This window comes from Lemur catta, chromosome 10 (assembly GCF_020740605.2).
Source record: "Lemur catta isolate mLemCat1 chromosome 10, mLemCat1.pri, whole genome shotgun sequence".
In the NCBI taxonomy this organism is placed as follows: Eukaryota; Metazoa; Chordata; class Mammalia; order Primates; family Lemuridae; genus Lemur; species Lemur catta.
Genome location: NC_059137.1, coordinates 51,021,703 through 51,165,881, shown reverse-complemented (window position 1 = coordinate 51,165,881; position 144,179 = coordinate 51,021,703). Strand labels below are relative to the sequence as shown.

General features: G+C 40.1%; 1 protein-coding gene across 1 annotated transcript; it reads right to left on the bottom strand.

Annotated features, from left to right (window-relative positions):
• Positions 1–46,332: 46,332 nt before the first annotated feature.
• Positions 46,333–134,653, bottom strand: LOC123645685 (zinc finger protein basonuclin-2). Its single transcript, XM_045562124.1, has 3 exons — positions 134,615–134,653; positions 65,136–67,105; positions 46,333–49,543 (listed from the first exon to the last, which is right to left on the bottom strand). The coding sequence occupies exons 1-3, from the start codon at positions 134,651–134,653 to the stop codon at positions 48,883–48,885; spliced, it is 2,670 nt and encodes an 889-aa protein (XP_045418080.1). The 3' UTR covers positions 46,333–48,882.
• Positions 134,654–144,179: the final 9,526 nt, after the last annotated feature.

Sequence of the window (144,179 nt, the reverse complement as noted above, 5' to 3'; positions counted from 1 at the left end):
GAGTTTTCCGAAGCGCATGCCCCATGAACACACACTCCTTGAAAGCTGCTCCTCTTCCCCAGTTGTACCTCATCAACTGCTCTTTGTCTATGTTCTTTTGAGCTTATTCCAAGGCCCAGAACCCTTTTCTTCAGGGATCACAAGTCACAGCTTAATGGTCTTCCCAGGCCCATGACTCTCCAATCTGGAGCTGCCTCTAGCACGCTTCCACTCGGCCTCTGATGACCAGATCAAACCAAGAAGTTTCAAACTTAAGCCTTGGCACCAGCCCAATTGGCTTTCACACCAAACATCTGCATTTCTCTCGGAGGTAGCCTGGGTTTTAGTGACTTGGTTTGAAATCCAGATTCATCAGTCCCCTGAGCCCCTCTCTGATTTCCAGGTCCTCAAGATGCATGGGCTCATCCCCCTGAGAACGTCTTTCCCTTTCCCTCTGTCCTCACTGCTGTCTGTCCAGAGCCGCCACATTTATCCCTGGAGGATCACAAACTGACTCCTCTCCTCTCAGACTGCCCCAAATATGCCCCATTTAGATACAAATTCTGCCTTTGGTGGCTATGGGATGATTTGGGGCATTTAGGTCTCATCTCCCCAAGATTGTAACCACTTGAAGGACAGGGACAGAATCAATCTTCCAGCCAGCCATCATGGCGCCATGTCCATACAGACATAACAGATGCTTTGGAAATGCCCACATGAATGAAGTGGCATTAGTGGGGCCTGGGCATGTCCTCTCCTGTGGTTGCTTCCTGGGCAGTGATTATGGCTGGTCTGCCCCGTCCGCACCACTCTCTCCATGTCCCTGGCAGCAACGGTTTTACCACTTCCAGGCAACTTCTGAACTCACTCTGACCACCACGGACAACCTCTGCTTAGTCCCTGTGCTCCCCCGATTTCTCTCCACACCATCTTGCCATTCAGCCTACACATCTCCCAGTGTAGACTGAGCTCCTTTACTTAAACACAAGAACTTCCTAAAGGCAAGAACTACGCCGACGTTGCCACACCAAATGGAGAAGTGTGTGTTAAGACTAGTGATCATCTCCAGGGCCAGCGAGCCGACTTCCCTGCTCCGATTATACCCCTAGTCATCCCAAAGGTCTCAATGCAAAGTAAAAATATTTTACATGTTTCCAAATGTTGCTTTTTTCAATAGGGGAAAAAATTACTTTCATAAGAAAAACTTAAGTTGGGAAGTTCTTAGTTTTGCTACCATTAGCTAAAAAAAGGACTGATTAAAGACAAATGTGCCCGTGAGTCCACAGGAGGTGATTAAGCAGTCACGCTCCATGCCATCGGGGAGGTCATTACCTTGAAGAATGCAGCAGCCTCTGCAGCTCCTATTAATGGTCTATATTGACCGTATCTATTTTCAAAAGCCCTTCCCTGAAGGACTGGGCACACTCCCCCGAGCCCACCAAGCTCTGGCTGCATGGAAAGCCTAATGCCTGGCTCCTACTTGACCTCACAGTGGTGGATAATGAGACTCAGGCCGCAGGGATCAAACATTCACAGAGGGTGCAAACACAGGTATAGTGGCTTCAAAGGAGGCCACAGACCCCAGGCAAAGGGCCCAGCAGGCACTGTCTACTTTATATCACTGGGGGGACTCCAAAGCATCACCAAGCAGAGGCAGTGTGGCTGCAGGACATTCCTGTTCTGATAGCAGGGCTGGGAGCTGGGGGACTTTGGGTGAATTATTTTCCAGGAGTCTCAGTTTCCTCATCTAAAAAATGCTTAGCTTGCAGGGCTGTTGTAAGGATGCGATAATACTGAACAGGATTTGAGTGCTTATTTTGTGCCAGGCACAATTCCACCTATTTATACCCATTTAGTCCCCTCAACAAACCTCTGGGACAAGTATTATTATCCTCATTTTACACTGGAAGAAACTGAGGAACCAAATGGTAAGTAACTTGCCCAAAGTCACTCAGCTAATAACTGATAACTGATCCAGAAAGCCCAGAGTGAAGCCATGGCTCCAAAAGGTTTGAGTCAGAAGAGGGGACCAGCTTGGAGCGGATGGCAGGGCAGGACGTCCCCAACACACCCTGTCTGTGAAGACTGGAGATTCAGGCAAAGGTGAGCGAGTGTGTACAACGGGAATGGGATGGCTCAGGGACATGGTGACACCCCCTGATTATCTTTGGTCTCTCCATATTCCCTGTTTCTCTCCTCTGTCTTCAACCACATACAGGTGACCAGAGCCTTAGGAAGAAGTTTTCTGGACTCCCGAGTCCCTTGTCACTACCACCCCATTTTTCCTCCAAACTGGCTCCATTTTATCTGTTCTATACTTTGGAGGCTCCGGTTAGAGGTTGCTGGGGAAGAAAGAGTTCTACTGCTTTCTAAAAATTTTAAAAATCTCCTGGGGACACAGATTCTGCACATGAACTGCCATACGTATCATTTTGACCAACCAGACTTTTAAGTGTTGGGCAGCAAATAGTCAGAAGTAATAGACTCTAGTAAAGACCTAAATTTAGTAATAAAATCGGTATCTTCATTTACCCAGGAAGCATGTAGGAAGTGCCATCATGTACTAAGAATCAGAGTTGCCATGTCCCATCTCTCCAGGGGGTCACAGCCAGAGGGGGGACAGACACAGGAGAGCCACAGGTGAGGTAAAGTCGTGCTGGGAAGGCCCGAGGGGGGCGAAGTCTCACCCTCATTAAGGCAGCTCTGGAACCTCCAGAATGCCTGGTGTGCGCGTGCGCCTCTCCAGCAGCCCTGCCAGGAATAATCCCACAGCTGACCTCGCTTACCCAAGACTTCTGGAAGTTTCCACTCGTGCTTTCACAGTATCCACACAACTCGTTACTCTGTATCCCAAATGCCAATGCAGAGTGAAAGCCTGACATTCTTCAATTCATATCTTTTCTCATCAACATACTAGCATTTGTAGTGGATTCATTACAAGAGACACACACAGCATGAGACAACAAATGGTCACTGAGGTGTCCCTTCTGATGAGGGCAACCACGAGGGGTGGGGGCCCGGGACCTTCCCTTCCTCCCCTGCCTCCAGTGTGCAGATGACCCTCCACTCTGGGAGCCAGGGGCGTGTGTGTGTGGAGGGGTCTTTAGCGCTCTATTCCCTCTCGCCTTTTCCATACCCTCGTCCAAGGTGCCCCTCCCACACCACACAGTCACGGGGCCCCGACTCTGCCAGCCCCCTCTGGCTGAGCTCCTTGAGGGAGGCTTTGATTTGCAGGCTTAGGAGGGTGAAAACTTGGGCCCTTCTGAGAACAGATGGAAAGTGAACCCCCTCTGGACACGGGCGGGTCCAGCTTGGATGAATTTCCTTCAGCAAACGGTGGCTAGAGGGGCTGGTCATCACGAGTTAGGTGGAAGAGCAAGAGGAAACATCTTAGGACTCCTGCCCGGAGATGTCCCCCTGCCCGTGTTCCCTTTGTGCCCCTAGCCCATCACCAACGGCACTTCGTCTCCAACAAAATAGGAACCGAGAAAGAGCGTTGGACACACACGGTAATGAAAATCCATGATTCAACTGCGCGTTCATAATTATTTCATAAATAAATGGCTTGTGGAGAGGCGCATCTGTCTCTGGCCACCAAGTGCATGTGTTTCATTAATGCTTCCCGGCCCGCAGGAGCCGCCAGCGCCCTCCTCCTCCTCCTCCTCTCCATCACTGTCCCCCAGCAGGTTTCTGTGGTTGGGAAAGAGCTGCAAGCCCCACACTTCCCTGCAAGACTGATGGCTCGTCAATAACATTAGCCAGCACCGGGCGCATCGGCCGAGCGCAATCAATACGGCCAAGTAAAAAGTCTACTGCGCCGCGCGGCCACCCTCGGCAGGGCTCACATTACAAGAAATGAGTTTTCCTAAGGAATCAGTGTCAGGGTTGCTTAGGAGTCCCACGCCCAGGGGTCCTGGCCGAGATTTACAGCACTGGGTCTAGTTGGTGGAACAAGGTCGGCGAGAAACAGAAAATGTTGCCTGGGGTTAACTGTCAGGTCAACGGGGACTTGGGCTGCTCTGCTGATGGCCGGCCAGTGAGCATGTGCTCGGGGGAGGCTTCGTGGGACAGTCTTCCCCGGGGTGACACTCTTTCCCCGGAACCGACCACTCCTTGCCACTGGCTACACTGTGTGGTCCCCAAGGGTAGAGCCCTGCTGAATTATGAGTGCAACTCCTCGTTCCAGGAGCCATGCAACACCCAGGGACGGCCCCGGGTCCCTCGGAGTGGCTTCGCAGTTGCCCCTTCTCACCTCCTATCGCCCAGCGTCTCCACAGCCCAAGCAGTGGGCAAGATGCAGCAGATATTTCACTTTTATTAACTCGGCTGCTCATCTTTTCTCATTTGCCTGGTCGTCCAAGGGAAGCCCTGTTCAATCGCGCGCAGGGAAAGTATTAGCACAGCCTTCTCAGAGGTTCAGCGGCTTCTGAGACAACGTGCTGGAGCCAGAGTCCCCACACATTTGCCATCTTTCCCCTACCGGGAAAGCCCGACCACCCAAGGCCTCCGAAAGAGACCGGGCAGTCCCTGGAGAGAACTCACTTCCTTAAGTCTCACCTCTCATGAGCTGGACCGACCTCTCCACCCCGAGTCCACAAGCATAGAGGGAGGGCCAGGTGACAGCATGGGCCATCCAAAGGAGTAAGAAACGGCCTCTGTCCTCAGGTTGCTGGGCGAGGAAAGGGAGAGCACACAGGCAAGCACAGTAAAGGTTGCCTCAGGGAGCTTACACGCTTACGAGAGGTTGGGGGGACAGGAAACAACGCACAACTGAGCAAGAGCACATACAGCTTCAGGAAAATGCTGTAAAGGAAAATGGGGCAGGTGAAGGAGATGGCAAGTTGCCGTTCTGAACAGGCATGGTTGTCAATGGCCTCACTGAGGAAGCAAATTTGAGCCAAAGCATGAAATTAAGCAGAGAAACCAAGTGCAAAGGCCTTTAGGCAGGTGCATCTGGGTGTGTCTGAGGGAGAGCCACAGCTGGAGACAGGGCCAAGGCGACCGCCGGGGAGACTGGCAGGAGATGGCCCCTGGGAGGGAGGAGGAACGTAGGTTTCTTTCTGCACATGGCGGGAAGCCTTTAGAGGGTCTTGAGTGGGGGATTGACATGCATATATTTTTGTTTTATCAGGAGCCCTCTGGCTGCTTTACTGAGAACAGTCCAGGAGAGGTGAGCTGGCTGGGGGACTACAGACTTGGCGGTAGGGACAGCGCTAGGAAGCAGCAGGAGCCTGGGTATATCTGGAGGCAGAGCCAAAACGATTTGCTTCCAGACGGGTGTGAAAGAGATACGTCAAGGATGAGGCCAGTGTTTTTGGCCTGAGCACCTGAGCGAGTGCTGGCTCCTTTTCCTCAGAAGGGGTGCAGGTTGGGGTAGGTGAACTCCTCAAGAGATAGATCATTTTGGACACGTTGTAGTTGAGATGCCGATTAGTATCCAAGCAAAGACTAGGGGAGGTGGTTGTACATTCAAGCCTAGAGTTCAGGGAGAGCTCTTGGCTGAAGAGATAAATTTGGAAGACACCTGCATATTGATGATGGTGGTCGTGGGCCTGGATGAGATCACTTAGGGAAAGGGTGTAGAGAGAGAAGAGAAGGAACCAAGGACTCTTCTTTGAAGTGCACCAGCATTTAGAGGACGGGAAGATAGGGAGGACACAGAGGGGGCAGAGGAGGGTTTGAACACAGTGCTGCGGGATCCCTTGGGAGGGGGCAGCTGATCCCATCTGGGGGTAGAAGAGTGACTAAACCTTGAAGGAGGAGACGATTGTGATAGTTAGGTGGGGTGGGAGAAGCAGTGGGCATCAGGGACAATGAGAGGGGGGAGTCCAGGCAGAGACAACAGCAGGAAGAGACAGCGTGAGCGGCAGGAGGTCCAGCTAGGCTACCACATGCGTGTGTCGGGGGTGGGGTGGGGGCAAGAGAAGAGCCCGGAGCAGCGGTTTGGAGCCGGTTTCCGAGTGAATGTGAATGACTGGATGTGATGGGAAAGGGATAACAAGTGGCATCCAAACCATGTCAACAGCCACCACAGAAGGGAGAAACCCTGGCATCCCCCAGTCTACCTGACAGGTACCCGGGAGGTCTCTGAGCTAAGTGCCTTCTACCCTGTGTGAATGACACCTGCCACCTGCATCCTCGCTGTTCAACCAGAACCACTATGGGAGACGCTTATGAGATTCCATCAAGTCTAAGCTCTTGAAAGCATGGAGAGAAATGAAGTTGCCAACCGTACAGAACAATTTGGGTTTCTCTTTTTGCACATGTCTCTTCAACAAAACTGAGCTAAAGCCTCTTTTAAAAATCTGGTGTATTTGCCTGATGATTTGTTTGATGAAATAAATGTTGTTTTTTCTTTCCCTCAAATATCTACACTGATTTTATTGTGCATTCATCTCATGTTGTACTTTGAACACCCAATGATTGTCAGTCCTGCGATAGCTTTGGCCGAAAGCAATAATATTCTGACCCTCGCGGAGACCTCGTGGCTTCCTCTGAGGGAAATGAAGGCTTATGGAACGATGTCCCTGGGGACCTTAAATCCATCAGGGATCGGGGAGAGCGCACAGGACTTAAGGCGGTGTGTGCACCACAGGCAGCAAAGGCTCTAGAACGGAGAGCCCCAAGCAGGGAGAGGCCACCAGCCCAGAGTGCCGGGAAAGGCGAGCGAGGAAACCAAAAGGACTGGCACTGGCAGGCAGAGGGGAAAGGATGATTAACACCGTTCGCTGAGCGCCGATTCCCATCAGGAATCATCTAAGTGCTTTACAGAGAATATTGTTTTAAACCATAGAAAACTCCGTGAGGTAAATGTTATTTGCCCTCATTGTAGAGAAAAGCAAAACAGGCTCAGGCAGGTTAAGTTCTCACCCATGGAAGTGCAGCTGTAAGAAGGGGAGGCAGGTACCCGCTGCCCCCCAAAACCTTAATCATCTACCGCCCCCCTAACCTGCCACAGAAGAGCGACTGGGTGGAGTGAGAGGACACAGGAACATAGAGAAGGGGAAAAACAACTTGAAAAGACCACTGGGGTGGGAGGCCTTGGCCCCCCGGCACTGTGCTGAACGTGGCTCTCTTCCACCACAAAGAGGGTATGGAGGAGCACCCACACAGAGGCTGAAATCCAGCAGACGGACTAACAACATGGTGACCCCCCCCAAACCAGGCCATCACTGACCCTTACAGGGCCTTTGTACTTAGAGCTAACACACACACCTGTGTTAGAAACACACAGCTGCCCCTCCCCCCTGCTACTTCCAACAGTCAGAAAACCTTCAGACCAACGTCAGTCAGAATGGGACACTTCGTTGCCGTGTGCCAGAAAATTGCAGTAATATAGTAAGTCTACATCTCCATGGTGTGAATGCCCAAGGGCGCTCTTAGGTCCAGCACCCTTGAGCAGAACACCCTTTGCAAGCTGGTAAATTTTGCAGAAAGATATTTTAACAATTACCAGGTAAGCTACTCTTTTTGTCCACCCTGATTTACTTTCCTTCACCCTTCCTTGCCTGTTGAGTGGTAGTGGAGCAGCCACAGCATCGGAGTGTGGTGACTGGGTGGAGGGGAGGTTGGGCTGGAGAGAAGTTTAGTTTGGGATGAATAAAATGATATCTGTATGTGGTCCTCAGCCACTTTCAAGTAAAGTTAGGGCACTACTGGCTGTCCTGGGATAGGATGGCCTCCAGAAATACTCTCATGCCTACTGTGCCCACTCACCTGGTGTCCTGAGGCAAACAGGTGGGATCAGAGGTCATACTGAGACACAATTGTGGCCTAAAGTGCCCAGCACCAGGGATATGTGGGTAGAGAAGAAAGAAAAACTTACATATACAGAGCCAGAAGCTAGTATGTGGAAAATCTTCCAAATCTTACAGAAAATATAGAAAATAGACTCAGGATAATATTGAATTGGATAATATTCCTGAAAATGAATATGATATTAAATGAGTTTTAAATCTGAAAGCAAGCTTTCTAAACTATCAATTTTTCCCTGGTATGAGTAATGTCACAAAATATATCTTGGTTCACGTTATTGTTTAATCTTGTTAGAAATTTTGACCAATAAGAAAGGCACGGAAAAGAAGTATAATTTAAGAAAAAAAAGGACTAGAATAATCATTACTTCCAGATGTGAGAATTATAAAACTAGATAACTTAAGAAAATCAATTTAAAACTTCTTAGAATTAATAAAGGTATGTAGTTTAAATAGCCAGATTTTTAAAAATAATTTTCCCACATACCAAAAATAATACGTGTGAACACATACAGTGTAATGGAAAAGAAGATTTTATTCATAATAGAAACCTAAGAACAAATACATTGGAAAAGCCTTAGCAATAAATATGAAGAATCCATATTTTAAAAAACACAATAGAACTTTCCTACAGGTTATCATGGAAGATTTGTTAAACAGAGAAAGATATCCTTTTCTCTGGATAGAACCTGAGTAGACTAAATACTGCAGAGTAGTTAATTCTTTCAAATTAACATCTTAGGCTGGTTATAATTTCAACAAAAAACACCAAAGAGATTGTAGAATCCATTGGGGAAAATAGACAAATGAGAATAACTAACATTTGTAAAGCAATGGTGGAGTCTTGCTATCAGATATCAAAATTTGTTTGAAATGAGGAACTTGCATGAGAGATAATGAATACAGATGAACAGAGTAGTCAGTCCTTAAACCAACCTAATGCGTAGAAGATGGTAATATATGTTAGAGGAAGCATCACACGTTTGTCCCACAAATAAGCAAAGAAATGAAAATTAAAACATAGTTTTACTAATCTGATTTGTAAAGATTAAAAAATTGGTAGTATCTAATGTTGATGAAACCATGAGAACACAAACTCACTGGTGAGAAGGCAAAATGGTACATCCTGCATGGAGGACAATTGTAAACATGTGGGAAGACTTGAAGCATGTATATCCTTGGACTCGTCAATTATTACCTAAGAACTGATTCCAAGAAAATAATTGAATAGGTGTACTAATATTCACATGCATGACTGTTCATTTCTGATTGCTAATATTAACAAAGAAAATTAGAAATTAGAGAAATATCTAAATTTTATAAATAGAGGACTGATTAAATGTTATAGAATAGTCAATGAAATACCATGTCATTGCTTTTTAAAAATGAGTTAAATCTCTATGCATCAACATAGAAGGAAATGTTACCAATACAGGATTAAATAAAAACAAAATCGCAGGTTTTATGGAAGTATGCATGGTACAGTGACATTTTTTTTTTTAAGTTTATACATAGAAGAAATCTAGAAGGATGCATACCATATTGTTAGCAGGGGGTATTGTTGGAAATGTAGGGTTAATTATAGGCAACCTCCCATTTCTACTTTATATAATTATTTTAATGTTCTATTAAGCAAATATTACTTTTTATAATCAAGAAGACATATAATTCCCTGCTGAAAAAACGAATAACTTCATAAATGAGAAAAGTCTTTTGGGGAAATTTCTTCAAGTTAATTTAACATTAACTAAAATAAATTTTAGTTGGATTAGAGTTAGGTATAAAAATAGTGTATAAAAACTAGAAAATGGGTAAATATTGACTACTCTCTGGAGAGGAAAGAATGTGTAAACATAAGAGCAATGCAAGAAATTACAAGGGAAAAGATGTCTGTATTTAATTAAAAATTTAAAACTATCTTCTGTACATCAAAAAACCATCCTAAGTAAAACTAGGGAAAATATTTCATAACTCTGCCAGAGAGTAGTTACTACTGGTCAAAATTTCTAATAAGATTAAACAATAATGTGAACCAAGATATATTTTGTGACATTATTCATACTAGGAAAGAATTGTAGTTTAGAAAACTTGCTTTCAGATTTAAAACTCATTTAATACATGAAGAGCTCAGCTCATAGAAAATGTTAAGAGAAACAGGATGAACTCAATTAAAAATGGCCAAAAACATATGCAAATTATAAGAGGTAATACCAGTGGCTAATAAATATGTATTTTGTAAATTCTCCCTCATCAGTGATTTATGGAGGGGAAAAATACACAAGGCAACACCTTTGTTGTTTCCCCTACTACATCAGCAAAGACTTAGATGTCCTGCCACTCAGCACGGAGAACATGAGGCTGGCATTTTCCAGCTAGTGCTGGTGAGAGGGTCAGATGTTCCTAATCTTCAAAAGGGCAATGTAAACATACACAACTCTTTTAGGGGGTTTATAGCTCTGGTCTTAGTCCAGAAATCCCATCCTAGGGAAACAGATTAAAGATATGCAAAATTCCATGTACAAGTATCTTCACCATAGTATGTTATATGATAACAAAGAAACAAGACAACTTACGTGTTCAGTAGAGAAATAGCTAAACGTATTACGGTGCACACGTACTATGGAGCAATTTCGAAACTGGAAAAAACAATTTTAAACTTTCCTTTTAAAGATGTGTTCCGTCTCTATGAGATGACTACAATTTTGCTATGCAGATAAGTTGTAGTTGCAGAAAGAGAAATAATAGTTCAACATAGCATGTGGTTCAGGCCACAGGTGCCATCGGGACTTCAGAGAGGGGGTATCCCTGAGCCCTGCGGCGTTTTACGAAGGTCCGAGTACACACACACATGCACACACACTGTATAGCGGCAGGAATATCACTTCTCTTCCTGCTCACACTATCCCATGATTTTACCTTCATTCTGAAAGGAAAATTGAACTAGAGACGGGGAGAAAACAAACACACTTTTCCATTTAATCCCGACAGAACAGAAGCTCTAGAAAAGCCACTCCTCTGTGACAAAAGCCGGAAGACAAGGAAATCTAGACAAGCAACTGAAGACCACGCAGGTTAAGAAGCACACCTGTTAGAATTCATCTAGAACAAGCTTAGAACTGGGACCAAACACTGAGGAACCAAGGGGCAGAGCTAATGAGTATGTTCCTTTCTGGTTTGGCTTTTCAAAGTTAAATCAAATTGGTATGGGTTTTGTTTGGATTTTTAAGTTCAGCATCCATGTCCAATACTTAGTGATCCAAGTGAGAAAAACAAGAAAGTTCTTTGATAATTGCTGATTGCAGCCAATTAAATTTAAATGAATGAAAAGGTCAGAATTGGGGAGGTTTTCCGCTTGTCTGTATTAGGAAACTACACACATGTGTGAGTCCTGAATAGGTTACAGGCTGTTTCCATCTACCTGGCCGGACACAGGTACCAAAACCACCCAGCACTGACTCAGGTTCCGTCCCCTTTCCCACACATTGACAGAAGGAACAGAATCTTGCCCAAGGAAGGCACCACACCAGCTTCTCCAGGGCACTTTTGGATCCCCTCCACCTGGATGATAAAGGCAGGGAGCCCGTTGTAATTTGGGGAGGAAAAGATAAACGGTGAGGAAGAATGCAATATTTTTAATGCAACCATATCTGCCTTCCAGATGGTGAGAAAACGCATCGTGAATGAGGCACTATTCTAGTCTATCATGTTCTGGCAGGAGGAAGGGGACATACGGAGGAGCCGATCTGTGCTGCATGATAAACAAAGGTGTCCTACTCAGGTGGACAGTTCGTTCAGATCAGGGTGATGGTAGCACGAGGCCACCAGCATGGATCAAACCCAAAAGTAGGAAGAGAGGGCATATTAGTTCCTATTGCTACCGTAACAATTACCACACACTTGGTTTGAAACAATACAAAAATGTATTACCTCAAAGTCCTTCAGGTCAGAAGTTCTGCAGGGTCTCAAAGAGCGAAAGTCAAGCTGTGAGCAGAGCTGTGTTTCTCACTGGAAACTCTGGGTGCAAATCAGCTTCCAGCTCATTCAGGTCGTCGAGTTCATTCTTAGCTTTTAGGGACACCCACATTCTTGGCTTCTGTTCCTCTCCCCCCTTCTTCAAAGCCAGTTTTTCCCAGGCTTCAAACCTCTCTCTCATTCCTTGTCTGTCTTCTGCTTTCCTTTTCCACCACCTCTCTCTGACACCAGCTAGAGAAGTTTCTCTGCTTTTACAGGTGCAAGCAATAGGATTGGGTGCACCTGGGTGACCCGGATGCCCTCTCTATTTTCGAGTCTGCTGATTAGTAAGCATAATTGCATCTGTGAAGCCCCATGACAGCAGCACCTACATTAGGGTCTGAATAAATAGCCAGGGGACAGGATCCTGGGAGTCATCTTTAGAATTCTGCCTGTCACAGAAGATTTAGCAGATGAAGTGGTCACCAGCAACAGGATAGTCATCCGGAGCCTAAGGACAGAGACATGACCATAGGCTCATCCCTGTGACTGCATTTGACTGACAGATTTCAGGGGCAATGATGTCAGCGGTCCAGTTTTATTCTGTTTCCTGTTTTTTTTCTGTGATTCCTCTCTGTTATCCCCTTTTATTCACAACCAAATACAAGTGCTGCTTTGGGGAACTGGGTAGGGGCTGTGTTCACACTTTGAAGGGCTAGGCCTTTTACTAGGAAAGTAAGCCCTACCTGGTGGGACTCCGAACAGACATTCCTGAGAGCTAATTGGCTCATCATCAATTAGATTTCATCAGCAGCAGGATAACTCTTATGTATCACACGTTCACTATGTGCAGGACATTAAATACATGCCTCGCATATATAATTTATCAAATCTTTACAACACTCAGATGAGTTAGGCATTATTTTTATTTCCATTTTGCAAATGAAGTCCATAATGTTAATCAGCTTGCCCAAATTCACCAGCCAGCACAAAGCAAGCTGCACCTGGTCACGTGGTCCCCACAGCTGCAAGGCAGGCTGGGAAACTGATCATCTGCAAAGGGGGAAAAGTTACCAAGGACCAGGGTCCTGAGAGTGTTCTGAGGGTCCTCAAGACCTTTCAGGGCTTCTGTGAGGTCCTGCCTTTTCCAACTCCATCTCTGTATGAGGTTGAATTTGCAACTAAAACAAAGTATTACACCAGTCTGGACACAGAAGCAGATATGAAGGTCTGGCTGTCTGCTATTAAGCCAGACATTAAAGGGATTTCAAAAATGTAAAACAAAACCTCACTAATTTTTTTTGTTTTGGAAAACATAGCTATTTTCCATGTAATATGTTATTTATGCTGGAATATAATGGACTTATTAATGTTATTTTTAAGTAAAATAAATATATTTTAAATTCTCAGTTTTAATTTTCATATATAAAACATTGAAAGATGTAACCCCTATAAGAAAAAGCTCTTTGGTGTCCTCAATAATATTTAAGAGGACAAAGAGGTCCTGACACCAAAACGTTTGACTTAGAACCAGGGGTCAGCAAATGATGGGACTTGGACAAAATTCAGCCCATCACCACCTTTTGTTGTAAATGAAGTTTTGGGGGTTTTAAAACATTGGTCTGCCCGTCCATGAGTGTATCACCTACAGATGCTCCAGCACTGGTAGAGGTGAGTAGTTGTGACATATACAGTCTGGCCGCAAAGCCGAAAACATTTTCTCTCTGACCTTTTAACAAAAAAAAATTGCCAATCTTGACTTGGGCAATCTTGAGTCATCACCTGGGGCTTAGCACACTGCCACCCTGGAAACAAAATCAGGGTTCTGTTAGCTGTGACCAAGACAGACCCCACCTCTGTCCCCAAGAAGCTTATTGTCCTGCTGGGAGTGTCGGGAAGGGTGTGGACACAATAAATGCATCAGTGTCGTGTTCCCAGCAGCTGGGACAGAGCCCAGCACAGTAGCCACTCGAAGGGGCTGTTTGATTCTTGTCATGAGGAGTTGAGTAATCTGCAAGTTCTCCGGCTTCAGCATGCAGAGATTTCTATCTAACGTGTTTCTGCTTCTAGCTCACAGGTCTGCAAGCAACAGTCTCCATAGTCTCCCTGTAACTTTGATCAATTATGAGGAAACCCCTGCAAGGCATCCTTCCAGAGGGATTTCTGCAGCATTAACCTTTGCCACACCAGGGTAAGACTATTTCCCCACTTCCATGTTGGAATTGATGGGGTGGATTGCATCTTAGAGACTCTTAAATACTAATGTCCTCTTTGACTATCTAAGCTGTCTGGTATATTTTAAATGGCTACTCTGCTTAAACCACGATGGCCTAGGGGAGTCTAACCTCTGCCCAATGTTGATAGTCAAAATATTTAGCAACCAATATGGCCTAGCACTGATTGAACGCAATGGAAGCCAGCCCCAAACAACCGTGTGGCCGTACCGATGCATCCCAGCTGAAGATGAACCCAGCCTACAAGTACCTCTGGCTCTCAGGGAAGGGCTGCCCATGTTCCCCTTTTGGAGGGTTGAATAAATTCCTCATATTATTACATGAGGAATTACTCTTTTTCCAGATTCTTTGCAGTGCATTAAAAGAGACAAGTGATCCTTCTTAAGATTATGCTATCTGGAAATGTCCTGGGGTCATGTCCTGACAAAGCCTTGGGAGAAGGGATCAGAGCAGTGTGTGCTGGTCGTCTCCACCTCAGACAGCTGGAAGGCACACCAGGGGGAGATTGCACATGGCCCAGAAAGACCAGCGCTGGCAGGAGGGAGGTGACCTGGATTTTCACTGCAGCTCTAGCTCTTATGATCCCAGAGGTGATGGTCCGTGTTTTATCCTGGCTTGGCTAGGCGATAGCCCCAGTTTTTCAATCAAACACTAGTCTAAATGTTGCTGTGGAGGCATTTTGTAGATGTGATTAGAATCTGTAATCAGTTTAAGTAAGGAAGATTGTCCTAGATCATCTCAGTGGGCTTGAGCCAATCAGTTGAAAGGCTTTGGGAGCAAAACTGAGGCTTCCTTGAAGAAGAAATTCCACCTGTGGCTGGCAGCTTCGGCTCATGCCTGGAGAGCCCCAGGCTGCTCTCCTGGATGGCCTGTCCTGTAGGTGGTGGAACTGTGCAGCCAGCCCCACTATCGTGTAAGCCAGTTCCTTGCAATGAAGCTCAACCTGTATTTTACATATGCCTGTATCCATAGCCATATTTCTACCTACCTACCTACCGATCTACAATGTCATTGTGAAGGGACGTGCAAGACAGGAAGTCTTCCAGGCTGGGGTTTGCTACTGCCTGCCCATTCCTCTCCTCTGGGACTTTCGGATCTGGCTCTTGATTCACTAGGGAAGATGCTTACTCTGTTGCCCTTGAACTTCCTGCATCCTCATGTCTGTGGTGATGTCAGGAAGTGACAAGCATGGCCAAGCAAGGAACACAGAATGAGAGTGAGCAGTTCATTTGTTCCTTCACATACTTTTTCCATTCCGACAATATTTCCTGTGTGCCTATTGAGTCAGGCCTCGTGCTATCTCAAGGGAACAGTGGTGAATGAAGGAAACAGGATCCCTGCCCTCATGGAGCTTGGCATCTTGCAGAGGATGCAGACTGTCAATGGGTAATTTGACTAGAGTACACAGGAGCTTTGGTGGGGTCTGAGCAGGCTGCTACGAAGCACACAGGAGGGGCAGCCGGCTCCAAGCAGGAGGGACCAGGGAAGGCCTCACCCAAGACGCAACACCTAAGTCCCGTCCTGAAGTCGGCCGGGCGAGCTCGCCCAGGGGAGCAGGAGGAGAGCTCTGTGCACTGGGAAGAGTCTACACAGTCTGCAGGCGACCACAGAACAGCATGAGGTGGTCAGAGGACTTGAAGGCCAACGGGACCGAAACGCAGGGGGCAATGTGTAGGGCTTAGCAAAGAGTTGTCCTCCTCTGTAGGCACAGGTGAGGAGCTTTACGCTTTACCCTAAGTGGGACCCCTTGAAAGGTTTTTCTAAGCAGGGGGGTGACACAGTAAGATCTGCAGTTTTAAATGTCAGCCTGACAAGGACAACAACCTGGTCAGAGAAGGCGAATCAGGCCTGAGAAGGAGGCCCTGACTCCAGAGTCACTGTTTCTGGCCAAGGGCTTCCCCTCCCCCAGGGCAGCCGAGGGAGGCGACAGTGGCCGTGAGCGGCTCGAGGCTGTTCCTCCGTGGGCCCCGCGGAGGGTCAGGGAGTGTGGTGTTCAAGGGCCTCTTTGGGTTTTGTTGAGACGACTGAAAGCCACCTGGAGGGGAGGGGATGGGAGAGGAGGGACTCCACACTTCCTGAGCACAGTCACTATGCTCCAGGTGCTAGGATTAAGTCCTTCCTAGCCTTCCTTTCATTTGCTCCTCGCTCTAAGTGAGCATCTCTTACCCCTCTCTCCAGGATAGGCCACCTGCTCAAGGTGACAAACTAGCCGACTGGATGGGTGTCTGCCCCAAACCGTGCCCTCCCCCCTCCTGCAACAGGCTCCTCTCCTGCCACGTCGCTGGGGTGGGCCAGGTGAGCCCCTCGCAGCGGGGCTGCGGGAGTCAGAGAGGGCTTGCCCACCCTCTGTCACAGCGACAGTCACGACAGCAGCCAACACTCACGGGTGCTCCGTGTGGGCCAGACGCTCACTGCCAAGAAGTGGGAACTGTTATCATCACCATCCTGAAGGTGAGGAAGCAGGAACACGGAGAAGGGTGTGCCGCCAGCAGGTGACAGAGCTGGGCGTGGAGCCCGGGCAGCCAGACCCCAGCGCCCACGCCCGCCACACTCAGCACCCCCGGCCGCCCTGCTCCAGGGAGGTGAGGCAGAGCCTGTAGCTTCTTTCCATGTGTTGGGCCTCGATGAGTGGCAAGAATTTGCCTCGAGTGAAAGCCACAGGTTCCTTGCTTGTCTCCTGTAAAATTTCCCATATTCAGTGACCCCTTACTTGCTTTGGTGTAGCTAGAACTCCGGTACCTTTAATCGTCCACGGTGTTAGCAATCTCCTTAGTTCTAGCAGTTACAGTTTGAGGGTTACTACAGAAAACCTATACATTTTAATGTACAATATTATTGCTGGTTATTTGTATTCCGATGGGTAGACTTCAAAGCTACAGGGCAGAAGTGAGCAAACAACTGGACCACCCAGGTATTTCTTCAGCAATCCCTCTTCCGTGTCGGCGTTGGGTCATTTACTTGGTGCACACAGGCACGTGTGGGACGAAGCCGGCAAGGGAGCCAGAACACTCAGCCCAGAGCACGCCTTTGTGCCCAGGGGCAGGCCTTCAGAAGCCACAGCCACCTGCAGGTCCCATTCTCCCAAGGAGGAGTCACTAGCACCGAGAAGGGGCTGGGTGAGCGTTCAGAAGGGGCCTGATCGATTCCCTCCTCCGCTGCTGAAGGCCCACGGTTGAACCTCAGGTGGGCCCCTCCGGGATGGCGCGGTGTTAATTATGATGCAATCCCCTGGCCATGCAGCCTCAGCAACAATTTCGGGAGTCAGGGTCCATGTGCAAGGCCATTAACACTAAACATGTTTTAATCCATAATTGTGTGAGATTTATTTAATTTAGGGGCTTTATTTATAGTTCGATCGGAATTGTAATGTATTTTCAGCCCTCCGCACTGGGATCTGTCAATTTTTACGGCGTCTTTTAATTGTGTTCTTCCAGGCCAGGTGCAAGCAGTTTTCCAAAGCGAGCTGATCAGAGAAGGCTTCCTATTATGTGACGGGGGAGGGAAGGTGACCTCGCACAGACACGACCTGTGCCACTACAAGAGCAGGGACACTGAAGTTGGGTCCTCGGTCCTCTGAGAGCCACAGCTCGTCGATTGCACTCTCGACCCCTGCCCAGCGCAGCCTCTCCCCTCTTGCCCTGTCAGAGCCGATGTGCTAGAATGAGCTTCCAAAAATCTCCGCGCTCACACCCTCTGTCCCTTTGTTCATTCCTTTGTCCATTTAACAAACATTTACTGGACACCAACTCTGTACCAGGCTCTGTGCTCTAAAAGGAATGCAAAAATGGGTAAGATGGTGGCCCCAGCCTTCAAGGAGCTCTTGGAACCATGGGGGAAGACGAGTAAGAATTGATAATTGCTGGAATTTGCCGAGCACCTATCTAGCACCAGGCACCGAAGTATACATGAGAGGCACAAAGATTGTGGATTCAGGGGATTGGGTGAAAACTCACGTATTTGAGAGTAATTTGAATGACTATAATTTGGCTGAGAGCTATATGAAGGAAAGCAAGTTAGTCAATATAGCTATTTGATCCAAACAGCCACAGGTCTCTCGCTGTCCAAACTGAACAGCTTCTGAAGGGGAGGATTCCTATACTTAGTTAAATAAGAATGCTTCTCAGTCATGTTTCCTTTTCAGTGTTGGTAATTTTCAAACACCGTGGGGATAATTTTGCAACCTTAATGCATCTTTAAGAATATCTTCTGCATACTCTCAGGGCCTCTCGGCTCGGGACGGCTGCGTTGACTCCAGGACTCCAGGCGGGGGAAGACGCATCCCGACTCTGACCCCCGTCCCCTCCCTCCCTGGGCTGAGGCGTCCGCTACGTCCCCAGTCGTATGCAATCGGGCGCGGGGTGGCCGTCCCCACCACGCGGGCCTCCTCATATGCAATATTTCCCCTGGCTTCCCGGGGGATGGTTCCCCCCGACACCCTCTCTCCGGTGAGTGTCCCGCCTGCCTATGCATTTTGGGTACAGCCCCTGTGACATGTCCCCCGCCCCAACCCCGACACCCCCTAAAGCTGTATTTTTCTGTGGCTGAGATTAGAGCATATTCCTTGTAAAGTATTTTTCTACATGGGGTTTTCTTAGGGCGCTGGGGAAGCACAGCACGCTGGGAGCTGTCCGCACAGGTACAGGTCTGTTGGGGGCCACGTGTAAATCTTTGTCCCACCAGGGGTTGCCATGACTCGGGGGCGGGGTGCTATTTGGATGATTTTGGTTTTTTTTTAATAAAATGATTGAAATGCAAAAAAAAAAAAAAGAATACCTTCTGTTTGTCCAAGTTCTTTTCTTCCAAATCACGTACCGCCACAAGCTGCAAGTGTTGGGGTACAGCACCAGAACAGAAGTAAAAGAAAGAGGAATTGAAACAAGATTCTCCCAGCTAGGAACACACACTGGGCAAAGGCCAATTCAAACACTGCAACCCCAGCTCTGTGCTAAAACCAAGGCACTCGGCGAAGTCGCGGCCAGGTCCGTGTGGCTCACTAAGGTATCCCCAGAGCCGAGAACAATGGTTGGCATGCCCAAGTTATCAATAAACGGTGAAGGAATAAATAATGGATGGGTATGAAAAAGAAACCACCTAGAGACAATGCTTTACTGGTTAAGAAAAACAAACATGTTTGGTCAGGAAACAAAGGAGAAAATCCATACTATCTGAGCACCTACCACGTGCCAGGCATCGTGCCAAATGATCTTAGTTCTAAGTCAGTAAATCCTCACAACAGCGTGAAGTATTGTCACTCCCACCTTACAGAGCAGGACAGTGAGGCTCAGGGAGCTTAAATAACTTTCCTGGGGTCACCAGTTATGAGAGCTAAGGAAAAGGAAGGTTAAGGATACCCTGCATAGGAAGATCTGCTTTCCTGTGTGTTTGCAAGAGATAAGGCACAGCCCATCCTCACTCAGAAACGGCTAATAGTGACAAAACCGTGCTCCAGGAGGAATTTTCAACACTGTAAATGTATAATTATTCAAAATGCTTTGCCTTTGTAAGTTTATAGAATAGCTTCCAGGCCGAAGTAGGTATATCCAGTAGGTACAATTGAAATATTAAGGATATCTCGGACTGCATAATTTGGAGCACCATGGTGGTGCCTTTGTAACTCTGTGCATTGTTGGGTATTTTTCTTGTGTTTCCAAATTAACTCTGTTTTGGTTCCTTCTCCTCCTCCTAAGCAGCCACAGTTAAATTAGGAAGGGTTCATGCAGATGGAATCGGAGGCCTGTTGGTCACTTGGAAATGCTTCATGGCATGTGTATTGAAATCAGGGGTGAGAGCCGTGGACTGCGATTTGGAGATCGCCAAAGGCTCAGGCAGCCTGCGTTCCTCAGCCTGGGCCACAGCTGAGGCTAAAGCAAAGAACCTTACCCGGATAGCCCAGGACAGCCCAGGACAGCCACGAGATGGTCCTCCACCCAGAGTCCCTGCACACAAGGTGGCATAGGGATGCAGAGAAGAAAATATCAACCCTTTGAGATAGAAGGAGAAATACAGCACCTGCTTGGAACAAACTGGCAAAGACAGGAAAATTCAACACAATTCACCTGGCATTTATGGAAGACCCCTGTGTTCCTATGGAGGATTAGAACAGAGAGCAACAAAGACAAGGTTCTTCCTCTTAAGATACTACCAAAAAATGTTGCTGCCATTACCAGCACTTTAAGGCAGACTTGGATGAACACAATCAGGCAGCCAGCTGGGCAAACGGGAGAAAGCACACAGTTAGACATTAGAAGGGTCTCAGTTCAAATCCCTACTCCCCCCATTAATACCTAGCTGACCCTGAGGGAATTGCCTAACCTCTCTGAGCCTCATCTCTCCTCAGTGTAACTGACATAACAGTCCCTAGAGCGCATTGTTGCTGGGAAGATTAAGAAAACACGTGCCATGTGCCCAGCACAAGGTGGGCGTTCTGTGCGTGGGCATTGCTAATGTTAAGAGAAGTAAAATCAAAGGGGTTCATGATTGTTTGGAGGTTGAAGGAATTCCAGCTGGAAGGCTCGGAGAAGGTCAGGGGGTGCTTTGGAGGATGAGGATTTGGGTGAGAGGAAGTGAGGTCCAGGGAGGTTTGCGGGCGGGAGCAGCGAGGTGAGCAGAAGGCCTGCAGTGAAGGCGGCAAGTCACTTTTCCTAGGGGGTCACACACCTGGAGGCAGGTGAAGCCCAGTCTCCAGAGAGTCTCCGATCTCTAGACTCTAGAGAACCTCCCAGTCTCTCCGGAGAGTCTTTAGGGGAGGCTTTGTTTTCCTAGGTCCATAGAGTTTGGTGAGAAGACTCTTCTGGAACAAAAGAAGGGCTAGTAGTGGATAACGCTCTGTGAGTAGGTGGGAGCAAATGGTGAGTGCCATTCTAAGGGGATAAACTTTATTCTTGAGGAGACTCAGGTTTGAGGACCTGGGTGTGGTGCCTTAGGACGGTCACACTGGTGGGTGGAAGTCCGGGAGAGTGGGCAGGAGGCTGCAGCGAGGGTCCAAATGAGAACCAAAAGGAGTGGGAGGAAGGAGAGGTGATTGTCAAGTGGAGGAGCATAAGTGAGTGTGTGACTCATGTGACTGGGGGAGAAAGAGAAGGTGGCCTTGACACTGGAGAGTTCACTGAGTTAGAAAACCCAGGAGGCAGAGAAGCAGGACCAGCAGGAGGAGGAGCAGTCCGGATTTACGCTAAGACTCAAATGGATGTTCAGCCGTGGGCACATCCTGCAGGCGGTGGAAAGCTGCACCTGGAACACAGACAGGGGCCTACGGCCGGGTGCAGAGCCAGCTTCACAGAAGCAAGGGCTGAAAGTGGGGCTGGAGAGAAACCTCTGAGGGAGAAAGGACAGGAAGAACAGGGCCAAGGAGAGATTCCTAAAGACCCCTGAGAAATAATGGTCCGAGGAAGGAGACCAAGAACAAGAAATGTCAAAGGAGGGAAGAGGAGGGACTTTCAAGGATTGTCCATGGCCAGAGACTGCGGCTGTTGGGGGATGGAGGAGAGAGGGTTTGATTAGGACAGGGAGGATGCAGGTCACCTCTGTGAGTATGACAAGGTGATAGGTGAAGAACTGAGATTGTGATGGTCAAAAAGCAAATGGTTGAAATGCTGAGAAAGAAGGAGGGGGGAAGTGAGGCAGGGGCTGGGTGTTCTAGAAGATCTGCAAGAAAAGAGAGGAAGCCCGTGGGGTGGTAGCGTGGCAAGAAAGTTTTCTTTAAGATTTGTCATTTTGTACACACACACAGGGGAGGGAGCCGGGGGAAAGAGGGAGATTGAAGACGTGAGAGGAAAGAATTCACAGAAGACAGAAGAGGAGCCCAGAACAGGACAAGGAAACACAGAACTCCATCCGAGTCCGACGCTGGGCTATTGAGAATGTTGACCAGCAAGCAGCGTGCAAGGTGTCCCATGTCCCTGCTGTCCCCACACTCAACTGGAGGACCAATGATTTGGCCCATCATCCATGACTCATCCTAATGGAGAGATCCCATTGCATTGATGGGATCCATTATGGACCCTACCCCAGGCTGTTTCAAAACCCTTTACTGTCTCAAAAAGCAGAGTGAAAGCAGGTGACTGCACCGACACAAAACACCTGAAAGTGGACATAGCTGTGACAGATGTTGTGCCTGTGGCAAGGCCCTAAATTTTAGATTTCCTGGGGAGGTTAAAGGTCACATGTTGTATGCACATATAATAACCTTTCTCCTCCTGCAGCCTGCATCTCGCTGATGTGAGGAAAGATCATGTCAATGGGTCACTTTTAAATAGTGAGTTCTTTCACCTAGATTTACGTTAGCAGTGTTGTCTCTGTGTGCACACATGTGTGTGCATGTGTGCACATGTGTGTGTACTCTCATGGCCTCTGGAATCTCTGACCTTGCACTATTCTCTTTATATTTCACAAGTACTGCATAAACACCTTCTCATGATTAAAAATTTATAAGCAAAATAGGTTTTGTTTCTAGGTCCCCATCCAGTCCTTTCCCTACCCAAGGAAAATGTATTAATACATAAATATTCAAATATCTAGAGATATTTTATGAGGGGTTTTCTATAAAAATTTTAGATATTGCTCTTCACCTTGCTTCTTAAACGTAGCTATAGATCTTAGAGATCTTTCCATATCAGTACATTCAAATCTGCCAACATTATTTTGGAATGACATGTAACAGATTCTACCGTATGGATGAAGCAGGGTTCATTTACAGCCCCCCATGATGGAAATGTAGATTGTTCCCACTTTCGTACCATTAGCAAAATGCCACATACTGCACTTTAGTCCCTCTCTCTGGGATGCACGTAGAATGTGGTGCTACCTCTGCCAAGGTTCTCCTGCCATCCAAGTCAACTGTTTATAGACTTCGTGTGTGTCTCAACGCTTTTTATTACTCAGTTTTTCCATTTTTTTTGTAAGTGAAAAGGATGGGAGGCAGGGAGGGAGGATGCCTGTTGGGTGCAGTTTAGTGACAGGTGAGTATAGCAGCATGTCATGTTCTCAAGGAAGGGATCCCTTCTCGCAACTGCAAGCAAGATGGCAGCTGGAGATGGTAGCTGGGTCGTTGTGCCCTTCGAGATTTAATGAAAATGCTGTGACCCCTGTCATATGTGGTTGCAGAAGCTACCTCCCAGTCCCTCCAAGGAGTCTTTGGGAAGCTTTTATTTCTCTGAGGACCCCTGAATCAAGCCCCTGCTTCCACTGTGTTGATTCTTTTTATGGATCATTTCACCCCCCAAAGAGTCCTGTCCTAATTTCCCACTCACTGTTCACACTTGGGACTCTTGGCAAAGCAGATGAAAGGTAAACCCTTTCTAACAATCTTGTGTTTTAGTACTGATTGGTAGTGCGCATCCTTGCCCACCCTTGACCCTGGGAATTTTTCGCTGGCTTCTTGTCTCCCAACCAGTTGCTCAGTAGCCTCCCACCTCCCACCTTTTCCTCTCCTTTTAACCTTTTATGCAGAGTAGCTTATCTATTCCTCGTTTCTAGGTATTGCATAGGGATAATGCCCTTTGTATCCTCTACCCACAGAAAAGGCTTGGGAAATCATTTACTAAACAAAGACTTTCCTATCCTTAAAAGAAGCTCTGATACCCCCAGTTAAGATAACACTTTTTGACTCCTTAAAGAGGTAACTACATTCTCCCATGCTGCCTAAAGTGGTACATACCCTAGTCTCATTGCAGCTACTCAGAAGGTATTTGTGGATTGACCAGGTAGTAGACAAATGGCATCGCCATTGAAAGGCTGGACTGATGGATTGACTTGGGAGTAGGAAAAAGGAAATGTGTGGAATTTCATAGGTACATCCTATCCTAAAAAGGAAAAAAAAAAAGATTAAAAACCACATTGTTTTAGATGATTTCTTAGACTATTCACTGCTTCTCTCAGCCTAATGAGAGGCTGGATCTCAAAATTATCTCCATGCCTTGGGGTAGCCAGCACCTGGCACCACAGCCAAGCTCTGCCCAGCCTATTCTAAAAAGGCTTGAAGGTAAATTTGTTTTGGAATTTGTTGGCTGACCTGATTTTTAGCGTAAAGATTCTTTTCAGTCTGTGAAGCAAGTCTTAAAAACTAAACATCATGAGCAGATGTGAGTGAAATTGCGGAACCTTAAAACTTTCAAGAAATCCAGGATATTGTGCTGAACTCAATTTCCTTAGAAGATGAAAAATAATTCTATAGAAAACAGCCACAGCTATTTTATTTTGATTATATAATTAAAGAAATAGTAGATTCCTTATTTTCATTAAATATGTTAAAATGAAAGATATAACTAATTTTTTAGAAATAAAATCACCTAAAAACATATTTGGCCATATGCACAAATACACACACATAGATACTTGCTTCACAACTTTTTATTTTCTAAACTTGCCTTGAGTGTTTTTCAAAAAACATTCTTTCCCAGTGGAAGACTTCCCTGATCAATTTTAACATTCACTGATTTTTTTTTAAAGTAAGATCAATATAAATAATCTCTCTAACATACACACAGCAGAGATTGTGGAGAATTTGCTGATTTGGCCCAGAGGGTTCTTCTACTTAGGCAAACCGTGTGCTCTTGCAGCGCTGTGGGGACCCTAGAGTAGCCCCTGGGAGAGCTGCAGGGTATACGAGACCTTACAGAGGGAGGTGATTCTTTAAAAATTGTATATTTGGATGAATTTTATATATGAAAGTGAATTTTTTTTTTTTTGAGACAGTCTCACTCTGTTGCCCGGGCTAGAGTGCCGTGGCATCAGCCTTGCTCACAGCAACCTCAAACTCCTGGGCTCAAGTAATCCTCCTGCCTCAGCCTCCCAAGTACCTGGGACTACAGGCATGTGCCAGTATGCCCGGCTAATTTTTTCTATATATTTTTAGTTGTCCAGCTAATTTCTTTCCATTTTTTTGGTAGAGATGGGGTCTCACTCTTGCTCAGGCTGGTCTTGAGCTCTAATGATCCACCCACCTTGGCCTCCCAGAGTGCTAGCATTACAGGCGTGAGCCACTGTGCCCAACCAAAAGTGAATTTTTAAGGTCAATTTTGTTTTCCTTGTTTTTGGCCAAGCACCTGAACTCCTTTTCCACACGTTTGGGAGCACTCCGTTGTGTGAATCTCGGTGGAAGCATGCATCGGTCAGATTAAGTTATACCCTGGTAACAGAGAACTCCCCAGATCTTCGTGGCCTGCAAAGGTTTAACCGTTGCCAATGGTGCGTGTCCATCGCGGGCTGTGGTCCTGCTCCACATCCTCGTCGCTTCTACCACCCAGGTTGACACAGCATCCAATCTAGAATGTTGCTGTTCTTGAGGCAGAGAGAAAATAAACAGCAAAGCATGTTCTGGCTCTCAATGCTTCCACTAGGAAGTGATCCACATCACTTCTGTTAATGCTTCATTGGCCAAAACAAGCAACATGGTCAAGCATGATGCCGAAGAGATAGGGACCCGGGGGAAGGCGGAAGGGAGGGGGTAAACCAACCTAACGCGTACTATGAACACTACTTGGGTGACAGGCACAGCTATAGCCAGGACTCAGGCATTACAAAACTATCCATGTAACCTAAAACATTTGTACCCCCTTAGTATTTTGAAATAAACTAAAAATCATATTTTTAAAATTTCTCATTTAAAAAAAAAGAGAGATAGGGAAGTATAATCCTTTCCTTCAGGAAGGGACAGTGACTATTTGGGAACAAAAATATAGTTATTGTAGACAGAACCCTCCTTCCTACTATGAGTTTGAAAGGACCAAGCTAGCAGGGGTGACATAGGAGTGACCAATCAGATGCATCCACTTGGGCCCTGTGAGTGGAGAGTTCGCCTACTACTAAGCACGGTCGGTGGGGAAGTCGTTCTGGTCCACACAGTGGCAGAGCCCAGTGGTGGGGGCTCCTCAGTGGACTAGTTCTGTGACATGATTTTGGTTGTCACTTGCCTATTTTTTTAGTCTCTCTTGTTCCTGTCTCCTTCCAAGGCTTAGTAATCCAGTCTTCTTAGCAATTCTGTGAACCACCAGTACTGTCTGATACAACTTTTCTATAGAACCAAGTCAGAGTCGGTCTCTGTTGCTTTCAACTAAGGACCTGACTGATACGGTAAGGCTTCCTTCCAGCCAACCCAGAGATTTCCGCAACTCAATTTCTGATCACCAGGTGATTGTTGCCCAGGGCTTTGTTATTCCTGCACAAATCAAGTCTAGGGAAGTATCTGCATAATTTACACCAACAGCTATTGGCTAGGAAAGCCGGGGAGGTGCCCAGGCCGGTCTGGGTTCTGTGACCGCGTTGGATTGAGAGGTCCTGGGTATAATAGATAAATAAATAAATGTGGGAGGGGCATTGGTAGCAGGTTGAGGCCTGGTAATCTTGAATTGGGAAATCTAAGAGTTGCACGGAGCTTTCCTTAGGGTTAAACATATGTTCTGGTTTGCTTGGGACGGTTTGAGCAAACTCAGACTCTGGCTAGTGTTGTGGACCTGTTAATGCCTATCAATTATTTTTAATGCCCCCTTTCACTCTAAGACGTGTCCTGGCTTAGACAATAAATTATATGGTCACTCCAGCTATAATGGAAGTGGTCTTGGACCAGAAGTCAGAAGATCTGCATGTTAATCACAACCCGGGCACTGATTTGTGGAGTGACCTTAGGCTAACCCAGTAAGCTTTCTGTGCCTCAGCTTCCTCAGCTATAAACCAGGGGAGTTCCTTTAGATCAGTGGGTGGCAAATTGTGTTCCAGTTTGCAAGGAGGTCTCTCGAAGCCCCCTGCAAGGGAGTAAAGAGGTGGGGACTGACAGTCCCAGGGAACCCCTGTTCCCCCTGCTTTCATGCTTTGGGGTTGCACCGAATACATTGTTTGGAAAAAGTGCTTTTACTATAAGCAATACACACATGCACTTCAAAATCATTGGCCTCAATAACCTTTCAGGACACGGAAAGTGGAGATTCCTGAAACGTGTCTACTGCTGTAACTTCCATATTGGGGACAGTGAGCCGTTAGGAAAAGAAGGGAAGTGGGTGAGTGGTGTGGGGGGGGGGCCGGGGGGGGTGAGGCTGTTTCTTCACATCTCAACTCTTTCCTTCATTTCAAAGGGAGACCCCAAACTCCTTTCTGCCAGTTGACAACTTTCATAAGATGGTGCTGACATTCACTTATTTATTTTAATTGTTTTTTTTAAGCCACTTTTATCCCTTAACTCACTATTCCATCAGGGTCCCCTACTTCTAATGTCCCCCAAATCCCCGAAGCTTTCCTGCAGCTCTGCCTCAGCTCAAGGAGTCCCTCGTCTTCTCCAGGCCAACCATTCATGTCCAGCCCAAGTCCCACCTGGCAGGGGAGGCCCCTGGTCCACCTCACCCACCCTCCGTCCTGAGCTTCTGCACCTCATTTGGCAATTGGTAGATACTGCATGGTGTGCTATTGTCTTTCGGCTCTGAATGCACCCCTTTAGGTTCTACTCTGTAATGCTGGGGCTGGGGCTTGGCCAACCCCATTTGTCCCTTGCCAGTTGTCTACCCATTCCACATTGCCAATAGTGGTAATTCCAGAGAAGTTAGAAGGCAGGAGGGAGAGAGGGTGGACTTGCTCCTTCCTGCACGCCTGCTATTCCTGTTGGTGTTGCCCTAGGCAGTAGAAGTTGGTTTTAACCTTCAACTTTTTTCCCCATTCCCAGGAGCAGCTTCATAGTATCACCTCAGAGCTACTAGCAGCCGCCTGGCAGCGCCCTCTCCTCAAAAGTCTGAACCCCTGTTCTTAAGAGCCCTTCCTTCAAGCTGCAGAGATATTAGCCCTTGCCGGCAGCATTGCCTTCTTCGGTTGGAGCCTCTGCTCCCTGAGACACTTTGTCCGTGCTTCTGGGGCAGCAGAGTAGGCAAAGGCGTCTCTTTCCCAGAGGCCTAAAGCCCACTTCAATACAGCCTCTTCTCTGAGCTTTTTTTTTTTTTTTTTTTTGAGACAGAGTCTCCCTCTGTTGCCCGGGCTAGAGTGAGTGCCGTGGCGTCAGCCTAGCTCACAGCAACCTCAAACTCCTGGGCTTAAGCGATCCTCCTGCCTCAGCCTCCCGAGTAGCTGGGACTACAGGCATGTGCCACCATGCCCGGCTAATTTTTTTTTCTATATATATTTTTTAGTTGGCCAGATAATTTCTTTCTATTTTTAGTAGAGACGGGGTCCCGCTCTTGCTGAGGCTGGTCCCGAACTCCTGACCTCGAGCGATCCACCCACCTCGGCCTCCCAGAGTGCTAGGATTACAGGCATGAGCCACCGCGCCCGGCCTTCTGAGCTTTTAAGGTTCTGTTGACCTAGCCTCTTCTTTTTGTCCCCTGAGCCCTAGATGTAGTGGCTACTTCCTATGCTTATCTATTTTCCCTCAGTGTTCTCCTTTTCCCTATTCAGGCCTCCAAGACCTGTTTAACCCATTCCTTATATTAAATTCTTTCTGTTGAAATACCTAGTGAAGTTTCTATTGTCCAGATTGGACCCTGACTGGTCTACCTTGAGATTTCACTTGCCTTGTTACACATATTTTTGTTCACTTCTCAACTACATTGGAAACACCTTTATTTCACTCTTAGCCACACCTATAAAATAACAACAAAAATGTGCTTACTGATAAGGGTATAAGATTCACGAATAGGAGGAAGCGTGAAAGGTGAAAGGAGCAGGAATTCTTTCAAACAAACAGATCTGGGTTCAAATCCTGGTTCTAATGGTCTCTGTTACTTAACTTCTTTGAGCCTCAATTTTCTGAAAGTTAAAGCAGAGAATGTTAATGCCTATCCTATATGAGTCGTGGGGCTGAAATGGGGAAATGTAGGTAAGGTGCTTAGCATAGAACTATGTGCATGGTGCAGACTCACCTTCCCTCCACCCATGTTGATCACCGTGAACATTCTGCAGTTCCTGTGCCCACGACGTAGCGGGTCATCTCTGGGCACTTCTGTGTCCTTAGGATATTTGTAGGTAAAGCATAATTCTCTCTACCTGTAGGGTTAGACTGAGAGCCAGGATTTCAGTGAGTCACAGAGTAGCATTCCTCACATTCTCTGTCATAATTAGGGCTTTCCTCGTATTATAAACACACACACACACAACCACACACCTCTGCCTTCACACTTCCTCTCAGTCCAATACGAGATTGCTTCCCTTAGACACACAACCACTTAATGAAGTTCACACACACGGTCATCCGTGCACTTCTGCAGGCCCGGAGGGGCTGTAGGGACCAGCGTCATTATCCACCTCTCTTGGTAGACGCAGCCTGTCTGTGTCTCAGTCTGGTTTGTGCTGCTGTAAAAGAATACCACGGACTGGGCAATTTACAAAGAACAAAAATTTATTCCTCACAGTTCTGGAGGCTCAGCTCGAGATCAAGGCACAGCGGTTCCGGTTGCCGGCAGGGCTGCTCTCCGCACAGGGTGGTGCCTTGCTGCGCTTCCGGGGTGGGTGGGAGCGGAGAGGGCCAAATGCCAGGAGCCTCTTTTATAAGGATCCGAATCCCATTCATGGAGGAGGAACCCTCGTGGCCTGATCACTTATTAAAGGACCCTTCTCTTAATACTGTCACGTTGGCTATTAAATTTCGACATCTGAATTTTGGAGGGTACATATTCTAATCATTGCCATCTGTCTTCTCTTTCTGTGGCTTTCCTTCTCTCTCTTTCTCTCTTCAGACCTGCTCTATTTTCCTCTCACGTCCAACTGGCCAATCTCACAGTCCAAAGCCCGGACAGAGCCAGTTTAAACAGCTAATTATTATCTCTGCTTCGTACCAGGCCTCCTCAAATGTCACCTGCCAGCCTATGCATGGGCTGCCCTTGAGTCAGCTGCCCATGCCTGGTCAGTCTCCGGCCACTGTTTTGTAAAAATCAGCCTGGCATGACTTCCTTGTGTAGGGGCTGGGGGTGGAGCGGTTTTAACTAGCAAGGAAAGCTGGGCTGGGCAGACATTGTGATGCACATAGAATACGTTTGCACTAAAATATTGGTAAATGCACTAATCACCAAATCCAACAAATACCTCCCAATTTTTACCTTATCTGACCTCTCCAGTGTGGTTTTTTTTTTTTTTTTGAGACAGAGTCTCACTCTGTTGCCCGGGCTAGAGTGAGTGTCATGGCATCAGCCTAGCTCACAGCAACCTCAAACTCCTGGGCTCAAGCAATCCTCCTGCCTCAGCCTCCCGAGTAGCTGGGACTACAGGCATGCACTATCATGCCTGGCTAATTTTTTTGATATATATTTTTAGCTGTCCGTATAATTTCTTTCTATGTTTAGTAGAGACAGGGTCTCGCTCTTGCTCAGGCTGGTCTCGAACTCCTGAGCTCAAATGATCCACCCGCCTCGGCCTCCCAGAGTGCTAGGATTACAGGCGTGAGCCACTGCGCCCGGCCTCCAGTGTGTTTTATATATGGTTAACAACTTACTCTTTGACTCTTTGACACTTCTAACTTCCTTGCTTTCACCCGAGCCTGGTTCTCCCTTTAACACCCTTGCCGATCTCCCTGCTGGTTTCGTTTCCCCACCCACCACTTACTTTGAAGAAGAAGCCAGCCCATGGGCCCACCAATGTAGACAGAACATCTAGGATGTTCTTCACACCTCAGCCCTTGTTCCCAGTGGTATTAGAGCCTGTATGTGCATGAAAAGCAATCTGGAGGGAATAGGTAAAGATTCAGAAGTTCCATTCAGCACCTGTAGGGCACTGAAGAACTCCAGTGCCATGGTGGGGGATTAGGAATTACTTGCTGTTCTAGAGCGAAAGACCCCTGGTTGTTAATATCACAAAAATTCCTCCCCCATCCCTTTCTATCAGCAATTTTTGAAGTGTTCTTCAAGATATATCTGCCAACATGAAAGCTGTTAGATAACTGCAGACCAATCTTTTTTTACAGTCACTGGCCGCACCTCCTGTCATAAATCCCGAGCCCCCCGCCCCACTTTCAGGCTCTCTTCTATCAGACTGCACTGCTGGAAGGAAGCCAAGGAATATTTAAACCTTAAGCTGAATTTAAGTCAATGGGTTTCTTCAATAGGATTTTATTTTAAGCCTCGTTGTTTTGATATGAAGAACTCTGCCCTCTTTGAAGGACTTTCCTATAAAAGTAATAAAAGTAAAGGATGCATCATTCAGAGCCGTGGGGTGAGAGGGTGGGGGAGGCAGATTTCACTCCCTCTGAAATCAGACTACCAGGGGACCTACCTATACTTCCCATTCTTTTTTGAGAATTAATATACAGTAAAATTGACTTTTTCTCTATGTAGTTCTATAAAATTTAGTACGTATATAGATTTCTGTTACCACCACCACAAACAGGATGCAGTGTAGTTTCATCACCTCAAAAACTCCTTCCTGCTACTTCTCTGCAGCCATACCCACCCCAACCCCAAGACCTGGAAACCACTTACCTATTCTCTGCCACTATATATAGTTCACGTGTCTGCTCAGAACTCATGCAAATAGAAGCATACAAGAGGTAACCTTATAGCATGGTTGTCTTATGTATTACATCTACTTACAGCAATGTTATAATGTATGCTTTTAAATCATCAAATAATTAATGGGAGAAAAATAATGTATTGTATTTGCCCAGATATTTATCATTTCCATTGCTCTTCTTTCTCAAAGCTGCAACTTTCCTTCTGGTATCGTTTCGCTTCTTTCTGAAGAATTTCCTTGAGCTGCTCCTTTGGAACATGTATGCTTCATGTTCTCAGATGCTTCATCTGAGAATGTCTTTAATTCACCTTCATTCTGGAAGAATATTTTTCCTGGATTTAGAATTCTTGGTTGACAGTTCTTTTCTTTCAGCACTTGCAAAATGTTGTTCCACTTCCTTCTGGCTTTCTTGGTTTCTGATGATTCTTGTGTACCATTACAAATTACTTGAAAACTCAGTTGCTTGAAACAACATTTATTATCCCACAGTTTCTTTGGTTTGGACCTAGCTGGGTCTTCTGCTTCAGGATCTCTCCAGGGGCTGCAATCAGTGTGTGATCTTATCTCAAGACTCAATTCAGAAGGGATCTGAATCTAAGCTCAATCGATGGTTGTTGGCAGCATTCATTTCCTTGCTGCCTGTTGAACTGAGAGCCTCAGTCCATCTCTAGCTGTTGACCGAAGGCCTTCTTTGTGATGTGAGTGTCTCTCACATGGTAGCTTGCTTCACCAGAGTGTGCAAGCCAAGAAGGCAATATGTTAGAGCAGTGGTCCCCAAACTTTTTGGCACCAGGGACCAGCTTCATGGAAGATAATTTTTCCATGGACCTGGTGGGGGTGAGGGTGCGGGATTCAGGATGATTCAAGCACATTACATTTATTATGCACTTTATTTCTATTATTATTATATTGTAATATATAATGAAATAATATACAACAATGAATAATTATACAACTCACCATAATGCAGAATCAGTGGGAGACCTGGGATTGTTTTCCTGCAACTGGACGATACCATCTGGGGGTGATGGGAGACAGTGACACCCGAAGTGTGTTACTTATGTCCGGTCTACTCCATAATCTCATTTTGGTTGCTGTCACTGCAGAAAACCCTGCTTCTCAAAGATAGGATGTTGGAAATGGAAGCAGGCTTTTCAGTGCTTTTGTGGCAATCTCAGGATATTCCACCTTATTTTAATCCGGAATGTATGGAGATTTGAAGTCATCTCAAACATACTTTTAAGGCCACAATCATTTGCAATCTTAACCAGTTGATTCTCTTCTAGCACAGACAAAGTCAATTCACATAATTCATAAATGGGTCGAGGATCCATTCCTTCCCAGTTCGGGGGTCTTTCACGGTTGGGCAGTAATGCTCAAACTCTTTTGAAAGCTGAGATAGGTGACCATGCACCAGCTGGGAGAAAGAAGGCCCTGGCTCAGTCTCTTTCAAAATCTCTGCTAATGTTTAAACATGTCAAAAACCCCAATATTCATTCATCACCCCCATAATTCCAGTTTGGCTTTGAATGCAGCCACTTTATCTGCTGACTTGAATACTTTATCTGTTGTTCTCCCCTGAAGTGACGGATTGAGTTTGTTGAGCCTGTTGAATATAACACACCAGTAAGCAAGTTTTGTGACCCATTCTGTTTCACTGAAATGTGCTGCCAATGGTGATTGTTTAGCTAAAAGAAATCTCTGGAGTATTCTCATAACTCAAAATCTCTGGCCCATGACCTACCTTTAGCAAGCCATCTCACTTCTGTGTGTAAGAGAAGACATGTGTGTTCGGCGTCCATCTCCTCACAGAGCTGTGTGAAGAGACGTGAGTTAAGGGCATGGACTTTAACATGGTTGATAATTTTAATCACATCCTGCAAAACATTGTTTAGTTCAGGTGACATTTTTTCCACTAGCCAATATTCCTCTATGGATGACACAACGCATAGACGCACATTCAGAAATGACCTCCTTGACCCGAGTAGTGAAACCAGAAAGCCTTCCAGTCATGGCAGCTGCTCTATCCATGCATATACCAACACAAAATGATCAATTCAGTTTTCCTAACATGTAATCATTCAGAGACTTACTTGAATAGTTCTGCAGCTGTGGTGTTGGTTGGCAACAAAAGTGCGCATAGCGTATCCTCACGCACATCCTCCTGAAAAATATGTCACATGAAAACAAGCATTGTTGTCTTGTTATCCACACTGGTAGATTCATCAACCTGGATTGCATACCATGGTGACTCATTAATCCTCTCTAACGATTGTGCCTCAGTATCCTCTGCTATTTCATCAATTTGTCTAATTATGGTGCTAGCCCAAAGAGGAACATGAACCACCTTTTGAACTGCAGCCTCTCCTAAAGTTCATGGCAAATGTCCTTAGCAGCAGGCAGGATCAACTCTTCACTGATAGTAAAGGGCTTCTTAGTTGCAGCAATGCGTTAGCCACTAAGAATGATGCTCTCAGTGCAGACACATCCGATGAAGTGGTGGCCTTCAATAATTGCTTCTGTTCTTCATGTTCACATTATTTTCTTTTGAAAAGCTCCAAAGGCTTATCTGTTAATGCGGGGTGCTTGGTCTCCATGTGGCGAAGCACTACTGAAGGTTTCATGGCTTCGATGGATAGCCCGTCACCAATATTATACAAAGTGGGCTTGGAAAATGTGAATTACCTGTTGCAATGAACTCGTAATTTAAGCAGGACTCTTGGTATTTTCTTTTAAATGCAGCTTTCATTTTGCTGGCAGTCTTAGAGTATTCTGCTCTCTCATCATTGGTGAGTCTTTCCCCTTTTTCAAAGAAGCTCTCCAGTGATGTTTGCTTTTTACTAGTTAGCTTGTGGGCTAACCAAAACTGTAACTGAGACAAGTGCGCAGTGCAGGCAGGAGGCGGGGATGGAAGTGGTAAATAAAATAATGGGCAGGCCACGCATGGACTAAAATAAGTGTCAGATTTTTGACTTAAAGGCTGCCACCAGATGTAGCTTTACAATTGAAGTAAGATGCTCAATTGATGGTATAAAGCCTGCCACCAGATGCAGCTTAATTTTCACTTGCCACTCACTGGTAGGGTTTTGATATGAGTCTGTAAGCAATTAATTTATTATGGTCTCTGTGCAGTCAAACCTCTCCGCTTATATAATCTGTATTTGCAGCAACTCCCCAGTGCTAGCATCACCACCTCAGCTCCACCTCAGATCATCAGGCATTAGAATGTCATAAGGAGTGCGCAACCTAGATGTTTGCCAGTGCAAACCTCACATGCGCAGTTTACAGTGGGGTTCACGCTCCTATGAGAATCTAATGCCCCATTGATCTGACAGGGGCAGCAGTGGTGACGCATGCGACGGGAAGTGGCTGTAAATACAGATGAAGCTTTGCTCACTCACCTGGCACTCACTTCCTGCTGTTCTCAAAACCTTTGCACAACTGTTTGGATATGTCCTACACGTGCACCCAGTAGCCAGACTGGGACGTGGTTGGTCTATCCCATAGTGCACGTCTCAAAGGCCGGGTGTGTAGGGTCAGCTCCATGCGTGTGCACCTCAGGGGAGCTCAGGGATTTATGACTTTACGGGGTCGCTTTCTCAAAGACATCCCTTTCTATGTCTCCCTGGAACTTTCCAGCCTTGCCTTCTCGGTACCCTGGCCGGAAAGCTGATGCTCTGGCCTGCACTGTGTGTCCCGGTGCTCTCCTCCAGGGCCAAGTGGCGGGAGGAGAGATGGAGACAAAAGGCGCAAGGAGGGTCCTCAGGCTCTTGGGACAACAGCTCCTCCAGGGAGGCGGGCCTTCTGGCCCCTGCAGATTCCCACTGCTGGGGCCGCTGCTCTCACCACAGGATTGCTTAGGTTTGAGGCAGGCACAAGAAAATGGAGAAAAAAGAAAGAATAGGGAATTTCTCCCCCTCTCCCTGAGCTGTTTTCTTCCCACTCCTTTACTAGAGGGCTTCTTTAGGGATCCCGCTGATCAAACCCTGATGCCCACGTCCGGGTTTGGGGTTTCAGTGGGCTCAGGCTGGAGCACACTGGAGGAAAACAGTGGCAAAGTGCAGCCATTGGGGTCTTCTTCCTCACTGCTTCTGCTCACTGTTGACTTTTCAGGCCCTCAAATGGAGCCCCAGGTGTTCTGTCCGGGTTCCATAGCTGCATTCGGTGGGAGAGAGGGATCCAGTGTGCTTTCCCCGTCCCAAGGCCAGCTCTGACTTTGACATTTAACAAAAGGCTCCATCCCCCCCTACCACCCCTGGCCCCCATTTACTCACCCATTTATTCTCTTAATATTGAACACCTACGATGCACCACAAACTTTGAGGGTAAGAGGAGCATTCCACCTTTGAGGTATTTAAAACACAATTCCCACACTGCTTTGTGGATTTCTCCTATGTTTCACCTTCCTGGATTTCACAACTTACTGGCTTCTCCCTCTCTTTGCTAATACTCACCACAGAAGTAAGAAAAGCCAGTCAGTTTTGTTGCTTCCTTGAAAAGGCAAGTTCGTATGTGAACCTGAAACCTTTCTTACTTCCGAGCTCTGTGGGTGAGGCCGAGGGCTTTGGAAAGAGTCATATTTTCAAACACACAGGTTTGTGGTTTTTGAAAGAACAGAAAGCATAACAGCATAACATCTTGTAGTATTACTTTCTGCTGAAGACCAATGGATGTGACATCTGAAAATAATCAAATAAAGTGTCCTGTTTTCAGCCTGAGAATGACTTTGTGAAACTTTGGAAGGAAATTCTCCACTTAAGAAAAAAATAAGAAAAATTGAAATTGAGATCCCGGGGAAGAACAAAGATGGAGAATTATGAGAGTGCTTTGAATTGTTAATAGCATTTATATTTGTAAAAATGAATCTCTCTAAAAACCTGGAAGTGGCCTAATAATTTTAAATCACCTCGCACGGCACATGACCAAAACCCTGATAACCTCCAAATTCAATTGCTTATGACCATTTTTTTTGAAGCATTCCAAAAACTTGAAATTGCTACACAATGCACAGAACTCTGGATTTAAAATTATTGAAGCCCTTGATATTTTTTTTTCCTATAAGCTCTTATATTTGGAAAGAAGTCAAGGAACAGTGTAACCCCAGAGGATCAAAATATATTGAACTTTTTTTTGTTGTTAAAAGAGAAGATGGTAACAGCCAAGAAAACAAAAATTGAAGCGAACATGATGATGAAGAGAGTAAAGAAGGGCAAAGACAGGGCTGAAGGTGGCATGCGGAAAAGTCCCTAAGTGGAGAGGAGAGACCGCACGTGGAGATGAGAAAGTCTGCTGGCAGGTAAGATAAACTAAGACAGGTTGGTGAGGATGCTCTGAGGCAAATAAAGTTAAATGTCATAAACAAACAAACAAAAAAAACACCCGGGCTTAAGTAAGGAGAGACTGCGGTGAAGAGAAACTTGCCTCTTGCTTCAGTGGTTAAGGGGTGACTTAGACTTCCTGCAGCGTTTCATTAATATACAAGTCAAGTGTTGCTAATATCCAGTGGGGATGACAGACAGTTTTATTTCGTGAATTTCTGGTTTCTAATGATGCATTTGAGCTTTATTTTTTACAGCTGTCCTTGTCTTAATCCTTTACTTCTTTCTCCCCGGGGTTTAACGGTTTCTAGTTACATATCAGTATTTTAAGCAGCATGTCACCCATCAGGCAGCACATGGCTTCTGATAGTTGTGGCATTTGGGTCACCACTAGTTCTCTGGAAGGACATGCGCTCCTGTGAGCAGCACGGTGCGATTGGAACGCGGCAGCGCAGGTTCAGGGCGCGCGCTGGAAAGCCAACCAAATGCCTTTTGCAAACAGCAGCTCAATGAGGATCCCTGCCACGAGGCAAAATGCTTGGAAAGTTACTGTGAGCTGGCATCACTGGGTTCGGGGTCAGCATGCTGAAGCCGGGACTCATTATGTTCCTACCATGCCAACTTGGTGCAATTAGCCTAACACGATAATTTCCTGAAGCCATATGTTGATCTTTAGGGGAGGGAAAGTTTCATATGCCTGATGGCTCCGAGCTCTGACTGGCATGTCCCAGCTTCGAGCAAATTTCTGTAAATCAAGATAACACACAGCAGTCAAAGATGAGGTAGGACAGCCAGCCTGGCCAGAGACAGCAAACTTAGAGCAGCGTCGTGTACTTGTTGCAGAGAGGTGGGCTTTGCTTTTCTTTTCAAGGAAGGTTTCAGAGAAAGGTCAAGAGAGTACCACTGTGTGCAAGGCTGTCCCTCCCCCATCCCCACCCCCACAAAAATAAAATCAATTGAAGGACCTAGAACACCATAAGTTATGTTCCAGGGCTGCATGGCCTGAATTCCCATTGGAGACCTATCAATGTGAACTAGCACTATTGGGAAATCTCTTCAGCTACCCCTGTTAATCAATACCTCTGTTCATTATACATCTTTGATGAATATGGGTAATGATTGGGTGCCCAAGAGTCAGGTGACTAAAAATAACTGCGCCTTACTGAGGATCAATAGATTCTCCCCCTAGTATTACTTCAGGCAATTCAATATTCTCAGCCACTCCTCCCCAAGCCCCCACCGATGTGGCTCTCTAGCCTTCATTGATAGATCAGATTCGTCCTCCAAGCAGCTTTATTAAATTAGTAGCACTTAATCTACTGTCATATTGTCAACTGACACGGGGCGAACTAGCAGACGGCAAGTCTTCCAGCGGCTCAGGAGAGCAACTGGCCGCAACCCAGGCAGTTTTGATTAGCTTTGCGCCGAGAGCTGTCTTCATGGGTGCCTCTTTGCTAAACAGGAGGATTTCCATCATTTAATAACATTTAAAACAAGTCTTTTTTTTTTTTAAGGAGAAGAAGGAGCTGTTTGAGGGAGAACTCTTGCCAATTACAGACGTGTTATGACAGATGAAAAGATCATAATTATACTTGGATTCCCTGCAGGAGTGCGTTAACACAGCCATGACATTTAATAACCACATGCTTCAACGGAGGCTGACTTCCCCAAAGTTGCCTAACCTTTCATTTCTTTGCTCTGGCCCCCAAAACCCCTCTCTGAGTGCTCAGAGAAATAAAGAGGGGAGACCCCATCAAGGTGTGGTGGCCGGCACCCCTGATGCCTAGGGAGGGACCCTCAGCCAGTGATATCTGAAGCTGGACAGCTCCTTCCTGGGGCCCTGAGGGGGACAAGCAGCCTGTCCAGAGGCCTGGGGCCAGGGTGGTGCTGAGGAGTCCGCGTAGCTCCCGTGCCTGGGTTACAGGTCAGAGAAAGCTGGAGACGTGCGGGCTGCGGAGACTTGAGCAAATCTGGCTCCGGGGACGGGGAACAGAAAATACTAAATTGGAGAGCAGACTCCAGCCAAAGTTGCAGTCTGTGTTAGTCTAATTTTTTACCTGGGATTGGTTTAAGAGGTGGGGGTGATATTAAACACTGCTGAGTCAAAAGCACCTTCTATGTGCTGCACATCTTTCCAGTGTCCCTCAAGCAGTATGATAGGAGGAGAAAATGTCGCCGATGATGACATCTTTCCATCTGCTAGTTTTATTTCTAGATCATAACAAGCATGATCTGCGGAAAACAACTGCCAAGAGAATATAAACAGAAAGACAAGCATTTAGTCTGAAAAAATATAAAGTCATCATCCTGGTGGCTGCTGTCCACACATTTGAAAGGGTCGGGGAGGGAAGAAAATTTATTTGCGGAAAGAAAACTCAAGTGCAAAGACAGCTAATTGTTCTTTTAGTCTTCCTTTCCTCGGAAGAGCAGGGGCAAAGGCTTTGGGAAAAGGAATTCCAGAGAGACACAGAAAGGGCATCCCCGGAGGCCTCGCTTTCGAGAGGAAGCTGCAGGGCAGTGTTTGCTGGGCTGCCTGGGGACTGGCCAGGCTCTTCGTAGCCCCGACCCAGCTTGGCCATCTGAGCAAAAGCTGAGTTTGGTCTTCCTGAGATGCCCGTTAGGTAACAGCGTGATTCGGTCCAAACAGGAGACTGGCTCTGTTAGCCAACGTGTGTGCTCAATTAGGGTGAATTACACTGTGAGCTGAAGTGTGATTAGGTGTATTTTGTAAAGGTCTAATGAAGTTTGTTGAGGTTTCTTCTAATCAAAAAGATAAGAAGAGATCAGTGACTGATAAATCTTTAATATAAAAATTGTACAAGAATTTTGATACAAATTACAAGAGGTATTTGGACAAAATATGAATAAAATTCCATTTACATCCCCAAACCCTTATGCATTTTATGCAAAAGACATATTGTAGACAGTTATAGTACAGAAAATACAACAAAGGAAATAGCAAATAAAAAATTTTAATTACCTTAGACTACTAATAAAAACAAACCAAAAAGCAAAACAGAACAAAACAAAAACAAAACCCTTGCTTAAGGTACATACAGTATTTATGAAGCTATCAACGTCACAATTATTAGATCAGGGTGATGCAAGCTGTCCCCGTCCCTTGGTGCGGTTACCTTTCGTAGCACAGACTTTGATTCTGCGGCAGGCTTAGTGGAAGAGACTGGACTGATGCAGATGAGAACAAGCTAACAAAAAGGGACATATCTTGGCGAAAAGTCCTTTTCCTCAAGATATTTCAATTCCCTTTGTCCACTTTTGCTGTCAGATATGTAGGCTGAGTCAAATGTTTTTGTTATCGGAGACACACCAGTGGGTTTGGGTAAGAAAGTTATGTGTCCTCCCAGCTCTGTGAAGGATCTTGCTAGTTCTAAAGGGATGATTCCATGGTCAACAGGAGAGAACAGAGAACTTTCTTTCCCAGAGCTCCAACCTGTCCCCTCGCCGCCACCTTTGAGGAAGCAGAAAAGCAGCAGGGATTTCATGGAATGAGCCAGGCCGGGTGTGAGGAAAGCCGTGGAAATGGGCATTTGCCTCGCCTGGGGACCACCTCTGGTATGTCAGTCACCCTCATACTGTCACGTGTGCTGCACACTGAAACGCCCAGGTGGTCTCAGACCCACGTCTTCTCCCAGTTTCTCAACCGCTCTGACCTCCACGTACCCACGTTTAGCTCTCCTGCACCCTTCATACCGGCACTGGGAGGAAAATGGTAAGATTCTCTGCAGGGCAGCTGAACCAAAGTTTGCACAGGAAAGTGAATGCACCATATATTATAAATCTTAGATAGTCATATCAGGTTAATATATAATACTAGAGCATCTCATTTGCTTAATTCATGTTATGTAAACCCTGGACAGGGTAGAACACACGTTTCCAAAAGCGATCAAAACCAGGACAAAGGAGGGAGTGTTCTACCTTCTTGCTTCAAAAAAGTTTTTTTTTTTTTTGAGGGGGGGGTGGGTGAGATCAGAGGAAGTGCAAAAGGCAGGAATGAGAAAGATAATGGAAAAGTCAGGGGAGATTAAGATAGGCAATGAGAGGAATGGATTACTCTGTACAAAGACATGCAAAAACGCTCCAAATTGAGTACTAGATAAAAAAAATAAACAATCAGCCTTGGTTTATACATCTCAAGTGAACCTATTAACTCAGCACATTGTCTGGGAGTTCAAGAGCATCATACCTCATGAATCAGTGCTTCTCACGGCTACGGCACTGACTCACGTGTTGGCTGGGGGATGCTTTGTCTCCTAGCATGGAAAGGGCAGGCAGTGAGGCTCCCGCGGAAACAGTGCCTGGTCAGCTCACCTTGCAGGGGGACGACCAAGAGGGCTGGAGCTCTCTCCCCCTCTTTTGGAAAACATTTCCAGGGCCAGATGAGTGGAGCTCTCTCCCACACATCCAGGGGCTGCCCAGAGTCACCTCTCAATCCTTGCATTCCGTAACAGAAGTGGGCAGAGCCAGTTAATAATTGATGGATTTGCCATCTTAGCTGTGCATTATCTCAACATCACATTTGGCAACAGGAAGCCTTATAAAGTCTTGGTATAGCACTTAGATACTCTCTCTCTCTGTTCAAGAAATATACTTTTATACTATCTACTTCTCTCCATTTTTCCTAAAATACCCTTTTCTGCTGCTCTTCCTTCCCTTCAAAGATTCTTTCCAAAAAAAAAAAAAAGGAGTTAAATAAAACATTAAAAAATATTAGAAATGTCCTTAAGCATCCCTGTTTAGAGTTAAGGGGAGAAAGCTAATATTGGCTAGCAGAATTTGTGCAATTTTGGCAACTTGAGTTTTTAATTAAGATTCTATTAAGATGTTTGACAAATGATTGTAAATATATACATACTGGGGAACTTAAAAAGCATCAAGTCCACTAACTGCCTTTTCTTTGTTTGACCCAAGAGTCCTTACTCAAAGTGCTTTTCTTCCCAGTCTTCAGACTGGCTCATGACATCAGTTAGCACAGGTTTGTCAACACAGTAGACCTGCTATGCTACCTTGTCTGTCTCTAAATCTGCTGCTTTTCTCTCCTTGCACAAGTTCACATCAATGATGACAACTGCATGTGTCTTACTTGGTTGACTAATACTTTACTTGAAATAAGGTATTCACTGTTCATAGTGGGGGTCAACTATCTTCTGTCAGATCTGCTGCTGGAGGGCTGGAAAGAAGAATGGTATCGCTTAGTTCCATAGGGAAGACACCCCTGCACTCGTCTTTCATTTAGTCACTAGCCACTTTTTCGACCATTATTGTAATAGTTCAATATATAAAAATAGCAGCTAATACTGACACATGATTTGGGCTTAAGGTATTTTGGAATATAACACTCTCACGTATTCTTCCTTTATACCTTTGGTCTCCCCGTCACTCGATTTTGTAAAGCTCACTGTACTCACACATACCAAAATTCTCCAAAGTGGATAATTTACCTTTTACATATAGGGAAGTCCGTGCTTTAATGATTAAAGTCAAAAGGCTAGTGCCTTTTTTTTTTTTAAGATTTGTCAATCCAGTTTGACAAAATGAAGGTCAATCTGTCATGCTATATGATGGATGTGGAGGCTGTCACTGAAAGATACATGTGTACACTTAGATCAATGGTTTGATGCAAAGATTTTAAAAAAACATTTTTACCACCATGCATGACCGATTTGTTTACATCATGTGCACTTTTTGAAGGGGAAGAAAACTACCTTAATATTTTCCTTACAGAAAATGGGGCAATCTAATGCTAATTATGCTACTGACTTGCAGGAAATTTTAATCTAATTATAAGGCCACACCCATTTCTTTCAAAATGGATGGGTATGGAATTGCAATACCTAAGTTTTCAAAGAAGCAAATAATGCTGTCACAGACAGCATCTCTCTATTGACCCTTTATTTAAGAAGTCATCTTGTTGCTGTCCACTTAATAGCTGGAGAGGGCATCTAGAGGCAGCCTTGGGCTTTCCAGAGACACAGCAGGTGTGTGTGTGTGTGCTTGTGTTTTGGGAGGGGAGAAAGAGGAAAGAGAGAGAAGAGAGAGGGAGGGGGAGAGAGGGAGACACACACACACACACACTGATTGTGAATGTGTGTGTACATCAGGGAACTTGGTGGGAAAGCCTGACTCTTGTACTCAATTTCCCCTTCACAAGGGATAAACAGGCAATTACGCATCCTTTTATATTTGATGGCCAAGTGCTGAACTGGAAAGCACACTATTAGTTTGTGTCCCTTCAGGGCCAGGGCAATAAGTAGCCAGGAGAGCTGGGGCTGAAGCAGAGAGGGTGTTGTCTGCTGTTAGTGTGACAGTCTTGTCAGCAGCGTTCACATTACTGGAAGGTAATAAAGTGACAAGTAAGTTATTAGAAAGATATGAGGTGAAATTGAACTGAAGCTTCTCGCTGCTCAGCCCTGGCTTTTTCCTCTCCTCTTTTGTAATGGTCCACTATTTGTTACAAACTGAGCCTTGTCTTGATACCCTATATAAAAAGATTTTTTTTTCCTGCAGTAAAGGTCAAATGAATTTACAACAACACTTTAGAGGAGAAGAATAAGGATAGTTTTATGACAACTATAGTATGTTGCTTCAAAAATATATATAGCATTATAATGAACAATAATGCTGATCCAATTCAGCATACTTATAAAAATGCTTATTTTTAATCCTCTGTTATTAGGCATTTGGATTTCCAACAAATGCCAAAACGACAGTATTCAATGTCTAGTTATTGCCAAATGACCATAAAAATCATTTTATGCAAGGTGTAGGAAGAATGAGGATGACAAAAGGACACAAAGAAGGATGGGTGGTTGGGCAACAGTGATGGTAGATAATTCACTGCCTGATTTTACAGATGGATTTACATAACACTTTGAAAATTATCATTTAGGGTAACTCTCCCACCACAGGAAATATGGAAATGAGTGTAGGATAAATCAAATATGGTCTTAGTACTAACATGAGCAAGACTCCCACACATGACATGGTTTATCTCTGAGGCACAATATGAAAGTAGAATTCTGTTACATGCCTCTCAGAACAGGTAAGGAGCTCCCATTTTGATCAAGAGAGCTTTAGACAAGTAGCATCACAATCACAACTTTGTTGTGTTGCTGCAGTGGCAAGCAAGAGTAATGATGGAGAAAGGGACAGGTCCATGCTAGGTACCACTCTCACCTACTGCTCTACTCATGGTGGTTAGGACTAGGTTTCACCACCAGCCTTTTCTATAGCCTAGGTGACCCCTGGCATCTTTTTGCTCCCCAAGGGACTCCAGCATCACTTCCCATTCAAAACCAAAACATAGGCAAACCTAAAACCCACAGTTGTCCTTGTGGGTTCTCCTGACCCTAAGCAAGATCAGCTATTCCATGCAGCTGTCCTACCTTCCTAACCCCTTCCTTAGGCGTGTTCGGCGACTCACCCGATTATGGGGAACTCTGCAGGTCACTACATCCATGTGCCCTCACCCACTGCTAGGTAGAGCTGAGCCAGACTTTTCTCTTAAACAAACACTTCCAGTGCATTAACTATGTCCTTTTCTAGCTACCCCCAAATCAGGCACTTCCAGTGCATTAACTATTTCCTTTTCTAGCTACCCCCAAACCAGGGCAGGAACCAACCCTCCACTTAATGTCATTTAGTCTTCTTATGGAAAAACTGTGATCCTGCCAGTCTTTTTGGAACCCGCCTTTTATTACCCTCCTTATTCATTTAGATCCCCAAGATCTAAGAGGGAAAAAGCAAAACTCCTAATTTAAATATTTCAAGTTTTTGGGAAAGATAAGCGATTTTTAAAAAATGAAAATTTGTCATAATTTTAAAAAGAAGCTCTTAAGAAAGGGGTGTAGGCATAGGATGAAAGAAAGTGACTTCTAAGTAATTTGTTTCTTTATAATAGCAGATGTTGTGTGTCTTTTGACAGTTGAATTTTATTTACTCTGTTAGTCAATCTACCCAGTGCTAACAGACTAGGTAACAGGTTAGGACTGCTAAGGTCAAGCTGTTAGCAGCTAGCGGCATGTCCATCTCAATCTGGTTACTAGCTTCTTTATGTTTTAACTGCCAATGGCCCCCATTCTCATTTGCTGGGCACATGTCTGGGGTGTGTACAGACAGACAAAGGAAAGGTCACATTTTATTTGATGGGAACCTAGTGCATAGTTTCTCCTGAGTAAAATGAGAATGCCTCTAGAACAGCCCATTCTTGATATAGTCAAAGCTTTTTTTTTTTTCCCCCTTAGAGCAATGTATACTAATAGGGCTGTTAACTGGTTAAGTGCCTTTCTCTTCTCACTGGAAGGGCCTGGAAATTCACGATCAAAGAAATAACACTTTAAAAAGTGGCACCATTGTGCTAAAAATGTTTTTCTAAAAAGTTTGTCATGTTGAAAAAGAAAACAACACCTTTAAATCTTTAAAAGGCATCAGGCTGAACAGGGCAGCTGGACTAAGACCTGGAATGGGTTGACTTATTTAAATACAATTAATAGCAGAATAAAGAATGTCAAGCTTTTTAGCACATTTTTTAAACCAAATTACTTATTATCTATTCATTTTCTTGCTTTTTTCCCCCTCCATAGCATGCAGATATTCCCGAAAGCAAACTAAGCCTTTCTGATATTTACAAAAACACAGTTTAAAATGAGCAAAACAGTTAAGTTTCTATATCAGCTAGAGAACATGCACAATAATGCTGCCTAATTTTGTACCTGTGATAACACTCTGGCTAAAATCAATCATGGGGGAAAACTTGTCGGATGAAAATCTGTATCGCTACTAATTTTCAGCCAGCATAAAATGGATGCAGCCAGAGAGAAGCTATTTTAACAATGAAAAAATAAATGAGTAGAAATTGGCAAAGATGAAGAGCTCAATGATTAAAATGCTGATCTCTTTATCCTTCCTGTTTGTAAATAAGCCTTGGGATCACCATCTTAACTAGAATTACAGTTAAGTCAAAACACTGCACTCAGGCACACACTCAAGAACAAGCAACACTTTGGGAATAGAAGAATTGTACATTTTATGTACTACATCCATCCACTCCCCTGTCCCCTTTAAGCAATAGGCTTTATACTGGAAAATGTTATTTCCTCTTTCAGAAGGCCACCATAACAATTGGGCACTTGAGGCACAATAGTAGCAAATAGAGGAGATACTTAAAAAGTGCCAGCTGTCCAGGACTTACTGCCATTTCTCTGACAAAGCACAGGGGAACACATGCATGTTTCCAAGCAAGGGACATTCTACTTCTAGAATCTCATTACTTCTGGTCTTTTGCTAACTGGCTATACACCTTAGCCTGGTTTGTGGCAACTAACAAACATTTGTTCTAAGTCTGGTTGATTTGCTGATGTGACCTGCTGACAGCTATCTAATTCACTCACTAGGGCCACCTGACCTTTTCCTTGACATTAAATTAAACAAACTAAACATTGATTTTATACAAAACCAGTTCTAGAATATCTTAACTAAGTGTAACTTTTTAAAGTTGCTGAAATAAAAATGTGTATTTATTTTCATGAAACTAGTCTATGCACATTCCGAAAGCCAGCGTTTTCATAATCTTTTGTTGGGATCCTAAACATATTTTTCCACCCTTTTTGAGTCTAATCATTTGGTAATGGGGCAATAGCGCGATACAGAGAACGCTAAGAGGACCAAAATGTTTGCAAACAAACTTTCATTATTCTAGTTCAATCTTTCACAAACATACTGTACAGAGTCTTATATGGTATAAAACAAAGGAAAACATCTCTGTCTATTCAATTTAACACAACACCAAAATAAAGCAATTAAGACTTTGGGGAATTCAAAGGTACAAGAAAACAAAAACGGTTATTACTAATTCCTCAGCTTTTTCCCGTAAACATTTGTCATTTAACAGACATAGTGTTAGTTTCTTTTGTACTGCAAATACTTTTGGTCTTTCCTTACTGTAGAACAAATAAAGAATTAAATGAACCCCATAGCATCCTCTGAAGGAGGTGAAAAGATAAAGCTCCTAGACATAGCTAGCTTATCTTTAAGAATCTGTTGTTTCTGAAATTTTCACAAATAAAAATACTGAACTCCCAACTAATGATGCTTATTTTTGGAAACAATAAATACTGTGAGGTACAATAAATCCTACAGGAATAATAACAACAGAAACACATTAACAGTTTCCTTTGGCAAATTTAACGGAAGTGAATGCTGATGTGAACATAGAAAAATTACAAAACATATGAAAAATGGAAATGACATGAAAAGTTAAAACAAAGGGATATTGCTAACTCTAGACTGATGAGAGAAATGTTTGAGGCCATTAAATGCAGAAAAGAAATACATTCTCTTTAAATTATTGTGTATCGTTTGACAAAATATTCCTTGTTTATCTTTTCTTCCCCTCCACTTAAAAAAAAAAAAAAGACCAAAAAAGACAACAAAACAGAGTCTGCAATGCACACCCTAATGGTTTTGGCTGCAGACTGAACTTGAGTAAATATCATCATTTAGTCAGTATGTTGTGGTAGCTGGGGCTGCCGATGTGGTTAACCAGCTCAGGCAACATGTGTAAACATCGGAAACAAAACAAAACAAAAAAGGTTTGGAGAATAGTCTCCCCCTCTTTCTCACTCTCAATTGCTGGTTTCAGGCTTGCTTTCATTTCTCTCTGACAAATCGTGTGGGGAAACACAAAACACTAAACAGTGAGAGATCCTATTTTAAACCCTCCTTCTTCTGGCTTTTCAGAAAGGAGTGTTGCTCAATTCAAGTTTAGCACATGTTTTCAAAGCTTCCAAGGACTGCTGCTGTGAAATGTCTTTTTGATTTTGTCTATCAAGCAGGCCTGAATCATAGTACTACTGCAGAATTTGCAACAAATTAGACAGCCGTACGACAGACCAACCCAGTTCAGACTTTTTCTTTCTTTTTAAAGGATAAGAGTTAGGGCCTTGGAAATGAGTGTTCAACTCTTTGACTGTATTCAGCTTTGTTCCATAATGAGTAATTTGGGCTTTTGTATCCTGAAATATTATCCTGCCTCTAAAGAATAAATGCCTTGGCTGTTTCACACCACAGAATTTTGTTTTCCTTTTATGTAACTTAACATATAAGCAAGAAGGATGCAACGTTGATTCTAATAACATTCGGCACTTGAAAGAATCACCAAGTGTTTTTTTTTAAAAGCGGTTTTCTGGTGGCCGACAAATTGGCCTGTGGTTATGTTGAGTGACTAATTGTATTTTCTTTTCTGGAAACTTGTGCAAAGTTGGCAGTTTTGTGTTAACACTAATACTTTTGTTTGGCATTTGTGCCCTATACTGACCAGACCATTTTTATACAAGTGAATTCTTTAAAAAAGACACTTACTGAAGTATGGCAATAGTTTAAGGATAAAAAAAGAAGCATGGATATTACACATCCCCTTGTAGTGTATGAAAAAAGTGCATGACTGGGTTTATGTACTAGTACAGGACATTTTAAAAAATCAGATCTGTGCTGTAAAGCATGCCAGCACCTCTTTATCACTATATCTAACAGGTAGTAAAAACAAGACCATGTTCAAAACAAAATGTGCATTAATGCTAACGTAAATGAATAGAGCTAGCCAGCAAACTATTTTTTCCTGCATATCTAACAGCTGGATGTAACTGTAAAAATTAAACAAAAGAGTTAAACCACCATCAATACAATTGTTTTACATCAATGGCCTCTCAAGGCTAAATATTTACAGGTGAATCTGCCATGCTTTAATTGAAGATTCTCCCAAAACCTTAAAGTTCACAAAAGACAACTATAAGAAGTTCCTTTTTGTTTCTTTTTTCTTTTTTTCCCTTTTATTTTTTGCAGGCAACAGTCATGGGTACAACAAATGTCTCTTTGGGGAAGACCAAGAATTAGTCTGTCAAAATTGGGGCTATTTGCACGCTTAGTGTGTGTGTATGTGTGTTTAAAGGGGTTCTCTGTTTTCATCGCCCACCCCCCTAAATTAAAGATCCCACGCCTTCCCCAAAACTATAAAGGAAAAGTGAAAAAAAAAATTCAAAAGCACCTAGTGTTTATCTTTTTTTATCTAAAGAAAACATGTGTGTGTGTGTATGTAGAGACAGAGCATACATATGTACACACACACAGACACACCCCCCAAGTACATAAGCGCACACTGACTATGGCAGTTCAAACAAGTAGGCCATCTGGTGAGGGCTGGCATTTGTAGTGTCCGTTCTGAGACTAATCTACTGAAGTGAAGGGAATGTTTTTGTGGAGATTAGGGTTCTGACTGTGCCGATTCCGGCTTCGTACAGAGGAAAACATCATATTGCAACCAGGGACTTTGCACTTGTGCATTTCTCGCAAATGCACAGTTTTGTAGTGCACTCTCAGGGTCCCCTTGTTGCTGTACATTTTGTGGCAAATGTTGCACATGATCCCACCATTGCTCCCAGACAAGCTGCTGAACATAAGAGATCCTGAAACTTCAGCCCCTAGGCTGCCAGGGAGGACAGGGGCCTCAGCCTTGTGTGCCGACTCCCCACTGTCACTCGCCCCGTCAATGTCGTCGAGAAGAATCCCCTCGTCACTGCCCACGTCTGATTCTCTAGAGGAATGGATGCTGCTGCTGGACTGGAGGCTGGAGGTGGTGCTCAGGTCAAGGACCATGTAGTCCTCCGCCATGCCCCTCCCGTACCCGTTTAGGTGGGAGTCTTCAGTCCCTGCGGGAGAGGAGGCGTCTTCCCTGATGTCGAGCCCCATGGGGTGCTGGGCACCATAGATCTTCACCAAAAATTCATCCCGGAGGTCCTTGCTAAGGGAGGGCTGCGATGAGTCCAGGCCCATGTCATCGAGTTCTTTGGTCAACAATTTACGATGCAGATTTATGTTGGCACTGTGTCTAGGAAAACAAGAGGGAAGGGGGGTAGGTGCACAGGGAGTGGGGAGGGGTGAGAAAAAGGAGAGCATTTTAAAATTGATTCAGCTTTCACTAAGCATCAAATAAGCACATTCATTGCTAATTACACCATTCTAAAAGCAAGCATTTCCTGCATCCTCAGAAACTGGGAATGAGTAATATTGGTGGGAGGTGCAATAAGGGTAACTTTCCATAACCTAATTTTTCTAAGAGTAAAATTCTCAATGGTAGGATGAATGCAAATCCATGCAACTTTTTCTCAATGACTGTTCTGTTAGTTTTACTATGTAGCAGCATTAACTGCAGAGGATCTCATAGCAGAAATTTTAGAATACATATTAAATAGGATAAAAGAATGGAAACTTTCTGCTTGTCTAAATGGATATTCTAAATTTACCTAAAAACAACAAAACACCATTTTTTATACAGCACACACTGTATTTTGAGGTAGGAAAAGAATCCATTTTTTTAAAAGTAAATAGTCAAGATAATTTAGGTATAACCTCAAAACATAATGAAATCTCCTCCTTCCACCCTCTACATTTCAAGCTTTAAGTAGGAAAAAATTAACTTAATAGATTAGCAATTTGAAATATGTCTTTATCCTTTTTTTCAGAATGAGTTGGTATCTCAGTTAAATCTAATAATAAAATACATCTGCTTTTCAGAAGTTGCTGCATTTTAATGTTGAAAATATTTTCATCAAGTAATTCTACTTTACACTTTAATTCTTTAAAACGAAGGTTGAAAAACAAATTGAATTTTAAAATAAAGCCCACCCACCCTTTAAAAAAAATCACACTAAATAACAGAAAAAACCCAAAGGGACAAAATAAAAACACAGTAAGTACAAAAACAAAAAAACAAGAAACAAAACAACAAAAAAATCAAGCATGACAATAAAATAGGGTCCCCCCTATTTTAACAGCTGGAACCCATACTTCTTAGACAAGCAAAACTTTAAGGAGTGTTTTGCTTGTGTGAAAAAAGACAGAATTTGTCCCAGAGCATCCATGGGGACATCACAATTTACAAAGCCTGATATGTCATCATCTATCTGAGAACATTGCCTTTGTATTTACATCCCCCATTTACTTTTAAAGTGCCCTTGGGCATATACCTCTCTCCACCTGCAAAGGCTCATGTGTTTGACAAGTACCTAAATTGAAGCTTACCCTTTCAAAAAAATAAAGCAATAAATATACAGATAATAAAAGCTTCTCAATACTGGTGGAAGCTCTACATCTTGAAGAAATAATTGTGATAATAGAAATGACCTGAATGGCTGGTATAAAGTTCCAACAAACCTCCTGATTATAATTACAAAGTATGCAAGACCAAAATGAGCCATTCCATTTGGTGACAAGCATGGCTAGTATTTCCTAGAGATGGTTGAGAGGTATGTGCCTCAGAGACAAGAAAGGTGAGGAAGACTTCTCCACCTTTCCACACAAGACAATATATAGCACTCTGGGTTTTAAGGAGCAGAGGGGCAGCAGCCCTCTCCGCACTGCACTTAGGAAGGCTGAGCTTACCTTGTGATAATAAGATCAGCTTTCTAATCTTTTGCTAAATCGATCACAAAAGAAAGCAAGAATGAGAGACAGAGAGAGAAAGAGAGAGAGAGAGAGAGAAAACAAATTCACATTCTAGACATCTGGTTTTTAAAAAACTTAAACAATAAAATAGGGATTTAAAATGTTCTGATCACAAAATTATTTTCTGTCATAAGCGATCATCCCATACTCTGTCTTGATGATTTTCAGATCAGCTGCATAATCCAAAAATCATAAATCAAATTAAGATAAACCAAATTCACAGCATCATCATCATCCACAAATGAGTTCTAAACAGATGCAGATGCATGCAGTGTGTGGGTATGTGAATGATAAACAGAAGTTGTCCCCAGGGTCCCTGTTCTGTCACAGTGATTCCCTGTTTCCTTGGTGTCAGATGGCAGATGACTCCAAGTGCAGGTTGCTAAGCAGAGTGCAGGAAATGCCTACTGTGAAGTCTTTACTCTGACATGTGGGCACAATACCACAGAGTTATTACAAGAAAGTGGAATTAGAGTTACACTATGTACTATTACTCTATTAACAAAATAATCTGCCAACTATAAGCAACTCACAAAATCCTACCCGTTTATTACTTTTAACACCCTTCCCCCTTTCTTAGTTTTGCAAGTACACATTCTGCAATGACTGTAATCTAGAACTCTGTGTTGCTTCTAACATATCTGCAGTTATCACTTGCTAGGTTCACTGCTGAGAAAACGGCAGCCAGGCACACAGCAGTAGCATCAAGACACACTGAATAAGGAAGAATAAATTAACATTGACAAAAGGGCACACTGATCACCCAGATGGACACATCTTCCCCAAGATGACTTGTGAAATTACACATCTCCACCGATATGTTACCAGGAAGAGATTTTCTCTTCATTTCTCACTTACAGCAGTAGAAATCTGTAATCTAATTAGATGATGTACCAGCCCTCAATTTCTGTCAACCAAACGATGTGCAGAAATGTGTAGACCAGCTCTGGCACTCTGTTCAACAGTGTCCCTTTTCCGCTGTCAGCAGTACTGTTGGCCTCTGCTAATATAATTACATTGACTTTTATTCAATTAAGTGCCATCCCTCGCTTTAAAAAAAAAAAGCTACTTTATCAATTGATTCAGGTGTAATGCAATAATAAAGATGAACTCATGGCAGTGCATTAGCTCTGCTCTTCATAACTTCAGTACACGGGTTCATTCATGGTAGTCGATTTCCATTATGCAACCACAGTTCAAGAGAATTGATTCTTTTATGTTCATTTCTTGATCTATTTCATTTTTGTTTAATAATCCTCCTAAATGCCATATGCAAAACATTTGACGTAGGCATGGGAAGAATGGGCTGTGGAAAGTCTGCTGGTTCACCCTCATGACAGTGGGCTTGGAGACTTTCTAAAAAACTCACAGTATTCCTGGGGTGGAAAGAAGGAAAGCAGGACAAGGAGGGAAAGGAGAGGCTGAAATTCTTCAGAGAGTACTGATCTTGCCTCACAAGAGGGTAGGGTTCAGCCTCCACAGAATGGACCAAAGGCAGTACGTGATTTTAACAAAGACCTATTGTTGAATCAGTCAATCCAAACCATTAACTGTCATAAAATACTGTCCTCCTGAGATGTAAAGACCTAGGGTTAATAGCAATTTGAGGGATATTACAAGTTTATTTGGATCAGCAAAACTGAAGAGGTGAAAAGGAAGGGAAGATGGAAGAGACACAAAAAGAACTTTCACCTACTGATAACCAGATGTGGAGAGAAGAGGATCCTAAAATGGAAGGATGGCCAGAGAGTGCTAGAAACAGGAGGAGAACCCCCTAGTGGAGGAAGCCATACTCAGCTGTATGTAACAAGTCACAGAAAGAATCCATTAAGGAACCAATTTTGAGTTCTCCAGGGATAGAGATGTTTTTTTCTAGAAATAGATCTAGTAGTTTGAATATCTACCTCCAGAAAAGAGGGAATAATAATCATTAACAAATATCTACGCTGAATTAGAACTTCTTACATTTTACAGTATAAAGAATATACATAGTACGAAGGCTGTTTCTACTTGCTCAGGTTAGGCAGGTGATACAGATATGTGGAAGCAAATTTCTCTTACAGAAAAAAAATGCCTGGGATGGAGACGAAAAATGAATTCATAGGTAGAAAGGGTAAGGATCTAGTCTAGTGCAGTAGTACTTTTTAAGCCAGTGGTCTAAATTTAGCTTCAGGAGGGTCACTTTCAAGAAGAAAAACTACATGTTGTTCAACCTGGTGTGTCCTATAGATCAAGTAGAACACTATGCACACAGGAGATACTTAAACGTACATTTATGTGCCTTCAATCGATAATATGCATGAGTCTTAAGGAAGCTTTTCCCAAAATACACAGTAGAAGGGAAGAAGACAATGATCCCAAGATAGGAAGCATGTGATGGAATATTTAAGAAAACACAGTGGTGACACCACAAAGGATAATTCTGACGCTATGAATACCCTAGTGTGGTGCAAGGGGGAACGACAAAATTAGGCCATGTAAAAGCCCTATAACTTGGGCTATGCTTGGAATTACAACTGTTCCTCTGAACCTTTGTACTCTTTCCATCCTGCGAATTTATCAAATGACTTTTGAAAACTAAGATCACCCTTAAAAGCAAAAAGTTATAAAGCCCTGGATTGGGCAGAGGGTGTCACAAAACCAAACTTCTTTCTTCTTTGAAATGCTAAGGGAAAGTACTCTTACCAGACTGAAGTGGGCTACCAGTCTTTTTCTCTTTCTTTGATGAAAACTTTACCATGCAACCACAGAACACACAAAATTCATCAAATGCAGTCAGGTAATGCAAGTATCCTTTAGCAGAAGAAAAGTCTTGGACTTTTCTTTTCTCACGTCTCCCTTTCCCACTTGTTCAAATGCTCAATTTGACTTAATGGGTTGTTTAACCTATAAAAATTAAAATAAAAACAAAACCCTATTTAAAATAAAAAGCGTTTTGAGGTTTTAAATTTGGTTTTGAGATACAGGGAAGGAACTTTAAAAAAAATAGGCACATGGAAAGACTTCATCTCTTAAAAAAAATTAAATTAAATTAAAAAGTCTCATGACCAAATTAGAAAATCAGACTGTGGTAGTTAAAAACTGAATAGAGAATTAAGCCATAGGTTGCATGAAATGTTCAACATCTAATTCTTAATTTTTAAACAGTTTTGAGCCATTCTAAACTTAGGGAACTGAAACAAAACATTAATACTTGATAATTCCAATGCCTCAGGTGAAAAAGAATTGACACCACCCACTCTAGATTAGTTTTTGCCTTTATTTTCCTCTCAACTGTCATTCAACACACATATACTCCCCTAAATTTCTCAAATAATATTGTCCAGAATAATCACAGTGATGTATACATAGAAGATACCATGTGCGTATTTATGTATATCTGTATATATATGTGTACACATATGTAATATGGCAAGAATGAGAGGGAGAAATTTATATCCAATCTAGGTAAGTCTAGTTGTGGAAATACTAAGTCAACAACAATCCTGAACACAGATGTAAACCTGCTATCCAAATCCACAGAAATGAAAAATTAGAACCTCTGTCTCTCATTAGTTCTATTCTTATCTGGATTGCTACAACACTATCTATTGTACTCACCTCAAAATTTTTGTATTACCATTTATTAGTGGTAGGATGCTTACGGCTCTGTGAATTAAATGACTTTTTGACCCTATGCCCTTCTGTAAAACTAGTAATTGTTCTACAGGCTCTTCTTTAAAGATTCTCTCCAGAAGATCTGAAAACCATCCCCTACTTCAAGAAGAAAATTCAACATAAAATTCTAGTGAGTAATGCTCAAAAAGCCCAAAACATAAAGAAGTACATATTACATGTAAGAAATAAAATCTAAGCAAATTCTTGCAAATTAAAAGAATGAAACTCAGTCATTTCAATCCCTTTCAATATAAAACAAATCATCCATACTGGTCACGCAGACAGTTCCTTCTACATTCAAATTATTCACTTGAAGATAAGCTCCCACCAAACTCTTGAGGGGTTTAGCTAATTTACTGCACAGATACGGCACGTCTGTTGTAATAACAGGTAGGATGTATTGGTGTCGACCATTTATCAGAATTAGACTTCTTTTCTCAATTCACAGTGAATTATGCCGCCTACACGACTCCCCTCTCTCAGAACCTGCCATCCCCTTACGGCCCCTAATGTGGCAGGCAAACAAAATTGACAGTCTCATCTTGTCAACAAGGGGCGATTCTCCTGAGAAGCCATTTAACTTTGCAGAGGAAGCAATGTATTAATGTGCCTGTCCCAGGAATGTTAATCATTTTCAAGCTTCCGATCTAACTTTGACGTGAACGAAATCACCAAATTTGTTTACTAAATGAATCGTAATATGCTAATAAGCATGACATATATGGAAAAGCCAAACAGATGGTTTGTTTACTCCACTTTGCAACTTTATAAATGTTGTAACTCTGAAGATGTTAGTGAGAATTATTGGTTTGTTGGCAGAGGCAAACGTGCCTTTTGCATACTAAATCTGGCGCTACAGTTAGAAAACAATTTGTCATTGCTGTGGAATGCATAAAAAATGTTAATGCAGTGATGGCATTTGGGAAGGCAGATTGGTAGATGGAATATGTGTACGCTGGATGCTCAGGTTAAGTGTGGAATTGATACCCAACAGCCCTGTTCCCTAACCATTTTACTTTTGAGTTGTATCTGACACATCGCATCCAGGAGGCTTCTCAAGGGTGCTGATTATTCAATACATACCTGTTGCACTGTAATGTGAGATGAGTGTGTTACACTGTGAATAGGATTATGTTTTCACAGCATGTGAAAACATTCTCAGTCAGGCAGCTCATATGGTCCTTAGTTTACTGGTATTTTTGGATAAGAAAAAACAAAGCTATGAGCCTTGGAATCTTTTAAGATTTACTGAGAATAAATCTGTGCTGTAAATTTGAGTTTTATATTTGCCCTGGATGAACTAACCCTCAAGCCTTCCATCATCCCTTGTTTTATAGTCTGACTTATATAAAGAGTTTAGAAGATATATTTCCAAAATAATAGGAATGAATTTTTCTCTTCATATTCAAATTTTTCTTCCCTTTTAAAAGCTTTTCTTTTCTAATGTGTACAAAATAGAACATCAATTTCTTTCTGAGATTGTTTTCAAAGAAAATACTAAGAATAAATATTCAAAATGTTTTATATCATTAAAACAGTCTATGATCTTCTTAAAAGATGACATTCTGGATGCATGAGTTCCCCAAGGAAGGAGACAATATTCTGTAGGACAATCAATATAATTATTTAGCTATGGCCTTATCTAGAATTCTGCGTTCAAAGTGAAACTAGTAAAGATCCCTGAACAAAAAGAATGAGCATAATCTAATTTACATTTTTGGTTAAATAATGTCAAAACTGCCAGCTAAAATATGAAAACTTCAGTTACTAACCAGCAATGCACCTGTGTTACTAACATTGCAATTCTTAGAAACATTCAGATGATTTTTATGAAGTTCCTCTTACTTTTTATTCACATGACAGGCATAGTCTGAAATGCAGAATTTTATATTAAAGAGGTGTTTATTTCTCCCGTTGTTATTAACCACTCCCTAGTCCTACGTATACTTATTGAAACTACCACTAATCTTGTGAGATTTCTTTATGCATCACCATATAGAGCTGAACTTTTACCCTTCTGCAGAAGAAAAATGAGAGCAAAGTGATCTAAAGAAACCACTGAGTTCATCTTGCTGCCCTAGGATCACTTTGAAGCAAGAAACGTTAGCGGCTGTCCCAGCCTGGCGCTCATATCTCATTTGAAACATCTCTTCATTCCTGACCAACAAAGAAAATTTCAATAAAGTACTTTTACTGGTTTTACAACAGTGAGCTCCTGGGATTGTCAAAGTGCTAAGCTTTTTCCAAGGAGAGAAGAAATCAGCAGCTCAAATATAATTAACCTTCCATTCTCAATGCAAACTGCCACGCATAGGAGCTCTGCTGTCTATTAGTGAAGTTATAATGGCCAACAGGCAGAAGCAAAATTGGTCAAAAAGTTGGCTGCTGCTGTCATATTTTTGGAATTATGATTAATGGCACTAATAATGTGGATGATTACTGATATGTGTATCTCCAGCAGTTTATCATATTGCTCTGGCTGCCTACGTCCACAATAAACAGGATGCTATCATTTACCTCTTTATTGAAGGCAATCCTTCTCTTGAAGGAGCATATTCTAATTACTTCGTAATGTTTTATGTCTTAAACATTTTGCAGCTCTGGACCTTGCCAACTGCTTCGTGTCTACCACTGATTAATTACTGAATGTTTAATCAAAATTTAGAACCTAATGTAGTCATTTATGAGCACATTGCAGTGCCAAAGTAGTTAGGCTTTACTCCCAAGTTTAGAGAGTGTTGGGTTCAAAATCAAATCCCAGTCATGCATGAGGATCCAAGAATTTCACCTTGGGTGCTCTGAGGTTGCCAATTCCATCTCTGCTGATGAATGGAAGGTAATCTAACTACAGGGTAAACAGCATCTTTACCTACCCCCTGTATTTCCCTTTCCTTTTTCCCCAATTCCCTAACCAACAGAGCACCATTGTGAGCTGTTTCTGAGAACAAGAAGGTCCTCGTGAATACTCGTCATGAGAACATAGTTTTGAAGTGGTTAAACAAGTGAAAAATAATTTGCTGGGACAAATACATAAGTTTTTTTTTAATGTGGATTTTTTATGGTACTGTCATACAACCATTCACCGTTGAAGTTAAGTGTTTTTTTAATACCATTACTGAACTGCTGAAATGGATGCTAATATAGCTTGGAGTGCTAATGTCAAGTCCTGGTAATAAAAAAGACAGACTGCTGAATGAAATAATTTCAAGTAAAAAATAGAACAAAAGTGCTCTCTCTCTTGCTCTCCACTTTTATTGAATTGGGACTGACTGAGCCAATTGCTTTAGAAGTCTGTAAAACACAATTACGAGTGAGCGGACTGACCCACCAGTGCCCCCTCAGTGACAGAGCAGACTAAAAAGGCAACAGAGCTAGAGTGGCTCCCCCTCAGCTGGCCATCAGACCTAAGAGGCTCCTTCTGAAGGTCTGTTGTTCTCATTGCCCAAATCTGTCTTGCTTTACTTACAAAATCTTATTTCTGATCAATGTGATGGAGTAACTTCATACATCACTTTCTAAGATAGAGATGTCTATCTTGGCAATTAAGGATGATCTGTCTTTTGATATTCTTATTTATGGGGGTGGTTATGTATAAACACACATATACATTATGTGGATGCATTCGGATTAGAACGTTAGCATAATTTTTGAATGGCTGGTAATAATTCAGATTGATATAGGCAATAGCAAAATTGAGGCATTGCTTACATATGTTCAGTTAGAAACACTTGGCTTTTTTTTTCTTTCCTAAGGTAAAGTCAAAATTAGAGCAAGCAAGAAAAAGAATTAAACTGGAAGTGGGTAACATTTTTCCCCCTAGTTAATAAAAGAAGTAATAAACTCCATAAAGTATTAGAGTTAAGATCACTAACACTTTAAGCATAACAGCTTTTTACCAGGAATTTACAACTCCTGTTTTAATTCAAGCAGCTTGTATTAGGACATAAAATCTAGGTATTTTTTCAAAGTGTAGTTTTATGTGAAATAACTGAAGAAAAATTATCCTTTCTTAAAAAGTATTCTTTCTTCCTCTGTCTTAGCTTGTCTGCCTCTGTCTCACACAGATCTTGGCACTCAAGAATCAAAGTTACTGAATCCCCTTTTTATGACATTGCAATTTTTTGGCAAGGGTAAACTTTCATATTCTGCCACATTCATTTATTTTAAGCTCATGGCAGTCTTATGGCAAAAACATTATTTCTGAGAAGGCTTTAAAAAATGCTTCATAGCTCAATCTTTAGTATGGAATTTGAACAGAGAAAGAAGAGTATGCCCTCCTGTTAGCACAACCACGTAGGATCACTTACAGCCAGAGAATTGGTAGAAGCCTTTCACCTAAGAGACAAGTGAACTTACCAAGGTTATACAAAGTAAATGTTAATGTATGTATGCAGTCTTACCACCCTCTTCCAAATGGAAAATGGCCTGTTTTTTAAAATGAAAAGACTGTCTACAAAAACAAGTATCTCAAATGAATCGTTGTGTGTAAGACTGACACCAATAAAATCTATAGGAAGGTCAGAAAGATCCTGTGGATCAGAGGGAGGTGGAAATCAAGAAGACCCTTTCACAGTGATCCCATCATGAAAAATACTGCTTGTGCTCTCCGTATGTGCATTCTAATATTTTTCCTGAATTTTCAAGATAATTGCTGGTAAGAATAGTAGCTTGCTCCTTTCTAGAGAAGGTAAAAATGAGGGCCATAGACAAGCATTATGTTTGTCCAGTGGAAGTTAGGAAGCTACAAGAGATTTAATATTAACTCCCATCAATAGAAATTTGTAAAACTCTCTTTGCATCATGAAAGGGAAATCGTTTGTCGGCCATGAAGCTTTGTGGTCTATTTGGTATGCAGTTTTGAAGACAGTGGAAGTGACTGGTGTGGTTCTTGTAGTGGAGGAGTGAAAGGTCAGCAGAGGCTTAAATGAGCTTGTCTTGCATCCAGCTGGGCCAGCAGGAGGTCATTAGGAAGATGGGAGGCTCACTTTAGGCTTGACAGAGTCTCTCCCCATGATACAAGGAGACTGTTTTGCTCACTGCTCTTCTCCCAATATATAAAAAGAACCCCAGGGACAGGAATGACACTGAAGTTTATCTTACTACCAAAGTTTTGCTGGAGGAGGGCAAAACTAGCAATTACTCAGGAGGGGGATTTATTTTGTTTGTTTGCTTTTGATGGAAAGTAATGGAGATAAGTACAAAAGGTCTATTGATCTGCTGGCTCTATTGTGAAACCAAATAGAGTAGCAGGGAAAAAAAATCTCTTAACGTTTAACAAGTCAGAGGGCTTGCACAACTTTACTTTATAAAAGAATTTTAGAAATAGAGAATTGCAGTTAGATTGGCAAAATACAGGAAATGAAACAGCTAATGCCTTAAAATGTTCTCCTCTTGGAGAGGATTAACACATTGTATTTGACAGCTAATTATATTAGGGCAAATATACTAATAGTCATCTTGAATTGGTGCTAAGTGGTTCATTTCTTGGAGGTATTGCCTGGTGAAATCATGTGTATTTCTTGAAAAGCTCTCTCTAGAAAAAGTTCTCTATAAGTTTCCAAACATAGAGAAAGATGGAAAAAATGGATGCTGCTATGCTGAGAAAGTGATAACAGGAGGCAGGTAACATGTTTTCACATCTTCACCTCTGTTGTTAATGTATGCAGTGGCTCATCAGAGGTAGCTCATGTTAATTTATTCCTGCACACCTGTATAGGGCTGGAAGTCAGGTAATAAGACAAGCAAAAACTATGTATCTTTGTTTTTTAGCTACAGCTACCCAGAGGCCTATATAGAAACAAATTTAGTTCTGGAGACATCAGCAGTTTTTAATAAACCAAATACAGATGTTTTACTCCATACAAATAGAGAAGTTTACATGTTTAAATCTGGACTGATTTAACTAGCAATCAAAGAGAAGGTTCACACTTGGCACCAATGGTTGCCTCATATTTATTTATAAATAACCCTAAGCAAATATTATTTTGTTTTTAAATTTATTCATGTGGCTGAATCACCTTTCCTATACCTTAAAGATAAAACATATAGGCTTACCTTCCAGACAAAATTTAAGACAAACCTTCACAGTTAGTGGCCACTGTACTGAGAAGAGGGGAACAAAGATTGTAAAATTCACATAAGATGAAAAACAAAGAGATAATTACTTATTTCCATACAGAACATTTAGTTTCTGACCACAAAGTCTTCATTTTAGTTGAGCGGATTGTAAAACTGCCAATTACCATAACAAATATAAATAAATTTTAACTTATTAGCAAATGATAAGGAATGCTAGGAAAGAGGACTGAAGGGTATTTGTTTGGTTATTTTCTTTTTCTTGAATAAAAACCAAATGTAATTTTTAAATACAGGTGATCCATGGCCACTCAGCCCTCCTGGGGACCAAAAGTCAAGTCAGAGGATGAAAAATGGCCAGAGGTAAGCTATTGAATAATACCAGCTAATTCTGAATATGATGCTCTCTTTAAGAAAGTTTCCTTTATGAAGACCGTGTGGGTTCCAGGCCAGTTAGTTAGAATTTCTTCTTCCCAGGGAAGACTTCATATGTATACTTGAAAATGGACGGCCAGCCTCCTGTTCCTTAACAGAACAGCCTATCAGTAGCAGAAAAATCATGGGATAAACAAGAAGGAAAGAAAGGTGTTTGAAATTTAATACTACACAATGTTAGTACACACTCAAATGCTTTAGCAATCAGCTTAGAGTACTGGAGTTCTTTACAGAGAAAATTATTTACATTTCACTATCACTCAGAATTAAAATTATTCTAACAGCTATCTAGCGACCAGGATGAATTGGACTTTGTGTATATTAGCTTGCTCTTTGTCATTAGTGTGGAATGGTCCTCTTGGCTTTTGAATTTATTAAACACACACTCATTTACAACTATACAGAAAAGGATACCTTTGACACTGTTGCTTAGAATCCTCAGCTCTAACAAACCTTGCATGTGCCCTTCTCTCTCCTCCTTCTCTGTCACTTTAGACAAAACACATTCTTGCTTTTCAAAAAGTCTTTAACTTGATCTTATAAAATCTAGAAGGACCATAAGTGAAAACCTGGAAATCTTTGCTAACTAAGTGCCAAACCTAAAACACAGTATTTAACATCTTTCTACTTCCACTGTACTAACTAACATACCTATCTGGAGACCAAAAATGCAACTCCCTCATGGATAACCATCTTGGAAGAAGCCCAGGAAGATCTGTGTAAAACTCCTGTAAGGTGTTCTAATCCTGAAGACAAGAAGGCTGCTTTTATAAACAGAAGGAAGAGGGTATTCTGTTAGCTTTACGACAGGCATCCGAGAAACCCTATAGCTTTGCACACATTAGTCCCCACTCAAAATCCCCTCTAATGCTTTATTTGCACAAGGAAGACATTCTGGAGTCACGGATGGATGAAACTGAGACTCTGGGGAGAGGAAAGAAATGGGCCTGAGGACAGTAGGATTAAAGACAAGGGAGGGTTTCTCCTTCTGAAGATCTGTTGGCTTAAGAATCATGTAAAAAAAAACAACAACACACAAATAACCTCATTTTAGCTTCACAGTGAATTAAAGAGGAAAAAAAAATATGGACACAACTTCCTGGAGTTCTTGTGACTAATACAGTGAAAGTGAGGAGGGAGGAGAAGGTAGGTCTAAGGGATAGATCAGAGATGTGATGTAAGAGGCTTTGTGAACAAAGAGATTAAAGCACAGGTTGACATTAGTTGATGAAATGATGATAAAAGGCCAAAACAAGAGTATAATTATGTTTCACAGTCCACTCTGCTGAGATGTGGGAAGAGGCTGGTACCCCAAAGGCACCACTGTTTCTGTTTACTTGGTGGTAGCTAAACTCACATCATTATATTAACTCAAGTCATAGACTCAACCAAGATGAATATTTTGCTTCTTAAGAAAAAAAAAGTGTCAAGATTAAAGTATCAGAATTTTAGCTGTTTTTAACCTGGGATCACAGATCTGTGTATTCTTTAGAGAGCAAAATTTCAAAAGTGAGAATCAAAAAATTTTTATTCTCTAATACTTTTTCAATTTGCTTTTCCTTATCATGTGTGATAAAACTCTAAAATTAAAAAGATTAGGTATGATGTGATTCCACCCAAATGAAATGTGCCAAATGTCTTCTGAAATTTGTTCTCTCCTGTGTGACTGAACCACCGATGAGGAGCACATCTGTACTATTCTTCCCACCTAGAATATCCCAGTCATCCTAGAGACTGGTTTAAGCTTCTATATGGCTGCTCATTCACTAAACTTCAAATCCTTAAAATAAAAATGGAGATTGAAATATTCTCCTGCTATCAAATGTTTTTCCTCAGACAGACTCAACAGTACCCTCCTTATTATGCACTAGGACATAAACACACCAGCACCTGTGTTTTCTAGTGATGTCACATAAATGAAAGCAACAAGCTTTGGGTGTGTAGCTATTTATTCTAGTGTTATGACTTGCAATATTTTAAGCAAACCAACTAAAACTGTGATAGGAGTTCATGCAAATAAGCCTAAATTTTGGCTTGTCTTCAAACATTGTATTTCCATAAATATTTTACGCAGTTTTTCATGAGTCTTTTATTTTTGTTAAAAAAAAAAATCCAGTGCATTAACTTCATCATCACTAGCACTCTATTTCAAACTTAAAAGAACTGAGTATTACTCACAAACTTGGGGGAGGTTGGATAAAAGTATTTTATTATTATTCAAAGTACAGCTACCTTATCTGATGTATTCTGGGGCTGCCAATGATAATTTGGAACTGAAACTAACTTTGTGACTATAGACCATTTTTACAGAACATGGTAAATGGGAGTGAGAAAATCTTTAAGAAGATAAATTTCTCCTCAAAGCATGTTTTGACTTGCATAAGAAAGGTACTTACCTTTCTTAGAGATTTTGCTTTTTATAGATTGGACCCCTTTTATTTCAGTAGAAATGAATATATATATATATGTATACACACACACACACACACACATACACATATATATATATATTAAACTTTTACTTAAAAGAGGATTAATCTTTCAAATATGAAGACAAAACAGAATATTTTAGAGACAGGTCACTACTTCTCAGTGGTACTTTTATTACATGTTACTTTGTCAAGGAACTCTACCCAACTGATAAGCACCAGAATTTGGGGGGTGGCTATTTGGAAACTTCCTAGTTAATTTTAATTTGTTTCTTCCACATATATTTATTCTTACATGCAATGAAATTTTCTCTACAAGTATTTTTAAAAGACAATGCAGAACCAAAAACCACATCCAAAATAATGGGAAGAACTAACTGGTATGTGACCTGAGTTGGGCTGGTATATTATGTAAATCATCTGCTCACAACTTTATCTCCACAAGTGTAGGATAACTATGTTACCCCACCACTGACCACCTTGACACATTCCATTTACATGACATTTTCTTTAGGATTAATAAGGAAAACTGTATGTTTAGGACCAGCTGCTTCTGTTTAAGCACAACTGTTTCAGAGCTGCAGCTACATAGCTAGGATGTGATGTCATCTGAAGGCTGGACACAATATATTCTAACTGATCCTAAAAGTATATGCATGCTTCCCCTTCTGTGCATAATTCCCATGGTAGACTATACTTTAGAGATATGCTCAAAGACATTGTGAATTTAAAAAAAAGAAACCCACACAATCGTACCATTTCCCCACATCAACAATTACTTGGTCCCATATTCTTCTGATATTATCATGACTCTTAAAGAATTCAAGGACACACTAAATACTCATGTAAGGAATGATAACATTTCTGGTTATACCTACGGAGATGCAGGCTGTCTCGATGTCCTGGACCTATGGTTCTTTCCATCCGTAAATTTCTGTTTCTATATTGGATAAATATGTGTGTATGAAGATAATATATTGATTTAATTTAAAGCCACAAGGCAAAGCAGAAATATATAAATAAAAGAAGCTGCGGCTCCTAAGTGAAGGTTCATGGGGAAGCAGGGAACTGTGTACACAGTTAACGAATTCACACCTAGATGCATGGAAACACATACACACACATATACACAGCACACAAGAGAAAAATGGCGTGCATTACGGGTAAGATGGCATATGATCCTGCATGCTTAATCATAACAAGCACCAACTGCAACAATCCTTCATGAGCATGGCAGCTTAGTTATCACGTGGTCACTGTGGACAATCTTTAAAGTGCATCAAAAACATGTAAGTTGGATTTTTGTTAATGTTAAGTCTAACATGACTCAAACTGGCACCCTCCACCCCCAGCAGGAGCAGCCAATGGAGATTTACTGACCTGTCTCTGCTTCGGCGAGAGGGGAACGCAGCGTTGCAGCCAGCCACTGTGCAGACATGCATCTCTTTTAAGTGAACATTCCTGTAGTGAAGCTTCACGCTATAGGAGCTTTTGAAACTCTTCTTGCACACATAACAGATTTTGGGGTCTGGACTAGAACACAGGTCCCCTTCTGGGGAGAACTTTTGAGGGCTGCCATAATTCAGAGACGATGTAAAACTTTCATGCAGGGCAGCCATGCTGGCCCCCGCACCATTGTACAGTCCGTACTGGCTCATGTAAAACATGTCGTAAGTGGGGTCTGTGAACTCCTCCTTCACCTTGATGACGTCCTGGTGAGAGGGCTCACTGTGGTTCTCATCAGGCCTCTCACTGTTCATCAGGACTTTTTCATTCACTTCACTGTGAATGTGCTCATCTCCTTCCATGGATTCCTCACCCAGTTTGGGCTCTGAAGACTCAGACTCGTTCTCATAGTCCCGCTCAGGCTCTTGGTCTTCGGAAGTCATGCTGTCCGCCCTCCTAATTTCAGTCCTTGAAATGCACCGGGTCCTGCTATGCTTGGAAAAGTCCTTCACAGACATGCCCGGGCTCATCTCCTCTTGGGAGTGACAATGATTGTCATGGCTCAAGTCATTGACTACAGTGCCGCCATCATTAGGGTCATCATCTTCATCATCGAACTCATCAGCGGTATCAATGATTTCCTTCTCAATCTTCACAGGCATGCTTGACTTCCTGGGCTTTTTCTTGGGTGCCAGGTCAGCACTGGGCTCATGGGCAGCCATCATCACTGCTGGCACTATTGGCTCAGAGGGTGGTGGGGGGTGCTGCTCTATGGTACCACTGCTTGGAATGATGGGACTGGTGGGGAGGGAGGTTGGAGGACTCACCATTTCCCCTGGAGTGAGTAAACTTCTATAAAATGGAGGAACTGGTTGTACAGTCTTTAGCCCAGAAAACACCAGCTGGCTAGGGAGAGGATTCTGTAAGATGGGGTCTAGTGGGGGAGTGGTAAAACCCATTGGGGGCCGGCCGGGGCTTGTGAGTGTGAGATTTGATTTTGTACTTGCTATAACAGGGGTGGCAGCTCCTGATGTGGCCCGAATTAAATCTTTGTCTCGGTTATTCCTTAGCATAGGCATGTGAAGGCGAGGGTTGGGGTTTGCGCTGTGGCGATTACGGCTTCGGAGGGAGCTAAAGACCATGTTGCAACCTTCAATGGTGCATCGATGTTTGATCTTCAGGTGAACGGCATTATAATGAATTTTGAGAGTACCTTTGTCATAGAATGTCTTCCCACATGCGTTACAGAACACTCTTCCTTTCCTAGAGGCTGACCCCATCCTTCTCATACGATGAATCCGGAATGAACTTTTTGGGTGTTCTGTTTTGGTTAGATCACTGACTGGGGCAGAATTTTGAATGGGGGAGACACAGGCTGGCTCAGTTTTGGGCTCCACATTAGTAATGCTGGTCAGGGCATTTCTATTGGGTGTCTGATCATTCTTGTAAGGTGTGGGAGAGACTTCAGATTCACTGCTCTCATTATATTCATTCTGGGTTGAAAGGCTTGGTTCCCGCAGCCTTAATCCTGGCTGCTCTAACAGGAGCCCGTTTGGAGGCAACCCTAGCAGTGGAGCTGAGACGGGGTTTATATACTGGAATGGAAGCAGAAACGCTAGGCTGTTTGGGATGTTTTCAAAGTGATGAATGCTGGAAGGATTGCTATTCTCTAAGTGAGCAAGGAGGCTGGGACTCCTGGTACGATTATTGCTCTCAATGAAAGTCCTTATATCTGAGTCTGTCTTTGAAGATGGTACAGCCACAGCCTGCCCTTCTTTCTCCTGAATTGCCATCAGCTCCACAATGGATTTGGTTTCTCCAAACCGCAGAAACTGCTGAAGGGTGATGATTTCCTCTTCTCGAGACATGATGGCCCAGCGGTCCAGCACCTTGCCGGCAGCATCCTAGAGGCCACATCAAAGAAACAACAAAGACAAACACAAAAACTTATTGATTGTGCATAATTATTCAATGCAACTGAAGGTGCTCTGTCTGCTCAAAAAACACTGAGAGCGAGAGCAGAAAATAACATGCAGGCACTGTTAATAAAAGTCAACCTACAAAGCAAACTTTTCTGCCATGCAAATGTAGTAATTAGAGTCACAGTTAGAGAAACAGATTGAGTTTAATAATGTCAAAGCAAACAAAATGTAGACCACTGGGGCTCTGTGATCTAAAATGCCTTCAGTACTGCTATTTTAACAACAATGATCTATATGCTATGCAACTACTTAGCATTTATTAGTATAAGACTTCGTGAACTCTTGCTGTGCAACCCAGTATAAATGCAAAAAATGGTACCTTAATCCTTATTAAATAGTGACACCATAGGAAGGAATTAAGTACATTTTGCGAAATTTACTTCTTCAACACAAGCAGACATGACACTGGATTCAATGATGAAAATTCCTTTAAATAGGAGTTATGTGAATTTCTGAATCAAAAAGATGAATAAAGTAGCATTACCCCTCATACCCCTATTACTAAGCTGTATCTTTTCTTTTTTGAATGGCTATATTTTAGTATCATTTAATAGTAGGCAATTTCATAAGGTAAAATAAAGAAAACATCACTCATAAAAGGTAATTGTACTTTTCCTGAAAATTGGTTGTAATCATATGATTCAAAGTTTGAGTTAGACTTAATATATTTGACTTTTTATGATCTTGTTATAAATGACAGTCATAGATCTTTAAAAAGTAAACATGTGATGGATTTGGATAGAATAAATGTGTGAAAAGTTGTCTCTTAGCATCCTCCTCTGATAGCAAAGGGAGTCCACAGAGAATACACATCAGTAATCACCAGACTATGTGTTGTTAAATATACATTAAAAAGCATTTCACACTTTCATTTTTGCTAGTAACTATGAGATTTGCCTGGAGGTAGGACTTAAAAATCCTGCAATGTAATGTCAGGCAGTCCATTTCAGCATGGATTGAGAGAAATCTATTCAAACAGTTAAATAATGACTCCATCATTTTCTAGGGTACCATTTCTTTCCATAAGGACAGGATAATTTGCAGCCCTCTGTGAATGACCCTTCCTCCAACACTGACCGTCAATTTAAGAAAGCATATAACCTTCTTAAAAAACAAAATGACAAGATACTAATTACTAAGGGAAAAATCATAACTGTATATAGTGGAAAAACCTCACAGACCCCATCTTAACAGAATGACTGGAGTTACCACCACCAGTGGAAATCATGTTGACATCACACCTCTTGATAGGATATACCGAAAAGGGCACACCATTACTTTTGTGGCATTCTCATCAAAAATTTACAACTTCAACTTAATCATGAGAAAACATCAGGCAAACCAGAATTAAAGAGCATTCTACAAAATAGTAGAGAGTACTCTGCAAAGTGTATAGGTCAGGAAAGATTTTTTTTTTTTTAAATAAAGAACAGTGAAGGATTAGATGGGACTAAGAAGATACAATTGTGTGATCCAAGAGATCCTAGATGAGACAAAGGACACTCATGGGAAAACTATCACAATTTGAATAAAATCTCTAGATTAGTTAACAGTATCACATCAATCTTAATTCCTGGTTTCAGCAATTTTACTGTGATCACGTAAGATGTTACACTAGAGAAAGCAGGATGAGGGATACATGGGATCTGTACTATTTTTGCAATGGAAAAGGCTCTCTCAGCCTTTGTATATAAAATTCCCTATGGATCACAATCATATGGTCTGAATCATCACAGCTGGTTTTTGTCATTTATTTGAATTACTTTTTTTTTTTTTTAAAAAGAAGCTCTGATAGTTATGTGCTATTCTTTACAAGGCTCACTCTTAGCACTCTATCATTTTACATAAAGAATATGTGTGGGTATGTCCCCTCATCATGCAGATAAAATTGGCCTTCAGATCAAATACTCTCATACAACTCAGAACAGTCATATAAGGATGTGAGTGCATGGTGATCTGACATCACCATTTTAAAAAACTGTCACTAAATAGCAATTGGTCTCCCTTACATCCTTTTTTTGGAACAGGGAGAATAAGGTAGAATGTTGATGTTTTAGATAAAAACAGAAATAGTGATTTTAATATAGATTATTTCATTTGCACCCTATCATAACTTCTAGGGCTTCCAGAGCTCAGCAAACAGATGAGAAGTCAGAGGAGAAAAAAGGTAAGATGGCTTGTTAACGATGTCAAGATGCTAGCCTGGGGTCCAGAAGCTGAACCCAGAAATTCTAACTCTAAGTTCACTGTCTTTCTCTACAAAACTCAGTGACTGTCATTCCATGATGCCACTTTCCAGGTGAGTACACTGAGTTTGCAATAGCAAGCAGCAGGACTTCTCTTAAAGAAGTCTTTCTCTAGTGCACTGTAATGTCCTTTTCTACACCATCTTTCTTTTCTTTTTTTTTTTTTTTTAAGAGACAGGGTTTTGGTCTGTCATGTCAGGCTGGAGTACAGTTACAGTGCTGCAAATCAAAGCTTACTGCAGCCTCAAATTCCTGGACTTAAGTGATCCTCCTGCCTCAGCCTCCCAAGAAACTGGGACTATGGGCACATGCCACCATGCCTGGCTAATTTTTTAAATTATTTTTTGTAGAGACAGGATCTCTCTATGTTGCCCAGGCTGTTCTCGAACGCCTGGCCTCATGTGATCCTCCTGCCTCAGCCTCCCAAAGTGCTGGGATTACATGTGTGAGCCACCTTGCCCAGCCTACACCATCTTTCTTTTACCATCAAATCTACTCTCTTGAGTGTTCTTTTATGGAGCCTTTCACTATGGAGTGTTTCTCAGGGTGAACCCCAATCTAAGTAGTGTACAGTCATATCTTCCCAGGTTCTTCCCAGGTAACCTGTATCCAAATCTGCATGTCAATAATGTATTTACACAGCTGGCAGCCTCTGGTATTAAAATGCACCTCAGAAACCATAGCAACTGATCAAATCCACCAAGGCATCTCATTTCCATCATCCTTCTGTCTTCCCTCTCCCAACAGTACACGGAAGTCCCATATAGTTTTTCTTTCCTCCTGGCCTGCCACAATGCCTGCTACTATTTCTAAAACTACTGCCTTGCAGATCATCTTTTAGTCCTGAGTAGCTGTCTCTGCTAAAATGGAGACTGTTAACATTAAACCACTTACTTTTGGTAGAAGAGGTCAAGGTAAGCAAGATTTAGGACTTTGCTAGTGCCTGAATCATAAAAGGGAAGATTCATTTGTAGTGGTAAGAGAAGTAGCAATTTATATGTACACAGAAGTAAAACATAACATCTTTGCAAACACATGGTCTTCAGAACAAGACAAATACCTACATACACACTGACCTGGAGTTCCCCCGACAGGCACCTTCTAAATCCAGGCAATATGAAGTGTCACAGAAGTTCTTTCCAAAAAACTCATCATTAATATTTGATCAAGATTATCTAATTCATCACACTCATAAATGGAGAAACTGGAAGAAATGAAGTTGATCCTATGCAATGTAACGAGTCTGCAAGTTCAACGCTAAGACTGCCTATCAGTTTTAGTGTATTCTTGGATAAACTGGTTGAAAGGAGTTAGAAACCACCAAAAGGAACAAAGGGAGGCCCGGGTTTTTTTCTGAAGATCTTTGTGTCAGAAATATGCATGGTTTGGTGCAGTGATTCTCAAACAGTGGTTTAAGACTTTTGTGCTATTTGAAATAGACCGGTGTCAATCTGAGGGCTTTTCTTTTTTTTTTTTTTTTTCCCCAGTCTGCAAGTAATTGAAAGTAATCATTTGAAAAATTTTAGGACAATTGGACACTGTTGCCACAACTAAAAGCACCATAATTTTTTTTAATAATTTACTTTTATTGTATTTAGTATTGGCTCAAGACTGATTAGGAGGAAAAACTAGGCCTCCCTACATATACTACAGATGGTCAAATAAACTTTTTACTAAAGTGAATAGGAATCATAAAAACAATTAGGGATTATCATGTACTAAAACTAATAAAACAAAAATTCAGTCTGTTAGGCCAGTATGAAGGTCCTAACTACCAACCGTCCTATACTGCAACACTGGTCTTAGGCATGGATAATATGTTAGCATCAGAGTATATTAACTAGACTCTTGTCCCTCCCATGCAATTTTGTAGTCAGTGAGTCAATTCCTATCTTTAGGCTTTCCCATTTGTGACCAGAGTTCAGTGACATTTAACCTTTTAGATTGGGAAATGTTATTTACAAAATGAGGATAGTAAGATTTACCCTGGTAAGTTAAACGTAAGGTATTATTGATTTCCTGTGAAAATAATTGGCTATAATACTAATTAAAAGATGAGTAACACCACATAATCCAGACTTATAAACCACTTTTACTTGGTTCAGAAAAAATATAAAACACTTAAAATATTTACATCTATGCATTTTAAGTGAAAAGACTTCCTTTATATTATTTTGCTGGAACTGGTGATTATCACTCATAGAAATCTGGCACCCAGTTCCTATATGGCTCTGCAGAGTGATTTTTAAAAATCTTTTGTGTTGTAGGATCAACTGTCATGGGTTGTTTTTGAGCCCTTTTTCATGTCAAAGCACCTTTTACACGACTTGTAATTTTAAAGTCAAAGTAAAATAAGGTAGATTGGTTTTTCTTATTGGGGGAGAGGATAGTACAGAAGGACAAGATGCAGAGATGGAAGAGAGCCCAAAGATGAGGCTTTGGAATCATGAGATTGTCAGGTGATCTCAAGCTCTGTCCACAAGGAGCCCACTTGTGCTCATAGCAGGCCACAAACCATATCATAGCACAGAGCAAAAAACAATTGCTCTTTTTTTGTCCAAGTATGGAAATGAGGGAGGAACAACGAACACAGCACAAATCTAGGGTCTATTTCCTCCAGCAGTATCCAGATTATTAAGAAATAAGTAAATAGTTTAACTCTAAAAGACAAAGACACGGAATAATTTTCTATTCCATTATATGACCTTATTTTCAGAAAAATTATTTAAGGTATAATTTAAAGCAAAATTCTAAAATGATTAGCTAAAAACTAAAAATATTTCCTCTTTGATATAAATTTTAGATCTTTTAATTGAATGACATTGAGCTATAGGAACTGCTGATGACCTAAAACAAAATCAGAGGTTTATGAGATGTGTTTTTGATTTCATGCCTAGATTGGCAGTGTGCTTTCTTCATTTATTTCATCATAACCACACTGGCAATTTATTTTCATGACTGGTCGCCCACTGGAATTTTCTATTCTTTCTCCTTCTGAGTTAATTTAAATATCAAGGCAAGGGGAATGGGTTGGAAAGAAGGTAGAGAAATTACCAAATTTCAAGCCTACCTAGCTTAAGTATCCTATCAGGTAAAATTTAACAGTATTTGCTGAGTTAAAAACTGATGAAACAATGCTATGCAGAATATAAATCATACAGTTTACCAGGTTTTCTAGATGTTTAAGTCTTATGGGTAAAGACATTGTGGAATATGTATACAATGGAATACTATGGGACAATAAAAAAGAATAAACTATTGATATACATCACAACATGGACAACTCTAAGAAGCATTTTGCTCAGAACAAAAGAGTTCAGACCCAAAGAAATACATACTCTACCATTCTATTAAATACATACTCTACCATTCTATTCACATGCAATTCTGGAAGAGGTAAGATTATAAGGAACAGAAAGCAGATTAGTGACTTCCAGGGGCTGAAGGTGGGGGGAAAGGGACTAACTGCAAAAGAACATTAGGGAACATTTTGGGGTGATGAAAATATTCTATTAACACGGTTGGGTTGAGGTTTATGTCTACATAGACTGTACTCTTAAAATTGGTAGATTTTATTGTATGGGAAGTACATCTCAATGACGTTGAGTTAAAAAATTAAACCATGCAAATTGCTTGAATTTTCAAACTCATAAGTCAACATTCACAACTTTCCACTATTTATAGGCCACCTTACTTCTTGCCTCCTGCACCATGGTGCGACCAGAACACAAACACGCTGCCCATTCTCTCCTATTAGTAGAGTGCGCAAGACATCCATTGTGAAAATGAGGAGTAAAGGTGAGAATTTCTATTTATTTTTTAAAGAAGATTTTTTGCTAATATTTTACATATGGATATATATAGGTTTTACATATATAAGGGTACAAGCTCATATTTTTTACTAATGGGGTGTGTAATGTTCTCTACAGAGCCAATACCAGTGTCCAGCAGACATATGCTTTGCACATACACCTTCACAAACACTTGTAAGAAGTTGATAAACAGTGTTCACTTGCCTTCACCTGCTTTGTGCTGGCCTTTTGGTTAGGTGGACATATATCAGGATGTGACCCAGAAATTAGGAAATATATCATCTAACTTCTGGGTCACCTCAGCAGCAAGTGATGGGTTTAGAGATCATCATCTCAGATGATTTGAACAGGGGCATTCCATCAACTTACTACATGGGGGGTTGACAAAGAGAGAGCTCATGGATACCACTTGTGGGCTGGATAGAGCTGGCATTCAGCGCTGAAAGCAGCGAGAGTTTGAGGGAGATATCCTGTGGAAGAGAAGCCTTTGAGCATTACGAACAGTTTTAAAGAAGAAACTTATCCAAGTCTTAAAACTTTCAGTCCTCTTTCCTCCCATTCTCTTGCCAGTTACCTGTTTTAAAACTAAGATGGGTCCATAGGTAACAAGGGGATATTTCAACCTTAAACTATCACTCTAAAGTCAGGTCAACTTTTTCAACTCTTCTCCTAGCCAAAAAGTTTAACTGGTCTGAATGCTCCCTCACTTCAGAGTCAATTTTTTTCCTTTTTTGTTGGATTACGTTTCTCGCTCTAATTTATATGACTTGGCATTCCTAAGTGCACATGGGTCAACATTTGTGTATCTGTGTGCCTGCATGTTTGTGTGTGAGCAGGAAAGAAGGGGAGATGAATAAAAATGGCAACACAAAAAAATTCTTATTGAAAACAATAGATTCTGGGAAGTACTTAGGGAAATTTTTCAAGCAATGTTGTGATAATTTCTGAGAAACACTTGAAATTATGTGGGAAAAAAGAACTTGGCATGTTTATTTGTTTTAGCAAATTTACATTTAAACACATATTTCTTGCTAAGCATTGACTACAAGAGATACACTGCTAGCATACACAATATACATCGGAGCAGTTTGGTTGCATAAGTAAACAAAATTATACCATTCTCTATTCACACGAAGCTCTTTTATGTGTCTGTGCTTTTCTAGTATTTTAGACTAATGTTTCTAAGAGGCCAGCTGAAACAACTGTAATATCTGTAGGCAGAATGAAACATACTCATTCATGCCATGATTGCACCAAATGGTTCAAATTAGACTTTATTTTTTTAGAAAAAAAATCAACATTTGTTTTGGGTAATGAAAACCGTACTCAATTTCCATGCTTTGGAAATTTGCATTTTGTAAAACTTCTCCAGAGCATCACTTTACCTTCAAAAATACAATGCTGACCAATCATATCCTTGCTCTCTCCTCTCCTATACTAAGACAGGGATGCCCCATGAAAAAAAATCATCAAGGTGTGGCATAGACAGAAGGAAAGATTTATGAATAAAAATCAAGATTGGACTTTATTTGTTAACATTTATCCATGTGAACATCTCTTTTGGAAAACAACTATATTTTCCTCATCCACCCAAGACTGTCTTTGTTATGAAGTGAGTATGCAAACATTACAGATAGGTATATGCCAGCTTGCTGTGATTACAGAAGCTGATGCTAAATTCAATATGTCCCGATTATAAAGAACTTGATTTGAAATATCTTTGCTATTCCTCCTGCATCCCCCAAGGAGAAATGAATGCTATAGGAATATCCACCATTGGTTAGGATGTTAGAGCTTTCAGGAAACTTTCCACTAAAGAAATTCCCTTCAAGAGGCAAACCTTATGAGTCCTTGTTAGCTGACATACTAACATTGAAGTCTTCTACTATATTGTTTGCACATAAAGACTGACATTTAAAAGAGTTACTTATCACACACACATGCATGTACACAAATAGGCACGTGAACACAGGCTATCGTTCTTGGCTCATTCCTATTTGTATATTAACTTCATTATAAATCTGTCTAATTATAGCATTCAAAATGTTTGACCTTAAAGAATAGTGGTTTAATAAGGTAAAGCATATCAAATTACTTGCAAAAATAAGTACAAAGTAAATGAATGCCTCTTCTGGGAAGAAAGTAGAAGTCTGAGGAGCATGATCCTTGATTATAGTTGGTAGCAGAAGGAAGAAGCAATATGGTAATTTTATGTGACTTTTAGGTACTGGCTTTGATATATTTTCTAATATACAAATTTCTATAATTTCTTTTCTGGATCCATATTTGAAAATGTTTTTCACAGTGAAAAATATATTTTCTAAGAGAAAAAAAACCTTATTGATAAGTTGAACATACGCTCTCCCAAAATGATCAACTCTCTAGCCAAAATATTATCAAAATGCCAGGGCACTAGTTTCAAATGGTTCCTGTGATTTTTAAAACATATTGTTTGATATTTGATTGAAAAAAAAAAAAAACAAGCACTCTGTTACAGAATGTTCTTGATTATGGACCAGACAAGAATGTATAACTCATAGAGTACTATCCTTTTTTTCCTCAGTAACAGTCTATATCTCATTTTTATTTTAAAAACAGTGATTATGATAGATCACTCTGTGGTTACAATATATTTAATCGTAGAAGCTCCATCTAAGCTCTATTAAAGGCCTGTCAGGAATTTTTCTTTGTCTAGCTCAAAACCAGCCTTATGTATTTCCTCTATGGGCATTTGTTTGCAAATAAATAAAGTAGGCGCCTTGATTTGCCATATAAAAAAAATTCAGAGCAGTAAATTATTTCCTATAATGTCTAGAACTATACTTCCAAGATTCAAAAGTATTTTTCAAATTATCTAGCACCATTGTAAATCAAACCTGATAAACTTTTAAAGACACATTTTAATATTTAACAACAGTTTCATGGGAATCATTTAAGTTTCAAAATAGAAAATCCTAAATCCAGCTGATATTCCCAGCATATCAACCTTTAACATAAAATTTACCTGTCAGTCCTTAATTTAAGCACAAAATATCTAACTCTATACCTGTAGGCTAACATAGAATTTATATCTTAAAGTTGCAAAGTTTGATTATGCTTAATATAACTTACACATTTAACCTTAGAGAAAAATAAAGTCAAGAACATGAGTGAAGGACACCTAAATTCTAGTACTGGTTCAGTCTACAACCAGCTGTGTGACCATCAATCACCAATACCTACCTTCATGTAAACATGAGTCATATTAAAATTTCTAAGCCTCACTAAAACCAGCTTTAAATTTCCATTATTTTACTATCTATGCCTAGAATCTGGACACACAAATCATTTTACTTAAAATGTTAAAATCCTTTTACTTCTAACCAACTTGTATAACCAACCTATTTTTTGAATGTGTGTTTATGACTGAAAATATTGCCTTTATCTGAGAGTTCCTATATTATCCTATATTCTGGGTGCTTCCCTTGATGTTTCTGTCTGGGGCTGCTTATCAGTGATGTGATTAGAGGTACTAATTCTTCTTGATTAATTTTAACTCTTGGTCGATTCAATGATCAATCAGTTTAAGAGAAAACTTTGCTTGAAAACTAGGGAAACTGCCCAAGAAGTCCTAAGAGGCCTTGGAAACCCCCAAATTATATCAGTAGGGTTTATGAAAATTCTGCAACTTGAAGATTCAACCATTTCAAAATAAATACCATATATCAATAAAGCTATGTAAATAAATATCTATAGTCTTTCAGATTTCCAAGAAACAGCAGTATTTGTATACAAGACCCTTGCCTCAATTGAACCCTTTAAACAGACACAAGTTATTCACTTGGAGATGATCCCTAACTGGGATTGTAGAGGGTAAATCATTTTATAGTTCTGGACAGCAAAGGAACAGCTTGAAATCCTCAGAGAAAACACTAAAAACAGGAGTAAAGAGAGGGACAGTCCTTGCAAATGGTCTTATTTTCTTGTCCACTCAGACATAAAGATAAAGCCTGAGTCCTAGGACAGCCATAAATCTGCTTATTTTGCAATAAACAAAATTCATCAGTGCCCTCTCTGACATTTTTGCTTTGAGTTTTACATTTTCTAGCTTACCTCTCCTGCCATAACCAAAGTTCTACCACAGAATTTGTAGATAGTGTGTATGTATCTGTCTGGCTGTGCTGGGGCTTTATATTTCTAAATATAAATGCCAGAGACCCAAGCATTTTCTAATACGCTTTTCTATAATATCTAATAAATAGCAAAAATGAGTGCAAATTTGTTTTTTCATGATGAAAGTGATTTTACATGTCAGGTAAGGACTAAAACCTTGCAAAAATTCAAGGCCACAACCTCTACTCTTTGTATGAAGTTTCATCTGTGTAATCAAGATTCTCAATATTGGTATAGAGCTTCCAAAGCTTGAATGGATGATGGTATTTCACATATTATATTTTGAATTACTTTACACCTGATGCTGACTGAACAACCCTAAGGAACTTTAACATATTCATTAGGATGTAAGGGAGCAGGGGGAGAAAGGGACAGAACACTCACTATGCAGTATTCCATAAAACAGTGAGGATTGAGTATTCCATAAAACACACCGAGGACTGAGTGTGTGATTGAATAGAAAGATGTATTAGGAGATTTAACTTTGTTCTTCTCTGGGTATGAGAATAGCAGTAGAACACAAAGATTAATTTCCTGCTTTAGCATTCATCAGGGAACAACACATTATTACTTGTAACACATACACAAGGCTGTTGATAGATCTACTTTCCTTTGATTGCTCAGATTAAATGTGTTCCTATAAAAGGCACCCACACATACACATGTGTGTATAATTATAAATCCACGTATGCATTAATAGTTCCTGTTTCTGTATATTTATAAGCAGCTATCAATGTATATTTTATTTGGCCACAAAAGAGAGGTGTTTTGGGGTTGGTGGCTGACAAAACAAATATACATCAAACACAGAATAATCAGAGTAAATAATCAATATATGTTACTATAACAAAAAAACTCAGAAATTCAAAATGAAAAAGATAAAAGGAGAAAGCATGCATTATAGAGCACAAGGTAATAACCGCGTCTGCATGCCTTAATACCCTCTTGTCCCAGCAGTCCTGACTTTCTAAGCAGCCCACTTCTCCACATTAACGGTAGTCATTTGGAGAGCAGCAAACGTGCCATTAGAAGCACTTTTACAAGTGTATATTCATCCACCAATTAGCTTAATGTGGCCGCTTTCTGCATATTTTCTATCCAGGCTTGCACAAATCTTATTAATATTTCCCCCTAGCGCTTTGACAGATTACCTTGTCATTACGCATCCTGGAGCCTTTTAAACAATATGGGTAAACTACTGTTTGTGAGGTTAATGACAATTATCCCCTAATTACTGCATAAGTCACTCAGTCCACTTTATCTCATAGGCAGGGTTCTGCTCTGTGTATCTGCCATTGTGTCACCGTAAATGAATCTTGTATTGCTATGTTTATCTGCCATTGCCTTGTAAATTATACTGACAGAAGAATGAACAAATTACTGCATGTCATCGCTTAAATACTACTTCTGAAATTAAAATAAAAAAAGCTTCGGCACAGAGCTTGAATTTTAGCAGATCATAATTAGTAAAAACATACTTAATGTTTTATGTTACATTTCAGGGCTGATAGCTTGGAATTTAGTAGAGTCACAACAATGGGACTGAGGATGAGTGGAAGGTGAAAAACAATGGGGATAAAATTTTAATGGGGGGGAGGCAATTGAAATAGTAATGCCAGTGTGACCTCCATAACGCATTTCCTATTATTTTAATAGCTGATAAGGCATTCTGGAAGTATTTTCCAAGGTTTATCAATTTTAAATCAAATTAAATGGGTTAGGAATAAGCCACACTCTTCAGCTGGGATCATTTTTTTCAGTGACTTATAACGAGTCCAGACATAAAACATAGAATCCATGTAATTGAGAACAGATAATGTAATAAAGGCCACAGGCTAAGCCAATTTCATTGATGCATTTTTAAACATTATTAAACAGGTTCAGAAACACTGTTTCCAAAGTTGCATCTGAAATTGTTTAACAATGTTTACATCAATGAAATTAGTTTAGTCCATTGCTGCATCATGGTGACTACATCTGCTCTGATAAAATTTACAGGGAAAATTAGGAGAATATGAGTATCTTTAAATAATAATAATAACAAGACAGATTGGGTCAACTGCAGATAATATATAAGAATTTGTTTTTAATCTGAAATCTATGACTCTGCAGATTATCAGGTAAATATTTTAATAAATGTTTGCATGTGAGTAGGATGAAGCATCTGGCTTCCTGAGATGACTGCCATTTATTATCTTAAAACATTTTCAAATGTGAAATATTAAAAATGCCTCCATTGAAATGACACCAAGGTGGCTGATAACTGGCAAGCATAAGTAACATGGCCACACCAATCTGAAGGATGGTGTTCAACTCGCAAGTAGTTGGGTGTATAGAAAGCTGGCATCAAATCGCTTTATGACAGCCACAGGTTTGCAAGGAGCGGCTCACAGCACTAATGATAAAGCTGTTTGGTGGAAGCATGCATGCACATTCATATAGAACCTCCTGGTGTACTTGCTGAACAGGCTGAAGAAAAAGCTGCAGCAAAAGGAAAGGAAAACATGAAAGCCAGAGTTGACAGGCCTAGCCCAGGGGCCTGATGGAGTCTGAGCACAACCCCTAGGGCTCTGACCCCCAAGGACTGATCTCAGCGTCTGTGCTGTGTTAAGACAATGCAGCTTCCACTGAGCAGGTACTGCAGGCAACAAGAGAAGCACCATCTTCTTTTCTTTTAGTGTCTTATGTTAAAGGGAATGAGATTCTAGTTAAGACTGGTATTACTGTGACAACCACTCAGGGGTTAAAAATCCTTCCTGCTTTACTTAACTATTTAGGCTATTTATGGATGTGAGACTGAGGAAAGTGTATTTCTAAATCATTAACTTTTAAGGTTGGATTTCCTTGCCTTTTTACCTTTGCTAGTGGTACGCCCATTCTGCTTGCCTGGGAAAAACAATGTATGTTTAGGGGAGATAATTTTAGGGGAGATAAACTGTTGGTGTCACCTTAAGAAGGAAGGCACAATCAGTATTTGATTGAGCTTGTGAAATCAGTGCTGGTTACAAAAAGGGAGACAATCCTGGCAGGATCAATATAAATGCCAAAAGGTACCTGGGTACAAGTTAACATATGAAAATAGCCATTAAGAAAACAAACAGCAAGATTTCTCTACTCGCTTTAATAATTTTACATTTTCATCAAATTTCCAAAAACCAAGGTTGGGAATATTTCACTTCTCTTCCCAGGAAACTTTTAGTGTTTCCTTATTATACATAAAATAAATCATAAATCCCCTTTCCCATTTGAAATTCCCTCGGTATAGACCCAACCTACCTTTCTATCATCATCTCCTGACAAGACCTCTGAAGCTCCAGCTACAGTGATCTACTTGCCATAAATGATCCTAAATACTGAAAAATGAACCCCTCTGAATTTCTGGCATAATCATTTTCATCCTTCAATGCCCAATTGAATGACCTCTCCATGAAATGTTTTTACCCTTTTCCTGCCTCCTCCCCACACCCAGGAAGAATTTCCTGCCCCTTCCACGATCTGCTTAAACTTCTGTCATATATGTCTCCTTACCACAGGTTTACTGTCCTCTATATCCTACTGCCAAGATGCATCAATGTTGATTGAATTTATAAATACTATCAATGTAGGGAGTTGGGAGGCAGCTTTGAGATCGTCTAGTGCCACCTCTTTACTTTACATATGAGGAAATTAACAAATAATTATCTTGCCCAAGATCATGAGGCTAAAGTGTGACTTGAGACAGGGGTCCACCTTGCCTGACCTGGTCTTTTCCCACAGTACTATTCTTTGCTCCTAGCATAGTGGCTGTTGACTCAGTTACAATTAGTGAATTGCTTCTCTCAATGAACCATAGTACAATAAAAGAGCTCAAGCTACCATTTAGGAAAATCAACTATCTGTTGATTTCTAAATCACCAGGACTTTTTTTTTTCTTTACTCATCACATTTATTTGAGGAAGAAAAAGTACTATTAAGTAAAAACTATCTATCAAGGGCTTATGTTATTTTAATATGAAATTTAATATAAAATTAAGGTCAAAATTTCATTAATGAAAAGAATGTGAACATTTCACTTTTTATGTTAATTATCAAGGAAGGAGACAAAATTTTTTTCATCTAACCTGTCTTCTTTTTTGGTGTCTGTTTTCATGGAGTCTAAAATAGACATTGTCTATAAATTCACATGTTCTATTTACTCTGTGTTCAATTTTCTCAGAAGTAAGGCATGAAGGTTACCCTACCAGACCAAAAAGGCAAAGCGTACATGAGGTGAACTCTTGCAGACAAGAGTACCAGCGGGCCAAGAGCAGCAGGCAGGTCAATGATGGCCGGCAGCAGCCACCATTAAACCCAGTTTCTGTCTTGTCCTTTCTCCCCAGTGCTCTCTTGGATGATTATTTCTCAGCAGCACTTCTGCTTCTCCTTCTTGTCCCAATAAGAAAGCAAGTAAAGAGTCCTTTCAAATGGAGATAGATATTAAAAGTCTAGCAAATTCTGTTGGTATAGTATGGAAAGGCATATCCTAGATAGCTGTTAACATCCAAGGTAAAAACAACAAAAATTGAACTCTAATTTCAGGTCATTTTTGTTATTTTAATTTGATAACTCATAAAGAATTTCTAAATGAGAGTCAATTGCCACTATACTCCATCAATGAGGGAACTTCTACTAATAGTTAGTACTGGTTTCTGATTATTAGAATAGCAGGTAGCAGGGAAAATGTGTATATGTATACAGAGAGAGAGCGAGAGAGAGGAGAGAGAAAACACATTGTGTTAAGTCTCTCTCCTTTATTCCTCAGTTCCAATAGGAGTAGAGAATAAGAAATAAATTCACATTGATAATTAAATGTGCAAGAAGTACCTACTGAACTGTGTTGTATTCTAAATGTATTTACTAACTCAATGCCAAAATGAAGTAGTGCTTAGGAAGAAAATCATATAGAATGGAGGGATCTCAGTAAGGAAAATCTTCAGGCACAATTTCGGAATTCCTGACTTTTATCTTCACGTGGAATCTTATACAAGTTAGCTTTTAACTACTGTGTTGGGGGTCCCCAAGACCAGTCCCAGAATCAGCAAGACTCACAGGATTCAGCATATACTCATTCTCACAGCTGAGACTTACTACAGTGAAAGGATACAAAGCAAAATCAGCACAAGAATACATGTATGGGCCAAAGTCCAGAGGAAACCAGGCACACACTTTCAAGAGTACTCTCAGAGGAGTCACATGGGATGTACTTAATTCCAACAGCACTGAATAGTGTTGTTGAACAGTGACAACCTGTGTGAGGTACTGTCTACAAGGGAAGCTCATTAGCAACTCAATGTCCATGGTTTTTGTTGGGAATGATCATATAGGCACTCTTTGGTCCTACATGGACCAAAATTCAAGATTCCCAGAAGGAAAGGAGATATTCACCATAAAGCACATTATTTGTACATTTTAGGAACAATGAGCTATGTTTTATCAGTTAGGAAATTGAGGGAACACTCCCAAAATCCAAGTTCCTAGATGTCAGCCAAGGGCCAACCTTGCAAGCAGCCCTCTCTAAAGATGGCAGTCTCAGGCCTGCTATGTTAATGCTTTTTTTACACACGTACCCACTGTTGTTTCAGATTCACCATTATTTCAGATCTGTTCCCCCACTGCCATCCCACACAAAGATAGATTCTGTAATGGTGGTTCCAGATGATGGCTCTAAGCTCAGCTCTGTTACTTGACCCAGGAATGGGTAGGTAGGTGGGAGACAGAAGGGGGCATGTCTATCTTTACTTGAGCAGAGGGAGGTGTGATTTAATAGTGCCCTCTACAGTGTCATATTAGGCTGAGTTAAAAAAAAATTACTGAAAATTTAGTCTGTACCTAAGGGGGGAAAAGACCCCTACCATTATAAACTGCCCAATAATAGATACATGAGATAAAAGGCTCACAGAAACCCATGTAACTTTGCTAGCTTCATTTCCTTTAGAGAGCATCCATTCAAGTGAATATGTAAAATATCAAATGTCATTTATTAGAAGATGCAACTAATGGTTCCCCAAAAGAGGACTCTGGTCCAGCAGAGGCTGGAAAAGCAGCTTTTGTGGTCCCTTTCAACATTTACTTGTAGTAACAGGAATCAACATTGGGATGTTTACAAATCTCTTGGTTTTGATTTTGTCTTTAAATAACGTAGAAAATCTTCATTGTTGTCTGAGATTGGGTTGTCAATTCTTGGCCTACAAATGTGACATATCCTACTTATGTATAAGTAATCTGCTAGAATCATGAGATGACTTAGGAAGAGGAAATCAACGTTGCATTTTGTTTAAAAACCTGGCTGGGTGTGGTGGCTCACTTTGGGAGGTGAAGCGGGAGGAATGCTTGAGGGTAGGAGTTTGGGACCAGCCTGGGCAACATAGTAAGACCCTGTTCCTATAAAAAAATAAAAAATAAATTAGCCAGGCATGGTGGCATGCACCTGTAGTCCCAGCTACCTGTGAGGCTGATGCAGGAGGATCACTTGAGCCAAGGAGTTTGAGGCTGCAGTGAGCTATGATTGTGCCACTGCACTCCAGCCTGGGTGACAGAGCGAGACCCTGTCTCAACTAAACTAAACAAAACCAAACAAATAAACAAAAACACTCAATCTACCAACTCCATGTGAAAGTACACCAAAAGTCAACATTTCCTAAAGCCCTATGGCAAGGAAGACACTGACCTTCAGACCTAACTAATGGGCTACCATAAATATGTATAAAAGAGAGGGAGGTGCAATATGAATTTGGCTCCAATAAAAAGTAACAACTACCATTTACTGAGCATTCACTATGTGCGAGGCACCGAGGGAAAAAGCACTTCACATGCATTACCTCAACTAATTATTCCATCACTCACTGTACATATGAAGGTTAGAAACCACATTTCAGCTCAAGCCCAGAGTGAGGGGAGAGCAATGATCAAATATACTTACCGTCCTTCTGTTTAGTTTCTTGGATTTAGTAAAGAGTGCCCCTGGTTGAGGAGGAACATGGCAAAAGAAAATACATTCCTTCCACTTCACACGGGTGAGGCAAGTGCAGAAATCCTACAGTCGCTTGTGAATAACATCACTAATCAAGACAAAAATCCTTATTTAACTTAAAAAAATAAATTAAATAAATAAAAACAATTAGAGAATTAAATGGAAACCAAAATACACTCATGTGCATGTATTTCATCTCTCCCTTAGGATATTAGTCAGAATTCAATGTCATAAATTAGCATGTGTCTTAACATGTGCAATCACATTCTTCTATAACATAACCTTCCTCCGACTCTCTTCAAAAGAGTCTCCTGCTCACATGTAGCTAGGAAAAAAAAAAACAAAAAACAAGAGACACAGCAACGCCTATGAATCCCGACTGAGGGTGTACTTTATAAACAACATTCTGGGAGTTTCCAGGACTTTGTAAGTAATGCTCTCAGGTCACAGGTGTTGCATTTGTTTTCTGTGTCTTTAGGGTAAAGTTCTCTGCAAAGGATTTTACGGAGGGTAGGGGGTGGGATTTGAAGGCTCTGGGCAAAATGAAACATGGTGGTCTTTGATCAGTCCAAGCCAACTAGGAAGAACACACCTATTTGTAAAAGTCCCCGATCCAAGAACATTACAATTCTCCACAGAAACACAGGCAATGCACAGCAGGAGAATGGGGACTCAGGACCGGGGCCCGAGGCACCCACACACATAGCAACAAAGAAAACAGCATGCAAACAGCAGCTGTACTGACATACAGCAAAGACAGAGGCTGATTTTTAGATCTTACATTGGAGAGAACAAAGACATCCCAATTAATCACAAGTCAGTCAAGTGGAAAGTTGGGACATATGCACCTTATTAACAAATAAAGAGAAAAAATCATGGCGAATGGATATATTTTGGCATACATTTTTTATGTGTATAAAGCACAGATTGCACAGACTTCCCATGGCCATAGCTGCCAGCTATATTATCCTTTTCTTAAAGGGCTTTGAGAGAAAAATGAAAGGAAATGTAGTAAAGATATTTTCATTTTATACAGAGAGAGAGAGAGAGAGAGAATGTGCAAGTGAGCAGACTGTTGTCAGGTAAATATTTTTTTCCTTAAAGAACGTTTTAATACAGATTTCTGGCAAATTTTAAATCATCTAACAAATATTTTATTGAAGATGATAGCATGTATCAAAAAGCCAACTCCAACTTATATTGTAGAAAAGTCATTGTTAAAAAGGCTGCGACATAACATGAGCAATAGCACACAACTGAAGGAAAATTCAGTAAAAGAGTGGTGTTATTTACTAAGCATTCAGCATCAGGAAAAAAGGGTGAGCTCTGGTTCTAACAATCCTGAAATTCTCTCTTCGTGGAAATATGAGGAGGCAGATTGGAATGGAAAAACAAATCAAAACCAAGTACAATACAATATAGTATGGGGTATGACGTCACAGACTAGTGCTTCAATGCCATGTTTTTTACTTACTAGCTGTGTGACTACCCTGAGCCTCAGTTTCATAGCTATGAAACAACAATAGACATCCCTGACTTTTAGAGTTATTATTAGGATTGAATTAAATGACATACTACTACTCATGAAAAGCCTCACAGAATTCTAGGCATATGGTGGGCACTCAGTAAATGGCTGCTCATACAAATACTTGTGACCAAGCATAAAATCAAGGATTAACTGAAATCTTGATCCTATAATACAACTAGAAATCCGATTGTACAATGTGATCTACCAAGACAGCATATAAGACAGTATATAGTAACTGATATACATAATAGGTTTTAGGAATAAAAAAATTTTAAAAAATTATATCAATATTCTTTTTTAATTATTGGAAAAATTATGCTTTGATCAGCTTAATGTTCTCTTGGTTACAGGTAAAACATGCAAAGATTCTTTATCATAAATAATAGGATGAATTTTCTGAATATTTTACAAGTCAGTACACTCACTTCAATCAATAAGTCTTTTATAAAAAATGATCATTTTATCCCTCTGTTGAAGTGTTTGGGGGGTGTGTGTGTATGTGCGTGTGTAAGAAGGAGAACATGCCTGTGCAGAGAAACTAGGCGCTTCCATGTTTTCCATGAAAGTATGGCAGGAATCTGTTTCTGCTTCTCCAGAAGTGTAAGTATAGAACTTCCTTCACAGAACAGAGAAGCCACTTGAATGAGGATTTATGATGCGATTAGAGCCAAATATCTCAAAAATGAAGCAATTGCATAGGTTATTTTGTAAATATTTTATTAATCTTCTAAGAGCCTCCTAAGTGAGGCCTCACAGATACTTAGATTCTTAATCTGCTATGAATAAACGTTTCAATCCAGCGCCTGCATTCCAATGACCCAGGACTACACAAGGGGTGGGGGAGCTGCAAGGAGGTTTCGGGTATCACAGGTGCAACTCCCTGTCAAGACAAAACCAGCGACATGCTCCCTCACCAGGGACTGCTCGCTCCAGTGATTCAAGGAGGTTACAAAAGTGCAACAGGCCTTGATGTCAGCTGCGTGGTTTTACATACCTCCTATGTCAGGGGTTCTCAACCTTCCTGGGTTGAGATATAAGAGTTATTTCTTTTCTAACAACATCTTCCACCTGCCACTGAGCTGGAAGTCTGATTTCTTCTCATGTGCCTGCAGCTCCCAAATGCTGGTCGTGTTTTCTTCAATGTACGAAAGAAAGTAAACAGAATCTTGCTTCTCCTTCCTTACAAATAATTTCTTTAATGCCTTTCCTTGATTTCATTCGCATACCTCCAGTTGTAGACATACAGTTACAAGATAAATTCAGAGCCGCCTGCCTTTCATCACATGCGGTTGTTATTAACATTTAATGAGTGTCCATCGGCAAGTCTATGGATTGCTTTTTCCTTTCCACTCTCTCAGAAATCTTCCTGCTGTCTCTGAGCTAACCCAGGATTTCTTCACTCACATTCTTTATTTTTTTATAACTCAAAACCATCTCCATTCACCAGCCAAAGAAAAAAAGCTATTCATGCCAGCTGGAACAAGACATGCTAATGCCAATTCAACTTGGCTTTATTCTGAGCATTAATAAAGTGATCCATCTGAGAAGAGCTAGGGAGCAACCTGAGATCTTTGCCCCCAACTTTTATATTGAGATAGAGGCACCTACCCCTATATCTTCTCTAAAGTTTGAATTAAATTTTTGCCTTTAAGTATAAACTGGTGTAAAGTGGAAACCAAGACTAAATCTTATACCTTTTGTTGGCAAAATAATTAATATAAAAAGTCAAAAGACTAAGTTTGGAGGAAGGTAAGGGATAAAACCCCCACCTAACATGAGAAAAAAGACCACCAAATGGAAAGTGACAAACTCACGCAAGAAGGGCTTTAGTTGTAGAATACTTAAGAATCAAGTGTCTTTCAGCTACATCCTCCTCTTTCACAATGGAAACAGGAGAGAGAAAGAGAACACATGATCACTCTGCCACAAGGATCCAAAGGAAAAGCCAATTGCTCCATTACTGCTTATTCCTGGTCTTCACATCCTCATTTTTTGCCAAAGAAATACCTCTTCCTTCTTCTTGTTCTTTGTTCTCATCCATGCTGTTCTAGTTATTTAATATTATCTCCCTTTTGTACTTTAGATCCTGAATGACCCCACCTAAAGGTTCTTCCATTCATCCATTCTTATTTGATTTCTTGCTTTTATGTCCAAATTTCTAGACCCATCCTCCTCCTTCTCCTAAATTGACTATTTTTGGGCAATTGACCATTTCCCCCATAGACCGCTCATTTCTTTTTTTCCTCACACTACTGTGCTGGCCTTTCTCTTTCCATTTTTACTCCTGAAAGCAAAGTTCCTTTCTTTATCACTTTTAGCTTAGAGAAAGGAAGGCTGTTCTGAAAGGTGTGCAGTCAGACTGGTAGAAGCCAAGAGTGTGCCAACTATGTGCGTAACAGGAAACATGGATCATCTCACGGAAAATGAAATAAAGGTAACTTTCAGGAGACTGAATGAGAAAATGTTCTGACATCATTTGGAAAGTTAAGAAAAATGACTACATTGAAAATTTGCCACTGTGAGCATACAGCTCTACTAAATCCTTTGATCTATCTAAATGGAAGGTGTTTTCAATGCTATTTTGCTGCACTGATAAAATTAGAATTAAGTTCCCATTTGTTGCAAATGAGGGTTGCATATCAACAATGATGGAAGATTATTTCCTAATCCTCTTCAGAGTACAGAATTCATAACTCAAGAGCAAGAAAATAAATGGTTTTAAAATGGGGAGGGGGCACACAGTCGAGACTAATGATAGTTAACAACCTTTTAAGATCCTCAAATTAAATAAATAAAGAAACACACTTATTTATTTTCTCCCCAGGCTGATGTTCAGATGATAACGCACTGGACGGGCAGGACGCACTGGCCAATGTCTGGGCATCTGCTCTAGTTGTACAGTGCTTATGCCATTCAGGTTACTAAGATTATTTAAATATTACCCCTGTATTTTCCTGAACATATCTACTTTTCCTTTCTTCCTCAGAGTATTTTGAAAAAAGCGTCTTCAACTTTTGTCTCTGTATTTATTTTTTGGTAACTATACCATTGCATAGTTTGATGCCATACTTTTTCCCCCAAAATTCGAACAATATCTTTTCTACTCATTGATCCTTAAAAAATTAAACCAATCATGTTCTCCTTCTTCCACAAGTCTGCCATCAAAATGTGTGACATTCATACCTCTAACTATGAACTATGTGCTATGCCTAAATGAGTCAGGAAGTGATATCTCTTCCTATAACCTTTCTCAACACTTAGTCCTCAGCATGATTTGGTGAATTCTAACACAGAATTTTAATCATTTCACTCCCTTTCCCAAAGTTCTTCAATTGCTTCCTATCTCTCAGAAGAATGGTCAACAGACTCAAGATCAGTGACAAAACATGAGTACACAGTGCCATACTGGTATACTTGCTTACCGGAGTGACATCAAAACTTTTTAATAACTGGCAGGGCCAGGCAACAGATGATTGGTTACCAATCAGAACAAACACCAGCTGTGAAAACAGTTATTATGGCCATATTCATATACTGGTTGAATATCACATTCAAACTACATACATGTACTACTGTACTAATATATAATGCCTTGTGTGTACTATGAATATTATAAGATGAAGTTATAAGATAATGAAAATATATATAGAAATTCAACATTTCCTTCACATATCTCAATGGATTATCTAAAGTAGCCATCTAAAACTACTCTACTTGAGATGACCGGGACAGAGCATAAACTCCTGTCCAAGTAACAAGGTCCTTCATGACCTTTCATGACCTCGTGCCTGGCTACCTATCCTGTGGTTATCTCCTGTGTATCTTCTTATGCTCCAGCAATACTGATTCACAAAACTCTGGAACACACTATCACTTCTCACAATTATATGCTTTGGTGGATGCTATTCTGTTAGCCTGGATGAGATACTCTGTTCCTGAGAAACTCCTACTCTCATCTTTCGAGTGTCACCTCAAATGCTACCTACTTCTTTTGGGAAGTCTTCCCCGGTTGAGCAAAACATACTTAGAGGCTCCTTTCCTTATTAATGTTATAGTAACAAGCTAACATTTTTTGAACATTTGATTTCTACAAGTATTCTACTAGGTATTTTATAAACAGTATCTTGAACAATTTCCCCAACAACTACCAGAGGTAGGTATCACCAATCTGAGGCTTAGAAAGGTTAGAAATCTTATTCAAGGTGACACAGCTAATAGAAGGCAGGGGAGGTATTTAGTCCCAAATCTGACACTGAAATGTATACTCATATACCTCTACTTATTCACATCTCCAATAATACAAACATCACATCACATGGTAACTGTCACTTTGCATGACAACAGGGATAGTAACTTTTCACCTTTATATCAAAAGCACTTAGCACACAACAAACTCATGAAAATGCTTGCTGAATATATATCTAGGTAAAATCTTGCATATTTAAATTAATTATGAGCTTTTCAGCTTATGAGCTATGGAACATTACATTTTACATCTGTGTGCGTTTTATATTTTTAACATTGTTAACAAATTAGTGTACATGACTAAATTTTGGCTCATCAGGAGTAAAACTTGCTTTCAGCTATAGCAACAAGAAGCACTGAAAAAGAAGGTGTTCAAATCATACTAATGATTCTCTCAGGGTCTGTAATGATACATTCTAAAGGCCTCACAAACACTATACTGTCCTGTACCAACACAAAAGGGAAAGGACTCTAGGACAGTAGGACACTAGAAATACATATTCTCACCCCTTTTCCATCTTTTTTCTCCTTCCCTTCCAACTTCCTGGGAGGCAGAGAATGGGGGAGGGAGAGACAGACAGACAGGGTGATTGTGAGAGTGAATTGGGCAGTAGCAGACAGAAAAAATGGCAATAGGCTCACATGAGATGCTGTCCAGCATTTGTCGGACAAAGAGGGAATGACAGAAATTAGGAAAACCTGAGATCTAAGCTTTCAAAACATGTCCTGACAGCTTTACTTTCTCCGGGGTTCTTATGTACATCTACTGTCCTCTACTAGACTGGGCTCCTTGAGGACAAAAACTCAGATGAGGTCACTTGTTCAGTTACCTTCCACCTCCCTCCAGACCAGCTCCCCCTGTACCCTCAACCCTAAGCCAGTCTCTCAGCCTTCAAACACAGTGAAACTTCTAAAACACAAGCGCGATCCACATCGTATGTTCCCGTTTCTTTTTATATCTCTTAGAGGCAAAGAGTGTTCATGGAACTTTAGAACTTCCAGAGGACACACCATAAAATTTGGTCTTTGGAGGCTCTAATGAATTATTAAATGAAAGGTTAATATGGGAAATTATGAGAAATAGCTACCTGGCAAAACAGGTAAAATATAAAAATTTGGTTTTAGTTATGTTGATACGGATTTGTTGCTAGTGCCACCAGACACCATTTGAAAATGTGGCACTGCGGTGCAGAAGGTGGGCATGTGGGAATTGGATATGAGTCACTGACAGGGAACAGCTGCAGCTACGGCAGATTTTCAAAGCAGATCTAGATGGAGAGGAGACAACAATGGTGAAGGACACACATCTAGGAGCCCACTTTGGAGCTGGGCAAGATACAAGATGGGCGGGTCAGATGGCTCCCATTTCTTTCCCTATTAGGAGTTCCCAGAGTGCAAGCAGACAGAAGGGCACTTATCACGGTGGAACATTACATCTCTGCAGAAGAGAGAAGTCATCTGGCAGCATTAGACAGTGGAATGACACGGACCAATAATCAGAAGAATTCAGATTCTGTCACAACAAACCAAGTTGCAAATTTCTCATCTTCAGAAGGGGATCCCACCTTTTCCCCTTATGGAGCTCAAATGAGAAACAAACTTGAAAGTGCTTTGAAAACCTTAAGACTGCTATACATGTACATAAGATTGCACTCATAAATTCCTTTAGGGAAGTAAAGTTAACTCTTCTGAGTTAAAAGACTAAAAGGAAATATATTTTAGAATATAAAAATATTAATAAAAGGGCAGCTATTTTTAGAGTTGATCCCAGTTCAACCACTGTCAAAGCAAACTTGGGCAGTAATTTCACCAATCTGTGCTCCAATTTAAAGTGCTTTTGATTTCATCCTTGACTATATCATTAAGATATGATGGTAGTAGAGTACTTACAGTGTTTTTAAGATCCACTGGGCAATGTCTTACCAGTTGGGGGGCAGTCATGTCATATTATAGCTTATCTGAATAATTTTAAAAGCTGTGTGATGTTTCCCCAAATTCTCTGGGTCTTTGATACCAAAGATAAACACACAAGATCCCCAACTCTTTTTTTTTTTTTTTTTTGAGACAGAGTCTCACTTTGTTGCCTGGGCTAGAGTGAGTGCCGTGGCATCAGCCTTGCTCACAGCAACCTCAAACTCCTGGGCTTAAGCGATCCTACTGCCTCAGCCTCCCGAGTAGCTGGGACTACAGGCATGCGCCACCATGCCCGGCTAATTTTTTCTATATATACTTTTAGTTGTCCAGATAATTTATTTCTATTTTTAGTAGAGACGGGGTCTCGCTCAGGCTGGTCTCGAACTCCTGACCTTGAGCGATCCACCCGCCTCGGCCTCCCAGAGGGCTAGGATTACAGGCGTGAGCCACTGCGCCCGGCCTAAGATCCCCAACTCTTGACTGAAGCAGGATTTGCTTTCAAGTTTTCAGAGAATTGTAATTTGTAACTGCACTAACAGACTACATAGTGATCAGCTAAAAAAAAAATAACCAGGTCACTTACCCTTACTTATTGAATAAAAGTTAGTATTATGCATCCTAACTTAAAACAACTGCTCTTAGTAAAAAAGAAATTAACTCCACATACCATCATTATATGTTGCCTTCTTTAAAATCATAGTAATAATGATTTTAAAGAGGAATATTTAGGAACATCAGATAGAAAAACAGTCAAGAGACAGTGAAGGCCTGAACAAAAGGTCTGACCAGGAAGGGGTGGATTCATGAACTATCTCAAAGGCTAAAGTAACAGTATTTACCTAGAAGGATGATACACCATCGGTTTTTTTCTTTTTCTTTTACTTTGTATTTCGATACAGGCCAAGAGAAAGAGGAGAACATGGAACATGAGCCCTTAATACCGTAGCCTGAGTGTCCTTCAGGTATGTGCTGGTGGGGTGAAGGTTTGGAGAGATAGACAATGAGTCAAGGCATATACATATTGAGAACCAAGTGCCTCTGCAACACTATTGCTTTGAAAATTGCCTGACTCCTCATTTATCTTCATACAGTGTAATAACAGAAAAACATAAAGTGCTTTAGTTACACTTGAAGCTTTGAAAAATTTAAATTGTAGAAAGTTTTTAAATACTGAGTATTTCTCCTAAGATCAAGTTATTCAGATAAGAAATATTCACATACTATACTAATTCTAGTCTCCTAGTCACTAAGAAAGCCCATGATGAATACCACCACATGGTAGGTTCACCTTAGGAGCACTCTACCAATATGGACCCAAAATTGCATTAAATCAAAAGAACTTCGACCAGACTTCTCTGTTCCAGCTTCAACACAGAAATAGAACTACACAGAGCTATACAGTTAGAAGACGCCACCAAGCAAATAAATATTAAAAGGCATTTCATTCCTCTAGGTACAATACTATACAAGTAGATATAATTTTATAGTATGGCGAATTCTTAAGTGATAGCTTTAGTCTCAAGAAAACAGCTGAGAATCTATTAAATATAAGAAGATAAGGACATTGAGCTGCATTTTTCCAAGCCATAATAGGAGGGTTAATCTGCCTATGCCAGTAAAAGACCATCACTGAGCATGTAATATAGCATTGTGAACATACCTGTGTTCACACGTGCATGTTATATACTTACCTCTTGGTCTGAACATGGCAATGCTTTTTACAAAAAAAAAAGTCAAAAGTTATTTCAGAACTCACAGCATGTTGCTATGGTACATGCTGCTGCAAAGAAAAGCTAATGGGCTCTCTACTTAATGTGATTAGAGCCATTATTGACATAATGCCAGGAAGACGCAAAACCATTAGCATTACACTACAGCTCACTTAAGCATCCACTCAGATTTAGTATTTGATCCACAATTTTAATTTTGTTCTGCTCTATTCAGAGCTGCATTACACAAAATGCATAATTAAAAGCTGCTGTGATTCTCTCTAGTTCTCAAATTAAAAACATAGCAAACATTTGTAGTTCTAATCCACTAGAAATTAATAAATCAAATAGTGTCTTTTATCCTCTTTCCTACATGCAATTCAGATTGCAGGTTGGGAATACTTTTGCCTGCAACAGAGTATGCTACAGAAGAAGCGGCTGCTCAAAGGAAAGAAAGTCCCCAAACTGCCTACTGTAAAGGCAAGTGAGAACCTGGAGGGCCTAGCAGCACCGATAGCCTTATAATTCCAAGCTTTAAGCCGGAAGGGCTTTCTGCAAAGAAAAATTTTAATCGATTCACCATAAATCCTTTTGATGCATTTTCCTTCATTAGCTCACTTTGTCAAGCACACACATGCTCCTAATTTAATTTAATCAAATGCATCATGTCTTTCTGTCAACAATGAAGCAATTCCCATGTCCAAAAGATCTCCTATCAACTTCCTACCCGGGGCAGCCTGGAGCAGAAGCTGATGAGAAAGAGGAATTTTGCTTTATCCACCACTAAAAACTGAAAGGGCCTCCTCCTAAAGATCTTAGCTATCAAGAGCTGAGACACTGACACCATTCCTTGTTCTATTGCTACTAGAAGCCTTCATCACTGGAAATAATAGAGGATTATGATTCATTACAATAAAAACAGTATATCCTCCCCTGTGGGTGGATAATCCTAGGGAAGTTCTAGAAGGCCTAAAAAAAAAAAAAAAAAAAACCAGCAGTAGAGCAGAGAAGGCAAGTATGTATCCAAGGCCTAGACCCCTATGGTGCCTTTTAGCTTCCCCTCTACACACCTGAGACACCTCTGTGTCTTCCAGCTGGCCATGCTTCTTCTAGCCTATAACCCCCCATCACTGCCACTTCCCTCATTCACTGCAACTCATCCTTCAGACCTCTGCTCAAAGCTCACTTTATAACAGGAGCAATTCCAGAGGTCTCCCAGATGACTTGTTTTTTTAACTGTGTGTGGTGGTGGTTTTTTTTAAAGAACTCTGGCTGTTTAGGAGTTGACACTGTCTTCTCTCACTAGTCTGTAAGCTCCCTGTGGGCAGGAACCACAAGTGTGTCTTGCTCACCATTTTAACTTCTAGAATCTTGAAGCCCTGTCTGTCACATAGTAGGTACCCAATAAATATGTGTCAAATAACTGAATGCTGAATCAACAGACCACTGCCTGAAGTTCTTCCTAAACATGCCAAGTTCCTGTCATTTTCTACAGCTATGTAGTGTTACAACATGATCATTTGTGAAAGCATATTTTTTTAAAAAGGTATAATGAAGCAAAGGCTTTCAAATACACAGAAACTTTCCAATTTATGGGTTTTGTATGTGTTTCTAGTGGGAAAAGAACAGTGGGGCTGTTGGAAGAAACGTAGAATATAGAAGAGAGGTAAAGTAGTAGAAACCCTCAAGGCTTGAAGAGAGGTTCAAATAGAACTTAAATATGAGAGTGTCCCAAACTACCGTTTTGTTCCATTGGGGAAGAAAAGGAGAAGGCAGGAAGGAAAGGAGCAAGACAGAAGAAGATCTCTCTCCCTGAAGAATGGTCAAAATATCATGTAGCTTTGGAATGCTCTCTGATTACCTTTAGTGTCTATTACTTGCTCTTAAAGACAAACATTCCTTGATAAACATGTGACAAGAAGAAAAAAATCCCAACCTCTCAATTTTCTTAATAAACCAAGACTTTAAAACATATAAGCAACAGCCAAGACCATCTCACTAAAGTGGTCAGTTATCAATGTCAAACTTAAACACTTTTCCAAAATGAGGGGGTCATTTTTATATTATTTTCTTGATCTTACATAAGCTAGTTATCTTTAAATTTTTGGCTATTTGTGCTTGCCCTCTAAAAAGAATTTTATTTTTTTTGTATTGTTTATTTGTAGTTCCAAACATACTGAAAAACTAAAACCTTCATTAGGAGACGTTTGCTATATCTAGACTATTTCCTTATAATCCTAAAAAAACGAAGTTTAAAAAAATATGTATAGAGAAAAAAATATATAATTTTCATTTTAGTTTTAACATTATAGAATTAAATTTTTTTGAGACAGGGTCTTGCTATGTTGCCCAAGCTATCTCAAACTCCTGGACTCAAGTGATCTTCCCGCCTCAGCCTCTCAAGTAGCTGGGATTACAGGCATGCACTACCACACCCAGCTTTTAATTTTCTTTATCAAAAATTTGATGTTATCTATTTCTTTATATCATAATCCTGAATTAAGAAGTGTTTCCCTTGAGTGCTTCCAAAAAGAGTACGCTTAGAAAGAAACTTCCTTTAGCTCTTACTTTAGAACTGACTCCCAGAACAAAAACAATACTCTGCTCTAGGGGAGTACCTGGCCCCCCATTTCAACTTCTATTTGTTAGGGACTATCATTTCTCTTTAGAAAAAGGCTTGGGTGGGCCTCTGCATCCTTCCATGTCCTGCAAACAGATGACAGGAGTAGTAAGGCAGAAAGAAACCCCAGCTGTATCTGGCTTGTTATCTTATGAGGTAGTTGGTCTCATTGTTTCATGGCTCTAACTGCTGTATGTCTTTCCTCCCACTGAGTTGAAATCGGCCTTCCTATAAATTTCAGTCCTCTGAGGCATTAACAAAAGCAGTCTGCTTCCTGGTCCAGGTGGAAGCCCCTCCAGATGGGGAAGGAGATTCCATTCTGGCAGGCTTTTCTCCAGACCAAACACTGTCAATGTCTTCATATGATCCTCCCACAGTTTGTCTGCAGACCCTTTTGCTACCCTGGTCATTCTTGGTGGTCACACATCAAGTGTTCAATGCTCCTCATACACGGCGGTACCTAGAACTAACAAGACTAACAAGAACTAACAAGACTCGGATTTGATCTGAGAAGGGGATACTTTATAACTCTGTCAGTAATGAGCAAATCCACTGTTTCTTTAAAAGGCACACGATATAAATGATACAAAATACAAATGTTTCAACTTAGTATTTATTCCACATGGTTCTAAAATGCTGCCTTTTTCTTATATGTCATCTATAACCTAGTTTCTGATCTTACTCTTCCATGAACAGTGCTAGTGTAACAGAATATTCAGCTTGAAAACATCTTTTAACACAAATTATAAGAGCAAAGGACTGTTAGATGTAATAAGTATAGATCATCTATAGATGAAGTATATATGCCTACTAGCTTCAGAAAATGTGAGCTCTACATTAACCATATAGCTTCTGGCAAACTCCTCTAGGTCACAAAGGAATGTCACTGTGTAAGAACACCATTAAACTGAAATAACTATCTGTTCTCTCTTAAAGATTTTCCAGCTCTGACCAAAGAAAACAAGCATGACACTGATATTAAACAGATGACCAATACGCAGATGGAACTTCAATTCACAAAAACCCAAAGGATGCCAAAGAAGAAAAAGTTGGTGGCCGGGCATGGTGGCTCACGCCTGTAATCCTAGCACTCTGGGAGGTGGAGGCAGGTGGATAGCTCGAGGTCAGGAGTTTGAGACCAGCCTGAGCAAGAGTGAGACCCCGTCTCTACTGAAAAAATAGAAAGAAATTATCTGGCCAACTAAAATATATATAGCAAAAATTAGCCGGGCATGGTGGCACATACCTATAGTCCCAGCTACCCGGGAGGCTGAGGCAGTAGGATCGCTGAAGCCCAGGAGTTTGAGGTTGCTGTGAGCTAAGCTGACGCCACGGCACTCACTCTAGCCCGGGCAACAAAGCGAGACTCTGTCTCAACCAAAAACAAAAAAAAAGTTGGTGGCTGGAAATGTATCCCCACCTTAGACTAAAATGGGATTTCAGAAGGTGTGTTCATGTGTGCATTCCACACGACTTCAACTGCCATCTCTCATGTCAAACTATACAGTGCTTCGGGAAAGTTTTCAAACTTCAGAGAGGTTTATTTTGCCTTTAGTGATAAAGAGTTATAAGAGTCTTCCCCTCCCAATATTTTATTAAAATTTTCAACTACACAGAAAAGTTGAAAGAATTGTATAGCAAGCACTCATATCTACCATCTAAATTCTACAATTAACATTTTATCATATTTGCCTGTAAGGGTCTTTTTATGTATTATTGTTCAGCATGAGATAATAGTCATAATTTATAATTTCAGAGGAAAGTTCCTGATATCACTGGGTCAGCACTCATTTTTAAAGTGTGGATATAAACATTGCAAGTGCTTAATTTAGGCTAATATAATCTTGCTTGCATTTAAGATCTAACTTCTTTCTTCATGCACTATGGGTAGAATAATATATCCTAGATTATTTATCTGTTTATTTTAACAGCTCAGCACAAAGATAGTAAAATGTTATCTGCAACAGCTTAACCTTTGCAAGAGTACTTACCTCTGACAGTCTCCAAATGTTTTCTAAAAACATGAAAATTATTTGCAAGCTGCTTGAGGTCCCCCATGAATCATCTTAAGTTATTATCATAAAATAAGTATAGCAGCTAATACTCACAGTATTTACAATGTGGTAAATACCACTCTAAGTGCTTTGCATATGTTAGCTTATTCAATACATGTGATATCTTCATTAAATAGGTACTATTAATATTAACACCTTCATTTTAAAGATAAGAAGCATGGGAAACAAAAAATGAAAGAGCTCATAAGTGGCAGAGGTGGGATTCAAACCCCTGCAACCTAGCATGGTTGCCTTTGCAACTTCCCAGTACACTGCAGTGCCTCTCTAGCAAACAAAATCAACTCTAATATGTTAAGTCATTACCATCGCTGATATTACTGCTAACTTATCAACTGGCTATTTTCATTTTGAAAACTGAAGCAACATTCAATCTTGATGAATCTTTTTTTTGAAACCAACAGGTTATTAGCTTGTTTCTGAGTAAAAAAATTCATGTACAAGGTACATCATGGTTATAACATTTTTGGAATAGAAAGTATGTACTGAAAATGAAATTAATGCCTATACACACACAAACACATGCAGTCCAATATGCAAAGAATATATGTGATCTGGGACAAGTTAATTAACTTCTCTGAACCTATTTCTTTGTTGACAAAATGAGGATAATACTGTAACAGTAGTAACAACTTCATGGGATTATTACAAGAATTATATAGGATAATCTAAATTCCAAAGTATCTGTAATATAATTAAGCACCCAATAAACATTAGCTACAAACACATGTAAAACTCTCAGCACTCCATGTGGCACATGCTAGACACTAAAAAGTGTTGTCAGTGATAATAACATTAACAATAATAATATAAGATCAATATATGTTAATAATAATTAATATTTACTGACACCATAGGGGGAATTATAGGTCCATAATTTTGTTTTAATGTTTCCAAAACAACAATTTTAATCTTAGCCAAACATAGCCATCTGGGAGATTGCATCCTAAAGGATATTTCTGATTAAATCAAGATGACTAAATAGCACTACAGCAGATTTAACAAAATCGTTTAATTTATAAATAAATTGAATTGGTATCAGCACAAGGTCTCTGCTGGCAATTTTACCCCATGAGTCAACCCAACAGTGTTAGCAGGCAAACATTTAAAAAATACTCTATTCAGCTATAGAAACATAAACTAAGAGGTGAAAAAAAATCTCTTCTTATATTGAACTATTTTATGTCTCCATTTTAATGTTTAAATTGCAAGTTGGCACTGATAAAGAAGGCTGCAAAAACTGATTTTAAGACTCTCAGTTCTCCATAGTCATAGAAGGAAAATGTGATGTGTAAACTTCCCTGTTGCCGAACTCCACAGCTTAAGGATAATTTATGAAATCTGTTACTACTTCTTTAACTCTAACATTATCAGGCAGAACTGGGATCACAAGAATCAAGAAAAGATTCCCTGTCTTCTGTGTTTCCATTTAAATGAATAAACTCAGAGGAGTCAACCTCTACATCATTAAAACTTCAGACTCCAGGACTCTCTGGGCCAGACTGGGGTCTCAGAGAACAGTGATGGAGTCACTGAACCCCTCAGATGGCTCTAAGTGAAAAGTCATGCAAAGGTCCAAGGGCTTTCCTTGGCCAGCCCATCAGTTAACTCAGGTGTTACTAACACCCCAACTAACCATCTGACTGGACCAGTTAGTCTTTGCAGGTACAAATGGCAATTTGCTGTGCATTTTCGATTACACGTATATTTTCTACACTATGCCTAACAGCATGTAAAACAAAAAAGTGCCATTTTGTACACACAAAGGCACTTACCATGGCTCAGCGGATCTCAACACCATGCACTTTGAAAGGACTGATGATGGTGTGATGGGAATGGGACAGGAAATGGACAACTGTGTTTTCCCCTGTTAATAGCATAATGCAACTTTATTGTTTAAAAAAAAAATGTATGTTCTTAACCACCTTGAGTCACTGAAAAAGACACTTGCTGCTGAAACCAAGAGAGACTCTTGTCCTGACACAAGCAATTGACTGTATTTCATTTGCTTACATACTATTCCCTTCCTTTCATTTTCATTATTTTATTGCTCTTGAATTACATGTATCTGCATTGTTTCCTCAGATTCAAGATTCCAATACCATAAATCTATGTGGTTTTGGCTGCAAGTGGGCAATCCTGTCCTTAGATGCTAAACAAGACCATATCCAGGCTTTCTAGAATTTCAGTAAAGCGTATTAAGCAATAATTAGCAATGGTTACGTGGTATATACAGTATATGCCATAAATACCCAGAGATGAAAATACTAATTTCACACTAATTCTATGCTATTTCAGTATCAAGAACTTTGAAAAGCATCTGCTTTAACTCAAATCCAAGTAAATATATATTCATATGTGTGTATTATTTTGAGGGATACTTATTTCTATAATAATGAAGAGTGGGGTAAAAAGCAAGCTGTCCTATAAAATTTCCTACAGAGCCTACAGAGTGGTGCCTAAGCAAAAGTACCCTTTTGCTTTTTGAAAACCACTCTTGACAGATGTCACTGACTTTGGGACTTCAAAACAGTCATCTTCAAACACGACCCAATCCTAAAGTTTTCCTCTGCTTCACCCACACAAACTACTTACTTTGTAGACTTCTCTGCACACAGTGGGTGCTTAATAAATCCTGGGTGATAAAGATAACAGCAAAAGAAAAATCTACCCAGAACTCCAAGTCACCTTGTATTCCTTCCTGGCTCTCCCGGGAGAAAGTGGTACCTTCTTTTCCCTTGGTGTCAAGTCTCCTCTACACTCAGGCACCTCCTACTGACTACTAACTTCCTCCTGTTAAATTTTAAACAATCTATGCCATTTTACACCTCAGAGCTCAGAAAAGGCAGCACAGTAGCTGGTGTATGGATGTGACAGAATGTTTTTATTCTACCCCCGAAAAAAAGCTCCCTGTTTTTGACACACTGGAAAATGTACAGCCGGAGAGTGCTCGAGGCGAAGATGCCACCCCAGCCTTACATCTGTCTGCTTTCATTTGTCTAAAACTGTGCTTATAGATAAAACAAGCTTTCCAGATGTCATCACAAGCAGGGCTCATATGCTGACTTCACTGAGACACCATTGTTGGCTGCCAGCATAACAGAGTTGTAAAACTAAAATATTTAAACTCTGAGCTACTCAACACAACTTTGAATGTCACACAGGATCTTATTTCAGGATTAATTAATGTTCACCCCAATAAAATAATCATGTGTTAAAAAACAGAGCTGGCTGGCATGCAAGGGGATCTAATTTTCCTTTTTCCAACTGTCCCAATGGCATACAATAGCATCATGAAGAAATTTCTGAAGGAGGGCACTTACTGCTACATTTCATTTCTATACCCTATCAAGCTCTTGAGTTTCAGGTGCTATGTTTCACTGTGCAAGGACCTATGTGTTCTCATTGTTTAAAACAGACAGGATGAACCTAAGATGAACAAAAGCAATATACCAGGCACTGGCTATAAAGACATTTTCACTGTCAGAGGGGAAGGCCAATGACAAGTGATGGGAGAGATTACCAAGAGGCATTGTTATATGCATCCACATGTGAAGCTGGGCTTTAGGCAACCTGGTATCAGGGAACTTGAATGTTTGTTTGAAAACATAATATCCCTGTGGTTATAATTACAACCACCGTACAAAAAGAGGACTGCAGTGGTGTCATAATGCCCTTAAAGAACTCATCATTCCTGTGCTTCCTGAAAAATTCCTCAAACACACACACATGCATATTTCTCATTTTTTTTTTCCTGAACCTACATAACAGATTAGTTTTTGTTGAGAGAATTACAGGGAACTCAGCTTTGGTCTAAATGACCATTCCTCATAGTATCTAATACAACAGTTCTGAACTGGAAAAAGCAGCCAATTGGCAGTTGGATACGCAAGACCTCCACAATGCATCTCCCACTAATGTGCGCTTTCCTCCTGCTCTGGTAAATCTTTTCTAGCACAGTTTGCACTTTTGTAAACCTGGGTCAGGAATGTTCATTATGCATCTGTTACTCAAAACTCTGGTTTGTGGGTCATCCTGGTTTTAGAGGCCAAATCCATCTCATGGCCACAGCCTTCTGGAATTTCTGCTTAATCTGACAAGAGACCAACTTTGCATTAACCCAGACAAGGCATCATATAGGGTCTGTCAGGGCTGGTTCTACACCCCACTGGGCTCATCTCATGTTGTTGGAGCTTTTCAAAATAAAAATAAAAAAGCACGTTCCAAGCAGTCCATAACCTTTCTCCACTCCCCACTCCTACTCCCAAGGCACAGTAGAATAAAATATTTACTTGTGATGGCTTTCCAGAGAGACCATTTACTGAGAGGGAAAAGGAGTCAGTTACTTTGCTTCCCCACCATCCTGACTGTTCCCATCTTCTCTTGAGCCGATCTAGTTCAAACCCTGTGAAAATAAATCACCCCAAAGCACTCACGATTTCCCTAAAGACCCTAGCAGGCAGCTTCCTGCTTTGTGTGTTCCCAATCCTGTGCAGGGAGGCTAATGTGTTTCAGGGATGTTTGTTTTAATGCAAAGAACTCAGTAGTCTTAACAGCCTGCCACTGCAATGCCTCTACCTCCAGTGATCCTGGCCTCTTCCACTTCTGTTTCAGCCTGAGAGAAAGCAGCCAATGCAAAAGGAAGACCTGGGTGTGAAATGCTGGTCATTTCTAAGTGTTAGGATAGCCTTTATACACTTCCTGAGGTAACAGTAGTATTATCATTCCTGGTTCTGTGGAACTCACGTTCCTCCTTCGTTCAGCTAAACGTTTCAGTTGAGACAGGAAGGATTACTGCTGCAGCACACCCACCTTGCACTTCATCTCAATCTTCCCACACCCAAACCAATACATACCCATTCTTATTATTCTCCCAGTGCTATGGGTGGACAATGTCATCTGAAAGAGTCTCTTCATAAAATTATTTTGAGCAATGCTTACTTAATCTAACCCTAATTGCCTGCTTTTCAGCAAACAAACATTCTCACAGACACTTAATGATACATCAGGTTCTCCAATATTTGAGTGAAAGTTTACTTTCTGTTCTTTAAAGTTCTCCTGGGTTTCCACGGGAAGTGCAAATTATTAAACAGTAGTGATGTGGGAGATTCACATGACATCTTTAATCTCATTTTTGTTGTTTAAATCCACTGGGGAATCCAGAAGTGACACCCCCTATATTCCCCTTTTACAGATGAGACAAGACATGGGTGACTCAGTTACCTGTTTGCCTTCAGGCAAGAAAGTAAGCCTGGGGCTGAGCCAGTTTACTTGAAGAGCAACTAGAAGCACAGTCTTAGGGGGTCACTCATCCTCTCCCGGCTGCAGACCAGAGGACATAATAACAGCAATAAGTCTGTTAGCCAGGGGAGAGCCCGTTCTGAACACTGAAACCTAACAGGACAAGCAGTGCTACTCTCAGGTCCGTATTTGAATACAATTGCATTAAAAAATAACCCAATTTAACAATTCAGAAGTCCTGATATATGTTTTATAAAAATGTATGAGAGACCTAAAAGCCATGGAGAGCCATAACTTTGAGCTGCCTCATTTGTTTCTCCTTTATTACAGTCCTGCACGGTGGGCACAAGCTCTTCTCTGAAAAGAGAACATTAAATCTTTATTCTAAACTGTTTTAGCAGAACAATATTAATAGTTGAATATTATTTTGTCTGACTGATAAAATACCATTCAAATAAGACCAAAGAGAGCACTGAACCCCAGCCAATTCCTATGAGAAAAAAAGTGACGAGCTATCCTCAGAAACAATAATTTCTTGTCACTCATAAGATTCCAGTAACATTTCTATTGCTGCATAAGCCCAAAAGCTGATTTCCTGGAGTGAAGGAGGCTATTCAGAAATAAACACTTCTCTGGGTCCCCCTTAATAGGGAAAGAGGCTATATGAAATATTCTGTTTCTTCCTCGAATGTCTGTTTGGTCTTTCCTAATTCAAGATCGGAAAGCAAACCATGAGGATACCACTTTGTTTCCATGGATATTTTACCATAAATGGAGAAACAGGACCTAATTTAAATTTAGAAGAAAGGGTTCATTCAGTATTGGAAAATATTCAGACATCACTATTCAATTGAGCAAAACCCAATACTATTATTTATGGCCCTATCTTTGGAGTTCTTTGCTTTATCTTTGTACCACCAAACTACAAATCCCACATGGCATACAGAAAGGCACCATTTCCCCTTTACTTGTATTTCAGTGTGTGTCACTACAAACCATTTCAGTAAGGTTAGCGGAAAACCTTTTATTAGGTTTTCAATTTTCTATCAAATTCACAAGGGATTTTTCTCCCCAACCTACCATATCTTGATATTCCAAATAACATAAAAAACAAAATATTAACAACTCACTCTGCTCTAGCTATCTCTAGACAACACTAGTAATAGCTAAATAGGGTTTACATAACACCAGCAGGCCTACACTTAAACTAACTGAAAAATAACACTGAACCTAATTTGAACTCACATAAATAAATTAAGCAACTTTGTAGAAATATTCACAGTGTTTCTATTAAATACATAAAAGCTACTGAGTCAAATGCTTAAGTGGGAAACAAAATATTTTCTAATTGGCAAATGAATGGTTCAGTCTGGAGATCTTTTCATGCACTAAAATATCTAATTCTGGGCTTAGCCTGCAAGTATGTCAGATTAAGTACTACTTTAGATATCGTACTGACTATAAGGTTCCTATATACAGAAATCCTATAGTGAAAACATCATGAAATATTTGAATCCTAATCCTGATCATTCAGTCAGCCTTAGTCACTAGCCAATCAAGGAGCAAAGATTAAAGTCTAAACTAGATCAAAACCAAAAACAATTTTAAAAAGTAAAGTGGCCTGTACAGGGATAAAGCTTCCTTTTAGCAAAAAAAGGAAAATACTGATTGGTATACCTGGTCAAAATTACAGGCAAAAAATTTTAGGAATTATAAAATCATCTACATCATATTTTAATAACCCAGTTTTCCAAAATGTTTAGCAAGCCAATTCAGTATAAATCTTTATATTAAAACAATAGGATTAAAAATTAACATATGAGTTTTCAAAGCTAGCACTATAAGACAGAAATAACTGATCCACACAAGTATTTTAAGTTTTCAAGTAACAATAATAAAAAAGTAAAAAAAAAAAGGTAAAATTTGATGTAATTTTAATAATATATTTTACTTAATCCAAATATTGTCAGTTCAACATATAATCAATACAAAAATTTGTTAATATTTTTACATTTGCTTTTTGTATTAAATCTTTAAAATCTGGTAAGTATTTTACCTTTATTACATATCTCAATTTGGTATGGAATACTTGAAATGTGGCTACTCAGCTAAGGAAATCAATTTTAATTTTATTTAATTTAAATTTAAATAGACACACGTGGCTAGTGGCTACTATATTAGACAGCATACATCTATAGTTTATTATCTAATTTACCTTGCACTGAGATAATAGTTTTAACGTTAAATACAGCAAAATCCTAGGACTAGAGAAATCTTTAAAAAGACAAAATATAAAGCATCAATCATTGCTGGTCTCAGGGTAAGAGGGCTGAGTTGAAATGTTGTATATGCAAATATGATCCATGGTTTACAAGTATTTCTGACATTTTTCACTTTCCATGCACATGTGTCGTGATACATGATTTAGCGTCCTAAGGAGAAAAACACATCACCCATCTTCAAAGGCTCTCAGCTGATATTTTATGTTACCTACTTTTCTCCTCCCCAAAGGCTAACTCCATGGCAGGTTTGAAGTGCTTTCAAAAGGAAACATTCTTGAGTGATTTGAGGGGGGCTGAAAGTTTCTTACTCTCTGAAAAGTCTGTATGTTCAGGTGACTCAAAAGAACGTTAACAAAACTTGGAAGAAGCTGCAGAACTTACTGCTCAAAACTACCAGCGGTGAAATAAGAGCCCTTCGGTATCTACCTCGGATGAATTAAGTGAACTTAATCAAGTTAGTAAATTTCCTAATGCCTACTTGATTAATAATACTATTTCTCTCTTCCTTGAAAAAATGTTTTACAAGAAGACAATAAGCATGTCACCTATTCTTCTAATAACATTTAAATGTCTAATTTAATATCTAATTCAAATATCACCCCCTCTAAATCAGAGGCCCTTCGTCCAATTGTTAGAGTGAAATTCACCTTCTCCAAAACTCTCATCTAAATACAATACACAACTTTATTCGTACAAATTTTTGAGTTTACTCACTTTATATCACACGTGGGGTGTGTTTGTATTTGAGAACATGTATCCTTTCCATTAGCCTGTGAGCACCTAGGGGGCTGGGACCATGGCCTAGTCATTCTTATGTCTCCTTAGTCAGGTGCTCAGCACAGTTGTGCTCAATTGAAAGTGCTCTACACTCCCTGAAGAAGAGATGATACAAAGAGAGAAACACTTAAGAGAGGATCCCAACTCTTAAGGGTCTTACTCTCTAGTTAAAGACATAAACATCACTAGGTAACTAACAAAAAATGCAGTTTACCTGCTTTCATATCAGAATTAGCAGTCCCTAATCTCTAGGTGCTCAAAGGTTAGTGGGGGGGACTCCTTGGAAGAAAGAGTCAAGTGGGTTCTCTTAGGACTTGAATAAGCAGCATATAAGACCTCAGATCATATGGGCCACACGGTTCAAACTGAGCAGACGTGGAGTTGGAGTATAAGTTTGGAAGACAGAGAAGCAGGCAGTCACGAGATGGTGGCAGGTTCCCACAGGGCACAAAAGAGTAGAAACTGACATCTGAAATGAGGAAGGGCCCACATTAAGCATGGCACAGCGAGCTAAGACAAATGTTTTTTATATTACGTTGTAGTTAGTGAAAAGTCACTGAGAATCTTGAGGGCAGAGTGAAATGATGAAAGTGGGATTTATGAAAAAAAGGATCTGGCCACAGCTTTAAAGACAGACATGACTGGAGGCAAAGTGATTAATCAAGTAACACATTTCAACTTCAGTAACACACTGGACAGGTGGTAACGGTCTCATCAAGGAGGGAGGAGGCCCTTCAAATGAAGAGGAATATGCATTTCTCAGAAATGACAAGATTTGGTAATTGACAGGACATAAGAGGATCAGGGGAAAGAGTCAAAATTATTTTTTTTTAAAAGTCTACATCACCCACTATTCCCTCAAAATAATTTTTTTCTAACTATACCAAATACCTTGAAATCTGGGGAAATGGCAGTAATACTAAGAGAGGCTGGGAAATGGGAGGAAGCCTTAAGAAAGAAAACAGTGAATTTAGTTTGGACCATATTAAAATGAAAGAGAAGCCGGGCACAGTGGCTCATGCCTGTATTCCCAGCATTTTGGGAGGCCAATGCAGGATCTCTTGAAGCCAGGATTTTGAGACCAGCCTAGGCAACATAGCAAGACCCCATCCCTACAGAAAAAGCTTTAAAAATTAGTTAGGCATGGTGGCGTGTGCCAGTAGTCTTAGCTACTCGGGAGATTGAGGCTGGAAGATCACTTGAGCCCAGGACTTCAAGGCTGCAGTGAGCTATGGTCATACTACTATACTCTAGTGTGGGCAACAGAGTGAGACCTTGTCTCTAAAAAGTAAAATAAATACAAATTTAAATAAATAAATAGATAGATAGACGATGGCAGTTTATCCAACTGAAAAAGTCAAGTTAGCAGCTGAAGATATAGATTATAGCTTGTTTGCTTGCAAGGTGTGTATGCATACTTGCTTGCACACATTAGGGGTGGATTACGAGTGTCTTAAGGCTATTTCACTGAAGTTCAAATTTCATCTCTTTTTAAGTTATACAGAAACAGAAAAAAATTAATACTATATGTGTGCTTATGCTGCCAGATTAATCAAATCTTTTTTCTTCTTTAAAATATACTGATGTCCACAGCATTCTAAATAAACAAAACTAATAAACTACACTGTAGCATGCTCATGTACTTTGCTTTTACTGACTGATTTCCAAGAGTCACTTGTTTACTCTCAGGCCTGATTATAACTGTTTTATCTATAAATACCATTTCATAATTTAATGAAATATTATAAAAACCAATGAAATCTGATTATAAAAGAAAAAGGTCATTCTACCAAAATTAAGTTGAACACTTTAGGAAGTTTTGATAACAATGGGTCACTGTAATTAAAAAAATCCCTACTCTCACATTGGTGTGGGCAAGGCAACTACGAAAGACTGGAGGATTCTGCATTCAACACTACTTATTCGTGTCTAAGTTCTAGGTTCACTTAAACACAATCAGAGGTGAAAATCTTAGTGATACATTACAGCTGTGGTTTACATAAGAAGTAAAGGCCTTGGCGAGTTTCAAAAGTTTGAAGAATGAATGCATATTTATATATTTTAAGTTTAAAATGCTTAAAACATAGTTTCAACTGATTAACTCACTAACTGTTGCTTCTGGTTCTAAAAATAAGAGAGATTTTCTACGGCATATGGTTTCCTCAAGGCAACAAAAGTACGGTCAGAGAATTAACTTTAATACATGTTTACCTGGCAGGTTGTAAAGGTGTTCCTGCAGAGATGTATAGTCTATAGAGAAACCACATGATGTACTTCTCATCTTTTAGGAATACATGTCACGCATCCAATAACTAGCAAAAGGTCCATCCTACAGGGGCAGCAAAGTTCTGTCCATTTTTTTTTTCTCCTACAGCTATCCATAATGTCTACCCAATTAATGATGGGTAGTAAGCATCATTACAAATCAGTCACAGAAAATTGCTGCTAAAATCTTTATGGGTGATCTGAAGTAGTGTGTCTTAAGTCAACTTAACATGTAGGCTAAGTTTTTTACAGGCATTACTAAAATGACATTCTTTATCATTAGTATAAATAACATTCAGAACATTACAGTGCTATTATGAAAATGTTTCCCGGTGATTAGCTGTACTGCAGAGTATGAAACAGATTTAGAGCTCCCCTGCTTTTATTTTATTTCATTTTTATTCAAAAATTTCATAGAGGAAATTGTAATTGAGTGATTAAGCCACTTTGTTTTCATATAAGTCCTATTTTGAAGAAACAAAGTATGCACGCAGAGAAAGCACTCATTACCAACCATACTGACACAGGTAAGCAAAACCACTGATCTGTGTTTCTCAGAATATACACACAAACCGAGGGCCTCTAAATATCCATTTCCAGCCAGTGCATCCTGATAGATTTTAGAGTCAGAAAGCAGTTTTATCTGCTTTATCTGACCACATCCAGATCTGGTCAACAACCAGAAGTTAAAAGCCATAAATTCAGAAGACCTCTTCAAAGTACAATGTTAAAACAAACATGATCTGAATTTCTAATTAGGCATGGGGTTGTGCAAGAGGGAACAACCACTTGTTCCCTCACTGAGCACTTCCTATAAATCTGGCAACATGCTAGGTAGACTGTAAGGATGAACAAAATCCAGAGATCATCCTCCAGATCTGCAGTGGCCTCCTTCCCTCCTTTCTTCAGTTAATAAACATTTAAGACATGCCTCTACTGTGCTAGGGACTGAGAATACAAATCCAAATAAAACCCTCAAGGAGCCCATCTGATTTAATGGAAGAGCTAAACAAAAGGGTAGAAACAAAGCACTGTGGTTGGGATGATGCTAGGAAAGGGCACTCCAGCTGCACAGAGGAGCCCAGGAAGACTTTCCAGGACAGGTAACTTCTACGCTGAGCAGGAAGAGATGAGCAGGTGAGGATGAGCCATCTAAGTATATGTGGTAGCAAGCAAAAAGGCACAGAGGATGGGGGAAAGCCTGGTATGTTTACAGAAAGCAGACAAATTGAAAAGATGTGAATATGTGAGACTGAAGGAGTCTGATCAGACATAAGGGTGGAGAGGCAGGCATGGGCCAAATTCATTCCATCCTCTACTCAACTAACAGTTATTGACTGTATGCCGGGTGCTCACCTCTGCTCTAGGCACTGGGGATACAATAGTGAATAAAACAGACAAATCTCCTGCCCTGGTGGAACTTAAATCCTAGTGGAAGAGAAAAGTAATAGGGAAACAAGATAAAATATGAGCTATTTAGATAATAATAATTTTTAAGGATGAAAGAAAATGGAGGAGGAGGATCTGAAATATTGGAAGTGAGGAGAGGTTGAAATTTCAGATGCAACAGCCAGGGAAAGATGCATTGAGGAGACTTCTGAGTCAAGATCTGATATGTAAGGGGAAAGCATTTTGGGGAGAGGGACCAACAAAGATGCCAGGGTGGCTAACATCAAGTGAGTGAAGAAGGGAGAGAGGAGATATAGTCAGAGATGAAGGGTAAGGGGGACAGGTCATGTAGTCCTGGAAGGTCCTACAGGGCTTGGGCTTTTGCTCGGAAGGATCCCTCTGGGTTTTGACCAAGATTTGGGTTGCCTGTGGAGGAGTTTGGACTTTCCCTCAACCTAGAAGAAAGTCATTCAAGTATCATCTGCAAGTATGACCTCTCATGAGTTGAAGGAAAGAAAAGATTAGAGGATAGAAGACCAGTTAAGAGTCTGCTGCAGAGAATACAAGGGGAAAAAATTACAAGGGGCTGAATAAGGTGGTGACAGATCATCAGCTTTTATCTAAACTACTGGCAGACACTAAAAGAAGATGATAATTTAACCTAGTTGCTTTCCTGGTCTAACATGATAGAGGGCATCAAGAGGAGAAAAATCAGCAGCAAAGGTTCCCAAATATTGTTAATATTCAAGATAAAATAAAACTGCTTTTCTGTTCCATATGGTGGACCCATTTCTACCCTAGACATTATGCCATCAACTCTAAGGATATGGGGCTCAAAGGCCAGGAGACCACTGTAGACTTAATCAGATCACATACTCAAAAGCATCGGCATAATGACATGAATGTCAATCTGACCAATAACATGGTTTTCAGGGAACCTGTAAATAGGCCTTGTGCCCCACCAAGAGATTAGGATCCAGTAAGCCTAGGAAACAGGGTGCTCAATGTGTGCACTGCACAAAGTGCCTAGCCAAAGTAGCACGTGGGGCCAAATGTAGCTCAGGCCTGACTCACTGGGGCCAAGCCATGTGTTCTGGTTTTGGCTGTATCTGCTTAGAAAGAACGCTTTTTCTAATTTTTATAAAGGTTCAACATAAAAGGCTAGCTAAGGCCCACTGGCTGGGGCCTAGAAATCTGCATTTTGATTATAATCCCCCACCCCCAGAAGATTAAAGGGAGCCAGACATCAGTTTGATTCAATTCAGCAAAACTGAATCTATAGCATAAAGTATCTGAAATTCACAGGAATACTACACTAGTCTGGACTATACAGGCTCCTACTACGGAAGGTTTTATTTCATTTCTCTTCTTTTTAAACATAATAATGCCAAAACCCATAATTTGTCCTTCTTTTGCTAATATAAAGCATTCAGAGTCTGCATTTTTCCCCTAAGTGATTCTATTTAGGACACATGCACAAAGAATTGAAGTTTATTTCTTCAGAACTAGCATTAGACTATTAAAAATAGCATCATTATTGTGTCTACAACAAACATTCAAAAGAGCCCTAAATTGTGCTTAAGCACAATTACCTTAATGTCAGTTGAGATTTTATGATACAACAGTGAGGCACTTTATTTTTAAGGCAGTTTAACCTGTCTGCTTCATTCCTAAGAACAGACATTTAAGTTTTAAATCTAGGGTTCTCAATAAGATGATTAAGCTGTGCTCAGCAGTTTCTTTAAATATTTAAGAGAGTTTTCATCATCTAAATATTTATGGTAACAGCACAGCGAGGTACCTTTTTTTAGTGTTTATCAGGAATAGGAAACCCATATCCTTTCCAAAGGTGGGGAGAGGGTGGTCTCAATGGCCAAAATATCCTATCAAGCTCTTTAGAATCCTAGAAAATGATGCGAAAACCTTATTCAAACATGTCTATTCAGAGTGATGCTGTATTTATCAGACACTCAGCAAAGTCACTGCCTTGAATGGTAGTTTGCAGTGTTAGTATCTGGAGAGCATTTTCTTTTGAAGTGAGTTATCTTCCTACCTCATGACTTCAGTTCCATCATCACATTCGCGGCCTCTCAGGAGTACTACTACCATTATCAACATGGCATTAGAAGTGCATGATGATCTTTTTCTGAAGATAGCATAATAATTCTACAGATTAGTTTGTGTTCCACATGCTCCAGTGCCTGGCATTGCCTAGTAGTAAGGTGAAGTGCTCACCCTTCCTGGTGGTCATGGTCAGCTTTTTTGGAGCTATCAAGTAAGAAAGGAGTTTCCTAGTCATCTCAAAATGTGAGAGAGGGAGTTCCCTAAATACCCTATTTATGACCTAGGTCTATTTTTAGATACTGGAGAGAAGAGTATTCAATATCTCATTTATCCTAAGAACATTTCTGTGAGGTAGATGTGGGCTGTTATTATTCTCTCCACTTTTGATGATGAAAGTATAGCAATGAGAGTTTTAATAATGCTAATCAAAGTGGTTTTATCATAAAAAGTACAGATCATGCCCCTTGACATATACCTGAATGTTACATATTCTCTAATTCATGTATTCATTTTCAAATTCGTATTTATTAATTGCTTATTACATGTCACGTATTATACTGGAAGCCAAGTACACAAAATAACAAAACAGAAATTATCTCTGCTCTCATGGAGTTTACAGTCTGGTCGGGGAGATGGGTATTAAATAAGGAAACAGGAAAACAAATATAGGATTTCAAAAATTTAAAAAGTGCCATGTGGGAAATGTATGGGAGCCATGAAAACAGAAAAATAGGGAAAAGTCATTTAGATTGGGTGGCATTTAGGCTGAGAATTGAGCAGGAATTAACTAGGTGAAGAGACTGGGTTAAAAACACCTATCATGATACAGGACATACTGTAAACCCTAGAAAGAACAGGTATACAGAAAAATACTTTAGCCAGTCATGCCCATGAACAGGTAACAGGCCTTTAACAAATTCTGTTTTCTTCTCCATCTATTAATTTAAACTATGATGCCTGGTATTGGGAAAGAGAGCTTTACGGACAGTGAAGAAACCTGGATTCCAGGTTCAGCTCCACCCCCTGACTCTCAATGCTGCTGTCCTGTCCACTCTGCTCCCTGGAGGAGGCAGGTGCCCCTGCCAGGGGTTGTCAAACCACCTTCCCTGGGCTACTGGATATCAAATGGGAGAATAAGGTGAACATAACATAAATCCTGCAAATACTAGACACATTTAGATATTATTAGTTAATAACAGTTTTATGAATTAATAAAAGTACTGTACCTGCCATAAGAGGAATATAGATATGTTTGGCACTTTAATAAAACACAATGTAAACAAACTCAAATTTAAAAATATGGATACCAATAATAATTAAAATTTATTGCACTCTATTTGTTGGACATTATGCTAATCTCTTTAATTCTAATGATATCCCATTGAATTCTTATGTAAATCTTCCAAGGTATGTATTTTAAAAACCAGAGAATGAGGTTTATTTAAATTTTTTCAAGTCAGTGTGGAGGTTAGTGCTCAACTTAGATGGTCTGATTCCAGAGTCTATATTTAGAAATCTCTAGATTTTTATTAATCTATTGTTTATTAATTACATTACTATAAAATGACCTAGCATTTTAATCATATCACACTAAATTATATTAATTGCTCTTTTGGCATATCTCAAACCCATCCCTTCTCTTCCCATTTGCATTGCCATCAAATATGGCTCTTCCCTAAACATCTTAAATAGTCTTTTAATTGCTTGTTCTAGCTACTATCTGGCTAATATCAATCTCCAATTCAATTGCTTAATTTATTGCTCTCATATCAAGGTTCTCAGAACTCAGTCGAGATGTCATTCTTCCACTTTAAACCTTCAGACATCCCAGACTACCCAAAACACGAGGACCCCATTTCATAGCTGGGTACTCACAAATGCTCAGAGGCTGTGCCCAGCAGCCTGCTGCTCCCATTCCTTCCTCGGTCCTCTAGTCCAGACCACTGGCTGAAGCACGTCTCTAGCCACATGCATGCTGACTCAGCATCCCTGTTTTCACCACGTCCCTTTTTTCCCCTGCCCTTCTCCAAGAATACTTTCCTTACCATTCAGAATCCTTCTTATCCACCAAAACTCAAGTCCTACGTACCTCATCAAGTCTGCTCCAGTCCTCAGTAACCTTGCCTATCCCCAAACCCAGGGCATTTACCAAATATCCAGTTCACCTGACTTTTTGCCAATTCTTGCATTCTTATTTAATACCTACACTTTCAATTTTCTAAATGTATATAACTTGTCTCTGTAACCATATGAAAGCTCACAGATGGCAAGAACAAGCATTATTTTTCCTTGACGTTCCCAGGGTTCAAACCCAAAGCAGATAATTAAAAAAAAAAAAAAAAAAAACTTTCACTCACTTAAAATATGTATAGTTCATGTATGACTGAACAATTAGAGTCTGCTCTGTCCTTGCCTATTTGGTCACAAGTACAGGTCTGAGTTATACCAACCAATCTTTTACATAGGCTTGAAAATTCTGGCCAAAAGATTTAGTTTTTTAGGGTGAGTGGGACAGGGGGCACAGGGGAGAGAAAGTAATTATCATTTCATCAATTTAAATACACATTTGAAAAGAGCATTTCTAGTAGCAAATGCTCTGTTTTAGGAGCACACTATCACTTAGTATCCATCGGTGCTTTATACCTAGTAAAATACTTCCACAGGAATGAGACAGGCAGTGACTGGGCTGCCTAACACCCACATCTAATAACTAACCATCAGTATTTGGAACTATACAAGGTAGTATCTCTTCTAGTATCTTGCTGTAAATCACTGAGGCAGTAGATGATGGGTGGTTAACAGCAGGGACTCCAGAACTAGGTGGTATGAGTTCAAATCCTAGTTCTGCCACTTACTATCTGTATGACATTAAGCAAGTTACCTAAGTGATCTGTGTCTTAGTTTCCTTATTTGTGGAATAAAGTTAGCAGTCATACTTACTACACAGAGTTGTCATGGGGATAAAATGAGCAAATGTAAGGACTCAGAACAGTGTAAGTGCTCTTTAATATTTGCTACTAAATATTATGATTCTACCATGTGCTCCTTACTGTGTGTGGTTTGTATGTAACAGGGGTCTAATTAGCCTTCCAAACATTCTTCAGAAGGGAGACTTTACTATTCATATGAATGGGTAAGGCTTATTCTTTTCACCAAGAATCTTGAGGAACAAAGGAAATAACTTAGCTCATGAGTCAGTGAAGAAAACCATTCCTCAACACATCTCTTGACCGATGGTAAGGATGGTTTCATGCTTTTTTATATAACCCTCTTAAAGTTTCCAACTTTTTAACACTTTTCACATATTTACCTTCACAATTATTCAGTGAGATGGATGGATGGATGCTTAGGTGTACAGATGATGGGTGAAAGGTGAAAAAAACCTTAGATTCAGAGATGTTAACTGACTTGATTAGGGTTAAGTAGGATTCACCCAATTGCTTTAGGATTAAATCTCAGTTTCTCATAGTCTGCACAAACTGACAGTATTTTCTCTGGAATTCACTTTTCCTGGGGTACATATAAAATATAAGCATAAATGGGGGCCCTATAAACCCTTTCTCCATAACCAGTTTGATGTAAGTGCTGACCCCATTAGGGGTAGGATGAATGGCTAAGTGAGTTTCTTACCCTTCCTCTGTACTGAATTTAATCTGTATTCACAGGAAGGTCAGGAAGCTAAGGTCTGTGTCACCCTGGCCTCTGGTAGGGTTGTGGACTGTTGTAGACACCCACAGAAAACTACAGTCTCTGCTGCCTTGGTTGAATTGTTAAAGAACAGAGAAAAAGTAAGTCTGAGGAACATCAAGGCACTTTGCCATTTTCTTACATATTTAAAATGCATTTCTTATTTGCAAGAACATTGACTACATTTCCTAAGATGTATCTTATAAATTGCCATTCCTAGGAAAAAGTTCTCCCTAGACAAATGAGTTTAGGAAATGTAATATATCCTATTTTTTAGAGATTCTACACTTTTTTTAAAAAATAAATCAGCATATTAGAAGGTTCTAAGAAATTTTGAATAAAAGATTGGGTTTACATTTTTTAACCCAGGCTTCCCCAAAGTTATTTGACCTTGGATCCTTTAAAAGCATAACACTTACTAACATCCCATAGAATAAATGGTTTTGGAATACCTTTGGGAACACTGGTTTACATACATTTCCACACTCTGTTTTGCTTTGCATTTTTATTTCCTCTTACTCTTCTTTGGGATAAAGCCTTCACCCAAAGAATATCATTCTGACACTTGGCTTTCTGTCTGCTGAGATTTAGAATTAAGGTTCTCCACAGGTCTGAGGAGGCCACAGAATCAAATAGGAAAATTGGACCACAGTTCTGGCCAGAATCACAGGAAACCCATGCTCTACATAAGATCATGAAGGTGCTCCATCTCATGAGATTTTTATCAACAGTAAGATTCATTCTGCTGAAAGGAAAGTCTGTAAATTGGTATATAGGCTTATACTTGACGATGAGATGGGGTTAATCCCACAGAGGGCAAAGCAAAGGCATAAATATCAGAAGGTGGTTTCATGTGGCCTCATGAAGTGACCTAAAGTAAGAGCTACAACAAGCATATTCTAATACACCCTAGATTTATGGGACTGGGACTCAATCAATGAAACTTTACCAAGAAGGCTTTCCAAAAGCACAATTGAGAACTGTCATGACAGTTAAATGAATTATCTCTTGTCCCAAGATAAATTTCCATACAAAGAAGATTAAATGTCCACGGTTTGTTACAGAGAGTATATGAAAAAAAACTGAAAAGAAAGCAAGAAGAGGAAAAAAATTCTTACAATGTAATACATATGGTTTACCCCCCACACACATTTTTGTCCCAAAACATTACAACAAACACCATTTCTAAGCAGCACTGGGTATAGTTAGGAATGAGGACATTTTGAGGGTCCAAAAAGGAAGTAAAACATCTCTCTCTCAAGGCCCAGCTCCAAACACTACACCATGAATGTGCCCAAGGAGACAAATAAATGACTCTGTGCCTATTGTAATGCATGCTCTAATAATGCATCTAAGCATTTTTTGCTCATTTTTGTTTTTCTAAGGAAACTGTTTTCTAAAATAAGAAACAAAATATATTTTGCTCATTTTTGTTTTTCTAAGGAAACTGTTTTCTAAAATAAGAAACAAAATATATGGGCACAAAGGCAATGAGGAAGGGGGAAAGGATGATCATGTACCTGTGAACACCAGGCAGTACAACTATTAGGACTCAGTCAGATGGTAATGTAACAAATTCAAGAGATTGGAAAGTGAGGTCCAGCACTCTCTCCTGGGAAAACCTGATTAATGATAATCTGGGAGAACTGACCTAAGTAAGCATATCTAATTATACCTGGTAACTTTTTATTATCAGTGATATCTGTTGACATGACATTATTTATTCAAGTTTTTATTTGTTACCAGAATGTTATAAATATATACGGATATAAAACTACAAGTCAATAGCATCTTTATAAATATCTTAAGTATCATCATTTAGCAATTATGTGGGCCTCTTCACGTGCCAACACAATACAATTTTTAACATGCCAATAAACCCATTAAACATATTTATGGTGATAGTTATTAAGTTCAAGAGGTTTTATCCAGGAAATATAGTTCAATAAGAAAAACAACCTTGTAGTGAATCAGAAAACATATTTATTCTAGTCAAGAAATGAGTATATCCTGATCTTATAAACACACTGAGAGCCTACAGGCAAGTCAGAATACATGAGGAAAATAAAAGTAACAATGCACTACCTGTACCTATTAGATGTCATCCTGGTAACCTCACTCATTTCTCTAAGTCATAGTTTCCTCATCTGCAAAATGAGGTTTATTTGCCTATATTATACGTGGAAATGTGTACAAATCATAAGTAATCACGTTCCAAAAGAAAAGCAGTTATTCATGCCATTTACTGAGAATCAAACTTCTTAGAAGTCCTAGAAGTAAATAACTGATTTAATTCTGGATTATTCATATCAACTACAGATATTCTTAAAGAACTGTCTCCCTCTTTCACAATTACATCTATTCTAAACTACACAAGATGCTTGACGAGCTTCTGTGATATATTTACTCCCAAAATGGCCTGGTTAATAACTTTGCTTCTTTCCTGAATTCAGAGTAAAACGTAAATTTTTAAATAAAAGAGACCTGGCAAGCTGTAAGAAAGATACAGACCCTCAAAACAGTGGAGATCATTCAAGATTTGCTAAAACTCAGTGATCTCTAGACCCTTTATATAAAACTAGGAATTAATAAAAGTTTCAATACTAAAAAATGCTTTTCATCCTGATCAAATGATACAAATTAAAACTGTGGAAACAATCACCAGGTACCTTGGCATGTGCACCTGTGGTCCCATCTACTGGGGAGGCTGAGGCAGGAGCATCGCTTGGGCTCAGGCAGTTTCAGGCTGTGGTGTACTATGATCGTGCCAGTGAATAGCCACTGCATCCCAGCCTGGGCAACAAAGAGAAAATCTATCTCTAAAAAAACAAAAACAAAAACTGTGGAACCATCTAATGAACACAATCAGCTCAAATTCCAGGTAACATTATTTTAAACATTACTATCTTTGGAACTTCTTTATAATGTAGTGGGTAAAAGAGAGGACTTTGGAGTCCAGTGCCTAGGTTTGAAACCCAAATCTCTGCCACTTATAACATAATTTGGGGCAGTACTATTAACTTTTCTGAGTCTTGTTTTCCTCATCTGTAAAATGGGAAGAACGGAAGGGCTATTGAGAAGATTAAATGAGATAGAGTAGGTAAAACCCTCAGCACAGAACTCAGACATAATTCTCCAGTCAGTGCTATTCCTTCCTACCGAGTAGCAAATTATATCCCACGTGACGCTACTGTGATTTTCTAGTAACAGTCAGCACTGCTTAGGCCTCAGTGCTGACATTTTTTGCTCTAATCTTTGTTTATAGAAGGAGTAAATAATCCAAACAAAGAACATTCCAGTATGCAGTGCTGATGGTTACACGATAAGGCAGGGCCTGGCACCAACACTAGGGCTGGCTATCTATTAAGGTGAAAACACATAACTTTGATAATGAAGCTGTCTCCTGATTTATAGAAGCCAGGCTGTCTTAATTCTTGGGATTCAGAGCCAACCAAGATGTAGAGAAAACTGTGCCTGGAGGGAAGGGGAGCAGAATATGCAGCCAGGATTTAAAGAGAGAAGATTTTAAGCTTGAAACACTAAAGCTGTTCTGAAAGAAAACAGTACTTTAATTTCACAGAGAAAACTTTTTAGAGAGAAACAGAAAGGTTCTAAGTCCTTATCAGGTAAAAATTGCATTATAGACCAAAAACCATACGCACTTCCCTCTCCTAAATTCACCTCTTAATCACAGTGCCAAGAACTTCAATCAGGTGATTTGAATTTTACTTCAGCATTCATAATAATATTAACACCCCAAGCAGAAAAACTCAGTTTCTTAAGCTGTGAGGCCACATTCTCATTTTAGCACATTTTTAGGATGGTCACAGGTACACAGAGTCTCATTAACTACATTTACAATCTTTTTCAAAAATTCTGGAGTACTGCAACCAGAAACATTTCCCCAAATAAACACTATAATTGTAGCTTTCTGGTAGCTTTTTTCATTTTTATTCCAAAGACTTAGTAAGAAGTGGACTCTGAAAAAGCCAGTTGAAGAAACTGGCACAGATACTGGTCCATGAAAGCTTTTAAAAATCTATCACAAACTTTTCCCATTAAAACTTGGATGAAAATTATAGAAAAGTTTTTACCTTTTTAACGATCAAGTGTAGGTTAAAAAAAATCATACTGAAACTTCTTAGAGGCATAACAAGTTTTTAGAAAAGTCACAGAAATACTTATGTGAGAGCAGGCGGAGGCCACCCACCAGGCTGCCGATGGGACCTCAAAAGACCTTCAAAAGGACAATCACCATTTATCAAGGAAAGTCCTGGACATAACTAGCTTCTTTCCTGTGACTATTCTTAATCCCATGCTTAAGCTAAACTGTGCTGTTTCCTATACATGTCTTGTGATTTTCTGTCCCTATGCCATCTGGCAAGTTAAAATTCCACCTACCCTTGCTGGACCACATAAAGTAAACTTCTCTATAAAGAGCTCTCCTGGCCTTCTGGGATGGAAAGAACCTTTCCCCCTTTTCAAGAACTTCCATAGCACTTTATATGCAGACATCTCATATTGTACATACTACTTTCTACCTAACAGTTAAGTTATTTATAAAGGTATCTCATCTCTCCCTCCAGTTTACAAGCCTCTTGAGAACAGGGTGTCTCAAGAGGGTGTCTTCTTACATGCTTTCTATTCCACAACTTGCTCATAGTAGGCCCACAATAAACACTTAGTAATGAGTAAGTGGACCTTAATTACGCACAGCATTAGTGCAGCCCTAAAGATAATTTGAGGATATTCTCCTACTTGCTCAAAGAGGCTGAACTAATGTGAGTTTTCCAAAGCAGAGTTACATTTATACAATAATACACAACAATGCTAACAATGCTTCATTATAATACTTTACTACCAATGAGAATGCAAATTATAGAAATATTTTTAGTCACTAAGTATTGATTACATATCAGTATTTTACTAGGCAGAAAAGATATCAAGGTAAGTAAGAAATAATTTGTCACTGAGGAATTTGAATTCCAGTGAAGAGGTAAAAGGGATAACACCAGTATACAGTGTTTAAGGACTATAACAAAGGTCTACAGGGCTTCTTTGTTCATAATTTAGCATACTAACACATTTTAAAATTCAGCTGTAAAACTTAAAAGGGGGCTTGCTTCTCCTTCTGGTTAACAGGTCCTCAAGACTTCTGGTGAAAGGTATCTTGGACTTGATCATCCTGGATATTTTCCAGGATTTCCAACAGATCAGTCAACTCTTAAAATAGGTTTTAGTATGTAGCAGCCCTGCCACATACTTGGATAGACTAAATCACCTGAAGAACAGGAATTGATGGTAGGAAAATGTGTATGTGTGATGAATTGTTTTAGAGAAAAAATGTGCTCTCTTTGATTCTAACTGATGCTATTTGCTTCTGTGACTGTGCTTGCTTTTAATTGTTTGATAAATATAGTTAATCAGAATGAAAAACAGGTACAAGAGCAAGGGTTACTCCATGATAGGCTAGGCTTCCTGGATGTGAGAAGCTAACAGCCTGGTTCTGCTTCTGTATATATGGCTTGCTTGCTTGGTGCTTAGCTTAAGTGGAGCCATGACAGGCTTCACTAAAGTTAAGGAAAACAAGGCCCCGGTGAGGTAACCGCAAGTTACTTCCTGATAAAGGGCTGGAGAGTCCTGGGGCGCTCCAACCAACTAATTAGATAAAAAGGGCAAGGCATGATCAGTGCGTGAACAGCTTGTGCAGGGCGTGTGTTCCCAGTATCCCTTGTAACCAAAAACTAGAAGGTATGCAACAACAGCCCCCCCTCCCCGCCCACCCTGTCGCGGACCCTCCTCTTCCCCGAAATGACGTTGACCACAACTGGCGCCGGCGTGAAAAGCCCGTGGCTTAGAGTCAACCAATCAGGAGCCAACACGATCAGCCACTTTTAAAAGAACAAATAAACTAAAGGGGGATGGAGTGCCCAGTGTGTCATGTGCAGCCCAGTGTGTAGGGTGCAGACTAGTGTGTCGTGTGCAGACTAACGTGTCGTGTGGAAACTAACATACAGAAAAGTATAAAAGCTTAACCTTTACCCCAGGGCGGGGTCCTGGTTTGTGAGAGGCCACTGTGTTGGTACTCTGGGACTTGGACCCTAGCTCGAGCTAGCCAATAAACTCCTTTGCCTTTTTGCAGCCTCAGTGACTCCGTCTCTCTGTTCCTGGGGCTGAGGGGAACCGGCTCTAACACACCTACATCTTGTAATTAATAATACAAAGCAACAAAAGAGACATAGTTCTTCTATCTCTCACCATTTTAACGGTACAAAACAACACGATTCTTGTTGATTCTTTCACCACAAGACTTTCAAACAACTATCCATTCTGTTTTATTTCTGCCATTTATGTGTTGGCTTGGATATCTGAAGGAAATTCCTTTAATTTCTTCACACCTAAATTTATTTAACACATTATTACCACGATAATTCTTTTGCCATGAAATTTTCATTGTATCATTCCACACAGCTCAGAACGCTTATTGGTTCTTTTATGCCTAGGGGCCCAAATCCAAACTGTTTACATACACTGCTATAAATACAGTTAATTTCTCAATTGTCCTCTTTTCTTTCATCCAGGATATTCTGCCTTCTGCCTACGAAAGAGTCCACTTCTCTGCTCTGTATGTGTTTTGCACATCTTAAACCTCATCTTGAATGCCCACTTCATCGTCAGCATCTTTGATGCCTAGACACAAGTCTTACGTTATATGGGAAGCTATCACTCAAAGGAAGCTACCTGGCTCTAGTATCTTCTTATAGGTCACCTCTATACTTAAGTCTTCAAACTCATTTTTTTTTTTTTTTTTTTTTTGAGACAGAGTCTCACTCTGTTGCCCCGGCTAGAGTGCAGTGGCATCATCATGGCTCACTCACTGCAACCTCAAATTCCTAGGCTCAAGTGATCTTCCTGCCTCAGTCTCCTGAGTAGCTGGAAAAACAGGCATGTGCCACCACTCTTGGCTAACTTTTTCTATTTTTTTTGTATAAACAGGTCTTGCTCTTACTCAGGCTGGTCTCAAACTCCTGATCTCAAGTAATCCTCCTGCCTTGGCCTCCAGAGTGCTAGGATTACAGGTGTAAGCCACCGGGCCCAGCCAAAGTCCTCAAATTCTAATGTATATATTTCTACTTATTGGTGTATAAATGTTGGTAAATATACTACAATCATTTCACCCAGGGCAGCTGTCTATAGTCCTTGAGGGCAGGAAACACATCAATGTCTTTGATCATCAGTAGCAAGGGCCTTGAACACACATGTTACTCAATTTCACTGATAATATTGGTCTCAGACATATTTGGAATTCATACCACCTCACAATGTTTTCTAAAATGGTATTTAGGAACAATAGACTCCTCTGTGGATATCCATTCCAGTTATAGAAAACTAGGAGGATAGCAAAAGAAACAGTTTAAAATGAGAATAAGTCGAAGTCACTAACCTGGGTAAAGAGGCATTCTGTAGACTTCATAGATCTTTTGGGTTCTATACTAAAGCACAAGGTTCCAAAATCTGTCAAATTTCTATTCAGGAAAGGAGGAAAATTGTTATCTGGCCAAAGAAAGCAATATTACTGGCTATTTCAAAAGACCCTCCAAAACTCACAGTTATAAAATCATTTAACTACTAAAGGAGAAATACATAGAGGTCCTTTACACAGTTTTAAGAAACAGAGGTGACCTGGATGAATTTTCAACCTATAATGATTAGCTGACACTTTTTGTCCATCCAGATTTTGGGTTCTGAAATTAAGGTGAGTTTGACTATAGCGTATTTTTTGAATATTCTAGGCTGTTTTCAGGTCTTAAGCAGGTTAGACCATTTTTTCCTCTGGTGTCTAACAAATGGCTAAAAGGACCTTTTTGTACCTCAGATGTTGGAGAAACTGTACAGGAACAATTCATCCCTGCAAGACTCTGAGTCACAACACACTGCCAAGGTCAGGGAGACCTCTGTTAATCAAGGCAGCGCTGGCTACACATTCACTCAAGCTGTCTTAGACAAGCTGGCCTTGGTGCCCACTTTTCTTTTTCCACAGGTCATCAATCATCTTTATAGAACAGAAAATGTCCAACTTCCTCACTGGGTGGAGAGCCTCCTGCTAGGCCTTCATCCTGGTTTCCTTTCTGCCTAGTTGGTGATTTTCCTAGAGCTGCACAATACCTACTAAAAGGAAAGTCTCCTACTTGGTTATGAAAGGAACACAAGGAGATCCACTTAGCACCACTGTGTAATCAAATTAGGATATAAAAAGGCAGGAAGCACAGAGGGATCTGACCTCCTTTCATGCACTCTTTCTTCTTTCACTTACTCTTACATTTGGTGTATCATCCACTAACTCGGGGGAATTTACTGGGTCCCCAAAGTGCTGCATATTGTATACATATGCACCAGCTCTTCAAGATCTGAAACTTGGTTAATTTATTTTTCCTAGGTCAGAAATAAATAGGTAAGTCTTTACAGATTTTTGAATCATTTCCTCTTCCTCAAACTATGGCACATTACAGTGCAGAGGAAATTCCAGGGGAATAAATTGACCTACAAATGTTACCAAATTTTATCAATGAGTGATGGATGAAATAAATCCTCAGGCAATTCACTGCCAGAGGTGGTAGGTGGTACTGAAGCCAGGCAACTGCAAATTTCACTGAGCTAGTTAGCTTCACTGTGTCTTTAATCTGGGAGAGGTTGTGGGATTTTACATGGGTCAAAAAGTTATCACATTTCCTTCCAGATTACCCCAATATGAAGTTATTATATTAAAACATTTTTTCAGACCTATAGGTATACCTGGAGGCTATTAGGAAACAACCATTTGTTCCACCAAAGGCAGAGAGAAGAAACGGTAAAACTAGCAACTAATAGCCCCTTGGCTTTTATTTAATATAAAAGCTTTCTCAGAAATGCTAATGGAGATCACTAAATTTACTGTCCAACTCCAGCAGCAGAAAAATCAAGTCCTTTTGCTGCTGAAGTAAACAAAGGTATTTCTCCCTGTATTATATAAATAATACTACTTCACCAAAACAAGCACAAGGCTACCACACTAAAGCACGAATACTAAGTATCTATGCCAGCCAATAACACATTAAACATTCATTTAATATTCTACCAAAAGTGCTCTCCATAATTATCTCATTGTGATACTTGTGACGCTAATGCAAATATACATAACAGAATCAAAGATTAATATGGGACTTACTTTTATTTCCACTCGAGTCAATCAATTAACATCAATCTATTGATCTACTTACACACGTGCACAAACACAGATTCTCATTTTTTGAAGAAAACTTGACAAGCATTATCCTCAATATTTAGGCTCTTTCTCCTTTCTTGAAGTGATGGGGAAATGAAATTCTTAAAAGGGTGCTTGATCATCAAATTGCTGATATAACTTTCATCCTCTCAAATAGAGAAATCAGTACTTTTTAAAACACATGGTAAACAAAATTCTGAGCAATTTAAAAAGTTGTTGTTACTGAGGACACTAAAACATCATGGTAATAACAATGCTGAAGCCCTCAGCTCACAAACTGATGAAATCCTTTTTCTGCCTCAGTTGCATAATCTATAAAATGGGATAATGCTGACACAGAGTAGTCGTGAAGACTAATAAAGGTCAAAAAAACAATAAAATAGAACTTGGGCAATGGTATAATTAAATTAAAAAAACTGATTGAACTAACTTGTCACATGATGACAAAGGCACACCTAATAAAACTACTTTGTTGTTTTACTTTACACACTTATTTCCAAGGTTAGTAAATGGGCAAGTGCATAGTATAAGTACACTGTAAAACTTTGATGTTTTAAGAGTTTATATAAAAAACTATTAAGAATCTTTATATGAAAACATATTTTTTTATCAAAGAAAAAATTATCCCAAGCATCAATTAGTGAGTGTATTAAATATTTGCCTGGGGAAAGACAGCACTGGCATAAAGCATAATTAATTTTCTTCCTATAAGATAAACTTTAAAAAAATAAATAATGAGATAAAGTGTTTATGCAAATAAATGATACAGAATATTATTTGGTTATTATTTTACCCTTAAAATTTTAGAATCTTATTAAAGGAAATAGTGAATTATGAAGAGAAATGGTTTAAAACTTGAGAAAAGGTTCCTAATAATTAAGAAATTTCTCAAATACAATGGAGCAGAGAGAGGGGTGTAGGACCAGGAAGAAAGCTAGAATCGTCTTTGAAAGATGCTAGTTTTATTCAGAGTTATACAGGAGTCAAGAGTTGGAAAGGACAGTAGGTTAAAGACTGATAGGAAACTCAGGAGAAAGAAAGGTAGTAATGATGGTCAGAGACACAGGTAAAATACTAAGAATGAGGACCTAAGAGTTCTTAAGGAAGCCTCCTAAGGATAATCGGACTCATGGGGTTCGAAGGGTTAGGCTGTTATTCCATCTCATGCCGGTGCTTGTGCCATATAAGATGAAAGGTCAGCCTCTGTGGAGGTCCAAAACTAATACTCATTTAAAGAATATTAGCAGGAATATTATTATCCAGGTAAGCAGGAATCACTTACACATGTGGACATCTCCTGCCATTTTCTTCTCTAAGATAGCAGGATATCTATCACAGTTTTCCAGGGAAGTTCCACTTACACACTCTGGTCCAAGCCTTCAGTGACACACCAAAAGCCAGCAAGATGGGTTCAACGGATCACTCTAGAGATAGAGCTGTTCAGTTTTCAAGTGATGAGTTACCTTTACTGCCCCCAGATCACACAGCCTAAAAATTACTACATTTCAAACAAATTTTCATGCTACTTCTGTGCAAAGAACCAATGTACCTTATACCATCTGAAGATGATAGCTGGCAAAACACTACTGACTGGTCTGGGTAGCTAAAAGTCCCTTGGGAGGGTAAAAGTCTATTGGGAAGGGGGGAAGGAGGTATGCAGAGCAGAGAGGAAAAAATGATGACCAAAAGCCAGAATCTTACACATTTTCATTATCTGGTTTTCACCCAGTCTGGTATCTAATTATTTAGATAATTCCTAAAAAAAAGAGAAAAAAATACTGGTAATAAAGGAGACATTCTTAAAAGCAGCTCTGTACTAGCAATCTGTTATCTGTATCCTTCTTTGAAATCAAATTGATAAACTTTCTTTCCCTTTTACTTATTGTTTACATGTTTTGAGTTGACATGCAAATCTTGTCCTCCCACCAACAGGCAAGCAAGTTTCTTTCCTTTTTGAATTGCTATAATAACATTTTTCTTCTAAAGGACCTTAATTTCTATAGTCATCAAGAACTGTTAGCAAGTGAACCATCTCTTGATGAGTATGGAAATTTAAAAAAACACTCTTTCACACTGAAAGAGAAATAAGTAGTTATCAACCAAACCACTTCTTTCTTCACTGCTAATGGCAATCACTGGATAAGCCTATCACCTTGACTTTAATAATTCCCACATATTTAACTCCAAGCCTATATTGCACTGACTCTTGATTCCAGAAGTACATTCTGGTTTCTGGTACCGGCAAAACCGGCAGTTACAGTGACCCAGCAGGAAACAGAAGGCAGGAAAGAGAACTCCTTTCATGCACTGCTATCAGTACTATTGGCTATTTGCAGAATTCTTATGTCAATAGGACCAGTGAACAAGTGTTAATATTGCAAGCGGAGGCAACATCCAGGGGGAATTCGATGTCATTAGTTGCATGGAGCAGAGCATGGAGATCCGAGAGGGAATCGTGTCAGCTCCTGGAAGCCAGTAGTCTGTGGCTGTCAGTAGTGTGAAATGGAGCAGCTTCAAAGCCGACTGGGCTGTGACCTGAACGCTGCGCATCCCTGCGCCTAGTGAGAGAGGATCAATGACTGTGTTTGCTGGGCTCTAGTCATCCCCTTGGCTAATGAAAGCTGCGTTGAAAGGCATGCTACGGGGCCTCTGGGCAGCCTGCAGCCTGGCATTAGCAGAGTTTGTTATATAGCTTGGCTAGTGAGTGAACCAGGCACCAAAGCCTCCCTCACCTTCACCCCCCTTCCCTGTTCTATCCCACCAACTCCCCTCTGGCTGTCTGTTTAGTGTCACTCAGTTGGGATGGATCCTGTTAAAGATCTGACGCTTAGTGAGGACTCGGAGGTGTCTGGAACGCCTGCCTCTAATCATAAACACCACAGCTGGCAATGATGTGGTTGAAAAAAAAAATCACCTTGATCCAGTACACATTCTCTTTGATGTCTCTGCAGCGAGTTCACTGCCCAGAGAAAAAGGTACAGTTAAAAAAAAAAAAAAATTCTGAAAAAAAACTCAAGCTTGACATTCTCAAATCATAACCATATGACTTTCAATTCCATGCTTTAAAATATTTCATATATATATATATATACATATATATATCTCATCACATTTTGTTCTAAGAAACTCAGAGAAGAGGCATCTGACAATGATAACATGAAACAGGTTTGGAAGATAATGGCAGTTTGAGAGGAAAACACTTCCAAAAGGGAAAAAAAAAGTCAGACTGCCACTACCAAAAAAGGAAGAAGTCTTCTGCCAAAGATTGCAAACTGCAGTGACCTTAAGTAAGAGACTGTAGCTGATTCAAGGGAAAATGAAAACTTTTCAAAGACAACACTGCTTGTGCTGCGCCACTGTTTATAAGTGCCTTATGCCCTCTTGCCTTTCAGGTGGCCTGGTAAACACACAGCCTAACTGTGCTTCCAGCCCCAGGCCGCAGGGTTCTAATGAATATTCAGCCACATTAACATACATTTTCTTTGTGTTGTTCTTTTTTTTTTTTTTTAATCCTCCCAAGACAGGACTGGTGTGGGTAATGTCCTTGTGATGCCATGTTGGGTATCTGTACTGTGAGGTGTATTTTGCAAGTTAAATGCCAAGACACCCCAACAATTACGGGAGCACTTAAAAAAATCTAAACACACTAACCCTGTCTTCTACAGAAGTGAGTTTACAATGGATAATAATTATGCAGGTCTCAAGATAACTCATGAGATCTTCTGATATAAGCTGAGATAAATTACTTATGTATTATCAATGTCCAAATTACATATCTAAGTACCCTGAATATAGCAGGATACAGGATGAGAACTCAAAGATTCTTTCTTTCTCTCCAAAAGCTAGTTCTTTCTGGTATACACAGTCTAAATATACAAAGCAGCATACAAAACAAGCTTGGTAAAATGTGTGCTTCTTTTCTTTTTTAATCTTAAAATCCAAAATAATTTGAAAAATCTGTCAAGACTAGTAAGAGACTAATTGCCAATTTATAATTTTACCTTAAAAAAGAAATTAAAAGATGTATTAACCTAGCCAGTTTTAAAATACTAAACGTGTCAGGTGAAAAGCACCTTTTTATACTTATTCCAAATGTAGTAAAATTAAATCAGGTGATTCCAATTCTAAATGAGGTAAATGTTAATTAGTTTCTGGTTTCTCTGATTCTGAAGAAAAATGGCAAAACTGCTTCAAACTGGTCAGTTGCACTGTGATACAACCAGTGTTTAAGAAATCACTCTATAAATGGCACCCAGGAATGCAACAGCAACACATGCGTAACAATATCCAGAGGAAACCAAAAAGTTTGGATACTGCTGTGTTGTTCTAAACTGACTGAGGTTTTGCAGACTAATAACATTCCCCCCTAATGATGGTGGTGTCTTTAGATTGAGATAAGATTCAAATTTATTGAGGGTTATTTACTGTTGTGTGTAAGGTTCTGTGTGTTGAGGAGTGAAGTAGCTGGTTGGAGGAGGGCAACTTGGCCGGGTTCACAGCTGAGAAACCTCAAGAGTTTGTATACCCCTATAAGGTAATTTCTTTCCTTTTTTACCATAAGCAAGGCAATTAAATGTTAGTCAATCTTAGCAAAACGAAAGACAAAGATATGCTAATATACACTGAAATACTGGCATTTACTGCAATACTTGCCTTAACTATGTTAAGGTTTTTGTAATATCTCATATAATTAAAGCTGTGCCAAAAATTTTAGCCAGTTCTGCTCATAATTATGTGTTTTAAATTGTATTGCTTGGCTGAAAGAAGGGGGGATAATTCCCAAATGCTGGAATTTACTCGGACAGATTAACTTCAATTTCACACACACAAAAAAGGCTTAAGTGTATACACCTAATCTGGTGTCCTGTGATGCAAAGCATCACATTTATAGTAGTATAAAGTTCATTAGTTTACTTCCTTCCACCAAAGCTTAGAGGAGACAAAAATAATCATGTCATTTTTGAAAGAAGTCTGGTGTGTTTATATAAACACACTGAAGCAAAGGTTTGATGTGACCATATAAATTTTTATTTCTAAAGCTGGGAGGAGAAGTCAGAGAGTACTAAGTTTTCTAAGCTGTTTAATGTACCAGATAATTATAGAATTCTGAACCATACCTGGGATTTGTAGAGCAATCCAAATCCAAAATAACATATGGCACAAATAACTCACAACAAAGTTTCTACCAATCCTTTTTAAAAGTGTACTGTTTTTGAAGGAACAACAACAAACTGGTTAATAGGATCCAACAGTTACTTCTTGATGGTGAAATTTGAGGAGAAGGGACAATAGAAGAGTGTATTCATTTTCTACTACATGTACTTCTGTATGGCTTGAATTCTTTATAAAATATTATAATGAAAAGTAAATTTAAAAATAGAAAACATGACTTTTGTGTATAAAGGCAATGTCCCCGCTTTGCTATTTTTCATCTTTTTCTCTGAAAGTCTCTGCTACATGAGATTTTAGATATAAAGGTGCAGAAGCTGTATTTCAATAAAACCAAAAAAACAAATATCATTACCATATATTAAGAGTTTTCCTTGTTTTCAAACAAGGAAAAACACAGACGTGTTATCAGCATGTCCTTATGCTGAGAAGAGAAGGTGTGCTTGCCAGAAATGTCAGATTAATCTTAAGAAAGAGACACAGGCAAGAGCTTTGCTTCAATTTCTTTTAAATAGGGATGTATGCTCCTTTTGCTGGCCTTCCTTTTCAACTGTCATTAAAATGTAACTGAGAATAGTGACTAGGGACTCTTTGTCTCTTAGAGGTGTGACCTTCATTTGCATAATAAATCCCAATGCATTCTGCCACCAACAGAGGAGAGGGATAGGTGTCAGGGGGTGATTCTTCCAGAAGGAATTTTGTTTAGAGCTGGAAAGAGGCATAGCCTTAGCTGAAGAGTCTAGGGCCAGAGTAAAGAACTCTGAAAATTCTAACGTAAAGTCCTAAAAGATAGGAACTTGCCCTTTCTAGTGGGTTGGAGCTTTTGTCGCAAATCCTTAGCAGATTTAGGAGGTAACTTCTTAGGATGTAGAGATTCAAATAAGAAGAGAGGATTGTGGCCCTCTGGATGGGAATGGACAACCCTACTTCTGGCACAGAATCTTGTTTTGTAGTGGCTAATGAGCTCTGATGCAGGTGGCTGGAATAGTTATACCTGGGGAATAGTTAGACCTGTGGCTGCTGCCAGCCAGGCAAACATCAGAGGTTAGACCAAAGGGCTAACCAAGGCCACAATGCTGCCAGCAGATAATGCAAACAATAGCTGCTACTTGTGAGGTTCTCACTATGTGCCAGGCACTTAACTAACATTATCTCCACCCGCCCCCCCACTATTTTGTAAGGTAGATATTATCATCTCTATTTTACAGAAGAGAAAAGTGATGGCTGGTCTGAAAGTAGTGAGTTATCTCACTTGATTGTTCACAGTCAGTTACAGATTGAACTCCTTGTTCTAGTACTTTCTCCCCTCCTCACTACTGCACTTGACTAGTCTAAAAAAAAAATTAGAAAAAATTATAAAAAAAATTATAAAGAAAAGTGAGTTTCATTGAGGTTAAGTGATTTGTTTAAAGTCATGCAGCTGGCAAGAGACAGAATTAGGCTTTGTCCTAAAATACCAAAGACTCTGCCTGGGCATCCTTCCAGGTAGAACTAAAGGAGTCTCATCCCAGTGGAGGACAGGTAACCATACCTATGAGATAGTTAACAGACATCACTGGCAGGTGCTGGTGCCATAAGTTCCTGGGACCAAATGTGGCAAGGTCCAGAATCCAAGGACCAAATCAAATTATCTTTAAGACTCCTCCATAAGAAAGTCTAATGGACAGACACCCATAGATTTTGGTACCATAATCTGACTTCTGCAGGATGACGTAAGCTCCTTTCCCCTCCAATTAAATGTGCTCATGTAAGGAGTTCCAGGAGGTCCCCGAGGAAGCATTTCCCATGCTTCTTGGTGGGATTTTCAGCTGAAAGTATAACAATCATCCCACTCTTTCCAACATCACCCTAATATTACCACCTTGGAAAGACACTGAGGCTCTTCCAGCTTGAAGCATTCTTTACATAAGGGTCATAGGAAAGGAAACATGGAAGGTTAGCATTTCATTATGTCCATGATTTTAAGGGAAGAGGAGAGAAGCAAGGAAAAAAAAATCCAGAACAAAAAAGAAGCCAAAGATTGGAAAAGAAAAGCACAAATGCTTATGTACAAAATTGAGCAAGAAAGGAATTGGTATAAGATCAACCTAAACTGAGAGCAAGAGATTCCCATTTCTCTGCAATATTGCAGGTAGTTGGGAGTACAGACATTTCTCACTATCCAAATCTATCTTGTTCCTGTGTTTGAACAATTGACAGTGTACATGGCAAGAACTGGAGAGCAAATGACATGACATTATGTGAACAGCCTGTTAACAGTATAGACAAAGAAAGATTCCTTTCATCCAAATATCCCAATCTATTTCACTCCTGAGTGCAGATAGCTCTGGTTTGCATACTGAAGAATAACTGCACTATGACTCCAGATTCCACTGTACATGCATAAGGTACAGGCACCCATGCTGTCTTACTATAGGTTTCTTACATCACTTACACGACTTTATAGATAAGAAATCCTGTGTTTAGTATGGTACAAGCATAGGTAAGAATATAGCAAAGAAAAACAGAAGTAGTCCAAGGCAATTTCAAAGAATTTCCCCAAGAATGACTGACTTGTGACTTTCTCCAGACATACTAATATTAGTATTTTACCCCAGCCTCTACTCAATTTACACAGGTAGCTGTGGGGCCCATCCCCAAACCAAGGAGTGAGACACAAGAGGAACTTCCCAGGCAGGATAGTTGCTAAAAACAAAGTGCTAAAGAGACAGAGTTTAGGCTTCCTGAAGATAAAGACATAGCTAGGCTGCCCTGAGAGTTTTCTAGAAGACTCAAGATATGATGTGTATGGCCAATGTATTTGGAAGAGACCAGGAAAGAGGTCTACCAGAAGCTGGTTTTCAAAAGAAATGGACAAAACTAGTGGCTCCATTTCTCTTCAACTCACTTGCCTGGTGTCCTCTCAAATCTCTCCACAACCCAAACAAAACCTTAAGTCAAATTTCCACTGCAAATAAGGGATTTGACTAAGTAGGAATGGGACAGAGATGCTGATTTTGCAATGTAAGCAGCAATTTCATGACCACTTCAGTGCTTTATGAAATAATGTATTAACATGGCAGTACTTTCTTATTTACTTTCCATAAATAGGTAAAATGTGAATGGTTTACATCATTAGAATAGAAAATATAATTTGTGCATGTATACATATTTCTTATAGTGTGAAAAAGGTAATGTACTTTTCTGAGAGAGAAGACCAGAATTAGAGACTCACCAACAATTCTTTTTTATGTGTGTGCCTTTATGGTTTTTTTAATCATGTATTTTATGTTTTCCTTCTAGAGATTCTCTGTAACATGAGATTCTTTAAAATTGCTACTTCCTATAGCAGTAGTCACCAACATTAAAAGTCCATATCATGTTAAATTAGGTTTTTGAGTTTTCTGATTTTACTTTAAATGGGGGTAAGGGAATGACAGTTTTAAAACCACAGCAAGAAATCCATGTGAAGGCTGCAATTGCTTTTAAATACTCATATTTTTACATGAGTATTAGGCCTGTCTGTGACAATGTTCTTGGAAAAAATTAAAAAGTTCCCTTCCTCCAATAACATGCTCAATGTCCTCTTTTGCCACAGGCATTCACTCATTATATAAATCAAACAAGTACACGGCACTAGACAAAAAGTGACTAGTAATGCCCAGCACATTCCTCTGCTTGAGCTAAGATGATTTTGGTGCATTGCATGCAGATGTCAGGTATTTTAATAAAGAGCTCCATTGTGCAGGCCCCACTACTCCTCCATAGCTCCCAGCACTCCCCAAAAAGGGGGGAAGGGGGAGAGGGGAAGAGCGACAGCCATTCCAGCTGGAGCTGGAACCTCGTCTGAGTCAGGAAAACCACAGCTCATAAGCAAAGAGGAAGCATAATGTTCTACAAGGACAAAACATTAGCAGAAATGTCACTCAGCCCCAGTTCCACATGTTGGCTGCCACGGCCTCTTCCTCCTAGCATGCCCGATTGATATAAATTCCATCTGCTCAGCAGCCAAGTGACAGAGAAGAAATACCGGCATCTGGTCTCCATTGCTGTCGGGTTTTTGTTCCATGTTAGACCTTAGCTAGAAACATATGAAGAGATGAAGGTGCTGGCAAGCGACTAAAAGGCTGAACTGGCATAAAGGAGACTTTCTGATGCTTTTCACACTTCACTCTAGATTTTTTTACAGGGATGGGGGAGGGTGTGACAGAGACTTGATAAACTAAACAGTGGGAGCCAAGAGGCCTGAAGGTCATTTCATGTTTTTTAAGGTTTGGGATTTTTAAAGAGTTTTAATGTTAAAAACTATAAAGCATAACACTTATTCCCCTTTCCAACCATTTAATGCAACAGAAGGCAACTAAGTCACATAAGAATGTTCTTCAGCTCATTTTTCCCCCCTTCTCTTAAACATCCACTGGTTTGGACCCGCTCCACAGGCAATTTATAATCTCCTGAGGAGAAGTTGAAAAATGCCAAAACTCAAAACCACCACTCTCTTTTAACCCCCAGCTGCCCAGAAAAGCATACAGTCACTTATCAAGCCTAAAACTGTAACGGGAAATAAAAGCCAGTCTAAGGCCCCATAAAGAAAGCTGGATGCCCCAAGAGTTCACTCCTACCTCTTTCTCAGGTAGTCATTTAATTACTCACTTGATCAGGAAACTAAGAAAAGTAAAAAGGTGGTTGGGTATAAATTTTTCTTTTCTTCAGTATCTATGTGTATGTTTTCAAAGCAATAACAATGGGAACGGTTCTCTATTCACAAATAGACTGTGGAGAAGGTTTTTAAAATAACAGAATTGAGGTCAAATCATAAAGCTACCTTGGAAAACAACTGTGGAGGTGAATACTGTTAAAACTTCTTCCAAATATGACTAATGAGAAGAAGTGTATTAACTTTTCAGCAAAAAAGTATCAAAAAGATTCAAAGGATCTCTTAACAACTGTGCTATTTTACAACTCTAATAGATTTCAGTTTTACCTAAAGAATAAACAAACAAAAAACCTCAAACAACATTATATGGGATTGTGCTGTGAAATAAGGTGCTTCTTCAATCTCCTTCTTTTCTTGTTCATCACTTGGTGAGCACCTGAGGTGAGAACACCAGGCCTGGTAAGAGAAGTGAACCATGATAAAGACAACAATATTGAATAAAATGACAAGGAAGCCAGTGCAAAGGGCTAATTGTTATCCCTTTGATACTGTCAGTCCCGGGATTGATCCCTATGGGTGTTAATGACTTAGGAAATGGTAATGAAGTACAGAGTGCGAGCCACTGGCAGACACCCAGAGGTAGGTTTACTAGAGACCTAATGAGGCTGAAGCTCAGGGCCCTCAACTGTCTTGGCCTTTAGGAGTTTCAAGGAGTTGCAGAATATCCTGGGAGGTGAGGAAAAGCCAAGTTGCAAACGGGAAGGATTTCTAGGCAAGCATTTGTGATAAATTTCCTAAGGAGATTTCAGAAGAAAAAGGCCTGAATCACCATGATTCCTGTAATTTTCTGGTTTTTGGGGAGAGTGATTTCTTATTTTAAATACACATTATTATACCCCAAATTATTAAAAGCTTAAATATCCTATTTACGACTCTGCTGTTTCTACATGTAATAATCTACTGCAGATGTTTTTACATACTTTAAATAATCAAATGCCATTAAAATAACACCACACAAAAGTAAATGAATGAAAAAACATTAATTTTAAGCCCTATGTAACAACTTTCACTGCCAAAGAAACATAAAAATCCTGGCCAAAAAATTGATTTCAATAAGACTGAAATTCACTGAGTACTATCAACATAAATATACTAGTAGATAACACGAACTAGTCCCCATTATCTGGAAGACCTTTATAAGCCAGATTCAATAATCAGAAGTCAATCAAAAGTTAATAAAACCAGACAAAAACTTAAAACAAAAAACTGCAAGGCAAAAACAAATGAGAAAAAAAAGCAAAAACAAAGAGGTAAAAACCAACTAAGAATACTTGCAATACAGATAAACTATGAGCTAATTTCCTTAAGCTATTAAAAGGTGCTGAAAAACTAGAAAATAATTTACAATGCAACTAGAAATACAAAGAAACTTGAAAAGACATTTAGAAAAGATAGAAACAGAAATGACTGATAATCATAAAAGATGGCAAATCTTACTAAGAGAAATGCAAATGAAAGCAATGTACTACCTATCACCAACCAGAATGCCAAAGATCAAAAAATTTGTTTTGACACCTAGTCTATCAGCCTATAAGGGAATAGGCACATAAATTATGATACAGCCATAAAATGCAGCTGTTAAAAAAGAATGAAGTAGCTCTTTATATGCTGATGTAAAATTGTTTACAAGATATATTAAGTGAAAAATAAAAAGTACAGAATAATGTGCTCACTGTATCCTTCCTCACCATTTTTATCAAGCAGAAGGATATGATGTGCTTTATATGCATAGATTATTTCCAGAACTATACCTCAATACCATACACTTACTTTCAACTATATAGTCCTTTATATAAATTTTTAGCTAAAGGTATATATTCCTTTTAAAACATCTTTGACTTTAAAAATGTATCCTATATAGCACAATCAAGAGTCTATTCTTGAACTTATGATGAAACATCTTTTTATTTATATTAATATCTTTCATCATTCTACCTCCCAGATAGCATATATAAGTTCCTATAGGCATAGCTGTCCTTGCTTTTATGAAAATAGACTAAAATAGTTTATTCTGGCTTTTTGTTTCTGAGCCTCCCTGAAATGTTAAGATTCTCACTCTTTTTGGTCTTTTCAGATCATTTTTGTGTTTAGTTACAAATAAACGAATACGTGTACATATGTTTAGATGGCATATGTGTATGTATATGTGTGGCAGGCCATTATAGCATTTTTGAAATATTAAAATTTGATCATATTCTAATTCATTACACCCAGTGAGATAAGGATAGCAAAAATCATTTGGAGGGTAAATCCATTTCCAAATGAAGACCTAACCTATATAATGCCCAACTGGTTTACCTCCTTGGAGGGTTTATTTTAAAAACACAGCCTGTGTTCACAAACACTGGGATTACTTCCTGATACAGTTTAATGCTTTTTCTTGCCTTGTGATACTTTACTCTCTGCCATTTCCTGAGCCATGTCTGAAGAAATCCTGTATTGCCAAGACATATCCTCAGACAAAGAAATGTACATTTGTCACTCACTAAAAGGGCAGTAGGCAATCAAAATGTTTTCCCATCTGTGTCCTTGATGCTAGTGTATGGTATACAATATATGCCCACAATTTATTGCTTAAACTCCCCATTGAGATGACCAAGATATGTCAATGGAAAGTGAGTCCATAAAAAATAAACTCTTTCATTCTCTTAACATACATTTATTGAGGTTTTATGACATGACCAGAATGTGAATATAGTAAACAACACTATCATTCATCAAAAGACTTACAATCCCAGAGGAGAAAAAGACACGCAAATGGGCAATTATTGTGGAATATAAGGGATAAATAAAAATTGCCACGTGGGCACATTAGTTGGTACAGCCAATACTGAACAGGTGGAATGGTATCAATTTCCTAGAAAAGTGACGGCTAAGCTGAGACCTAAGGGCAGGTAGGAATTAACCTGGAGAAGTCTGGAAGCAGCACATTTCAGGCAGAGACGGTAGAAGAAAGTGAGCAATTTTCCAAACGGAGGAACTACAGAACTGCCGAACGACTTGGGGCAGTTTACATCTTCTGAGTTATAGCTATTGGCCTCTCATTCTTAAGCTTGAGACACAGGCAGAATGCCACACCTGATGGATCCACTAGCCAAACCATGTATACCAACCTCAAATTCGCAAACATCAGAAGATGATGATGATAAGATGACAATGAGGTGCAGGTATAGCATCCACGAGACAGGAAGCTATACTGCTGTTGGTCATCTTCACCACCCATCTCCCAGTCCTCCACTACCCCTGTGGCCCTGCTGTGGGGTCTAAATAGGAGGTGTTATCATCTATAGCCCCAAACACAATACCCCTTTTCTCAAACTATATGAGAAGGTGTTCAGTTGCCTGCTTGTGAAACCCATCAACACAACTTCCCACAAGTCTGTGGCTGCTGGGGTGACTGAGTAGCTGAAAGAACCTGCATAAGCTTCAATAGCAGGCCAGAGCACCATTCCTCCGTGAATGACAACTGATGGGTCAAATCACTAGGGAGCTGCTGAAGACTTATTAATGGTGACAGGTACACTACCTGAGAGACAGGCTGAGAGGGAAAAAAGATTATTTATAAGTGAATAGTTAACAGCTGTACCTACTGCTAAGCATTACATGGATGCCACAAACTGTAGAATTCAAATCCTGAGTTATTCAAGCACGAACAACTGCCTGTCACCCAAATGCAATGCATCGCTACAAATTAAGGTGGGAGAGATGAGACGCTGCAACACCGCCTCACCAAGGAAGGCAGTGTCATCCCTCCAGGCTCAGGTAAGAGGTGGAGAAAGGCCAAGATAACCATGAGGTAAATTACGGTTCTTAACAATAATGGTAAATTTGCAAGAACAGCTTAATAATTTTTCCTGAGGGCTCTGACAACACAACAGACACCAATTGTATTATGTATTATCAACAGTAAAGTAGCCCAGCCGCGGTGGCTCACACCTGTAATCCTAGCACTCTGGGAGGTCGAGGCAGGTGGATTGTTTGAGCTCAGGAGTTCGAGACCAGCCTGAGCAAGAGTGAGACCCCATCTCTACTAAAAAAATAGAAAGAAATTAGCTGGATGACTAAAAATATATAGAAAAAATTAGCTGGGCATGGTGGCACATACCTGTAGTCCCAGCCACTTGGGAGGCTGAGGCAGGAGGATTGCTTGAGCCCAGGAGTTTGAGGTTGCTGTGAGCTAGGCTGGTGCCATGGCACTCTAGCCTGGGCAACAGAGTGAGACTCTGTCTCAAAAAGAAAAAAGAGTAAAGTGGACTTGGGAGTGAGGGGAGAATGAACAGTTGTGGTGTTAGAATGAGAAAATGAGAAGAAGAAAAAAAACTATGAGTAAGAAACTACAGAAGATTGGTTTTAAAACTTTTTTATTTTTCATTTTTTTTTGAGACACAGTCTCACTCTGTTGCCTCGGCTAGAGTGCCGTGGTGCCAGCCTAGCTCACACCAACCTCAAACTCCTGGGCTCAAGCAATCCTTCTGCCTCAGCCTCCCAAGTAGCTGGGACTACAGGTATGTGCCACCATGCCCAGCTAATTTTTTCTATATATTTTTAGTCATCCAGCTAATTTCTTTCTATTTTTTTAGTAGAGACGGGGTCTCACTCTTGCTCAGGCTGGTCTCAAATTCCTGAGCTCATACGATCCGCCTACCTCGGCCTTCCAGAGTGCTAGGATTACAGGTATGAGCCACCGCGCCCAGCCTTGGTTTTAAAACTATTTGAGTAATTATTATTTAAGATAATTATTTCTATATTTTATATATGGGTAAATATAACATCTGCCACTTTGGCATGAATATTTATGCCTCTCTATCATGACTTTGGACCATAAACTGAATAGATACTATAGAAACCATTTCATATGTATTAACATTAAGAAAATCAACAGTGGTGTTCTTCTCAATTCAATGTTCTGAAAAGCCTGGAAACACAATATATTAATACACTGAGTTGAAAATCTATGAGAACAAATATCCTCAACAAATTTTCATATTTTCATTTCTCTAGAAACTGACAGTTTCTATGGCCATTTGTATATTTTTACCTCTGTGAAGCAAGAGAAGGAAAAGAAAAAAGAGAAAAAAGTGATATTCGGGAACTATTCTCATTTTAGAAAACAAAGTAAGTCATATATTGTTAATGTGACATATGTTAGTACAAACTCTTTGCAGAACACACAGGACATACTCAATGAGTAACTGTAATAAATACAACTACTCTTACCTTTTCTCCATGACACACTATTAAGTGAAAAGAGGTAAGGAATACAATGCCCCAACTGTGTATGCTATTCACTTATTTGAGCAAAAAAGGAAAAAACTGTAACATTTATATTCATAAAATTATAGACTGTCTCTGGAAGGGTATTCCAGAAACTGGTAAAAGGGGTTGGACCTGAAGTAACTAAGCAGTTAGGTGATATGGGTGCCTATATGCATGTATTACCTATTGAAAATATAATCATTTCATGAATACCTACTTATTGACCTGGAAATTCTATTTCTAAATATTTATTCTACAAATACATTCAAACATACACAGTAATACACACATATCAGGGTATTTCCTAAAATAATGTTTGTAAAGTAAAACATTGGAAACAACCCAAGTATCTTTAAATAAATGATTATTAAATTATGGTAAAACCACATAATGGAAAATTGAATGGAGGTTTAAAAGAATAGATGAGATCTCTATATACCAACATGGAAAGAGGTCTGTATTAGTTTCCTGGGCTGCCATACCAAATTACCACCATCTTAGTGCCTTAAAACAATAGAAATTTATTCCCTCACTGTTCTGGAGGCCAAAAGTCCAAAATCAAGGTGTGAGTAGCACTGTGCTCCATTTGGAGGTTCTGGGAGAGAATCTATTCCATGCCTCTCTCCTAGCTTCTGGTGGCTGCTGGTAATCTTTGGCTTGTAAGCACATCAATCCAATCTCTGCCTCCACCTTCACATTACCATCCTATGTTTATATCTTCTTAATCTCCCTCTGCCTCTCTCTTAAAAGGATACATATGATGGTAGTTATAGGTGCCCACTCACATACCCCAAGATTATCTCCTCATTTTGACTTAATCACATCTGCAAAGACTCTTTTTTCCAAATAAGGTAACAGTCACAGGCTCAAGGGATTTGACATGAATATTTTTGGGGGCATTTTTGTTCTACCACAAGGTTTAAGATACATCATTAAAACTTTAAACAGTAAGCTGTAAGAAAATATATACTGAATGAATCCATTTATTAAAATAATGATGGCAAATAATTAGCACTGTATATGCATGAAAATATATGGAAGACTATATACCAAACAATTAAAATGGGGGTTACTTCTGGGGGAAGGGACTAGGGACTATTTTCATTTTTTGCATTATATAATTATTGCAATGTTTAAATTTTTATGCCAATTTTGTATTACTTTCATAAACAAAAAACAATAATACATATGTAAAAGAAAGCTTTGATTTATTTTGATATTTCCTCAAATTTTCTTACCTAATTCTGCAATCTTTTTGGTCCCTGTTAAGGAAAAAAGGTTTAGTCAAACCTCTATAATAGAAGACAATCACCAATTGTTGTAGTAGAATAAAATTTTATAAATATTAATAAATAAATAAAAATATTAGGTCATAATTTCTGAGTACAATGTTCATAAAACAGACTGCCAGAGTTTCTAAGAAAGAAATGGTTTATTCTTAATTCAACCTTCTATGAACACTTGCCAATTATTCCATTAAAAAATCCCCAAACCCAAATTCTATGACCTCTCCTTAAAAAACAAAGTTTTTAAAAAGCATTTGTAAGGTTGACTATGTGCAGGCATGAACTACTAAAGTGGCACTAGCTTGTTCACCTTGCCCTTTACAAAATCCCTCTCTTTGCAGGTTTTCTCACTAAATACAACTTTATCTTCAGGTTTTATTCCACGAATAAATTCAGCAACAACAGCTTCACCTTATTGATACATTCTGGAACAAAAGTTCCAGAAATCATTGTACATTTCTCTACTCGTTTTTTCCCCCTTCATGAGAACTGCTAAGCCTGGTGACAGTCAACTGGGGCTCCCCAGATTCTGTTTCTCAGGAGCCTATAAAGATTGAGCAACCTTTTCTCCATCTAAAACAAAAGATGATCATCAAGATGAACTTTTACGGAAAAGGTTATATTATGCTAAGCACATCTGTCAAGAGTTGGAAAAGCACTTCACATAAGGAGAGTAACAACCATAATGCTGAAGAGAAATTTCTGCATTAACTTTTCTCATTCACTTACAAAAGTTTATGAAATGCCTACTGTGAGAAAGATTGCATCACAAACCATGGTATACGGTGTAAACTGTGTGGGCAGAACTTCTGGTGTCTGAGAATCTGAAAAGAGAAAAGAGTTAACAGCAGACAGTTGCTCTGATGTGAGGCAAGCCAGCAAGCCGAGGCACGAGAAGATGAGAGAGAAGAGCAAGAAGAGTTGGACAGGTGTCATGCAGGAGCAGCTCTGTACTCAGGGCCCATGGTGCTGATAATTATGGATATTGTCAGATCTGCCAAGACATATATTGAGCAATGAGCAAAGAGGGGGCAGGGGGAAGTAGGCATATTACAAAACTAGCCACCCACCTCCCATTGGCACTATCAGCTTCATATGCTCTATTAAAGGCAATCAAGGGCACCCAACCTCCCCTGAGATCAAGAGGAGATGGTGATTATAAAAATAATAGTTTTTAAAATTACCTAAATGTTCTAAGGGAGGCTTCATTTCTGACAGTGTTAACACTTGCAAGTAGGAAGGTAAAAAACAAAAACAAACTAGGAGACCACAGTAGCCTCAGTTTGAAAGGCCACTCCAGGGCTACTTAAGCCAAACACTCTCTGTGAGTTCAGTGGTTAGGCAATTCCCTCCCCTGGGTGGCATTCCAAAGGCATCTCCTTCACATGTGCAAAAACAAGAAACCGGCACTAAAATATTACAGCAGATTTCTGTTTGAAACTACATTTCTGGGGGAACAGCGAGCGAGCGAGTGAGAGAGAAGCTTTTCTTTCACTTAATTTTTTTAAACCAAAACTGCCTAGAGACACTGGTTTGTGAAGCCAAGTTTGTTAAAGTACAAGTATAATTTACTTTTGTATAAACATAACTTCACAGAGCTATCAGTAGGTTCCATTTTCAGTAAAAACAAACAAAAAAAAAAGAAGCTGCAAAATAATTATAAAACATATGGTGCAAACCCCGGCTGTGTTTATTTTATGACAGTTAACATTATTTACAGTGTGATCTGGTCAGAATTAATACTCAAAGGGTTATGTACAAAATATGTCCAAGTTTTCTTCTTAACTATGCACACCAGCAGTTTTGTCAATCTATATAGATGAATTTGTCTAGAGATCTGCTGTATTCCCCCCCAAAAAATCAATTGTATTTTTAACATATAATTTTATTTGAAATACTTGAATAATACCACCAGTAAGCTCCTTATAGCAGTACAGGAAGAAGTACACCCCTTCTCTCCTTTAATAATGGGAAAGTTTAATAAAAATGCATTAAAAATCCTGCCATTAGTTGCATGAGATTCTTTAATTGTACCCTATTTCATTTTCTCAGTTGCTAATGCATATTAATAATTCTAAATTTCAGCATTTTTTTATTTTTGTAAAAACATAGCTACTACTTCATGTTACACAGAGATTATCAATATATCCTGTTGAGAAAAACTACTTAAATCGCTTGTCCTTGCTATTAGAGTGGCATTTGGAAGTACTGACTATACAATCTGCTAAATGGGAAGTCAAGATAGAACTTTTTTCCTTTGAATGTTCAGCTGAGAGGTATATAATAGCCTTGAGACACATAAACAGGAAACATAATTATGAATAATTTTTATAATG

Coding starts and splice junctions, on each gene's coding strand:
- LOC123645685 (XM_045562124.1), bottom strand. CDS start 134,653: ATGGAACAAAAACCCGACAGCAATGGAGACCAGATGCCG. Junction 67,106..134,614: donor GCAATGGAGACCAGATGCCG/GTATTTCTTCTC, acceptor TGTGGCCTCTAG/GATGCTGCCGGCAAGGTGCT. Junction 49,544..65,135: donor TCTCGCCGAAGCAGAGACAG/GTCAGTAAATCT, acceptor TTGTTTTCCTAG/ACACAGTGCCAACATAAATC.